This window comes from Dreissena polymorpha, chromosome 6 (assembly GCF_020536995.1).
Source record: "Dreissena polymorpha isolate Duluth1 chromosome 6, UMN_Dpol_1.0, whole genome shotgun sequence".
Lineage (NCBI taxonomy): Eukaryota > Metazoa > Mollusca > Bivalvia > Myida > Dreissenidae > Dreissena > Dreissena polymorpha.
In genome coordinates, this window is record NC_068360.1 from 40,991,957 (window position 1) to 41,118,290 (window position 126,334).

General features: G+C 34.0%; 3 protein-coding genes, 1 long non-coding RNA gene and 1 pseudogene across 4 annotated transcripts; 1 reads left to right on the top strand and 4 right to left on the bottom strand.

Moving 5' to 3' along the window:
- Positions 1 to 13,785: 13,785 nt before the first annotated feature.
- Positions 13,786 to 16,449, bottom strand: LOC127834965 (uncharacterized). Its single transcript, XM_052361124.1, has 2 exons — positions 16,279 to 16,449; positions 13,786 to 15,600 (listed from the first exon to the last, which is right to left on the bottom strand). The coding sequence occupies exon 2, from the start codon at positions 15,598 to 15,600 to the stop codon at positions 14,068 to 14,070; it is 1,533 nt and encodes a 510-aa protein (XP_052217084.1). The 5' UTR covers positions 16,279 to 16,449; the 3' UTR covers positions 13,786 to 14,067.
- Positions 16,450 to 62,898: 46,449 nt separating this feature from the next.
- Positions 62,899 to 64,404, bottom strand: LOC127834993 (uncharacterized). The gene is made up of 2 exons (XR_008028298.1): positions 64,248 to 64,404; positions 62,899 to 63,835 (listed from the first exon to the last, which is right to left on the bottom strand). It is a non-coding gene; the product is annotated as an uncharacterized LOC127834993 (long non-coding RNA).
- Positions 64,405 to 84,450: 20,046 nt separating this feature from the next.
- On the top strand, positions 84,451 to 86,994 carry LOC127835623 (uncharacterized). The gene is made up of 2 exons (XM_052362060.1): positions 84,451 to 84,874; positions 86,585 to 86,994. Exons 1-2 carry the CDS (start codon positions 84,451 to 84,453, stop codon positions 86,992 to 86,994), a joined length of 834 nt encoding a protein of 277 aa, XP_052218020.1.
- Positions 86,995 to 91,690: 4,696 nt separating this feature from the next.
- On the bottom strand, positions 91,691 to 102,603 carry LOC127834990 (uncharacterized). The gene is made up of 3 exons (XM_052361162.1): positions 102,458 to 102,603; positions 93,641 to 93,726; positions 91,691 to 92,914 (listed from the first exon to the last, which is right to left on the bottom strand). Exons 2-3 carry the CDS (start codon positions 93,711 to 93,713, stop codon positions 92,685 to 92,687), a joined length of 303 nt encoding a protein of 100 aa, XP_052217122.1. The 5' UTR covers positions 93,714 to 93,726; positions 102,458 to 102,603; the 3' UTR covers positions 91,691 to 92,684.
- A 6,919-nt stretch (positions 102,604 to 109,522) lies between these two features.
- Positions 109,523 to 113,447, bottom strand: LOC127835624 (uncharacterized; annotated as a pseudogene).
- Between the last annotated feature and the right edge of the window lie 12,887 nt (positions 113,448 to 126,334).

The window sequence follows — 126,334 nt, forward strand, 5'->3', positions numbered from 1 at the left end:
AGATTATTTAAGACCAAAAGTATTTTAACAAGCTATGCTAAGAATAAAACAGCAACTGATTTTTAATTGTTTTTTCCTAAATTAAAAAAAAAACACTTCATGATAAACTTTTTAAAATGTGCTTAGTATTTGTTCGGGTATTGAGGTGCTTGATTTATGGACATAATTTGAGGCTCGATTTTCGATCAAGACAGCCTGACACGCTACAAAGTGAATTGACCCTTGCTCTTCTTTCTCTAAATGCAATATTTTGACATCAGAAAGATTGTTAATACAATAATGCAGGATGTTAATTGAAATACATTTAAATATGAAATATTCTGCAAAATTGGCTAGCCGCCCTGGTGAAAACAGTAACAATGTGACATGGATACATATTGCATGGAAACCGGTTTCATTTGTGATGTCTTAAATACAAATATCTTAGACCACTGTTGGCTGGGCATAATCAAGAAGTGTCTGTGAACATTTTTGATGAATGTTTGTAATAACTGGACTGACAACTTATCATAAAGTACGACCGTTTAAAGGTTTGCGTACGATTAATATATGGATGATTTATTACAAATAAATTTGACAATGATGCGAGACAACATATTTATAAACGTAAGAGCTTACATTGTTTATTTGGTAAATTTTGATACTTTTGATAATTTAAAGCCATAATTCTTTCAACGTGATTCGTGCGATATGGCTGGTAAATGTACATTCTGACATGTTATACTAAAAAGTACTGCAGTGAAGATTGGTGATAAAAAAAACTACTTATAGGACGGAGATGGCTAATTTGGCATATTTTTACATTTCAAATCAGACAGACGTGGGTTGTTATCGAAGATCACTGTTGAGCCATCGTTGGTGATTAACAAATACGAAAAAATATCGGTCTCTTGTCTAGGCTTTACCTGATCCGATTTAGTTCTATATTTATACGTTTAATTGTCAGGCACAATACAATCTCAAACATATTGAAACTAATTGTACAAGGTAACAATTTTTACAACAATATTACACATAACTATTTCACAGACGTGTAGGTCCTTCAAGATTTATAATGTTTAGTTTAAGAAAGCAGTGATCACGATCAAGATAGGTCTAACGCTTGCGGCGTATTACTACAAGTATAATGATGTTAAATGCACTAAGAATATTTGTTAGAAATTTCTGCATTTTGCTTCGCGGATTTAGTGATTTGCTCTGTATATCAGGGACAATTACAGTACTTAAAACATGTTGGTTAAGAAACCCATCATTTGTCAAATGTATAATCGAAAAAGGAAACAAACATTTAAAGTGTTACCTCTATAATGAATATCAATAAACATTTACAAAAGGTGATATACAATTTACTGGTTAGGGGCATACTTAAACTGTTCGATTTATCATTTCATATTTCACAGGAAAATAATGTTTCCGTTTTATAAACGATTCATCGTTTTCTAAACGTTCATCGTTTATTTTTATAAAACATGAAACGTGCTGTTAAATGTATTATTATAATTATTCAAGATGTTGTGTTTAATAATACCTCTACTACAACATGTGTCATTCCGTCCGACAGTCGCTCGAGGTTACACGTTTGAGTCACATAAAAGTAAAACGTTTATCACTTTTTAGTAAAAATAGGGTGAGTCAGCTCACTTAGTCACCCGGGCATTGACGAAGTTTGAAATAACTTGGCACACATGTTCACCCATTTGAGGCGGTGTGTCGCGCACAAGTTTCCCTTGACCTAAATGACCTAAAATGAAGACAAATATTTGGTGTTTGTCCAACAAGCTTCTGGTCAAATTTCAACAAGCCATGTAGTGTAATGATCTTCTGTTTAATTGAGACGATTATAAAACGGTAATTGCCCCTAAATCAAATAAATAATCTGGGGATCCTTTGATGCTGACAAAAGCATAAAATTCATGAATAAACGATGCAGAGAACTCGTGGTAAAGGCATTTATATTTTAATTCAAAAGATCTGCTGACAGTCTTAGATTATTTTATTGCTATCATTTGCTTGTTATTAATCTTTACGAGTTTATTTCTGGGTGATAACATTTGTCGGGTGAAAGCATTTTAAAGAAAATGTGAAACAATACAAAATCAGTAAAACTCCGATAAACACAACCACAAATAGGCTAAAACTTAACGATTTTATAGAATGGAATCATGGTGTCATATTTTGAATAACAACATGAATAAAAACATAACTCGGTAATCGATATTAAAAACTAACTAGTACGTGCAAATCAACATGCATTTGTTAACCAAATAGTTATTTATGACCAAACAATATTGAATGTTCTTAATTCCGCATATACACGTTTAGGCATACTGCCAACAACATCTGGGAATCCACCTTGTACACGTAGAAACTGCTGAAAACAACTTTCTTAAGAACCAGGTGTGTAGGCTGAACATAAAGAAGCATACATGTTGCAAAAGAGTGAATTTAGTAATTATTTATCCAATATTTACACATAATATTAAGCAAATATGTTATATCTTACGAGTAAAGCTTAATAGATAGTAATTTAGTAATAGGTTTTCATTATAAAACTTACCAAAAACACAAACATGTAAAGGGCGATACGCAGTGAATATTAAATTCATGTGTTTATAATAATGTGTGATTATGGTCTTTCTGTATTGTTGCAATGCAGAACACGAGTTTTTTTTAATTATTTAAACTATTTTATAAAGCTGCCTTTACGTGCACGATTTTATTAATGGTGTGTCTTAATGTCAATACTACTAATGAGTTGAATGTTTCTAATGAAGATTATTGTCCGATCACACAACGCGACAATTATATTTTATATTTGATCTGTATCGACCAAAGCCCGGTATTAGTAGAACGGAATAACTGCAGAAGTCAATATCTATGTTAAATGCTTATCCGAATTACATTTAGATAAATTTCATAGGAGACTTTGATCAATGTGACAACAAGATCTATGCAAGTGGAAATTAAGACATCATACTGAACACAGCTTGACAGTTTGATGTTCGCTATAAATAATGTGTTTTATCAAAATAATTATTATGAAGTAACAAACAAATAATATGGTAAGTAAGCTTTCTTCTATTTCGTGATTGAAAAACAATTAAATATTTATTTTGCGCAAACTTTTAGTCAACAGTTAAACTCAATTGAGCAACCATCAACGCGACAATAGGAAAAATGAACAAATGCAAACCGTAACCTCGTTGTTGTTCGCATAATTAGTTGAAACAAATCAGGGCATGGATGTTATTCATTTGTAAGATTAATCATGCACGCTTATTTTATAAAACAACAAATAAAAAAAAGCCAATAGATCTCAATTTTGACAGCTGTTTTAACACACATTTCAAACTTATGATGACAGAGGCCTTTTTGCGTTTGTTTACAAACATATCAGTTTAAATTTAGAGGTCAAGTCCATGGTATTTTAATTACAAACAACCATCAAATGTCATACGCACAAGGTTTTAATGATATATTTTCACATACGTTTATAGCTGTGAAATATCAGAAAAGCGCTAAGGAGCCAACACTTGATATCCTCTTGTATAACAAAGAAATAGTTATATGTATTGTTAAGTGTTCCTATGAAAATAAGATTTCATAACTAATTAAATGAAGATAGGGAAACAAATCGTAACATTTGTTCAATACGGTGAGTGCCAGAATTGCATTGGTAATCATTTGCCTTGGAAGTCTCAAGTATTCCAGAGTGATGACTCTTAAGCAAGAACAAAACAAGGTAACACAAGTGAAGGACACAATTTATTAATATATAATTTTACTTTTAATAATTAGGACTCATAACGGTATGGGATATTTGCAGCAGCATTGTTTTATTCGAAATGAAATAGGCGAAATATACAGATGCTTTTCTTGATCATGAACTTAACAGTGCATAAAACATGGCTTGTCGGATGTACATACTGCCCATCCAATGGCATCGTTGTTACATGTTGTTCTGGTTATGGCAGTGTGCTACACGCCAAACACATTTGCCTTTTCCGATAAATTTAGCACCATGTTCTGAATGCAGAAGGTTGTATTTCTTCATAAATTATACTTCGTTGTTAATAGTTTCTTTTGAATATAATTTCCAAATCATTTACGAACGAATATACACTAGTATTGATCACAAAAATGTATCACCTTATTATGTTATTTGTAATGCCGCTAAAACATTCGCTCAAACTGTTCAGCACTAAATATTGAATGATTTCGTTTGTTCTGAACGTTAAACGGAAATTCACACCAACCATGTCCCTGATTTGGCGATGTAATGTAAAACGTTCATGGTTCAAAACAATTCCGTGGGCTGACTTACATAGTTCCGTGTGCCCTTCTTCGTTGGAAAATAATTTTACGGTCTTCATTTACGCTTGCGAAGCAATTTTGCAGATGGTTAATCAATTCGAAGTAATGAAAGGAATTCTTTACTATTCCGAACAACATTTTGCCACTGTTTCCAAAATGCTACAAATTCTGATTTAGTTTTGCTTTGCTTTGTCCTTGCTGTGCTGGTATTGTCAGTATGCATCCACTAGAATCAAAGAGCACTCATACCACTTCTATACTCAGTGCGTCTGATAAGGAGAGAGATGGCTGGGGGAAAATTCTGATACCCTTTCCTCTCAAATAAGTATCGAACATGGAATGCTTATTGTTATGTGTTCAGCGTTAAAGCCGGCTAGCATTATACAAGAAATAAAAAAATGAGTTTATTTATAGTTAAAATTGCATAATATTATTAAGTATTATATTATGTGCGAAATTAAGGAAATCCACAATTTCCTTCGTGGTTTGGTATATGCTTGATGTTATGTTTAATAATGTAAAACAAATGTAATTTTATTTGTTTTAAGCGAAAATGTCCTGTGAATTTTGAAAGAAGAAACGTTGCGTTAAATAAATAACGATATGGTAGCAAATAGGATTTGAAGAACCATCAATGTTGAAATTCTGTTAAACTGCATGACAATATTAATTAGCAATTGACGTTTTGAGACTATCAATATGTGTGCACAAACCTGTTGTTTATGTGTACTTTCAAGAATGTTCCTGCCAATATGTCTGACGTATTAATTAGACTGTCACTTATCAGATGCATGAATGACAAACATTGTATTAAACAAAAACGATGAACATGTAACACACAAATTAAGCGTTTGTATAATGACTATATAAAACAATGCATTGTTTTCCAACTGAATGTAGCGATTGTTTAGAAGGATCCGGTATTGATTAATGAACTTCTTTCAAAATCACAAACAACATATGCTTGCCTTTTGTATCGAACAGCCAGAAACGCGACATCCACAGTATGTCCCAATATTGCAAATTATTTAAAACTGTTCGGATTTTGTCACATGTTCATGACCTGAATTTCACACATTTCAATGAAGCATACGTTTTCTTGAGAAATGTGTTATACCTCTACATAATCTGCAACTGTCTTTCATCACTCAGCGCAATGATTCATATTAATGATTAATTGCCAAAACAATACAAAACAATGAATAAAAACGACATAAAACATTTAAAAATCTAATTTCATTGCTTTAGCTTATCATTTTGTACCTGTAACAATAATGTGCAATAATTGATAAGATTGTAACATGAAATAGACTTGTGTGATAAAATTAATAAATGCGTTAATATGCCCAACATGCAATAACAGTACGATTAATGTAGACGTGAAGTGCTGTTAAGTGTTATAATAATGATCAGAACAAAATATACAACTTAAATAATATTGATAAAACAAGTTTACTTCAAAATACAATGTTGTCTCGCTCACATAAGATTATCGGCATTGAAAACGTTAAACTGTATCCTCATCGACATCACAATTACGTATCTGCAAAAATATGCACAATGCTTTACTGAACTTTTTGTAAGGCCTATCGTTTGTGAGAAATCATCGTCACAAAATAACTATGTACACTTTTTGTTTCACAAAGAAAAGCCCATGTTTGTGTTTATATTACCCATACACTTCTTAATATCAATGTTTATTGAAACGATGTGTTATACATGCTATCAATAAACAAAACAAGATTACATAGTTGTGCTGTGAACAAATTCTAAGGATAACGAAACGGCTATCTTACATCGAACATGATTTGTGTTGTGAAAGTAAATTTGTTCTGCTGCGGTACTGCGATATATTTGCTTTCTATAAGACATCACGAATGCTGAGCTGGGTTGTCCCGCTGGAGTTCTGTTTCGGGTCAACATGGATTTTACTTATATAAAATGACTGCTTGTTTGATTTGTTGGGCTGGATGCTGAGCTAGATCAACATTAGTAGTTATTAAGACTTAAATGAAAGATGAATTGGACGTCACTATTAAGTGTTGAGCAAGAACTGCATTGCCTTTACTCATATAGAATGACTGCTGAGCTGATGTTGCATGCTGAGTGTTAAGCTGACTAAATCTACTATATAATTAACTTTTACATGTGCATCAACCTAATTGGGACAAACTAGTACTTTATAATATTGTAAAATATAACAGGATTATCATATCAAACACAATATATATTGTTCTTTTGACACACGGGGCACATTTTTTGTTTCGGCGCTGTTAATTGACATATTTCGTGCTATTCTGTTAAAGTAAAATTGATAATTATATAAATAAGTGCAGCAATTTACTATCGCATATTGGTTGTAACATTTGTGAGAAAATTATTAATCAGATTAGAGTGCACTTACCACATGCATACTTACGTCAACACCTCTGACACATCCCGTTAGCTGATAGACATACATGTCAATTGTAATTAACGAATCTTGAACATTGAATCCCACCCAAAGTTAAAGCAAGGTTGAAAAACAAATAATATTATGATATTAAACACTTGAGTGTATTGAGTAGACGTATTTTTCCACAAAAATCAACAGCTCAGATAAATCCCTATCAGACCAAATTAAGTAGACTATCATCATACCATATGTGATAAAATGTTCATAGCATCCATTATGTCATCGCAAAAGAAGACTATTGTTAAGGCTAGGCTTTGGTGACTTATATTGCATCTTTGTGGAACTAAAGAATTTAACACTTTTCAGGGCAATACAATTAATCATATTTACAAATTGTCCCCGGTATAACACATTTTCTCACAAGTAACCGATATACAGCATAGTTTAATAACATAAATACTCAAAATCAACGAATCTTTCGCAAACTAGAAATTTCGTAGAATAAATCTTACGCATAAACAAATCAGTGTTCTTTATAGCAATAGAGAAAATTCTACGCTAGATGTGGTATGGTAACATAGATAAAACAAGATACAAAATTCTCGTTTATATATTTTTGTGTCACAATATATTTCATTTTTATTTCCCGCGACGATATTTATTCATACTACACATGAGCACCAATGGCACATGAACATGTGTTGAATATATTGTCCCACATAAAACAAAAAAGAGAGTTGTGTTTCTTGTGTTACCTGACCACATCTAGCGTTGAAAACGTTATTGCTATAAGGACCATTGATGTTCAATGTGTTCACTTTATTTTTTTTTAAATATTGTACAAAATATTCGTTGATTGTTAGTATTGATGAACATCTAATAATAATAATATCACGAATTCAAATCAATAGTGTAGTCACGTATTTTATAACATTTATCTCAAACACTTAAATAGCTTGATTTAATTAAAATCATTTCAATGCTTGTGAATAGTATTGTTACAATAATGTATGTATACCTTAATTATATCAAATTATATTTTAATAATACTGTTTTGGGCTAAAGCAGACTGAATACACCAGTGTAAGAGACTGACTGTTTAACGAATGATGAATAGCCATATTAAAATCGCGCAAAGGAAACCATTTCTGCTTAAATTGAAAACAATGTTATCAATTAGTTCATTTTTAATTCAATGTCTTATAAATCGCCAAGCCTACCTACCACAAAGATAAGCCTGATCTGCTTATACCTCCTGTATCTGACAAAGCATAACAAAACACAGATATATGTGACTTGATGCTTTCTTTAGGACGTTTGTGTTGGCATACTCATGTCAGTCTGCTAACACAAACCGATCAGCATTTTAGCTTCAATGCTGCTCATTACTTGATGAATCAATGCTTCCATCATTATTTTACACGTGTGAAAATAAACAACTCTCATAAGTGTACAAACAACAAAATCATGTTATTCGCCAGTTGCAAGAATACAAACGTGTAATTAATGAACTGTTACACACAATAAATCGGCCGCATAAGGTAATGCCATACAATTATTCACGTATATTAAAATCTTGCTAACGTGGGTTATGGTGAACGAAACACGAAGTTATGTAAAATGACGTGTATACTCGCATGAGATATTAATACTTTTGAAAACGTAATCTATTGTATTTTACTTTTTGGGCAGGTTTTGGTATGCATTCCAAAATAAATAAAACAAATTAGGAAACCAAAAGACCTAATTATATACGAGCGAAACACCAACACGCTACCGGAGATTAATCATTGCAAGGTCTATGAAAAAAAGATTAAACTTAGCCTATCGGATCCATTGATTTTTAAGCCAAATATACATTTTTCATACATATTTGTGTAGACTGATGTTTGCTTTGTCCGCAGCACAAATTACACATTATTAAACATGACTAAACAGGCATGAACTATTAAATCAATTTTTAAAACAAGTCAATCTATTAATTTTTCATTTTGGTTTATTCGTATTCGTGTTTATCCATATTGCAAGCGTTGTTTGTAAAGGAACATACACTGAAAAGTTAAATACTTAAGAGATAAACGTGAAAATAAATTGATAACATATGTATATGTTTTTGTATTAAGTGTCAATAGGTATTTTATTATTATAACTAATATCTCTTTTATTTGTACATATATCTCATCTGTGTCTGCTTATCTGAAGAGAGTAAGAATACATGATTAATGATGCTTGATTTGCAACAGGTACACGCTCCACATAAAAAAACACATGCCAACAGCAGAGTTCGTATACTGCTACGTTTCATGTTTCTGCCAACGATGTGTGGTCTGTGAATATGTATTATTATCGTACAGTTCCAAGGCTATACTCAGAGGGCCAAGATTAGATGCGTATTTGCGTAAAAGTTTGTTGAGTAAAAAAACTCCTGACTAAATTCGGATTACGCATCGTATGTAATTTCAATGCGTATTAGCCGTTATATACCACTCTGGATCAGCAGACGATTTATTTCATAAATCAATCTCTGGGTTAATGGCCGCCATCTTTCGAACTACTTTCAAAAGTACAACAACAACAATAACAGTAGAAGACAATTTTAATTGCGAAAAGTTGAAAAATTGAGTACATGTGTCACGGTTGTTGAGTGAAATAGTGTTATTTTCAACTGTGTATGAAGCATGTGAACTGGTAGTGGAATAACCGAATTGTTGGTGGAAATGGAATTTAGAAATATATCTAATAATTCGCCCCTTTCCAGTTTAGCGCCCCCTAGCGGTTAGCAGGTGATATCAAATCAAAGATGGCTGCCTATGGGGTCATAACCCATATGATATGAAGACATTGACAATCGATATATATACAGTAAAGTCGTTCGCTAAACACCATCAAAAAAGAATTAAACTCATCTACAAGGTAAATATGATTGTTTCTTCAATTATTCTTTTATAGTCAGCTGATTACATCTATTTAGTATAATCAAAATTGACGGTAGGCATCGGTGCGCTGTGTTGAAAAGAGCGGGTGGGGTAATGTAAATACATTACATATCGGTAGTTAATACATTGAAGTGTTAAATTTATGTTTGAAACAGCGTAAAAATATTTAATAAGTGAACTTTAACAATAATATGAATGTTTACCACCATAAATCAATCAATCATTATTTTAAAGTAATCCCATAAACACACAGGATGAAGTGCATTCATACCACTAAGCCTCTTAGGTTGAGTCAGTGCAACTGTAAATGCTGTAACAGGACTATTTCAGTGTCCGAAAGTATTTGATAAGTTGCATGTGTGTTTAAAATCTAGATAGAACATATAATAGTGTCACACAGCAATTAGTCACTGTCAGTGTGTTACAATGATATTACCAGTGTAATGGCAGAGGTAGTGTTCACCCATCAAGTGCCAAAGGTTACCAATTTGATTCTCTGTCAAGACAAGCCATAGTCAAGTAAAAAATAGTATTGTATGTATTTGTCTGAAAACAAATGAGCCAGAGTGTGGAGTCGCATAAATTGTTATTCTTTTTGCAGGATCTAAAATGTCGAAGAAACGTAAGCTCGGGGACGGCTCTACTAAAGATGTTCAGCTGTATTGTCTGTGCCGACAGAAGAATGACGAGAATGAAATGATGGTTGAATGTGACTTCTGCGATGGTTGGTTTCACCCACGTTGTGTTGACATGGATGAAGACGAGGCTGGTTATTTGTCTTCATGGAACTGCCCTGGTTGTATAGAGATCATGAATGAAAATCCAACATTGACTCGCAAAGGTAAACATTTTCTGTGAAGTGTTTAAATATATTTTGAAAATAGATCGGTTTTAAAATGTTAGCTTAGCATCTTTAGAAGTACTGACAGAATAGTGTACGGTTTGGATCCTTATCAGCTTGCACTTAAAGACACAAGCTGATCGGGATCGAAACTATTAACACTCACGCTAAGTCCATTTTCCTGTGACGCAGATTATATTATAATAACATTTAATATTATAGACAAGGAATGCATGTGCCTATTGGGATTAGTGCTTCAGTATAGATAAAGCAGATACTCCTGTACAGTGTATATTGCATGATTTAAAGCCAAAAAAACAGGCAGTATTATTAGTTGTACATATTATAAATCATGTAGCTATAAAGTCAAAATCTGGTCACTTTCGCTCAGATGATTGGTACAACGACTAAAGGAGTCTCGTTATGTGAAAGCCTATATTATTATGTATGTTTTTGACAATGTGAATCTTGATGAGACAGTGTGGATCAAAGCATTCATTGTTGGATTTCATGTAGCACTGGTCATATTTCATTCACTTGGCAACTTCTTTTGCAAATTAGCCATACCAAGCAAAAACTAATAATGAAAAAGTTGTAACTAGTTTTTTTCAAGATTCAAAATGCAGTCTTCGCAGGTGCCAAATTCTGTAATATTTAGATTCTATCTTCAAAATTATTTACCAGCAACTTATACATATACAAAGTCTCTGTAAGCATTTAACTTGAACAAAGTACTTTAATTAGTTAAATTTATTTATTACAGCTTTACTGGCTTTCCAAGGAAGAATTGCCCCAAAGAACGGCTGGGGTCAAGATTTCTATGTCACCGATATCGACGAGAAGGTCTTGGATGAGAAAGTCAAGACAAAACGACATAGAATTGAGGGATACAACCTTTTTCGAGAAGGCAAAGTATCAAAACTAAGTTGCGTGAAATCCGAATCCGGAAAATATATATATATTAAGGGTGTCGCTGTCCCTTCTATGAAGGATAAGGACTACCATGTCCATTTGTGTCTGAAAAATGGTGGTACCTCCATGAAGTGGGCAACTTGCACCTGTCCTGCTGGTAATGATGGACAGTGCAAACATGTTGTGGCCATTGTGTACTTGATAATTGACCTCCATAGACAAGGAGTGGAGAAAATTCCAGACATCCAAACTTGTACAGATAAATTACAAATGTGGCATGTGCGAAAACCCATTTCTGACGAACCACTTTTGTTTAGTGACATTAACTTTGTGAAACATGACCCTTTCAAAGTGGCAAAGAGAGAATTGTGTTCTACAGTGAGATATCACAATCCTGTACCGCACTTTGCAAAAGCTGTGTCAAGTACACAGATTGAAAAACTTGTATGACACTGGTGGGCTGAAATTGCCAGTTATAGAAACATTAAGGAGCAACAACTGTGAGCCAGTGTTACCAAAAGCCCAAAGTGATGCAAGTGACTTGAATGACATGCTCTTTGAGCGATTACAAGAAACAACCAGTACCTTCAGCAAAACTTGCCATGAATTCAGCGAAAATGAGAAGACATTCTATGAAGGACTTATCACCTGTGACATTAAGATGTCTAAAAACATTGAAAAACAAACACGGATGCAAAGCAAAAATGCTAAGTGGTTTTCTGAGCGCGAGTACAGAATAACATCTTCTACATTTGGAACATTTTGTAGAATGAAGTCAACAACTGATCCATGTAAAACATTTGACCAAAAAAAGGTGCACTTCACAAGTCGCAGTGTAAAACATGGGATCATGTATGAGAATGTTGCGTTTGCTAAATATGCACAACAGACAAATGTTACAGACAGTGCTGTAGGTCTGGTAGTGAATCCAAACATTCCATTTCTTGGTGCAAGTCCTGACCGAATAGTTCTGACAGAAGATAGGGTCATGAAGTTGGTAGAAGTGAAATGTCCATACAGTTTGTTTGATAGAAAAACTTCAATCCAGAAACAGATAAATAATAGATCATTCTATTTGAAAAAAGACAATGACAGAGTCAAGCTACATGAAAAGCATGACTATTACTTTCAGATTCAAGGACAGTTAAATATTTGTGGTATCGAAACATGTGACCTGGTTGTGTTTGTTCCCCCTGATGACATTATGATAGTTTGTGTGGAAAGGGACCAACACTTCTTCAACAGTGTCATGTTGCCTAAGCTGTCAGACATATGGTTCAACAAGTTACTGCCACACTTTGTTTCTTAATGCTTTCTGTAGTGTCAGTCTATGTTATTAGATGCATTCCTTTTATATTAGTGTATTATTTGAGTCGTGTTACAGGAAAAGGTACCTTAAGTAGATTGAAACCAGATAGAAAATCTCAGTCCGTTCTGAATCCAGTTTGCTATTCATCCAGTAAAGAATAGATGTTGAATCCTTATCAGACTGCACTTTTAAGCAAAGGCTGAACTATATTCAAACTTTACGTAATCTCCGTAAGGTCCCTTTTCCTGTGATATGGCTCATTACTTTACGTCAGGAATTACACAGCTCTCCTTACAGTGAAAATGGTCTTTAATTGAGTGGAGTTAGTCGGAATAATACTGCATGTTTGAAATGTTGTGGTTAAAAAAAACTGCCTTGTATAAAAATTGTAAAAATGTACTTTTATAGATCTGTAATATATGTTTATATCATATGTATTTTAACTGTTTGAATACAAATGGCATATATATCAGCATGACAAAATGTGTTTTCAGTTTAGTAAAGTTCTAGTTCACAAGTCATCTTAATTTAACCCTTTGCATGCTGGGAAATTTGCCGTCTGCTAAAATGTCGTCTGCGGAATTTCTAAAATTAGCATTTTCTTCGATTTTTTTCAAAGAATATTATCAGAATAGCAAACAGTTTGGATCCTGATAAGACGCCACGTTCTGTGGCGTCTCATCTGGATCCAAACTGTTTGCAAAGGCCTTCAAAATTCGGTTCAAAATTCGGTTCCCGCACTGAAAGGGTAAATGTGGTTAAAAAACTGCTGTCTCATGCTTGCTCATTATGTGTATAATATGTTGATATGTATTTTGAATGTTTCCATATGGAAATTCATGAATTAAAAGTGTAAAGTTTACTTCTGTTTTTACTTTTGATAAACATGAATGAAGAGTGACCATTCTCGTCTTAGATATAATGTCTGGTATAAATGGTGTCTGCTGAATTTCTACAGTTACAGGTTCTATATGATTTGAAAAACAAACGATCTTTGGCTTCCGATAAGTTCTATACACTAAGTTAATTTTCAAGTTTAACTTCAATGACTTCATTCATTACCAAATGGATCTTCCAGCACTAAAAGGGTTAAAATAAAATATAAACATATGAATTCAGGACTTTTCACAGTTTTCTGTATTAAATTTTCAATGATATTGTTTTTTTTTCTTCAGTAATCTTACTATAATTATATTTACACTTTAACACAATATTTAATACTGAACACACATATGAAATAACACTTGTTCAGTTTCTGCAAAATCACAAAGGCCGGCTTCCCATCTAGCGTGCCACAAAAGCCATTGTAAATTGTAACTGTTCAAACAAGTTTTCTGACAGAACCACAAAGAGGACCTTTTTATTTATTCTTAAATAAGCTACCAGTGAAATTGGCCAAGTGAGCACAAACCGTCCAAATTTTTTCCAACATTGGGCAAAGTGATATTGGGACTGTGTGTCTGAGTATTTCAAATTCTTTCACCTTTCTTATTGCTCGTTCCACATGCACTCGTACTGCGGCTATGTTCCTTGTCGCCGCAAGCTGTTGGGAGGTGAACTGAGCCTGGTTCTCAAGAAACGGGGGGATTGTTAACGATAGGTTTCTCTCCTTCAAATCCTCTTCAATATCAAAACCTTTGTCGGCCATGACTGAATCTCCCTCCTCCAGAATATCGTATAAGCCACAGTGCCTTACAATTTTTTTGTCACTGCATCTACCCGCATATAAACTTGAGATGAAAGTAATTTGGCCACTGGGTGCTATACCCACGAGTCCTTTGGCAGTGTTATGGTGTTTATAGGAGCTAAATGTTTCCCTTTGGCACACTGATGCTGACGGCTGTTCAATGAATATCTCTGTACAGTCAATAATGACTCGTGTGTCAGGGTAATCAGTCTGGAATGAAATGGGCATTGTTTTTCGCACCTGTTTGTGGGACGGCCAAATTGGTAGGCACCTTAACCTGTCAAACAGGAAAAGAATCCAGGTATTCACAATCTTCGAAATATGTCCTTCAGATAAGTTATACAAGTCTGCAATTACTTTCTCTGGAAGACCTTTTCGAAGGCGGACCAATGTGAGAAAAAGTTCCTCTAGGGGAGACAGAGATCTGGATGGCCCCCTCTTCGACACAAACTCATACGCTTTACCTTGAGAAGTATTTTCCGAACCAACATAGTACAAAAAGTTACATTCAGGCTGAAGGAAGTGAAAGAAAGCACACATAGCTGTGTATGAAGGGAAGCCTGTGTAATATCTGATGTCACTATCAGAAGAACAGAACCGCACAATCGTAAACTTTTCTTTAGATCTTGCATGCAGCAGGGCTTTGTGCTGCTTGAAGAGGTCCTCTTTGTGTGGTGAAGGGTCTGCTTCAATGTCTTGAAGGCTGTCATCTGTAGATGAAGATTGCTTACTAGTGTTCAAGGTATCTGGCGAAGGAGAAACATCCTGTATGTCACAGTCATCAATGACATAGTCCATATTGTCACTTGGTCCAGAGTATGAATGATCTATCATGAATGAACTGCCAGAGACACACCTTTGACCACTTTCTGTCACTTTCAGCGTCTTAGGTGTTTTGTCCCTGAATAGCTTTCTACGTGGAATTTTTGGCGTGACCCATGAAAATATTGTGGGCAGAGCGTCTTTTTTCAACCTTCTACGCACTTGTCCTGGCACAGCCACTTCATAACAAGTTCCCTCAAAATGAGCTGAACATATCCTTGTATGCTTGTTCAAATTAAAGTTCTTACCAATGTCTCTTCGAATGTTCTTTACCCATTTCTGTTTCAAACTTTCATCCTTGGGAAATGAATGGAAAGAAAGATCCTGCGAGGATTTCACTCTAGAGTCACTAGTACACAACGGCACACAGCAATGATGAGGCATCTGAAAAATAAACATAACAGACACTGTTATTGCCATTTTCAATGTTAAACTTAAGGGCCCGGAGAAAAAAATTCGGTTGGTCTGGAAAGCGGAAACAATCAATTTATTTTTTGGGGCCTATCATAAATGGAAAAAAAAAATTTAAAAAAAAAATCTGGAAATGCTTATCCTTTGAGAGCAACCAAACCAAAAATGAAAGTAAAAAAATTGCGACTCAGTTTTATCATATCCATTCATGAGAGGGAGGCAATAGAAGGTTAAACATCTCTTACCACTAGCACCGGCTTAAGCAGTATTCAATACTCAACACGAAGCGTTTTATATTCAGACGACCACACAGACTTTACATGTTTTAGTGTTTCCCTGATTTTAATAAAGTCAAAGAATGCATTCATGACATACTGTTCACATATGATAGTCGATACTGGAATTTCATTTAAAAATGATTGTCATCTATCAATGAGGATTCACATTTATTTAATATTAATATTTTTACATATAACATTTTATTTGGACGCTATTTTCAGCCTAAATCTACCTCATTTCAATGTACGTAGATATCAATGTGTTTACATTACCCCACCAAGTCTTTTCAACACAGCGCACGTCAATTTTGATGTAAGGACTTGATATTATCAGCTGGCATTAAGAAAAAACTGCAGAAACAAATATATTTACCTTTGTTGTGTTTGTTTCTCCTTTGATTATGTTTACGTTGTGAATTTAATGTATATTTATCGCTTTTCAATGCTTTCATATCATATGGGTCATGACCCCATAGGCAGCCATCTTTGTTTTGAAATCACCTCCTGACCGCTAGGGGCGCTAAACTGGAAAGTCGCGAATTGAATTCATCATCGTGTAGAATAATCATCAGCATCATTTCTGTGGAACATTGCACAATTCAAAAAACAAGTGTTTCATAGCTATGGTGCTTTTGACATAGTTCACTAACCATCAAGACTGAAATGATTCATGCACACAGGTAAAGTAAATAATTGAATTTGTGCAGAATGTTTATTTTTTACAAATTATTATTTAATTTGACCAATTTATTTTAGATTGATTGCACTGAAACTCAAAGTCTAAAGCTTAGTAAGACACTTAAGCCAGTTTTCTGAGAAGAAACAATACTTGTTCAGAGTATAGCAGGATCATGCGGCCTCTGGTTTATTTATTTGGCCTCGGCCTTTAACCTGGGTCGCTTTGATTTCAGGTGTTTAGCCCCCATATCAACAAGGCTCTCGACCCTATATGTAGTTATTCATATTGTTTAAAGATTTTGAGAACCCTCACTCGGTGCCAGAGGGGATAAAACAGGGACCTTCTTATAGCTAGATGAATGCATCAAATATGCCAGCAACACTTTATAATCAATAACTTTATAATTGATGATTCTGTTCTTTTAACTACATTACTCATTTACCAAAACAATGTGAAACACATTTTTATGCCCCCAAAGGAGGGCATATAGTGATCGCACTGTCCGTCTGTCTATCCATCACACTTTGCATTTAGGTTTCGAAAAAATGCTCATAACTTCTATGTCGCTTCAGATGTAACATTCATATTTGGTATGCATGTGTATATGGACAAGGCCTTCCCATACACACACAAATTTTGACCCCTTTGACCTTGAACTTAGGGTCGGCTTTTAGGTTTTGAAAAATGCTCATAACTTCTATTAAAGCGTTTATCAGGGGCGTATGTCATCCTACGGAGACAGCTCTTGTTTTTGCTACTGTCCTCTGCACAAACCATGATATATCTGCATATATGCCTCCAACCAAATCAGTAAAACTATTTGTCACTTAATTACAGTAAACTTATTGCATGTTAACTTTTCAACAATATATATATACATGTATATATAATTATATATAACAGATCTTGAAAAAAACTCACATCAAACTTCAAATTGTTTTAGTAAATTATAGGCTTTAATAGGTATTGTGACATTGACACCACTCATGCATGCGACTATACAATTATACAACTATGGAGCACATTATTTATGAGAAATTCCAATACATCAACATATTGTCTCAGATTTAAGGCAGATAATCTAGTGCTTTTATGCTGCCATTTTTACTATTACACATTTTTTCATTTTATGTTATGATGCATTGATCTTGTTTCTAAATTAACCAAGCAATCATGTTAAACTTTTGAAGAAAGATGTTGTCTGATAAATATAGAAAATATAATAACTACTGTCTACAAAGTGAACAAAATTCAGTTGAATATTGTGACCAACAAAGATTTTCCAAAGAGCAATTCAGATCATGATTTAAATTAAATACAAGTAATATGAAAGTCTGCCTATTGGATCCCAGTTAAGACTTATTTGTCAAATCTGCACATTAATTTTCCCTTAGCCATGTAGAATTGGGGATTAAATACCATCAAGTCATGTAAAAAGGAGCAGGGTATAGCACGCTGCTATTGATTTCTTGAGCTTTCACATGAATTTTACGGGTAATTTTCATACAACAAATGATATTATGTAGTGTAATGATAAAGCATTATGAGCACAAATTATATCTCTTACTAGTGGTGCAAAAATCATTTAAGTGTCACATTTCAAAAGAAAATTTATATAAAAAGGTATTATTAATTGTTAAAACGTTATAAAAGGTTATTTCAATACACTAAAGCATTTAATTACAAGAACAAGTGCATTTTATGTCCATTACAATACATGTAACAGTATTGGCATTGTATTTATCTGCATTTGATGTGCATTTAATACACTTAAAAATGCAGACAAGACACACTTCTAACAGAAACAAATGTATTTTTTTCTGCATTTTTCCAGCATTAATACTCTTCAAGTGTATTTTTTATCATCCCAAATACACTTTACCAGGAAAAAGGTATGTTAAAATGCATTTTTAGTTTGTTTTAAGTATATTTTCAAATGCATTAAGACACTCTTTTCTTTTGCAAAAAATGTTGAACAAAAACTTGAAAATATTTAATATACTAAAGTGTAGTAATAATTAAAGTTTTGTATGAGCATCAAAAACAGTGTCAAATTCATACCAGTGCCTATTTAGTAGCAGTAGGCCTTATATGGTCTACTTGTGGTAGAAATAATGCATTTTGTATAATACAACATACATAAATTAAAAAATATAGCTGCCCATACAGTTCAATACAATGTTCAATTAACTACACTATGCAAAGTTGAAATATGACATCAAGCTTGGAATAATCTTTTCAATAATGAATAATATGCTGTTTTAATTTATAAGTGAAATAGACACTTGCATATAAAAACTGATTTTAAATCAAAACTAAATGTTTAATTTGATTTTTAGCTCCACTGGCCAAAGGTCCTGTGTCCATCGTGCATCCATGCATAGACTTTTCCTTTAAACATCTTCTCCTAAACTACTGGTCCAAGTCTGATGAAATTTCTTAGGAATGTTGCTGGGGTGTACCTCTTTCAAATTTGTTCAAATTATGCCCCTGGGGTCAAATTTGACTCTGCCTTGGGGGTCACAAAATTGAAAATTTGCTTAAATAAGGCCTATTTTGTGAAAACTTTCAAAATCTCCCGTCCATAACCATTGGGCCTAGGGCTATCAAATTTGGTATGTAGAGACATCTAATAGTCCTCTACCAAATTTGTTCAAATTATACCCCTGGGGTCAAATTTGACCCTGCCCCGGGGTCACAAAATTGAACATATGCTTATATAGGGTATATTTTGTGAAAACTTTACAAATCTTCTCGTCCATAACCATTGGGCCTAGGGCTACCAAATTTGGTATGTAGTGGCATCTTATAGTCCTCTACCAAATTTGTTCAAATTATGCCCCTGGGGTCAAGTTTGACCCTGCCCCGAGGGTCACAAAATTGAACATATGCTTATATAAGGCCTATTTTGTGAAAACTTCAAAAAAATTCTTGTCAATAACAATCCGGCCTAGGGCTATCAAATTTGGTATATAGTGACATCTAATAGTCCTCTACCAAATTTGTTCAAATTTAATCCCTAGGGTCAAATTTGACCCTGCCCCGGGGGTCACAAAATGGAACATATGCTTATATAATGCCTATTTTGTGATAACTTAAAAAAAATCTTGTCCATAACCATTAGGCCTAGGGCTACACAATTTGGTATGTAGTGACATTGTATAGTCCTCTACTTAGTTTGTTCAAATTATGCCCCAGGGGTCAAATTTGACCCTGCCCTGGAGGCCACAAAATCAATTATATGCTTATATAGTGCCTATTTTGTGAAAATTTTAAAACTCTTCTTGTCCTTAACCATAAGGCATAGGGCTACCAAATTTGGTATGTAGTGACATGTTATAGTTCTCTACCAAGTTTGTTCAAATTATGCCTCTTGGGTCAAATTTGACCCTGCCCGGGGTCACAAAACTGAACATACGCTTATATGGGGCCTATTTTGTGAAAACTTTAAAAATCTTGTTGTCCATAACCATTGGGCCTAGGGCTACCAAATTTGGTATGTATTGACATCTAATAAACCTCTACCAAATTTGTTCAAATAATGCCTCTGGGGTCAACTTTGACCCTGCCCCGGGGGGGTCACAAAATTGAATAAACGCTTTTAAAGCGCCTATTTTGTGAAATCTTTTCAAATCTTCTTGTCGAAAACCATTTGGACTATGGCTACCAAATTTGGTATGCAGTAACATCTTATAGTCCTCTACCAAGTTTGTTCAAATTATGCCCTTTGGGTCAAATTTGATCCTGACCCGCAAGTCACAAAATTGAATATTATATACGCTTATATCTTTCTTATTTTGTGAAAACTTTAAAAATATTCTTGTCCTTAACTCTAGGACCTAGGGCTACCACATTTTGTATGTAGTGAGATAAAGTAGTCCTCTACAAAGTTTTCTCAAATTATGCCCCTGGGGTTAAATTTGACCCAGCCCAGAAGGTCACAAAAGTGTACATGTGCTTAAATAGGGCCTATATTTAAGTATTTGCACATGCAGAGAAATTTGTTTCAGCCTTTTTTTCAGCAGTGGAGTGATACAGGGCCATCATGGCCCTCTTGTTTAAATACTCTAAAAATGAAACCGTGTTCATGCTTGCATGAACACAGTTTATAAATGCTGTCAGAATTATAAAATATGCAATTACTATAAATACAAATGCCAGGGAAAAGTGCTTTTTGTACTAAAAAATTCGAATAAATATTACAATAATACATTTTGAATACTTTAGTATGTAATTAACAGTTTTTGTCTGAGAAAATCACTAAATTTTATATATTTATTCAAATTCACATAAATCATATTTCAAAAACACATCATTACTTCAAATCCTTTCACACAATACTGAAAAAAGCACAGTTTCTGATTGTTATTGATTCTTTATTAATTAATACATGTACCATTTTTTAATCTTGATGCATCCTCAATTGTATAATGCACATCTTAATCTGTTTTAACAATTATAATATAAAGATTAAGGCTGACTCAGTAAAATAATAATCCATGATTTCTGCAGTACTTGCAGACAAAATAGAAATACTGCTGTGATATTATCTATCTATCTTATGGGATATTAATTTGGCTTCAATAGAAAAAAATCAAAGCATACACATGTATAAAATGTGTATGTATATATTAGTTAAACTTAAATTGATTGACCATCGATAAAAGATATTATAATATATGTATGTATATATATATATATCCTTGTAAAACTAAAAATTAAATATGTATGTTTCTATTACATCATAAAGGACTTTTATTTTCAGACAAAGTACAGTGAAGCTTAAAACAGTATCCAATTGTAACAGTCAATTTTGGGAAAATCAACCTTATAATTATTTTCTGTGTTGGCTAATGTCATAATTGGTATAAAATGTATATTGAACTGGTAGTTCTCTTTATTTTAAATGATAACATTTGCTTGGTCAGCCATAATTGTCACAATCAAGTGGTCTTTTTACACTGTAGTTTTCTCACTGACTATGGGTTTGTTCTGAGAATGAGCCACACAAAGTATCGTTGGGGAGATGAGTTGTCAATTTTATGTTTATCAGTCTTTCATAATCCAGTATACCTGTAAAAAGGGAATTTGTAACTAATAATCACACAATATACACAATTAAAATTGTATGCATTTAGATTTATTTAGTACTGCACATTAATCATTTTCCAAAAATATGTAGCAACATTACATTATATAATGCTGCAATACTAAAGTAATTTACTAATTAAAGGTCGCTGATGTGTAATGGATGTGGTGTCCACCTAATGATCTGGAGGTCACTGGTTTGATCCCCAGTGTGGGAGCATTCTTAAGAAATCTCCAAGAGACACCCAAGTACTGGTTCTAGGCCCAGGAAACGAACTCAAGAGCATTTCACATGTCATGTACGTAGTTAGTACTTTAAATTTAATCGAACTAAAAAAGGGTTAAAACTAACAACTGAAACCCTTATTAATACATTTTATTTTTAATCAAGCAAATGTGGAAATTCATTAAAAATAATGAGTAAAATTTAAAAATTCTACTTTAAAGTAATCATGATAATTTAGATCATTTTCAGAATATTTAATGATGATAATGATACAATTATATATTCCCTAAATGATAAAAATAAAACATGTAATGTTAATTTATGAAAAAAAAAACGTTTTAATTTTATCAATATCATGGTAATTACAACTAGATACAGGCAATTAGATCAGAAACGTGCATTAATTATATTAACCCATTCATGCCTAGCGTCCTGAAAAAAAGGACATCGCAAACAGCGTAGACCCAGATGAGACGCCGCATAATGCGGCGTCTCATCTGGGTCTGCGCTGTTTGCTTAAAGAAATTTCTGTAAGAAATATTCTAAATATAGAAATAAATATACCAGACACCCCTACTTTTGGAAATAAATTGATCCAATTTAGAAGGATGGGTGAGTCCACTGGGCATAAATGGGTTAATGAACAACCCAGACATTTGTAGTGATTTATGGTCACTATTTCATTTGATTAACGTTCTATACATGACCTGTCATAAAAGGTATTTTTTAGCCAGTACTACAATCGGCAATGATAGTCTGTATTGCATACATATTCCAACGTCTATTATCGATTCGCTTCCTCAAACTGAACAAATATTTAATGTTTACATCGCGAAACGTAATGCATCCAGTTTCACTTTCGGTTTGGTTGGTTTTGTAAACACCGTAATTTCATCTTAAAAATTGGATGATAGGGTGATTAAATAATAATGGAAAAGTAAATCACTTGGATAATAGGTCAAAATGCAACACAAATGAACGTTAATAGTGCTCTTAATATAAAAGTTTCGGTAAAAAGTTTGGCGCTAGTTCAACGCGCATGTATACAGCCTCATAACAATAGACTGACAACCTTTTGGGTAGTAAAGTAGTAATACAAGGCAATATGGCGACCGTTAGCCACGAGGCCTATCTTACGGAGGAATCCGAGATAGCCGATGTATCACGATTGGTTTTATACATGCATTTAAATTCATGTAAACATGACTGGTTTCCGTCATTGTGTCCACACCGGTAAAAAGTGACATCACCATCTATGTATAGAATGTGGTTCCCGACCTAGCAGTCAGAACGATATCATTTCATGTTGGCCCACGATAAAGGCCGATGTTGACACAACGCTGCATTGTTGTGAATCGCTATACGCTTATTGTGAAAACAGTTGACATCACATTCGATAAAACCCGAATCGTCCAAGTTCAGGCATATATTTTTTGGTATCAGTTCATCTCTTGTGTGGCACTATGGAAAACCCTTTTACCTTCAAACACTTTTTAAATGGCGCCAAAATACACATATAATAAACAAGTTTTGTGGGTCAAGCTTAGAATATTCTTATCGTGGCTGCACAGTGTGTGCTAAACAGTGTCTTGCCAAATCAAGCCGAAAAAAGAGATTAATGGCTGCTTATAAGCCAAGGGCAAAAAAAAACATAAATTTAAAACAAAAGTGGTTGCTTTCTTGTGTACAAGACTGCTTGTTATAGCGAGTTAACATTACATGTACAGTTTATTATTAATTCTGATCCTTTGAACATAAATACTCCTTAAAGTGATCGGATTTTGATTTTTACTCTTCAATTAAAAATTTCATGAGTGAAATACCCCTCGGCTGAAAAAAATATCTGGAGCTCTGGCTATTCTGTTCATAATGAGTCGTAAATTAGTCGATATATTATCGGGTATTACAGCCATAAATCACTGCATGTTATTGGCAAGTTACTCGCTGCGTCTGAAACATATCAAACATCTGAATTGAAACAGGAAATTCGATTGTTTGCAACTATCATTAATGCAATATATACGCAGAAATAATGAATTTTCATTTTTATGACAATTTTATGTTCTCCTTAGATACTTCTGTTTTAAGAGATTTGATTTAATGTTTTCTCGAAATGAACTGATATATCTGGAGAACACAAGTGAAAACCAAAACGCGTAGTATTTGTGCTAAATGTACAGCTAAATGTTGCCAAAATAATTTCATCAATTTCTTTTTTTATTGAGAACATTGCCAATGAGATTTAAAATGGTTGCAAAAATACATGCTTCTTCGTGCAGTTTAATGGCATTATATCACAAACTGAAATCTTAACAAACTTTTTATTCCGATTTCTTTTTTTACAATACAGACTCTATATTATGGTGGACTGCATTTGTTGCTATAGCTTTTGAATCTTGACAGCCTAAATATTTTATAAAATTTTATAAAGTTTTTCTTCAAAATAAAACTATTCATGATTAATAACGATATAAACCTGAAAATGTAAATAACACTTAGAAAACACGACACTGAACACATGAAACGGTTCCGATGCCTACATCAAATACGTTTAATATGTTAACCTCGAATGAAGAGAAAAATTCATTTTCATTGTCAGTATATGTCTATATGTTTACCTCGATTCCACATGTTTGACAAACACTCGGAATGATCGTAACGTATGCACGATTTTAATCATTTTTCGGGATACATTAATTATATTTGGTTTCAGGCTTCTATAATACTATTCTGTTAAGACTATCGTATTCAAAATTATTTTAAAATAAATCAGGCAATTCATCGCTAATAATGATTTTAGCATAAAAGTAAACAAAAGATTTTATCTAAATTTTGTATTTCATTTTACAGTAATAACCTTTAGATCTGTAATTAAATACTAAATTTGATTGAAGTAGCAATAAAAAGATGCATTGAATCGTTGGTAAAAGTCTTAGAAAACGTTAAATATCGTAATTGAGTTAATATATACCAGAGGATGAAAAGTTGTCTGTTTTTAATCGGTTTTGATCTCAATAACCCTATTCTAATAATTATTGAGTTCCTACAGACTTTTGAACAGTTTCATTGTTCAGGCGCATTGTTTACAATAGAAAAATAAAAAGTACATTTGAAAACCTGGAACTTCGTTACTTTATTAGGTTTGAACAGTTTATTTTTGAATACGTGTTCCCATGAACCATTTGTGTCTTATCTAAGAAAATAGTATAGAGAACCATCACGGTTATGCATTAAATTATTCAAAGATTTTAAATGCATTGAATTTTAGAACTTGTTATACAGAGATATTCCAGCAATGAAAACAATGCCTTCTGTAGCAGTAGATGTTCGGGTATATTTACGAACATACAAATTGACTTAGGGTGTGTATTTGTATTTCCAGCTGAACACCTCAAGGACAAATTTCTTGACGGAATATAAGAATTATCTTATAAACGCACTTGCGACATAAGTGTAAAATAATCTCAGAGTCTCATATAAATAGTGTTGATACGTAAAAGCATTTTACCGCCAAATCTTTCATGTAACTTAAAGTCTAACGAATGATCCAACACTCTGTTGTATTAACTTCCAAATCTGATAACAGCGAACTTCTTCTTCTGTACAACCCACACTTGCCCTTACAGTTTTCCCAACATTGTTTTCCAAATCAGCTATATACTTTCCATAAGGGGTTTTTGGTCGGTTTTTGTATTCTTGGACGATGTTTTTCATAGTCAGCTTGCTAGATGGAGCTTTGGTGGACAATTTAAAACGGTGCGCGAGAAAATATCCTTGTTGATGGTGCCGCAGCAGTTATCACTCCTAATTGAGGTTTTTCTCAAAGCCAGCTGCATTCTTAAAGGGCGGTAGTTGCAACAGAAAACCAGGTCATCTGCATATGATAGAGTAGAACTATATAGAATATAATTAAATATAATATAAAAGAATACAACTAAACAGTTTAAGGGCATCTCTAGATTGCTATCCTTTGTGGGGATCTTTGATAGGTTGGTCTCTGCCTCCCACGTGTAATTATGTCAGTAATTCATGTGCCATTTGCATGCATTTACGGAATACACAATACCAAAAAGAACTAATCAGCAATAAATTGATGAAAACTAATAGAAAGTGTCCTCAGTTATCGATATCCTGTAATCGCATGTCCTTATATCTTATATCTTAAATCGTAGACCGAAAAGACAATTTATTGAAGATCTACTTTTATCACGTGGTGTTATAAACTTTTCCCAATTTATTCTGTTTTCCATATAATACCAAATGACGTATGCGTAAGGACTGATATACAATGCTTTAGGCATTCGTGGTGCTTAAAGAAAATACGACATAAATTTAATAATTAAGAAATTCACTTTTACCGATTTTACCAAGTATGTTATATTTAAGAACAATTATTGTGTGTTCTTGTTAATGAACTTCAATTAATGGTTATCATAATTGCAATCATAAAATAATTATGGAAACCTTATTTTAAAGACGGTAGGTATTTGCACAATGAACGCTTGTTCCAGATTCCAAAACAACTTCCTGTTATGTGCGCTGAGATATAGACAGCAGTTAAATATATTATGTACCTTCCTCAAAACAGATTATAACAGTTGTGTCGCCTTTTTTCATATGTGGCTACAATTTTTCGGTAGTTATTATAATGTTCATTTTGTAAAAGATACTATAACTTTGTTGTTGATGAAACCAAAATTTCTTTGGATATAATAATATATTTCTTTCTGAATAGATTGGTGGGTCGAGTGTAACAACATTCTATACATTGAACATTTTATACAAATATCATAGGCAGGTGATTAGATGTAAATACTTTGACCCGAATAAATAAGAAGTGAATGCAAACAAAATACAGATATGACAATACGGTTCTTAGTCGAAGTCGAACGATATTGAATGCCATGACAAGAAGGACTCGCTTGTCTAATTTGTTTCCATTATCAATTTCAGTAAGTCGGCGATACAATAGGCGCTGTGCCAGATGCTAGGTCTTTTATGAATATAACACTTTATTAGTGAGTGCCAAAATACAATTAAATAATGCAACGCTCTGTGATCTAAATTCACCATATATACCATGTTTATTTTTAAAAAAGTCACGGTGAATTTGACACTTGTTAGAAATTATTCTGAAACACACACTACAAATGTTACGCAAAGAATTGAAGCTAAGAGGCGGGCGATTTAACAGCTAAAATAACATTTATTGAATGTTGTGACAATGTGTATATGGAATTTACTAACGGCCAAGTTGGATAATCAGCCGGATTGCCTACAATTTTACATATTTAAATCGTGTCAGGTCTTCAAATATAAAATCGGCCAAGTTCAAAAAGCAGCCAACACTTCTGAATTATTGCTATTTAGTTATCCAAATTGTCCAATTAGCATTGTCCACTCTTTAACGCAACTAATTTTTAGTGTATCTTCGTCAATGTAATTCTATGCCAAACTGTTTTCTACAAATTATTAAATATTTTAAACATGCGTCTTTTTGTTACAGTTGAATTTTGGATGTTGTCTTAATTAAAATAATCTCAATTACTTTTGCAGCATATAAAGCAATAGATACTCTTACTTAAAGGTATTAGAGAAGATACTGGTTTAAAAAGATGTTGTATTGTTTCATTACAATTCCTTATTGTGATTAAAGTACATGTTATGTGCGTCAGTAACATTTTGTCTTGTAATACAATGTGAAGTGTAACACAATAACTACGGAGAAGTTTTAATAGGAAGTTTCAATGTGATCGCACTTACGGGAAATGTATAAAGCAAGGCTAGACATGAATTATTTTGTTCTTATACATTGTATGTTGCAAGTCACTATACCTTATAACATGTACATATGAATAACATTTTTTTCTTAACGATAAAATAGCTTTTTCTTCTGGTTAATGTTATCCGTTACATAGATAACAATATTACTGTTACATATTTGTTTGCAAAAGCAAAAATTGATAGTTCAATACTGAAACAATACTCAAACGAGCCAGCTTCACTCCCCATTACAACATCTGCACGATGTCTAACCAAAAAGCAAACATGATTGATTATGTAAAAAAAGGCATCTATGTGAATTAATCATCACCATTGTTCATTTCCCCGCTTCAGAAGAGTCTGATCTGGTAACGAATTGCGATTATTTTAATAATGGATTCAGTTGTTCTTAATCAACAAGCATTAACAATACACGATTGTAGTCACGCGCTGGAAGAACACATTGTTTCGGATGCTAAAACAAACATTAACCGAGAGTTCACTCTTTCGGATAGCTCAGGAACAGAACACAGCGACCATGCGGATAAGATTACCTCAATAAACTAAAACATTAATATTCTGTTTGGTATGCGGCATACTCAAACACACAAAGCAATAGCTTCTAAGCTGACTATATAAATGTTAACAGTCAATTAATTGTAACTATAATATTGAGCATTTTCAACAACTATAAACTAATAAAATCAAAATAGAAGTTTTGCATTATTCCTATTTCATTTGCGAAATATGTGTCAATGCGTGTACACATTATAAATGAATTGTATTTAACATCACCATAATTCATTCTTTAAAATATTAAACAAGGCTACACACCGCTTTTAAGGCCGCGACAGCGATAAACCCGTTAGAAAATCATAAGTAAAGAAGATAATGTGCACGTAAGCACTATTTTAATTGTTAGCATTAGAAGGAATGTCATATTAGAGTCGTTGATAATTTAAACGAATGTTTATAAAAAGGCTTCTATTTGTACTACACTGTTAAACAAGAGATCAAACTATGACACTATCCTTTAATATGTAAATTGCGAGCTTCGTTCGCAAGTTGTTTAGGAAACGTATAAAGACAAACGTTTCATGGATTTTTTGTTCGAAACAATTGTCCTTTAACCACCCCACCCGCTCCCTCCCAACAGTTTTCTCTCTTGCAGTTTATTTCATTGGAAGTTAGTCATGCGACTGAGAAAACTGATCGAATGGAGCATATTGAAGTTTTGGGTGAAAAAAGCTTATATAGGCTTGAGATAAATAAAACCCAACACTCTTCAGAAAGCAATGCTTAATATTTTACAGCAATTGATTGTTTTTATTTTGAGATTTGTTTTCCTTAGTTTAAAAAAAGCTTCAGATTAAGCCATTTAACCGTATGCTTGATTTATATGCAGATATTGAGGTTCTCAATTTATGGACATCAGTTGGGGTTCTATTTCGAGACAGACTAAAGCGCTAGAAACTGCATTACCCACTCATCACCTTTTATAAAACGCAATATTCGGACAAAATTTCTAAAACAACTATTCTTCAAAATTATCTGCCCACTCCGGTGAAAACAAAAACCATGCGACAATTTAACAAATTGCCTGGAAACCGGTTCATTTTTGAAGTCTTATTAACGAATATCTTAAACCAACGGTAGCTGGACTTATCCATTTGTGATAAAATTTATGTGCAAGCTGGAGTGACAACTTTTCATAAAATACGACCGTTTAAAGGTTTGCGTACAATTATATGTGGATGATATAATTATATGATTATGAAAAAATGGATAATGATCCGACAAAAGTATGTATTAGTTAAAGCTTGCAAGGGTGATATCAAAAACTTTGATATTTTACTTGGTAAACGACCTTGAACCATAATTAGGAAGTGTTCCAGCTGGTTAAATTACTTTCCGAAATGTTAGACTAAAATATTGGGGCAAAGATTGATGATAAAATAATATCACCTAGTAAAATAGTTGAGACATTGTCTCTTACTTTCACTTACAATAAAATATCAGTCGCGTGTCTATTTTTTAACCAATCCGATTAGATTCTTTATTTATACACAATTTAAGGATGACTGTTTCATATATAATAATTATGTTAAAATATTGGATCTCTTTGTATAATGTTTAAGTAAAGCATTTCTTAACCAAGATGAGCAAAACTGAATCACATTTGATAAGGCCCCTCAAGTTTAATAATGTTCATTTTAGTAAGCAGTTATCACGATCAAGATAGGTCAAGCGCGTGCAACCGATATGAGGACAAGTTTTGTAACATATCAACGTACTGTAAATACATTTTTGACATTTCAGCATGTTGTTCCGCGAATGTATTGGATTTATCTTTATATCAGCGACAGGTAGTGTACTAAACTATGTGTGTTTAGAAAACCATCATTTGTAAACAGTGTAATCGAAACCATGGCAAGACTCTTTAAAAGAGTTAACTCTATAATGGTAAGCTTTGCTGTTGGAATGGTCATTTCGTATTTGAACATAAAATAGGTCATCACTTTCGATCTTTGAAACCATACTAAATGAGATTGCAATACTGCTGTAAGATAAGGTATACACAACACAGTTTGTGTTTATTATATTAAGTTTATAATTGAACTGTTGCATTAAATTATTTTTTTTATACATTTGCTTAAAAACGATACCAAGAGTTCGCTATTATCTACGATCAACTGAACGTGCATGTGATAGCTTTACATGAAGACACCTGTTGAATTTGGAATGTTAAATGGTCGTTGCCCCTGGCGATTGTAACGTTATAATCGATCAAAATTATACCTCGAAAACGTTTTTACCTAATATCATACTGGTAACTTTATTGATTTCAGCTTATTGCGTAATCATGGTTATAGGAATGATAGGAAGGCGCCTATAAATTTTTAAGTTCTCCATTCAAATTCTCAGTTCAATGGCAAAGAACCCATAACTATGTTAATTTGGCCTTATGTCGATGGCATACATATTTCGCATGCATCTTGTGTTGATATATGACGGGTCTCGGTTGTGATCAATGCCTGCTGTCGCACGATGCCAATAACTGATTCTTGAAGAGAACATCTTCCGCAAATGAAAACTAAATCTACAGTGTAAACTTGTTTGATATCAAAGCCAAAGTGCAAGCAAAATAAAGTTTCATGTAGATATTGTATATTTTATTATACCTTTATGGTTCGTTTATTTTGTTTTCGATAGACAAAGCCAAAATATTTTTATCAGCCTTTGCATAAATTCCATTTAACTTTGTTATCAAAATAGTCCAGTCAAATTCATAATAATAATTATTGAAGATGTGAGGTATAATAAGAATACATCCACTACGAAAATAAGTCCGTCCGTCCAATAGCCGGTCGAGGGCATACGTTTTTGTCAAATATAAATAAATCAATAGAACATTTTATTGCCAAACCAGGGCGTGAACGCTCACTAACATGATCGTGCTTGTATTTATTTCAAAATAACCTTAACAAATATTTACCCATTTTAGGCGATGTGTCGCAAAAAGGAACCCGCTGCATTCAATACTTTTACATAAGACGTATACAAGGTGTTTTGCTCAGATCAGTCAAACGTCGTACTTTTAGTTCCAATGTCAAAAGCCCTACATATGTTTCCTGCATACATTTCTACATATGTCGGGAATTCAGCACATTCGGCAGTAACGGTTCCATCGATAAATTTTACCCCTCGTTATAGTTGTTCCCAACGCGACTATTGCTGTTTTGATGTCGGAATGATATGGGCTTGATAAATATATGAAAACATTTTCTTTGTTATTTAAGCACTGGCGCAATTTACAATTTGCCATAACGGATGGATTCCCTTCCAAGGTTCTTGCTACCTTTTCCACTCTTGTTATATCCCATTTGTGACAGCAGAGGTACGGATTGCTTCAACAACGGACACGAAATGTATCCAAGGGAAACTTTGTCAGATATAATGAGACAAATATTGATAATAGTTCAAATGTGGTTCCACTTAAAAAACCGGAATGTGTTTGTAATAAGCAAATTAATAATATTAATATGGTGTTCAGTTTGTTACTGACAACATGCGTTTGAGATTAATTAAAACATAAACCAAACTCTGGATTGTATACAGGTTAAGGCAATAAGTTTTTACTTCAACAATATTTGTTATTTGCTAGTAATTATTCTTAACGGGTTCAGATGCATTTGTCAAGTAAAATCATTTTAAACCAAATATACAATAATTCAATATCAGTGAAACTATAATAAACATAAAGGCATGTAGGTTAAAACCTATTGAATTGAGAATGAGATCATGGTGTCATATTTTGAATGTTATCATAAATAAATGATAATATGTGGAATTAAAACTTAAATATACCATAACACTATTGAATGTGGTTGATTCCGAATTTACAATTAAAGGCATACTGCGAACAACATCTGAGAAGCCATCTTGTTCATGTAAAAACCGCTGCGGAAAACGACTTCCTTAAAGAACAGATGGATAGGCTGAAAAGTAAGGAGCATATATCTTTCAAAAGGCAAGCCTCGTTTTTATCTTCATTTAGATGACTCGTTTAATAAATTTAATACAAAACGACCACTCATGCAAGATCCTATGTATATAAGTTACACATACACGTACATGTAAAGGGGGGGGGGACTAAACGAATCTATGACTAAAATATGTTTTATATTGGTCCTTCTGCACTTTTCAAGGCGGCAAATTGTTAACATGACCTTAATTATTTTATAACGATAACTTCTCGTTCACTTATGTAAAGCTTATTTTAAGTTATGTATTATCAATTTGTAAAATGACTATTTTGAAGAGTATAGACATATCACAGAAATAAAAAAGTATAGATTCTATTGTTGGTATATATCGACCACAGCCCAGTATTGGTGGGTCGGAATATCTGAGAAAGACGTGAAAGGTAAATGGAAATGGTATCCAAGTAAGGAGGACATCACTTTTGGCGTTATATAATGTCAAACAAAATGCTTTTGATATGAAAAGGACATATTGTAAGTTCATTTCCATGCATACGAGCAACACAATCCTTACGTTATCAGCTTCAGATTATTTTCTCTTTAATAATGGCTATTGCGCTTCATATACAGATCACTTTTAAGTCCCACGGAATAAATTTTTTTCCTTGTTCTTTTACATTTACTTCAATTACAACAAATCAACACATAGTCAGGTTTGTACGATAAATTGTTGAGGTTCACATTTAACGATAACAGAAGTCCCCACTATGATCTATAAACATATAAACATGATAGCTCAAACGCAAGGCCCTGCATTGAGTAATTAAACTGGAACAAAATTGAAAACGTTTCTCATTTATTATAGTTAGATTTTATTTTAGTGCAATAATATTATTTTGTCTACGTGAAAATTTTATTAACAAAAATTGACAAAGAGTAAGGTTTTGGCGCCATTAAATGGCTTTTAAATCCCCAAAATTGTTTTGACCATCAATGTGCTGTGACCGCAGATGTATTCATTTTCGAACTCTTTTTCAATTTAATTATATTGTGATTAGCTTGTAAATGTGCAATAAAAGTGAATAGCTCTGAGCTTATCTTAGGTTTGGCGTCCAACGAACCGGTTTAACCAACGGCACTATATGCATTTTCCGTTTCAGTTTTATATATTGGTGCATGTTTTATATATACACTTGTTATCTGGTCATTTTGTCGCCCTGAAAATAAAGAAGTGAAGAAACTGCATATTGACTTTATTTAAATTGGTAATAAAGTTTATTCCTTTTCAGACAGTTTTTTATTGCTGACAAAACAAACATCAGTATACAAAAATGTGTATGTAAAATGTAAAACTTACATAAAAAATCAATGGATCAATAGGCTAAGTTTAATTTTATTATTTACATTGAAGTGATTTATCCCCGGTAGCGTGTTGGTGTTTCGTTCGTATATAATTAATGGTCTTTGGATGTCTTAATTTATTTTGGAATGCATACCAAAACCCTCCAAATAAAGTAAAAATACGATTGATTCGGCAACAAAAACTCACTGAAAAGGCATAAACTTTAATACCAATTTAAACAAAGTCAATTTATCTTTATTATTTTTTTGTTTATTTGTATTCGTGTTTAGCAATATCATAAGCGTGTTTTGTGCAGGAACATACAGTGAAAATGTACATGCTTAAGAGATAAATGTGAAAATAAATTCAAAAATATGCATATGTCTTTGTTTGTAGTGTTAATAGGTATTACATTATTGTGTCTCATATCACTTTTATTTGTTTATATATCTCACCTTTGTGTGCTTATCTTAAGAGAATTAGAATACATGATAGATTATGCTGGCTTTGCAACAGGTTCCACGCTTCACAGAAAAAAAGCAAATGCCAACAGCAGTGTTCGTATACTGCTACGTTTCATGTTTCTGCCAACGATGTGAGGGGTGTGAATATGTATTATCATCGTACAATTCCAAGGGTATACTGTTCATAATGAGGCGCAAATTAAGCTATATATTATCAGGTTTTAAACCCATACATCACTGCATGTTATTGGCAAGTTGCTCTCTGCGTCTGAAACATATACGAACATCTGACTTGTAAACAGGAAATTCGACTTTTTACAACTGTAAGTTATTCAATATATACGCAGGAATTATGGATTTTCATGTTTATGACTCTTTAATGTGCTCCTCAGATACTTCTCTTCTATAAGATTTTATTCAATGCTTTCTCAAACTGAACTGATAAATCTGGAAAACACTAGTGAAAAACAAAACGTGTAGTATCCGTGCTAACTATACAAGCTAAATGTTGGCCAAATATGTTTATTTTTCAATTTCTTTTTTTGAATGAGAAAATTACCAATTAGACTTGAAATGGTTGCCAAAATACATGCTACTTCATGCGGTTTAATGACACTGTCTCAATCTGGAAGCTGTAAAAACTATTTCTTTACTTTTCGTTTTCGACAATACAGACTCTTTATTTCGGTGAACTTCATGTGTTGCTATTCATTTAAAATCTGTAAAAACTAATTATAGGGTGACTTTTAAAAAAAAATATTTAACGTATACTTCAAATTTAAAATATACATGATTACTAACGATTTAAACCTGAAAATGTAAAATTAAAGAAAAAAAACGTTTAATATGTTTAATAGGTTTACCTCGAATAAAGCGAAAACTTCGGTTTCATCCTCAGCATATTTGTAAATGTTCCCACATGTCAAACACTTAGAATGATCATAAAGTATGCACGATTAAGATTATTTTTCGGCATGCATTTAAATATTTGATTTCAGGCTTCTATAATACTAATCTGTAAAGACCATCACATGAAAAAGTATTTGGCTAAATCAGGCAATTAATCGATAAAGTAATGCTTTTAGCAGAAAAAGCTACTAAAGATTGTATTCAACTTTTGTATTTCATTTCACAGTAATTAACTATAAATGTGTTATACAATACTTTGTTTGAAGTAGCAAAAACAAGATGCATTGAATAGTTGATGAAAGTCTTAGAAACGTTAATTATCGTAATCGAGTTAATATATGCCAGATGATGCGAGCTTATCTGATGTTGTTTTTTAAATCGGTTTTGATCCTAATAACATTCTTTTAATAATCATTGAGTTCCTAAAGCCTTTCGAAAAAATTCATTGTTCAGTCGCATTGTTTAGAATGGTAAATAAATAGTACATTTGAAAACCTGGAAGTTCGTTACTTTATTAGATTTGAAAAGTTTATGTTTGAATACATGTTCCCATAAACCAATTGTGTATTATCTAAGAAAATATCATAGAGAACAATCACGGCTATGCACCAAAATAATCCAAGATTTCAAATGCATTGACTTTTAGAACCATTTGTACAGAGATATTCGAGCAATAAAAACAATGCCTTCAGTAGCAGAACATGTTTACAAACATATCAAATTGACTTTAGGTGTGTATTTGAATTTTTAGCTTAACACATCAAGGGAAAGATTCTTGACGGATAAAGCACGAAAGATAAGAATTATCCAATAAACTCACTTCCGAAATAAGTGAAAAATATAATTGACATATATGACTACGGTTACAGCAAGTGTGTTTATTATGATGTGTTTAATAATGGACATTTTATGAGTATCTGGTAAATAAGCCAGATATCTGTATGGTGTTATACGTGCACCACTTGCTCATTTTAGCCGTGTTTGACGCGAATACATTTTTATAATACATTTTGAAACACAATACGCCCGAAACAGATTGTTTTTTTACAAACTTCTGAACATTTATTTATTGATTGCTTCGATGCTAACAACAATTTAAGAGCATTTCCCGTAGGGTTTCTCGTGTTTTTGTGTGTGACTCTATGTGTGTGTCTTATCACCGTAACAGTTACATAATGTGTATTTTCTACTAAGTTGTTTATAAACTTTTCGATCCGTTAACCGCATTAAAGTATCATTTTAAATTACAACATTAATTTTCTACGCCTAATCGCGTGTATTCGCATGTCCTTATATCATATATCTAAAATCGTAGACCGAAACGTCAATTTATTGAAGATATACTTTTATCACGTGGTGTTATCAACTTTTCCCAATTTATTCTGTTTCCATGGAATACCAAATGACGTATGCGTAAGGACTGATATACCATGCTATAGGCATTCATGCTTAAAGAAAATACGACATAAATTTAACAATTAAGAAATTCACTTTTACCGATTTTATCAAGTGTGTAATATTTAAAACAATATTGCGTGTTTTTGTTAACGAACTTCAATTGTTGATAAAAATATGGAGACTTTATTCTAAGACAGTAAGTATCTGCGCAATTAACGCTAATTCCAGATTCCAAAATATCCATAAGCTTCCTATTATCTTCCCTGAGATATAGACGGCATTTACCATGAACATCAAGAAAGTAATTTCGTTGTTTTGACAAATGATTTCAGAACCTTTTTTTAAACATTCATTCCTCTAATCAATATTGTTTTTCTTCCGTTCAATATATTATATATATTTGTCAACACAAACGATCACTTTTTTGTCGCTTGAATTATTGTTTTTTCATATTCGTGTACTATTTGTCTGTAGGTATAAAGTTGATTTTGTAAACGCTAATACAACTTTGACTGTTTTGTTTATAACACAAAAATATGAGTACACATTATAATACTACACTTTCTAAATTGATTGGTGGGTCGAGTGTTGAAAGAAAACGTTTGTGATGTTTTCCTTTCACAAAATAGGACTATACTTTGCAAAACTTGTTTTGTACTATTAGTTGTTGTAAGGGAACAAAACGAAATTAAAATTTGTTTGTAATAAGTGTATTTATGATCAAAATATGTTTCGAGGATCGAATTTAAAATAAAACACACGAAGATCTATGAGATATTATGAGCCATAAATATTGAAACGAAAACAAACCTTAAGGCATGAAGCATAAAACATGTATATTGTTCCATCAATAATTTAGACGTCAAACCTTTAATTAATTATTTATTAGATTATATTGTGATATATGGTTGACCTCCGTCAGATATGTTTGACAAGCAGTCTTTTATATTGCGTATATGTTTAAAGTATATCGTATTTAAACGAATGCATTAATAATCTCGTTTCCACCTGAAGCATAACTTTCATTCATAAACATGCATTTATGTTCATGTATTTTATTAGCAAATGAAAATTTAAACTTTGAACATACGTTTACACGCTGGTATTTTTGCTTAAATGAGCTTTTCTTGTAGTTAGTGTTTATCCTTTTTTGCAATACCATTATGCAATCAGGGGACTTTCAAGTTACGCTCCTGAATATCACTTCGCCTGGGACAAGTGGTTCAGACTTACCCAAGTAAAAGTTATTTTACTTGCATAACTTACTTAATATAAATCAAATTTATTGTAAAAAAAAGAATGCCAAAAGGGACGATGTTTTATGCAATATAACGCTACTTTAACACCGTAACTACTTACTTCTTTATCTCATGGCTAGCATTTTGTCAAGCTTTACATGAAGATTGTTAAACTTATATGTATGTATTCGAACAGCCGCTCAATCATTCTCTCAAACTGTTCAGTATTACAATATGGAATAACTGATGTTACTTTAACTGTTGGTTTTGAACTTAAAAATAAAACCCAACCAATCACGTCCCAGATATGGTGATGTTATTAGAAACGTACACGGCTAAAAAGAATTCCCTGGGCGGACTTACTTTGTTCCGTGTGTCTTTCATCGCAGGAAAGCAATGGAACGGTATACAGTTTTGTTTGCGAAGCGTTAGGCGGATAGTTAATCAATTTGAAGTAATGAAACAAATTGTAACTATTCTGACTAACATGTTCACACTGATACCACAATGCTACGCATTCTGGGTAGTTTTATGTTCTTGCTGTGTTGTCAATTCGCAATATGTCTCCAGTAGCGGTTAATCAAAGTGCACTCATTCCATTTCAGCATTCTAAAAGTTTTTGCTGAAATGAGTAGGCTGGTGGATAGGTCTGGTAAAGTAACGTCTAAAATAAGTATTGAAATGTGGAATGCTTAGCGTTATGAGTTAAAAGTAAACAAGTTTGTAAACATTATTGTTTTAGTAAACTTTTAACTAACGAAAACGGTGATAGTATATGCCAGTTAAAGGGAATCTCATAATTGTCCTCATTGTTGTGTTTATGCTACAAGTAAAACAAACCAATGCTATGCGCATGTTAATATAATCTGTTTGGAGCGGAAATGTCCACCAAATTCTAAATACGGACACTTTGCGTCGACTGACTTACGAGCTTCAAGAAATTCGTGCTTATGGCACATATCAATGGAGACATTCTGTTAAACCAACCTGTTAACTATGTGTACTTGGCATAATGTTCCTGCCAATGCGATGGGTATTCATCACACTGTCAGACGTTAAAAACCATTGTTATTTACTAGCGTCTGTGTGGTTTTAAATGAATGACAAACATATCATATGCTAATGTGAGACAGGTGAATGTGAAACGATGCACATGTGGCACACATACTTGACAACTCGTTTATCATTTTCCCTCAGTGCAACGGGTTCGTAGCGAATTTTAGACGGATCCAGGATTTATAAAAGATATATTCTTCTAAAATGATCAAACAGCAAGAAACGTGACGCAAAAAACGACGAATATATTTCCTATTAATTTAAATGCGCTTCACAAATATGAAGCGTCTCCCGTGATTCGCTGGCATCACACATTTTCTCGAATCTTGCTACTTAAAATAAATTGGATACATTTTTGTCCATAAGTATGCTTTATTGATAAATGAAATTGAAACAATATAGAGATTATTAACATATTCATGTATATAGCCATGATATCGATGCAAAGATAAATGCGCGTCTTCGAATTAATTACAAAATTCACCAATTGGCTCCATAGTGTTGTAAATTTTAGCATATGATCTCTGTTTTCTTTAATGCCATCAGGGCATGGTGGACGTGTTATCAAAACAGGATACCATGTGGTCATCATTTCATATTATAAATTAGCAAGACTGGTATGATGCTCGGCAAAGTCAGCTTGTCAGATATTTCAACAGTTGCCATAATAAATATCGATTTAATGTTAGTTCTATCAGTGTCAATCCACACATCCAAATATGGGAGGGTGGACAGATTTGTATAATCAAAGTACTGACAGTACTGGTGTGACGATGCTTTTGAAGAGGATTGATATAAAAGCATCTATTTATTTTTATCTACATCACCACAATTATGTATGTGGGTACGAACATTTTGGGTAGGAACAAAAAATGGGTACGAACATTTTGGGTACACAAATTATGCAAAAAAAATGGGTGCGAAAAAAGATTTGGTTACGAAAAAAAAATTGGGTAGGAAAAAAAATTGGGTACGAAAACAATTGGGTACGAGCAAAAATTAGGTACGAAAAAAATTGGGTACGAAAAATGTAGTGTACGAGGAAGTAGTATCCGTGGGGAACTTGATCCATTCAGCGAAACTGGGAGGCGGGTTACATTCGCGATCAAATATAACAAGAAATATCTTTAAGATATTCGACGTGTATTTTCTGTACCACTTTCGGCATATAAATTCAAAACTAGACATGCTCTTTTATTACACCATGCTCTTTAATTTCACATGTTTATCATACTAAACTTTATATTTCGTTGTTTCCTTTCCTAAGTTACTGATGCTGTACGGACGCTATTTCACATGCCCATGTGCATGAACATATAATTGTTATCTTTTGATTATTTTTTCCCTCTAATTCAATTAGCTTAGGCATGTTTGTTCGTTAAGTACAGCAATAATTTCATGATGATTCCGAAAAGTAGGTATGAGCACATAGTCGTAAGAGCACTTGAATACGTGAGTTCGCCTATGAACACATGGTAAGGTTAACTAAATCTCCGCGATATGGCCTAATATGTGTTTAAAACAGCAAACAATATCCAACAAACGAATGAATTATCAAACATAGTATGTGCACTGATGTGGCTCTGTAATTTCTGTTTGAAAAGTTTATTAAATATGCAAAATGAGAAAGCACGCATAAGAGCGAGTTTCTCAGATGTGACATGGCTATTATGCTGTTTATATACCATAGTCGCTACAACGTTTACAATTGGCAGGTTCTAAATAATTCGTTTTCTTTACACTCATGATCGCGTTGAAATTTAATTATACACGTTTTAATTCGCAATTTATTTACTGAATCACGACAAATGTCAAATACAATACAGAAAATGCATAGTTGCTTCATTGATCTACAAACATATAATGAATTGAATATAACTGATTAAAAATTAACGTTTTCAAACTATTATTCATTTTTTTCCAAGAATATGCTATCCTATTTATAGCTGAGCTTCCTATACCTTTATCAATGATAATAAGCGAGGTATGCCGATTAGAAAAATCGAGATATCTTAATCGGACTAGCTCAGTCTTTTACATAGGTCGCCATTGTGAAGAATTTTTTCTGGTATGATAACTTAGCTGCTTAGCAGCATCGTCAAAAAGCCAAGTTCAGCAAGAAGCTAGCGAAAGTGGAATTGATCGTAGAAATGGAATGATATTGACATTTGATTAATTTAAAATGGTTTCAATATATTTGAAAACCTGAATCTCCAGAGACCGTATCAGGCGAGAAATCTCTGTTTTACCTTCATAAGTTGTTAGACTGCGATAACCGGAGACATTAATACCTCGAAAAGGTGCATCGCTTTAAAGATGGCAAGTGTACGGTGAGATCCCCGAAAATATCCTTGAGCAATGGACATAATTTAACATAAAGTCAATAACAAAAACACTGCCATCATTATATTTTTAGATCTTTAAATAACACGAACATTATTCGAATCTTGTAACTAATATATTTTCTGAATGTGGCACATTTCAAATTAAGAAACAGTGGTTTTTGTAAATCTGTTAATATCTACAAGTAAGTGTAAATTGAATTTATAAAGAGCCGCATTCTTTCAAGGTTACATGATTTTATATATCTTAGCAAGTCACCAATTTCTTAAAGATTACCGAACATACAACACGCCAATGGTCAACATACACATTTGGGGGTTAAAACCGATTGATGGTTTCCCCAACCACACCCTTAGCTTTAAATAAATCACAAACTTAACCAGTGTAAATAATTATTGCTATGAAATAAGTTAACTACGTAATTAATGGTAAACATAACCATACCAACACAATTACAACTTTAATTGTCGACCTTTATGTTCAACACTTGCTAAGGACGTGTATATATGCATTTAAGTTACTGTTATGTGTGCGAAATAATGTGTTCGATACATTTGTAAAAAATATAGATGCTTTTTGAGGATATTATACTGCTTTTAAATAATTTTAGTTTTATATAACAGACAAAAGATGTGAAACGTTTCAGTAAATCTGATCTTGATAATTTAGATATTAAAGTTCAATTTATTATTGAAAAGCTTGAAACAGGTCGAGCCATTCGATTTAATGGCTTACGATGCAACACGAAAGCATTCAAATCTGGCGATTTTTAGGGAAACGGGAACAGTGATTAAAGAAATTCGCCTTTGTTTAAGATTATTCTTTTTTTTGCTTGTTTAAATACAATTAATAAAACCATATATACACAGGCCAGCATTCGTAACCAGAATGAAATAAATTGTTTATCTGCCTCCGTCTGTCTAATTATGTTGCATTATATATTTATATCGTCACTTTCTTTTCGTATGCATTATGACGAGAAAGAAGATAGATCTGGTTCAAAAATTCAATATTCGTCGATTCCCAAGCTTAATTTCAAGGCTTTATCTTATTGTGTAAAATGTATGATAATAAAGTGCAATAATGATAAGATTTTTACTTAAAATTTACCTATGTCATTAAATGATCAGCTGATTTGTTCTGCTGCGGTACTGTTGGTTTGTTACACTTTTAAGCATAATAATTAGTGCAACTGGTAAATATCTTCAATTATGTACTAAAATTTTAGCCAACATTTCTGACACATTCATTAAACTGCTGTATTTAAAGTTCCACTCTTATTTTTATTTTTAACCTTAAATCCCAACCAAAGCTACGGAATTATTCAAAACCACAAACTATATTATGATCAGAAACATGTGGTTGTGTTGAGAAAACATGTGACCATAAAAAAATCAACATACCATATAAGTCCATATCCGACCAAATGACGAAGAACATAATCGTTTCATAAGTACTAAGATTTTTCACTGTAGGAATAATATCATCGCACAAGCACCCAATCTTTGCGAAATTCAAGATCTGAAAACAATGTAACACTTTGGAGTGAAATGCATAGTTTTCACAACACCGGTATTGCATGTTTCCGCACTAGTAGATTACTCAAAGAGCATTGAAAGCAACAATATCACGAACTCATTTCAATAGTGTGACATCTTATATTTTAAATATATATAAAGGACTTAATTAGCTCGACTTAATTACAAGTATTTCATATAAAGTCAATATATTATTTTTCTTTTTTTATTCATACCTTTATTTAAGTAAATAATGAAATTATGTTAATAATAACGGTTAATATACTTCAGCATTATATTAAATTGTAAGTGTAAATCAAGTATTGACCTTAATGAAAAAGAACTGTCTGAGTGTTCGCTGTTTACATTTTATTATCTTTAACAAATGATGAAAAAACACATTACTTACATATACATGTGGTACTTATTTGAGGAAGATATTTGGTCAATAGCAATACTATATGCTGTGAGTGAAATCATTCTCCCTTGTTTACAAGCACATCAATGTTATCAATTTAGTATATATGTGTAAGACCATGTCTTATATTACGGCCAGCCAACCTTCCATAAAGAGAAATCTGTATCTGGCAAAGCATGACATAACATACTTATGTGATATTGTTTATACGTTTGTGCTGACATACTTCACTCCGCTTACATTAATCGATAGGGATTCTTTCTTCAATGCTTCCTATTATTTGATAAAAATGCTTCCATGAATATCTCGCAGGTGTTACAATTGACAACACACATAAGATTACAAACAAAGAAATAGTATATTTAATTGCCGGCAGCAAGAATGCACAAGTGAAATAAAATAAGTACACTGTGCAAAAAAGTTCTTACATCTAATTTCTTCACTTAAATGCCAATTAATGCTTCAACTTCCAAAGGAAAATCTAATGCTTTTCAATTAACCATATATATATATATATAAGAAGTTTGCTAATGTAAGTTATTGTGAACGAAACATGGAATAAAGTAACTAGAACTTTAGATACTTTCATAAGTTGCAATTGCGTTTGATTAAATCACAAAATGTAATAATCTCTATTTGGGACGGTTTTTGTATACACACTTTAAGAAATAATATAGCTAGGCACATAAAACGAGTATTAATTGTTAAAGACTGGAACGCATGCACTTACCGGGGGTAAATAACTGAAAGGAAAATGTTAAAATTGCTAAAACCTAGCCCATCGATTCTAAAAATGTTAGGTCAGTTTAACAGTGTATATGAAGTTTTGTAGTATGATGTTTGTTTCGTCGTAACAACAAATTCCAATTATAATAATCACTTATGATTCATTGACAATAATACCACAAAAGTATGAATTTTTCCTAAATATGTATATTCGTTCTTTAGCAAAATTATAATCGATTCGTTTAAAAAACATATATTGAAAATAATATTTTTAGAGATAAATGTGATTAAACTTTCACAACATATACATATCTTTTTATAGTTTTAATATTTGTTTATATTTGTTGAATGTTTTTGTTCTGAATGTAGAGTTTTTGTGATTTGGCAAACTGTATGGAGAGTGGCCTTTGACCATTTACATACAAGTAAACAAAGTATAGTCAAAGTGCATAAGTGCAATACAAATCCCATGATGCATATAAACACAAACTACAATGAAAGTGTTCAAAAAGTATGTACAAACGTTTTATTTGAACAACAAACACGAAAATAGTAAACAAACAATATATTGGCAATATATTAAGAGTTTCATACACTATTTATTTTAGAAGCAGCAAATGCTTGTAATTTTTCTTCACGGAGTATTATGGCATCGGTAATGAACATGGCATCATTGTTTATTAATATTATTTTGACAAGAGAGTATGTTTTTAAATTTCACTTTATTTTGCAACTTTGATCGAAAACAATATTTTTGTTCGTTGATCTTTATAGATTGGGCAAATTAGAAAAAAAAAGTGATACTCGAATTCATCAGCGTATGCGTAACATAGTCTGCATGTTCGTTGACTTATTGGTATGTAATTATATCTACCAGTCTCTATTTCCAATTTATAGGCGCTAAGTCTTAATCTTGATAAATGTTATGTGTGATTTTTAGTATTGATTTAATCTTATTATTTTCCATACGCGAATTATGTCTTAAACATTCTCTAGTTTTAGAGTTACGGTTGGTAATAAATTGTATCGTGCGAATTTTGAAGAAATTGTTCATGTAATCTGCTGCTAATTTTATTTCAATAATTTAAGTATTGAATAAAATTCGGTGTCCTTATTTTTCGGATTATTTTATAACAAATGCACACCACAGTAATAATTATCCCTAATAAAACCAGTGTTAACGTTACAACGGTTCGTTATAAACATTGTGCATACGAGATTTAGGATTTTGTTTGAGTTTAACCCAATTACTAAGTGTCCGTTGTAGAAAGTGGACATCTGCATAGTTCTCCAAAGACATTGGCATTAGAAGTCTATGAGCGCACGCCAAGAATAGTTTTACACATTTAAAAATGAAGGTTGTCAATTTTGTCAATAGTGTAAATTCTCCATATTTCAGCTGCATTTAAATAAATTGTACCACTTGGGAGTCAAATAACGAAAGTTTTGGTTTAGAATATAGCTTCATTTTGCTTAACATTTACAGTTAGTGGCTGTAAGCTTTTAAGGCTTGTTCATTATTTGCCTTAATTGCTATTAATATGTTACCAGTGTACTATAGGCTATTAATATGTTACCAGTGTGCTATAGTTTTAGGGCTAAGTAGCAGCACATACAACACTTTCAATAGCCTGATGGTTAACATTCTATATAAATGTACAATTGTTTCTCCTTTTTTTCGAATATGCAAATTATAAGTTTGTTTATATTTATGTTTAATCACCAGTTACATTATTATTAACTGATCGACTTTTATTGCAACTGTAGCCTCCTGGATAAGTGGTAAATAATGCAAGTTCATAAGAAAACATAAAAATTAAAATTCATAATAAATGTACATCTAGTTCAGTTAAACTATTAATATCAATACAATCATTTATGTCATTTTTAAAGAAAATAAAGGTTATAATGACTCACTCTGTTTTAGACCTACGTAACTTCAAACAGCTCTGAATAAGATATATCTGTATAATTTGAAACACATGATTTAACATTCTGATATATTGACTTGATCATCTTTAATGTTTTACTACGTAAACCTGTCTGTACTAATTAAATCTGACATTAATATAAATTTTAGGTCAAAAGTTGTACTAATTTCTCTCCTTATAATGCGCATACCTCATATATGTATGTTTATATATTTCACTTATTTGTTGTTATGTCTCATCTACCTTTGTGCAAAACTCACGTGTATTGTTTCTTCATTATTGATAATTTTTTTCAACACGCTGCTCATTGATAGAGCGTGTATGTGCTTGTATGTGCTCGTGAAAGAATCCTACTTCTGATGACGCCATACACCGCATTTTGTCCACGACGGTATTCATTTTTATAATTGCAAATGAAAGATTCGTATTATTCCCCAGCTACGTGATAGATTGTTCAGGATTCATCCTCCAAGTATAAGTATACGGCATTTCTATTTCAATATTTTAAGTCACAAACTTATCAATATGTCTTAAATCTAATGACTTTAAAACAAAAAAATAAAACAGGTGCCATGCATCACAGAAAAAACAACCTGCCAACAACAGTGTTCGTATACTGCTACGTTTCATTTTTTCTGCCAATTATGTGTGGGTTTTGAATGTGTATTAGCATCGTTCAGTTCCAAGGTTAATCGTTTACTGTTCATTTTGAGGCGTACATTAAGCTATATAATAACGGGAACATTGGTTTCTTTACGGAAAGTTGACGTTATACACCTGTAAGCAATTTACATTATAAACAAAAATAATGGTTTGCCAATGCATGTATCCCGGAAAAAACAACTTTTTGGAAAAACCCACTGATCTGCTGGTACAAACAAAGCTGACCCATATAATCCTTTCAAAATCACACGCTGTATCTATCAGTGGTTGATATAATGGACCAGCGTTGTTTGTACCGGGGTGATTAGTGGGTTTTTCTAAACTCGTGCTTTTCCGGGATGAGTCTATTGTATGACAATTTATTTTTTCTCATCTCATTCTTTTCTATGATATTTGATTTACCGTATTCTCGATCTGAACTGACACTTCTTGAGAGATCGCCAGAAAATAAAACGCGTAGTATCTGTGCTAAATGTTCAAGCTAATTGCATTTGCATATAAGCAACTTAAATTGAATTGGTTGCAAAAATAATACTACTTCGTGCAGTTTAATGACATTCTTTCACTATATGGAATCGTTACACACTATTAGTTCGGTATTCGCTTCTAAATGCATGCTCTTTATTACGATTGACTTCATTGGATAATTGAAACTAAAAATCTTAACAGTCTCTTTATAATATGACTTTCATTTCTTAAGAAACATATTCATACACTGAATGCATAAAAGATGCCTTCACATACAACGTGTAATACGTTTACCTCAATTTAAGTGAAACTTTCGGTTTCTTCGTCAGTTTATGTTGAGATATTGGGCAAACGTCCCGAAATGATTGAGAAAACGCAGAAACATTGAAATGTGTGCAGGTTTTAGACAATTTTTCGAGTGCATTACTATTATGGCTTCAGGCTTCTAATACATTAATAAATGCAATAAGTTGCGATATTGTTGGGGCTTTTTTAAATCGATTTTAATCGCGATAAGTGCCTAATCTATTAATTCTTATCAACTTCCGGAAAAAGTGCAATTGTTCAGACCCCTTGTTAAGAAAAGACAAATAAATAGTAAATCTGTATATCTGTAAGAGTTCGTTTAATGATTATTTTGTAAAAAATTAATTTTGAATGTGCGTTCACATGTACCAATTGTGTATTATCTAAAAACTATTATGCGGAACACTCACAGTTATGCACCAAAATAATCAAAGGCATCAAATTCATAGAATTTAAGAACTTTTCATGCAGAGATATTCCAGCATAAAACACTGTCTAATTTAGCAGAAGATGTGCGTGTATGTTTACGAACAAATTGAAAGTTTGTATTTGTAATTAAAGCTTAACACCACAAGGATGTGCTTCTTGACAGACAAAGCACGAAAGATAAGAACTACCTTAGGAATCACTTCCGTTATAAGTGTAAACTGTTATCAGATGTCTGAAGTAAATAGTTTTAATAAGGATTTTCATTCAACTGCCAAACCTGTCGTTTGACTCAAAGTCTTACGAATGAAAGCAGAGTGATACCGTACTCGTTAATCGATATATTTATTAATTAAGCAACTCAATCTTCGAACGAAACTGTAACTCTGTACGGTTAAACTGTTTTCATATTCTGTAAAAATTGGTCATTTTAAAGTGTGTTAAACTTAACAGCAAACCGTAGTGCAGAATGTTTAAGCCTCTTTAAGTTCCGTTTTTGTCATATCGGAGTTTCATTTTCAACCCAATAGCTCTTTGCGTAACTTAATAGTTAATACATTTATTTATTTACAAACGTACAATTAATTATTGGTAAATGTTAATTTTGGGTTTTGCAAATGTGGAGCTGTATTGGATGATCTGGTAATTGGTAACACTCTATTATTTATAGCAAATCAAATATGGAAGTCTTTTAATTCTGTATGCGTTAATATTAGTTGTTTGATAATATATCAATGTACATTTCAACATTTACAATTAATCTTCATTCCTTATTTATAAAACAATTGCAATCTTAAATTAATTATTTTATCTCGAATATAATACACGAGTTAATATGATTCAAACAAACTCTGAGTGTGTACGTTTTTCTTAGTGTATCTTCCAAAAGGTCATTTAATTGAGTTCTTTAAACTTACACATTTATTTGCTGTCACGTGTTTCAGCTTTTTGTGTAAAATCACTTTCATTGACCTAATTGTATTAAAATAATTAAAGTTTTTAATGGTGGTATTTAACACCAAAACGGATCAAACATTTTCTTATAATTCATTTATTACTCAATGAGTAATTCACTTATATGTTTACACCACACCACTATGTGTGTCTTGTATATTCTCACCTTAGCCATTATGCTCATGAAGCTTTAAGGATACCATGCTGTCCGTCGTCCTTCGATCTTCAGCGTGTGCTTGCGTTAACCTTTTCTTCAAACGAAATCTACTCTTAAAACCTTCAGACATATCTTCACGAAACTTGACAGAAATACTCATTGTGTGATCCTCTTACAAACATGTAAAAATCGTTTCGGTCCATTGCATTTGTAGGTCGCCAGAGTTAAATAGATTGTTAAATACATATAACTCTGGTGACCTAAATATGCAACCGATCGGTAATATAAATATATAATAAATATTGTATTAATAGCATATGCAGATGATGCACATGAATCTTTGTGAATATTGTTATATCATTCATGGATAACTGTGTACTTTTTCCAAATTTTGACCCGTATAATATCAAGCAAATACTACTTAATATACAACCACGACAGAGACAGAAAATATGGTTTTAATGGAATACGGAATGACTTTTCCATGGCTTCGATATTCTAACTCGTTTAATTATCTACTTTATTACACCGGTGATCTCAAAGCAGATTTGGTTGATGCAATTGCTTTCTTCTATATTGCCCGATTGGTTTGCAAAAAGGTAACATGTGTCATTAAATTTTAATAACACATGGTATCTTTTCTGCAACAGTAGAGCGATATTGCACGTTATTAGTTGGTAACCAAAAATATGTAATGCTGCAAGTCATTGACACTTTATTCACATTTCTTGAATGTTTACTACAAACGTTATTTGCATTAAGAAACTAGTTTAAAACGATTCTGAAACACACAACACAAATTACACAAAGAAAATGACGATAGTGGCAAACGTGGCATTTAAAAAAAATGCAAATATTACTCGCAAGATTTAAATAACAATCCCTATTTTGTGTTTCCATTCTTCTACAACACCGACATCACATCATGATATTATTACATTTTGCGCAATACCTTAATTCTAATATGAACATGATATGCTATTTGTAAACTGTCTGCAATAAATAAAGTGTATGCGCCTGGTGGGAAAAAAGGCGACGGGTTATGTTCACATCTACCTCGGGCGGGGTGGCTGTTGATAAGGAGGGAGTGCGATAAGACGGGCGGGCGTTTTATTGGGCGTGTGATCGGAAGGCGGTCGGCACCCGTGAGGACTATGTCACCTTTTTAAATTGTTTAAATAAAACAATTTATAAAATTTAGTGATACTGATTAGGAGCATATAATATCGACTTCTAAATTAAGGCCATTTAATTAACAAAATTGCAAATTTAATCTTGTCAGCTCTTTTAGTGAAACAGTTCAAAGCGGATTATCATGATGGTGCTTATGTGGGTGGGGATTAGATCTCAGCCAAATTTGATAACCTGTAAAATCACCTGAATCACTTTTGAAGTATTACCTATATTGGCTGCTATCGATATCAAATGGTTTAGATCATAATGAAATCAAAGTCGAGTCGTTAACAATACTTATGGGTATAAATTCTCCAGCAAGTTCTAAAAACACGCTCGATATACTTACTGAGGAGTTATGACCTTTAAAAATACCCTCTCTAGCTCAAATAGTTTTAATCATGTTATATAACCTTGGCGACTATGTTTGTGGGAATAAAACCTCCAATGTGTTTGATAAGCAGAAATATAGCATGAATCACTTCTGAATTTTTGCATTTGAAATATCTAATTGTGTCACATAGCTATTTTTCTACAATAATTTTAACCCTAAAATAATTTTAACCCAAGATTTGTATATGCCCATATTTTTGCTACAAAATATTACATTATTCAAAGATCATTGCAACCAGAACCCTTTAAAGGGCAAATGTTTATGAAAGATTGCACTCTTGTAGGACTTTGGATGTCGTCTACATTAAAATGACCTTAGTAACTTGTGCAATATAGTAACTTGTGCAATATATCGAGATATAAAAACTATTTAAAGATACTGTTTTTATAAAACAAAGTTGTATGGTTTAACTACAATGTATAATAACAAATTTCTTACAGAAATTATAAGTCAGTATAATTTTGTTTTTAACTTCAGTATGATGGAATAAAAAAAAGAAAGGGCGTTTAAGTCGCAAATCGAAAGTATATAAAACGAGAAAGGAAATATATTATTTTGTTCTGGTTCAATGTATTTAAGACATTTGTTGCAATTCATTATACCTATTATACCATGTACATATGCATAACAGCTTTTTATACGATTAGGTAAATGTTCTTTTACATTTTAATACGTCAATATGACTTTTTCACTGCAAAACAGGATGAAAAGAATCACCTGTGATGTTTCCCATGGACGTAAACAATATATTTTCCAAAACACGGCTTGCACTGTCCCTTTGGAAAGAGAACTTAACAAAAGAAACACATGTTTGTAATTGTGTGTGTTTATTAATAACAAGGTTGTTAGTTATCGAATAAACAAGCATAATACCTGTTAAACACACGAGAACATCAATGCAATACTATCAACCATCATTATCGACAGGGCAAAAATACAAACAAGCATGAGGCATGACACAAAGGTTTCTGATGTCATTTCTTAATGAGTCGTGTTTACATTGAATTTAATGATTCGTGTGTTTAAATAGTCGTCATTACGATTGACCTGCACTCACAATCAGTCTGGACTTTCGCGTGCATACATTATTCGTGTTATTACTAATGCATTTATAATCCAGTTTTAGAAACCAACATCACTTTCATTAATCGTCAATAATTCATGTACAGGTATTTCATTGGCTTATAAAACAATATTATTAAACATTAATCTTATGGCTAAAGTTCGCTTTTATTACATTATAAAGTAATAAAAATACTCATACTGCAAAAACGGATTTTTATAGTAAACTAAACTGATGTATAACCAAGAAAAAAATATAACTGATAAAGGTGTATATATATGAATTAATGATCACCATTGTTCATTTCTTCCGTTTCAGAAGTGTCGGATCTGCTAACGAATTGATATTTTAATTATGAATGGGTTCCAGTTGTTCTTGATAATATCGAAAAGACAACATAGCAAGAAGGTATGTAGTGACGCTATATACGAAAACTTGTTCCGAATGCCAAAGCCAACATAAGGCGATCGTTAACCCTTTCGGAGAGCTATGGAACAGTGCATTGTGTCAGTGCTGATGAGATTACATCAATTAATAAAGCCTACATGTTTATAGGGTGAGAAGCATAGTAAGAAACGGAAAGAAATAGGTATTAAACAAATATACAATCACTTGCAGGATATAAGTTGTAACTTTATTATTGCGTTTATTCAAATACTTTAAACTAATTATACGACCATCTATAAAACAAAGGATAAAGTAGTCATTCCGTAATAAATAAACATATGTGTCAAAACTTTTATACCTTTTGATTGACATGTAACAAAGTACATTCAAAGTATGACATTTTATTATTGAACACGGCTTCATACCTCTCTTTTAAGGCCACTGTGGTTTGGCAATTATACATTCATAAGTAATTGATAAAGTCTTCATGTTAGCACCATTTTAATTTTCAACATAATAATGAGTGTCAGACTTGAGTGAACACTTAAACATCTCTATCTATTTATGTCTTTTTTACATATATTGTTTACATATATTGTGTGCAATATATTTTATCTTTGACGTATGTCGCAGTTCAATAAAACTAGTACAACATGAGCATGTAAACTAACAAGTTGAAAAACACCTTAAATTAAAGGTCAAATGTCGCACTGTGACCAAAACGTTGAATGATACGCATTACAAATCAAACTCGTTTCAAGGTGGTTTTGTTTTATATATATTAAGACAACAACAATGACAACACGCATCAGAGCTACAGCTGTACTACCAGTTACAGGGAGCCAGGCATGTCAATCATGTCCAATCTGTCCGCCCGGATAAAGCACGCCTTACATGTACATCTAGTTTCACAATTGGGCCATGTTTCAATTATTAAGTTATTTTCAAAACATCGCGCATGATTGTTCCGTATGATTGTTGAATGAGTCAGCTTGTTCGGATAATATGATATATCTAAACACCTTCTTGATGCATACGCGTACGTAAATTACTTCTATTTGTTCAATTATTTTGGTGTACGATTGTTTTATGTCCGTGAATGTTCACAAACAATGGTATTTAAGTACTAACCACAATTAAATTATTTTAAGAAGCGGTAAAGATATTTAAATGTATCTCCGGTATAGTCATTTTTACAATACTTATCCAAGCTCTCAAAATTGCAAATATGAAATTAAAGCAAATATCATGTTCTCTCACAGGAACATATTTGGCCGATGCGGCTGCCTTTGTGAATTCACGGGATATACTAATCAACTTACACACAACAACGTAAATTAAATGTATGTAATGTATGTTCGACCAATTTGTATTTCATATAACAAATGAAACCTATCGTGTGATAAAATGAATATTTTAAATGATGAGCTATGCTCGACATGCATTTGCATTTCAACGAACAGGTGTTATGAACTAAGTATTAGGCCATACTGACTGATGTTTGCTAGCATCTAGAGACTTAAAATAGGCAAAACCCAATTAGCAAGCGCGATTGCAGATAAAAAAAAATATTATTTATCTGTTTCCGTACATAAGATGAAGGTCGAGGCGTGCTGATCGGATTGGGCACATACATAACACTGGTATGATTTTTTTTACCGTACTTTTTCCCATAAGATAATCTCAACTTAATGTGGTCGGCGTTTGTTCGGCCCAATCAACCATCATGATGTTTACATAATATTGTCCCAAAAACCACCTTCGTCTCAGCTAATGAAAGCTTTAAGAATGATTCAAATGTGGAGACCATTAAAGTGATCTCTGGGCATCTTACAGTTTATAAGTGTCTATCGCAACCGTTGTATATTTTTGGTGTTTTCACTTCATATACACTTATATTTGTTAATGCAGCATCAACATACTAAAACAATACCCCGGAAAGAGAAAATTTATGCATTTGAATATCAACCATACTTTCGTTTTGACAACTGACGACAGAAATGATTTGATTGACGATGTGAATCTAAATATAGTTTTAGTGCAGATACGTTCATACGACACAAATACACTATTTTGTTTTACGGGTCGTTTCAGCTTAGAGGACTGGGTGAGTCATGTAAATGTCGAATATAATATATCCTTTTTATAAACAATTGGTAGCAAGATGAGTTGCAGATAATTGGTAAGTAATCACATTTTAACTATCTCTTTTGATCTGTTAACTATTTTCAGCTCAATTCAACAGCAAAAAATGCCCAAAATATCACTTTAACCTCGTCGAACTGTCGGATCATCAAATATACAACGTATTAAATATTGTACAAGACATATATTTACATTTCCCCCACAGTCTAACAGGAAGAGTTACTTCGATTTTCCGATTGGTCCTTTAGTCAACTAGAAGGGTATTAACTATTCCACGTTATTAATTGAATCAATACAAAATAAATTCTATACCAACTTTTGATTCCCGTAGGTCTTAGTTGACGCAAAGGGTTTTACCTATGGAAATCAAAAGGTTCTTCTCTATTCCTATATAAAGTGGTGTTTCATTTGTTTGATTCCATTCGTTTAAGATGAAGACACTTTCAGTTTTATACTGGTTGTGCCTGCTTGGGTATAATGTTCAAGGTAAATTCTTACTCTCAAATAAGGTTGTATTATTAACAAGAATATAATCAACGAATGCCACCTAAGCAAGTTTATGAAAACGTGTATGTGTGTAACAGCAATCGATAAATGAAAAGTGTGCACATATTACGATGATAGACATTCTGACAAGTTACGCACGGAACCAATTATAACATGAACCAGCTAAAGAAACATTCTTTTAATACGAGTTTGTAAAACATAATCTTCCTTTTAATCAAACTTATATAAATTATAAATGATTTCATCCCCTCACGATAAGATATCAGCTTGTAATAAATGTAAGCCTTACTCAAATTACTAAATGGGTAATAACACTTACTGAAACATTTTATGGTAAGCTTTGCGTATGCAAATTCAACGCTAGCTTAGACAATGTGCACCAGAGCAACCTACATGAGAGTGGCGATAATCTGATGTGCACAACACGAAAACAGCAACCTATAAACATGTTCAAACCATAGAAATAATAAAAATTCAGAAGCATTATAAGGAGATATGTTCTAGTACGCTAGTCCTATATTTAATATAACGAAGTGAAACTCCAGCTTCTTGAGTAGTATTGAATTATTATTATATACAATTAGTAGGTCCTTTATTTAAGGCAAGTGACCGATTGCCCAAACAGTACAAAACAGCACAATACAGCACAATACAAAACAACATAAACACAAATAAGAATAAAGCTGGGGCCACCGCCTTGGAACGGTCAATTCAAAGCATTGGGGGTTTAAACCGGTTTGGGAGCGCTCAACCTCACACTTGGCCCAGCAATATTCATAATACATTTAAGTGTAAATACAATTTAACCTCATAGCATTGTAACTCAAATTAAACAATAATAAAAGGGAATTACAACGAATTCAATTCAAATACCATTTAATTACTCAATGGTATTGAAGATACCAGAGCAACAGAATTACAACTTTTGAGGAACGATGGAATGAAACTATGAACAAGTGTCAACTACATTCCTTCTTAATAGAAAAAGATTTAAAAATATAGCATCATAAAGTTTATATTTCAGATCATCATCGCACAAATACAGAAAGAAGCAGCAATAATGGGTGTAAAAGTTCCATATTACATTGCTTGGTTGTTTATGTACTGCTAAAAAATAAATCAAACAAGAAACGCCTGTCACAGAGAAAATAAAAATAAAATTATAAACCCAATGACATATGCATGTAGATTACAACTAGGAAAGTTGGTCGTATGACGTCACAAAAATCAATGTACCCAGGAACAGAGAAAGAGTTATGACGTAATTGACAAGCGAATACACAATGACGTGAACAAAATCAAGGGGCAGTACTGTAAAGTAAAAATAAAAATATTAATGGGGCGGTACTGCAAAATTGAACTACTAATAAAAAACGTTTAGGTGATTAAATATTAAGACTGCAATGTATAAAAATGGTAATTCCATTAAAGTGACATCATTGGAATCAAACAGTATATATTAAGTGTTTTGACAACTGACGACAGAAATGATCTGATGTAAGATGTGAGTCTAAATGTAGTTTTGATGCAGAATTGTGCAAAAGACACAAAGACACGAATATATATAATATGCTCAAACATGAAAAAGGCCCATAATATCATTAATGATTCCAAATTTTAAGAGAAGGAAGATATAGTGAATCAAAAACCATCAAGCACGTGTTTTTAAGTTCATCAGCATCATATCCTTTTGATAAAAACGAGTTAATTAACTTGATTTTATATTCACATTTTCTTTAACATATTTTAATTTGCGGACACGCTTCAAAACATCTCCATAAAATGATGGATGTGAAATTCCATTATTTAATTGCCATTTAAAAAATACATTATATTTTGAAATTAAATCACTAAAGTTAGAGTGAAATCTAGCGAATTTACTTCTTAGGTTATGATACAAAAAGCCTTGTTTTAGCAATTTCTTTGTAAATGTTAGATTACGATCATTAAAATCTTTAATACATGAACATGCTCTTGCATAACATTTCAACTTCGAAATGTAAATACCATAGGAAGGACCTTTAGGGATGTTGCCATCTAGGAACGGGAAATTTACAATTTCAAAGTTAAAGTCGTCCTGTTTGTCGTATTAACTAGTTTTACTCATAATTAATAGTAAGATGTAAGTCTAAATACGCAGCGTCTGTATTAGATTGAGACGATCTATTTAAGACTAGTTCGTTAGGGTAGATTTTGTGAATATATTGTTCAAATAATGGATAATCTAAATTAAGTATGTCATCAATGTACCTACTAGTAAGGTTAAAACATTGAATCAAGTCTACTTGTTTAGTTTAAGATAATTCTAACATAAATTCGCTTTCATAACAACATAAAAAAGATCAGCTATAAGTGGCGCCCAATTAGTACCCATAGGAACGCCAATTATTTGTTTAAATATTTTACCTTTAAATTCAACAAACAAGTTATCCAGAAAAAAGTAAGTGCTGCACAAAAGTCGAGACCAGTCCAAATGATGTAATTATCTAATATCTAATATTTGATTAGTAAAAAAAGCTGTTTTAGTGTTTAAAACTAAATAGAAACACTTCTCTCTAGCAAATGTTTTTTCAATCAAAGAAACAAGTTTGGACGTTGTATATAGTTTAGAAAAAAACATAAGTGCTTTCTTGTGACACCTTAAATTTTTTCTTTTCAATTTTATTAATAACTTCTAAGGAGTTTTTTATTGACCAAAATAGGTTAATATTACTATTTTCATAAACTTTATTACACTCTTTAGCTATATGATATCTAATAGCACTCAATGCAGACGTAAGATATACTGATAATTGCTTGGTAGTAAAAGACACTGAATTAGCGATAAAACGACTTTTATATCGCGTTTTATGTAATTTAGGTATCCAGTAAAGTGATGGCAATTTCTTGTCAGTAATATTTACTATTACATTAAATTTTTTGCATTCGGCAATATGGTCGGGAATAATTTCATAAGTTGCTTATTGTAATCACAATATGATGTAGCTTGTGAAAGTTCTTGCGAAATAATTTGAACATAAAACACTCGTCATATTATTATAACATTATTAGCAGCCTTATCAGCAGGAACTATGATAAATTTAGATTTTAAGTCTTCAAGTAATTTACAGAGTTTATGTTTATTAAACTTAGGTGAATGTGGTAAGGCCAAAGGATTTGTATCATAAAAATATATTTTATTCATGACCATACTAAATATTTTTGTTTTCCAATCAATGAGTGCAGTAATTTCAGCATTTTCCTTCCTGCACCATTTAGTGCAATAATCCTGTAAGGATGTTACGACTTTCTTAATGCAGTCATCAAAATCAACAGGAATAGGCAATCTATACTTAAGGCCTCTGCGTAGAAAATTTCTTAGGTTTTTATTTTGAATGAAATTAAGGTCCCCAGTAAAAACATATATATAATTGGAACTAGAACAGTCACATGATGTAGGACAATTTCCTATTACATATATATCTGTGGAAATAGAATTATAATTAAACACGATACTTCTTACAGGTTGACTATATTTGTAGCAAATAAGTGCTGATTCAGTATTGCGGAAATAAGGGGGAATCAACCGACGTACATTTTTATCATTGAATATTTTTGGAAGGTCAATAAAATCAAGACCTTTGTTACAAAACTCAATTTTGATACGATTTCTAGTTTTGTTAAGTGCATTTTCAATAAATGGTTTAAGATAGTAGTCAGTGAAAGATTCAATAATACAAGCACATTCATATGAGTCGGATTGTAAAATAAGTTTACATTCCTTATCAATATGCGCCAACGAAAAAACAGAAAGAGAGCAAAGTGCATTTAATAATTTATGTTTACCCCCATTTTGTAATAATGTATAGCAGTCATTTAAAGAAAGCAGGCGTTTAAATTTACGCCTAAAGTTACCATTTTTCCTAATGCCGTGTGAACGTTTATTTCTTAGACGTTTACTAAACAGAGAAAATGAATTAATCGATTTATTTTTAGAAATAGTTCCAACATTTAGAATATTATCATTTAATTCAAGTGGGTCAGCTGATTGCAAACGTTTAATCCATTCAAATTCCGACATGCACCTTGCTTTTAAATGGCACTGATTTGAAGTACTCTTATTAAAATTAAGTTGCTCCACTGGTTGAATTCAAAAATTTGTAACGCTATGACCCGTTTTATTAAAGTGCTGGTAAATGAAGTTGTAAAATTTATTGTTATTTTTAATTTAAAAAAAAATGTTCCCTAAAACGTGTTTTAAGTGATCTACCAGTCTGCCCAACGTATTGCGCATCACAACAAGGTACATTTCAAGTAATGACATAAACCACATGCATAGAATTTCATGAGACACGGATTTAATGTTAACTGAAAATTTGCGGTTATTAACAGATGAAAGAATTAAAGAGGACATATTTAAAAACTTGCAACATAAACACTTCCTTGAGTTGCACTTATTTATTGTAGGATACCGATTACACGGAGCTTGATTACGCTGCAAACTAGAACCCTGCCGCATTGTATCTCCAATGAAAAATGTTCGAAGCAAACTTAATTTGACTGTAGGTTTAGAAAAAGGCAACTGTCTATAATTTAACGGCAAATGAATACTACGTGCAATCAGAATTCTCAATGTGGAGAGAACAACTTAAGGGTTTTTTGTTATCAATCTGTCCATGGGTTTTTTATTTGGCGAGACCAGTTTTTTTATTTGGCGAAACCACCAATCTTATAGTTACATTAATACAAATTGCAAAGTCAATAAACATAAAAAAGTAAAAGGCAGCTTGTCAGATAATGGTCTATAATTCAGTATAACATGCAGAACTCTCAATTGATGAACATCCACGTTTACTTTATAAGTACAGAGAATGTATAAGAATCTAAGTATAAGAAAGGTCTTAAACAAGGTTTCTAAAAATAATTAAAGAAACAATACCGCTACCAGCCTCTTAAGGCTGAAAATATAACAACACCGAAGATATGAGCCTAATTAATTATTTTACTTATTTAACGAATACTGAAATGGTACGACAGCATTTACTCAACTACTAAATAATGTTAAAAAAGAATTATGTAGTCAAAATCCTGTTACACATTCTCTACTTCTTAAACACTTATGATATTAAATACAATTCTAAAACGACAAATACCATGACTGTCAGAAAACAACGAACAACGAAATGATTTGAATGCCCTATAGCTTGGGGGGGACATTTCATGTTCACCCAAATGTTATGAAATAAATTCCCTATTTGGCTGGCTAATGGAATACTATGCATACAATTAATAAATGTATGTTTCAGATGCATACAATAAAATGTATGCAAACCTATGCAGTATCCCTTACTCCAGCTTTAATCACGATTTATGTTCACATTTCGCATGCACGTACATTGGGGCTTTTGCTTAATTAACCTCCCACTTAGCTCAGAATTAATAACACAACTAAATAAACATTACTTGCTTTGTAAACAAATAAAATACATATATGTAGATATAACAATGCGTCCAGAAAACCATAATTAACAAAAGTGAATTTGTATCTTTCGAAATTGGAAAAAGTGACTGTAAATTATTATTAAAGTTAATAAATTAATATCATTAATCACAGCAAGTTCTCTAGTTTGAGCATTTGTATAACCATGAGCGATTGAAAAATATATGTGCGTACTTTAAGTTTATTTTTCTGAAGCTTCATTTGTATGTCACCATGTTTATTTGATGTCATTAATATAACAGCAATTCAGTTTAGTAAACAATCACAAAATAGAAACAAATAACAAATAACAAAAACTGAAAAGCCGTTCAGGGGGTCAAAATGTATTAAATGTCGTGTAAAATACAATATATACTGTGTTATTTAATATGATTTTTACAGCCGGATGGTCATTAATGATGCAACAAAGTTTACTGCAAAATACACACTTGAACTCCGAAAGCAGTAGAAAACAACACTATTAGAATCACAGAGAATCTTAGAGATTATATGACATTAATTATAGCAACGATATACAATTTAAAATTATAATTACCATTGGATTGATAATTATGTTTCGAATCACACTAAATGCAACCAGATACGTTGTTGTTAAACAGCCATTTAACTATAAAAAAGTATTAAAAAGCTTCCATAGATTAAATTAAATGCATGTTTATCAATGCATCATCAAGTTTAATGTGTGCGCAGACATTTTTGACATGATAAGAAATATAAATTGAATCTTACAATTTAGCACACAATAGTGTGTATTTACTAATCGGCAGTAACGTCATGGTACACTAATATTATATTGATACAAAACTCTGATTGTTTTATTTCAATAGGATTGATTCAAGATTGAACGCATTTAAGTGCTTAATAATATCATGAAAATAAACACTATATTATTGCTGTTTTTATTCTACCAGGAAGTGAAATCAATACAGTTTAACGACCTTACACAAATATGCGACAAGGTTGAAAAATACTATCATGACACGCATTTTAAACGACAGTGTGTTTCAAATATCAGTAATTATGTCGATCAAAAATGATTACAATATTATTAGTGCCACTAATTGGCCCTTTAAATATAAATATAAATGTTTGCTTTTTTTCTATATAGATAGAGTTTCAACGAAATACTTAACATATACACCATCAGTATTTACAGATTAAACACTGCTAACCATAAGCAAAACAGACAAACTTGCATAACATATTTAAATTGTGGATCAAGCACTCATTAAATGAAAAATCGACAAAACACCGGTCCTAAAAGAATATAACACGAGGCGGGTGTTTGCAGCAAACTGCCCATGTTCACAAGGTTAATTTGTTTTTGAAATTTAAACAATGTCTAAAATATTTCAAAATATTTGAATACATGAGTGTCGATAGGTGACCAATATGTCACTTAATGAGTGCAAACTGCACTAGTGATGGATTTTAAGTTGCCTCAAATAGTAAACGGATGGAGAATATTGCAATCTGAATGTCATTCTGTTCATATGCCAACAACATAACAGCACTCTAAAATTATCATCTCTGTGTAACCAAATAAATAACATTATTTGCTCATATGTTATATAAATATCAACAAGAATTAACTGACATACTAAATAAATTGCAACCTAAGGAGAACGGAACATATTTTATAAAATCCTTCGGGACCTATGGCTATAAAAGCTGACGAATGTCCTTATCGTAACTGATAAGCGAACACAGCCAGCGTTCCCGCTTTCAAATATTAAAATTTTAAGCTGATGAATTGGTTATTATGTCTTAATTATTAAGTTTTTATACATTACATAAATATAAGGAGTTCCAATTAACCTTTTTGACGCATGAGGTGTGTACGACTACGGCTTCAGCTAAAAAAATGGTCACACGTTTTAGTCTTAATGTGAAAATTGTCAGCACAACGTCTTTCCTGCTATTTATGCAGACAATATTTTGCCCTGCTTCTTCTAAGCGAAACAACAACACCAATTATTATTGTTGGTGGTGGTTTGCTGATGCGCCCGTCTCGAGAGATAGGGTACGCCAGCGTTGACCGCGGCACAACATTCCGACAAACAGATTAAACGCCGCACCGCCGCCGGTAAACGGCGTGAGCCGTGATATCGAAATGAATCGACAAACATACTTTAATCTGGTTCAAAAACACTTCAAGCCTTTACTGCAAACTTTAGGAAGGTAACCAGATTAACCGTGTTACCGCACAGGCAGAGGGGAACCAAAATATAGTTCAGTATTCATGCAAAGGTTTTGGTTCACATTGATTTTATTAAAAAACCAAACCATCCCGGATGCCTGCTTGGTATTGGCATGTATGAATACCAATAGTTCACTTTATTTAAGATATAACCGAAAGATTGATATACAAAAGAACTACTTATAATTTCAAGCACGATGTTGTACGTGATTTCTGACAAAAAGCACTCTTTCGCATCTCTACAGTGTGCTTAATAGATATATAGCTTAACCCTTTACCACTTAGAAACGTATTTTGACGCATGTGTAAACCCTTAGAAAGTTACATTTACAAACCTTTCTTCCTAAATTAAAGTTTTAAATGCTTCATTTCCGAACCTTAGATACTGATGAGCAGCAAAGAGCATAAAATCTGAAAAGACTGCGAGTTACTCGCAGGCTGTTCTGGATTAATGCTGTTCGCACAAACACATTTTCACTTTGCTTCTGAGTGGGAAAGGGTTAACGATATCATTTGATTCGAGAAAATTTATCACTAAGCAAAACAGTAAAATGTGTGGTACTTAAATAGGACTGTGTTTTTCTTAAATGATCTACAGCGTTTCAGTATATGTCGTGTAAGTGTTGCTATTCTCTTAAAAAGAGACGGTTTGTTATGTTATATTTTACATGTCTCTAATATATGGCTGCTTATGAAAACAAATGTTTTTCAGCAGTGTAGGACCTGAAGTATTTGCATTATTACGCCAGTGTACGAATTTTTTTAACAACACACGTATTGTTCGCCCAGTACCGTGTTTTACCACAAATGTGTAAGCTTTCCACAGATGCCTCGTCCCGAAGCAAATCTAGAACTGGTCATACCCACGTAAATGACATAAAAGTTTACCAGTAACCCAAATGCTGTCTAAACAATCGATATAACACCTGTGTTGACATGCGCCAGTTTTCGTGGTGTAATGATGATATGAGGTATTCAGTTGATATTCATGTAAGTTTATTGATATAACAAATCACATTAAGGCATCACTGCAAGATGTGTACCTCAATTAAAAATAAAATATGCATTAAGTAACGCATAACAACAATAAATATTATATTTTTTATTTCAGTAACCAATACGTTGTCTATGTAAATACCTGAGATCAATTATAATGATATGTAAGCATTTCAAATTTAAATTGATAACACTTCATTAGTATTACAGTATACGGATACATAATGTTCAAAACAAGAAGTAAAAGTTGATTATCTACAATTAAAACAATAAAACACAATATCAGTGAAAAAAGCACAATGCAATAAAAATCAACATAGTAAAATAAAATATACACGTATATGAATAGTTGAGACAAAATATTATCCATCATTAAATCTACAATATAGATGTAAAAAAAAATACGAACAACAAATATCATGCAAACAATAATAAATGACTGTAATGAACAATGATATACTAATATATCTGCTAGAATCGTACCTGCTCAAAACTATAATTGAGTGAAATCAGCAATTCGTTATCTCAATTGGGAAAAGGGAACCTTTACTAAATTTAATGTATACATATTTATTGAAAGTCGAGTTTCAAACTGGTTGATTTATCTTATCCATGTATATATTGTATAATTGCAGCAGGTAGCATCAAAGAACGCAAGGCTCGATCATAATTAATTAAACTTAATTAGAAATATTTCTGATCTAACCTGAATGCCATTAATTGACCTTTAAATTGTTGATCAACTCAAAATGTCCAGTAACATAAGCTGAACGTTAATGTAGCTGAATTCGGGCGGCTTCACACCTGCATTCAATTGACCTCCGTCGAATTTTCAGTTGACATGTTTTTCCAGCGCTCGAGCACAGGGATACGCCCTTTAACGGGCCCCAACGTGGCACAACATCCGTGCAAGTCGCGGCATCGGCGTCCAGCTTACACAGACGGCCCTCCACGCACACCAACATGGTTACCATGGCGACGAAGACCAGGACAAATCGGATATATGCCATAATGGTGGTGATGATTTTTTCTGTTAAAAGGAAAAAGGTTAAAGATAAATAAATAATATAAAACATTTTGCTTTATAATAGTGTATTTCTGAAAACATTATTCTGAATAGTCCTTTTCTTTGAATTTAAATGCCTTGATACAACGCTATCAAGATATTGTATGCTAGATATTAAATAATTAATAAAACAACAAATGTGTACATGTATAAACATAGCCTATATATTCTATATATTCTATACTACCGGTATATTGTTGATATTTGATGACATCATATCGTCCAAAATATTTTGTATACCTAATATTTTGCCAATTTAATAAATTATAGCGTGTCAATCACTTAATTCAGTTGAGATATATTGACGTTTACATATTTTCTCATTATTATCTGAGTGTTACATTTATTACAAATTTTATTTAAAAACATAACAAACCTGTTTTGAAAATTTTCTCTCGTACAACGATATTGCTTCGTTGGTGCTGTTTTCCGATCTTTGTTTCTATATAACGTTGACTTCTGAGCAGTTGTTTGTGTTTTATTTTCACATCCAACTGTGCGACCTATATACCATTCTAATGTGGAAACCCCAGGTTTAGGGAAACCCCCTAAAATTAGTCTAGAAAATCCGTTTGGTTATTTCCATCTGTCAGCATCATAGGCTAATTTTGTATCTAAATAGGCCTTAATTTTCTCGATAAGGAGGTTTTCCTCCGAGAAAACTAGACCACTTAAGTAGCTATTACCATCATTTATGAAGTGTCGCAGTTTCCTGTGAAAAGTAATTGCGTAAGTTGTATTTAAATAGGCTTTGAAGTGTCGATTCACACGATCTCGCGTAACAAAACAAGGGAAACCAAATAACCAGTTTTATTCTAAATTAGCGTGTCCAATCCCGTATTTGGAAAGACTGCTCATCTTAAGATATTTTCGTATCATGTTTATTCATAATTTATTTTAAGCTTGTGAAAATTATTAGTAGTTAAGTGACTTGCTTGGTTAAACCATTGAGATACTTCCGTGGGAAGTTGTTGAGATTTGTTGTCGGGATTCCTACCTTTTATTGCTCGCCGAAATTGTTTGTCATTTTGTGAATTTATGGAAATGTCTTGGCCAATTCATCGGAACTGGTGTGAGTAATTATGTTGTACACGTCCAACAGAAGAAAGCAGGAATAATAATCAGCCTACGTAATGGTGATGTTGCTAAACTAAAAAAGTCCGGACGTACATGTATATTACAAAATTGTGTATGAACCATAAATATCGTCCATGTTGTTAAATTAAAGTAGGGACCAATGTGTGCCCCTGTGTCAAAATGAGCGCAAGAACCATCGCCTATAGGAACCAAGGTCCGGATAACATTACAGTTACACGTAAAGTAAAATTCCTAGCTTTTGCGAGAGTTAGGTTTGTGTTCGTATCTTCTTTTTTCAATGCGTACGTCCATTGATGATTAATTACTATTACAAACTTGTTCTCGTAGTTGTTAATTTGACTGTAAGACAGCTAATTTATATCTTAATTAATATAACATATATTGGATAAAATATTATACCATCACCCAGCTTCGACGAACACATGTGCCATGTTCGAACATCGCTAGCCCAATGATGGCGCTAACATTGATTGGTTCGAACATCGCTAGCCCAATAATGGCGCTAACATTGATTGGATCGAATATCGCTAGCTCAATGATGGCGCTAACATTGATTGGTTCGAACATCGCTAGCCCAATGATGGCGCTAAAATTGATTGGTTCGAACATCGCTAGCCCAATGATGGCGCTAACATTGATTGGTTCGAACATCGCTAGCCCAATGATGGCGCTAACATTGATTGGTTCGAACATCGCTAGCCCAATGCTGGCGCTACCATTGATTGGTTCGAACATCGCTAGCCAAATGATGGCGCTTACATTGATTGGTTCGAACATCGCTAGCCCAATGATGGCGCTAACACTAATTGGTTCGAACATCGCTAGCCCAATGATGGCGCTAACACTGATGGATGGTTCACAAATGGTCAAATGCTGTGCAAACCATTCTAAATTCAAACCTTACAATCGCGCTATATCGGCATACATGAGAAAATGGAACCTAATGTTTAGCCTTTTCCCACTCAGAGGCGAAGTTAAATCGTCCGTGTGTTAACAGCATAAAACTAGAAAAGGTTTTATGCTGTTTGCTGCTCATTAGTATCTAAGGGTTGGAAATGAAGCCTTTAAAACTGTAATCTAGAAAGAACTTTCTCATGGACTACAAACGCGTCAACAAACGTCTCTAAGTGGTAAATTGCTAACGATTATTGCATCCGTCTGCTAGAAAAACAGCCTCTCATTCAAAAGGTCAAGTATACAGTTCAAAGGTCACGAACAGTTGGGAGGACACTCTAAACAAGACAAATACTGACTGCATAAGACGCACAACTCACAAACGTCGAGTACCACAGCTCACGACGAGTACGTTGATCTAAGGTAAGCTAAACGACACGCTGAACTTGTGATCATTCCCAGAATATCCAACCAAAATATCCACAAAACATTGCGACTTCAGTATCTTTTCAAACTATGTTTGTGGTGCTATATTTGTTTCCACGCACCAGGCCTATTTCAAGAGTGGAAGCGATTACGCTTTACCAAGCACCGTACTCGAGGCCACACCCATTTATGTGAATGACGTTCAGGATGCATTTTACTTGTGGAAGGTGGAAGGATTATTTCTGGCATTGATGGCGTTGGGGTAGGTGGAGGCTATGGTGTTCCGGATCAGGCGTGGTAGGTACAAGGTAGTTGGTGAAATTGGGTAGACATGTGTCTGTTTAGTGATATATAAGATGCGTATTGTGTGATAAGACGCCCAATAGACGGACGGCTTGTTTAAATTATTTCAATTTTATTCTCAGTATTTGTATGCAACAGGATTTCTATGTTTAGTCATAAGGAAAGACCGTTAGTAGGATGAAGAAGTAAGACGCACATTTAACTAACTAACGGGAAAAAATGTCGTCTTTTGTAGTTTTTTTCCGCATGTATTCTGTTCTGTTAAACCATGCTCATATTAGACCTTTCCAATACTGCGACTCCAGTAGTACCAATCTCCCAATCTCCACGCAGAGTTTTCGTTTCTTGCTCTGACAATTTGATCCAGCTATGCTGGTTTCAGTTAAAGATCTGTGCGGAGGTTGCAGATGTGCGTGTGCCTGGTGCGTGGGTTTGTCTATGTCTAGAAGTTTTATGTTGTGTCTTACTACTTGGTAATTGGCTATCGGGTCCTTGCCATTAAATACGTATCACAAGCGATTTCAAGGCTTTGCTCTTATTGGAACAGCTTAAGTTCAATTTGTTTATATTCAAACATAGACCTTAGGCGAGAAGAGGTAGATCCGGGTCAGCCGATTTATTTAAGAAAGACTTAGATTATCTAAAAGTGTTATTGTTATTAGGTAACTTGATGAGAACGTGATCATGAGGAGCTTTTGTGATCGTTTTTGCCGGTTTTTCGTCGTCAACATTTACATTGTAAACACTCTCAAGACCATATTAATTGTCCAATCTTCATAAACCTTGGTTAAGACATTTGCCGTAATGATATCCTTGCATAGTCCTAAACTGGGTCACGCGAGGTTAAAACACTAGGCCACTTTGTCAAATTAAAGAAAACGATTATTTACGCTCTAGACGTCACATTTATGGTAGAATTTAAATTCTTAATACTTGTTCAGACAATTATATCTCATGGTGTCAAAATCATGCCCGCCAGGAAGCGGGGCAGTTTTCCTTAAAGTGAAACATTGTTAACAATATAGAAATCACATTTTTTGTCCAATATTCATGAAACTTTGTCAGACATTGGTTCTAACAATAACTAGGCATAGTTAAAAAAATGTTTAGGGTTTGTCGTAAAACATGGCCGCCAGACAGCGGCGCAGTTTCCCTTATATGAATACTGTGAAAGTTTGTTAATAGTCCAAAAGTCCTTTGTTTTGTCCAATCAGAGACGTAGATGTTATCTAGATGTTATCTACGTCTCTGGTCCAATCTGCATGTAACTTGGTGTGAACATTTGTCCATATAATATCTCGGCCGAGTGTAACACTGGGTCATGTAAGGAAAAAACCTAGGTAACTATACCAAATTAATATAAAATAAAGGCTTGATAACACCATAGAAGTCACATTTCATATTTTCCTGATACAAGGTCAGAACATTTGTTCTAATGATATCCCAGCCAAGTTTGAAAACTAAACACATGTGCCTAGAAATGTTAACTTTATGTTTCATCAAGCACTTTAGTATTCTGAACTTCACCTTCCAATATTATTCTTTACTTTCTTAGGGTCTCAGATGAACGCATGCACTATACTGTAGGTGTTAGAGCTCTAAATGCTAATAACATGCAAGTATATATCGTATTATGTAAACAATAACAACTAAATAAGAAAAAACTCCATTCTCCTAGCAGAGTTGTCGTTCGTGCCTCAACATACATCTCTGGAACGGGCTCAACGCCAGGAATCTTGGCAAAATACATCAAAGTAATTGTACGCTCTTTCATGGCAATATCTAGGGCCACGGGCATAATATTTCAAAGTAATAACCTTTAAAAACAGCATATATTGTTAATTTATCGAGATATTTAATAACAATTATCAGAACTAATTGCATGCCTATTCACGCACATAGCATCATTCCGCTAAAAGGTAAACGTAGGCCGACCTGGTGGTGAAAAGCTTATCTTCAAACACAGTTACAGTTCCATATCGTGTGTATTTATGTTAAACGTGCAATCCAGTGAAATAGCTGCCTATGGGAATATATCGTAAGTCTGCATGTTGGAAAAGCATAATCTTTTAAATATGTCCAAACAAGGTGAACACGTCCAATATATGACAAATATGCTTCTCTCGTACATGTACTTGCTGGTACTAGAGCAAGCGTAAGTGTCATAGTGCCCGCTACTACTCAACTGAAAAATATATAGGCAGGCAGCACCAAAGAAAAAGCTAACATACAATAAACAACATGAAAAGAGTAACCAAGCAGAACAAACAAGTGGTTCACTGAAAAAGTATAAAAAGTATAAAATATAAAATAAAATAAGCAGGACAACAAGAACAAGCAAAAGCTTGAGAAGCATATTTAATGCTTTTCAGTTAAATCTTAACACAATTAATATTGCGCATTGTAAATATACTTAAGTATTTCATGTTTAGCTGACACAAGATGAGATAATTGTGCAGCCAGTCCGGAATTGAAACCTGGGACCTCTTGCTCTTCTGATTGATCAAATCAGGAAGCAACAAAACATCTCCTTTTTAGTGACAATTACTGACACTGACGTCCACTGACATTCTCCTCTGCCAAGCTGGAAGTTGTTGAGAATTCAAGTCACAGGGACCATTGTAAATCTGATCCATTGAAACCACGAACAGATTTTATTGAAAATTGCTTGTGCCATGGTCCCATATTGGCACCAAATGAATGTTGCAGGATGGGTCAATGGTACCTCCGGAACTCGAATCTCAACCCCTCGCTATCAGGGCCAGTGCCTATGATCAAGCTGTTAGATACATGTGTACAATAAAACATGTAGTAATTTACTTGATCACTATCAATGGTTACCGCTAACCTGCTAATTTGGAACTGCCACCATTGTATGATCAAACTTTTGGTCATTTATATCAAGTTCTGAACACATTGGCCAGGGGCGGACCAGGATTTCTGGTGGGGTCGGGATATTAAAAATTTGCTGATGGTTGCAAGACAAAGCCCTGCTAGAGGGTCCCGGGGGCGAAACACCCTGAAAGCTCCACAGCTTTAGTGATTTAAAAGATTTGACAATCACTTCCCGAGCATGTCACTCTCAGAATCGCAAAGTTCGACTTGAAAAACCGGGCGACAGAGAGTCTAATGTTAAAATATTTAGCGATTGTCTGTGATTGGTGGGAAATGTTGTGTACAAAAAAAAGAAGAAAATGAGTTTAAATAGGTGATTTAGATCTAGTTAAGTGTGTCAAATGAATTGACTTTACTTTGGCGATTTAGGGGGGGGGGGGGGCGTACACCACGTCCGTCCCACCTTGGATCCGCCTATGTTGACTAACCTACATGTAGAATAGTAAATGTTTGTTTCTGTTCACAATGCTTAAAAACTATAAATCTTTAAACTGCAGTTCTAGGTCTTCTTGCTACTTAAATATATAGTATAATATGATAAATGAAATGCTTAACATTGCTGAATTCTTCATTTCTGCTCTTGTATTTCAAGAGAGAATACTTTCCAGTCAACCCAATTGGGAAGAGGTCTGGGTTCAAATCCCAGCAGGGGCTCCAGAAGATGATGTAATGGCAACAAAACATTTATTGATAATATTAAATTGTACTTTCATTTCAATTATTGCAATTGTTTTAAATTGCATTGACTTGTTCATAAATATCAAATATGCCTGAAATCAATGATTTCATTGTAAATACATCAATAAAGCAATGATCCTGAATATTTTATTTGATAATGTCAATATCAGTATCAATTTCCCATTTCCAGTGTATACACCATTACAAAAAATCAGTTTGTGAAAATATCCACAAAATAAACCATAACAAATTTAAATATACTGCTGTTGTTACTCATGAAATTGGATATTCAAGCTTTAATTCAACCAAAATTGAGAAAATACTACCGTGTATAAGTATCTAAATTTATAAAAATAAAACTATGATATCATTTGTTGTTTTTTTTTACTGGAACTGTGGAAAAAGATATGATTTTCCTTTTAGAATATGACCGAATAACGGCTATACAATCAGCAGAAAATGCTGCAAAAACCTACAAGGCAAATAAATGTGCATCTTAAGTCTTAAGAAAAACATAGATTTTTATTCAATACCTGGTGTTAATTTTCATCATGATCTCTTACCAGTAATAATTTTACATGAAACAGTCTAATTTTCTTACACTTTCCTTTGAATAGGTTTACTGGGGAACATGTGTTATCTTAAATTTTTTATAAATAACAAAGATTAAATTTAGACACATTCTTAATGTAATATACATGTATTATGACATTGTTTAAAGTTTAATATTGCCAACCAAGTTTATATTCTTAAACAGCTTGTGGTACAATAGGCCCTTTATACAAATTATTCACAATATAAATAAATGTTTTTTTAAACAAAAAAATACCAACATGCATTATTAGTCTTCACAACATTTGTTATCTAAATTAGTAATTTGTCACAGTCATTATTTAATGCATAAACTTTTTTCTGCAATCAATTTTTACATTTATCAGTGCAATGTGTACCCATTCATATAGAATTCATGAATGGCATTCCTATAGATAAAATGTTAAGATCAAAATGTAATGCTAGAATATTTGTTCACTGAAGTACGTGCATGTTCATGTATATTTAGTGTTGTTTGGATTGAAAAGAGTCTCAAAAATAAGTTATTGTTATGGTACTGTATGTTGAAACATTAATAAAGCTGAGCATGACAGATTAAAAATAAATTATTCCCTTTTATTTTAATGAGATATAAATTATGCAATAGTATGCAAGTGTATGAAAGAAAAAAGTAAGGACATTAGAATTTACACCCCACTGTCCTTTTTTCTCTTATTGTTTTCTATTGTTAAACTCATCTTCTGCACTTGCGAAGAATATCTAAAAAAAATCCTGTCATATGTAATCATGTTTAAATGTGTGTACTTTGATGCATTGCTTTTCCTTTTGAATATCCTGAATAAATGGTATTGTCATTGAACAAAACAAGGGCATGCGCTACTGTATCAGCAATTCAGGTCTTTCTACAGAAATTTGCTAGGGCACAGGTGCAAATATGTGTGATTCACCGGTTACTAGGTTACCCCCATTGGAATTGTTTAATTTTAGGCACTTAATCAAATGTTACTGTATTTAAGAAACTGCAAAAATATATTTAAACTAATCTGCTTTTAAACAGCTGTTGAATCTTTTTATTTTAATGTATTTCATGATATTGAAGAACTACAGCAACACAAAGTGGTAAGAAAATGTAATAAATTAAAGATTTAGGCACAGGGGTGCCCTTGGGCTTAAAGAGCATGGATAAATGCATGAGTATTACACGTATGGAGATTTATTATTTATTTACAAGATCATGTAAAGAGTTGAATTTATGTTATAGCAGCTTGGTTCTGAGCAGTTTTGATTATGTAATTTGTTGACAGATTGGCATATTTCTCTTATATAATTTATTATTATTATAAATATTGCTAAATGAAAGTGCGGTGGTTTAGAGGAGGAGGTGTCCGCCTAGCGGTCGGGAGTTCGTGGGTTCGCTTCCTACTCGGGGAACGTTCTCATTATCTTCTCCATAGAAACCAAGTACTGGTTCTTCCCAGGAAACGGGCTCGACAGTGTCCATATCTGCCTATAACAGGCCTTCCTGTTATAGTCAGCAATTGACTGTAGGAAGTACGAAGTAGTAGAAGTAGAAGAGGTGCGTGAAGTTGGCTCGCCGTTCGATGTTCGACATTAGCACAACATTCAAATTACCGAATGTCGAACTGAATGCCGAGCTGGAATGCCGAGCCAGCTAAACAATCCAAAATATGCATACAACACTATATCTGAATGTCGAACTGAATGTCGAGCTGGAATGCCGAGCCAGCTCAACATTCGAAAAGATGCATACAACACTCTATCTGAATGTCGAACTGAATGTCGAGCTAGTATGCCGAGCCAGCTCGACATTCAAAAATAATTGTACAACATTATCTCAGAATGTCGAACTGAATGTCGAGCTGGAATGCCGAGCCAGCTCAACATTCGAAAATAAGTATACAACACTTTATCCGAAAGTCGAACTGAATGTCGAGCTGGAATGCCGAGCCAGCTCAACATTCGAAAAGATGCATACATCACTATATACGAATGTCGAACTGAATGTCGAGCTGGAACGCCGAGCCAGCTCGACACTCAAAAATAATTGTAAAACATTATCTCCGAATGTCGAACTGAATGTCGAGCTGGAATGCCGAGCCAGCTCAACATTCGAAAATAAGCATACAACACCATTTCCGAATGTCGAACTGAATGCCGAGCTGGAATGCCGAACCAGCTCGACATTCAAAGGTAATTGTACAACATTATTTCCGAATGTCGAACTGAATGTCGAGCTGGAATGCCGAGCCAGTTCAACATTCGACAATAAGCATACAACACTATATCCGAATGTCGAACTGAATGTCTAGGTGGAATGCCGAGCCAGCTCGACATTCAAAATTAATTGTACAACATTATCTCCGAATGTTGAACTGAATGTTGAGCTGGAATGCCGAGCCAGCTCAACATTCGGGAATTTGAATGTTGTGATAATGTCGAACGTCGAACGGATACCAACGCAACTTAGTTGAAGTGAACTTGTACGTGTATGATAGATGCTTCCATTTGTCCCCTTTTAGGAAAAGCATGCAACAATAAAAATGTTTTTTGTTAAAACAACAATAACAAAACAACTGTACTGGTGTTGGCCTGGAATTTATTTTAAGAATAGTATTTTACCATATAATTTGTTTAATTGAGTTAACATCTTCAGGGTCTATGTGTACCAAACTGGCATTGCATTGGCAAAAACATAAACAGACTGCTGACTTCGGTCAATATTTATATTCAACATTTCTGATTCACTCAACATCTTGTCAAACAGCAACTAATTATTGCTGCTTCTTGATAATTTTATATTATTTTCTAATAAAGATATACAGCTTTGTTTCAGTATTAATATTGCAATATGTTCATGTAATTAAATATGTGCATGAAATTAAATTTAATAGCACGCGCCCAGTTGTAAACTTCAAATACTAGCAGTTAAAGCATAGCCGATGGGCGCGGCCATTTTGAAAACGCAACTATGATCATGTGACTAAATGTCACGTGCGTTGGAAAGTAGTCCGTGAGCCCACGACAGAGATGAATGCACTGAACCGCAGTGTAAGAGAGTGAAAAAAACTCTGGACAAAGTAAAAAAGAGTTTAGGCTTTTTTTCTATTGGAAAATGTTACAGTTAAAGCGTATTTTCAGTTACAAAAAATCAATAACTTGCAAAGTATTAATAGCTTTCTTAAAACGTTACAATAACCTAGGTCTGAAAGATCACAGTTTGAATTAAAAATCCCCTCCTTTTGGGTTTACGCATAAAAAACTTTAAGGTATACAAATAAAAAAGTATATTTTATCATAAAGCAAATACACCAAACAATCACAGGCTAACATAACAATTATTTATGATAAGAAAACAATAATAGATAATAGAAATACATAGCACATTTATGTTCATACTTTAAGTATAGCCACAGTACATTGAAATAACTAGTAAAAACAAAACAAATGCCTAAACATATGTAAAAGAAGGTGTCACACATATAATTTTGAACATTGGAAAAAAAAATATTGTTAATTGTATTCAAGAGATCCATAAACAATGTTCATAATAAACTGTTATAGGAGCCTTACACTGGGAAAACCGGGCCTAATGCATGTGCATATGTGCGACGGTGAGCTATTTTGATCTGACCCCTGGGTCAAAAGTTATGGGTAAATAAATGGGTAAAATGGGTAAAAAACTCATTTTACTAACAACATGCGACGCACATGATATTGACTTTTGACCCAGGGTTCAGATCAAAATTCCGAATAGTGCACCGTCGCACATTTGCTCATAGCTACCATGTGTGTAAGTTTCAAGGTTCTAGTGCTAACACATGGTAGCTATGAGCATATGTGCGACAGTGTACTATTTGGAATTTTGATCTGACCCCTGGGTCAAAAGTTATGGGGGTTGGGATGTGGTCGGGTCAGAGATTTTCACTCATTTGTTTAGGTTATTTTACACTAACTTCTTCATTTCTACACCGATTCACTTCTAAATGATACTGAACTTCTCTTATGACAATATGGTCAATCTCAACTATGCATCCAATCCTGTGGCGCCTCGCCTACATAGACCACACCCACCCTAAATTTTGTTTAAACATAACTTCTATATTTATTCACCAACACAGTCTATCTCGACCACTCATGTCCACATTACCCACCCCGAGGCTCCACTAATATAGGCCTTGCCCAACCCAAAATTGCCTTTGGGGATGGGGATACGCGTCGGCCACTGCCGCGCCGTTTTTCTAGTGTTTAATATGTATTTTTATCATGTACAAATCAGAACATTATCTGTGTTTTTTTATTCGATTTGATATTTTCTTTGAAATTACTTCAGTATTTTTTTTTCAAATTTGCATCCTTATTACGGGACAACAAATATGCAATAAAGGTAAAATGCCATGCATAAAACAACAATATTTAATAAGTATATATTAAAATTATATATGCCACATTAAATGTGCATATTTGTTTTATCAGATTATATTACGTATATATTAAACATTTATATAGGCTATACACAAGCTTGACAAAGTAAATAACGTGTGTAAATTGATTGTCATAAAATAATTAGTTAATACTCTTTTTTAAATAAAATATTTGTAAAAAAATAATTGTATAATTAACATTTATATAGGCTATACACAAGCTTGACAAAGTAAATAACATGTGTAAATTGATTGTCATAAAATAATTAGTTAATACTCTTTTTTAAATAAAAATATTTCTTATATGAATTTACAACCATCAAAGTACGCATTATTTCGGATTGAAGGTTCAATTGGTTTGTTTCATCAGCCAGTTACATATTATACTTTGCAATCAATTATTTTAGTATCACCTTAGTACCTTTATGAAACAGAACAAAAACATCTACCAGAAATCCTCTGAAGTCAATGCAACTCTTTAAAAACGCCAAAATGTTGGAATAAATTACATAATGTCACATAAATCAAAGTGACATTGCTCAGTTTAAGTGTGTAAAATGTGCAAAATATACCTGCTAAATTGTGTATCCATGTAACTAAGATTGCAGATTATCAAAAATACATTTGATAACTCTACGTGTAAAAGTAAAAAAACAACAAGAAAACAACATCATCAATTTACAACCTAACGTTATGCCAAAGAGATGACAAATACATTTAAATCTTGGATTTATAGTAAATCATATAACCATTAAAAGAAAATTTAGTTTCCACACGTGGTAAAGGAATGCACACTAAATTTAGTATTATGTCACTTTGTTTAAACTCCACTGCATGTTAAAATCCCAGTCAACAAATGTTAGAAAAAAAAACTTAGCACAAATCATTTATAATTGACATCAAAACCACACAAAACCTAACAAACTATTATTTCAAATCAGTCAAATAAAACAGTTGGGCTGCAAAGCGAATATTTTCTATACAGCAATAGTTTTCGATGCATATGAAGTAAATTGAGTAAGCAATTTTTGTTCTTACCAAATGTACAGTTATGTGTAATATTCTATTCCCAACAGGTGTTTTTAAAACTTAACATAGTTATTGTTTTCCCTAAAAATCAAACTAATTTGCAGAGAAAAAATAATAATTTACTTTCCTTTTATAAGAAATAAGGCTACTTTAACATGCATTGAACTTTATCTGTGGAAAGGGGATTTTGCAGGAACATCAACAATTTCTTATGAACACTATTATTAACATAGTAATCTCTGAGCATCAACACCAACATAATTGTAAACAGCAGTCTTTTTAATCTAGTTATTTAAGTTTCATTTATAACCTTGCTCAAGTACGTTTTAGTATGGCATGATGCAGATTGTAGTATCCATTATTTCTGTAACAATAGTAACCACAATTTTGGTCAGATAAAACAACTTAAATAATGTACATACTCCCACATAATGCAGTCTATCCTCATACCAAGTTTCATCAACATACTGCTTAGGTGCTCTTTGAGTTAGTACATGATCCAGATTGAAATGGACACTAAGAACACTTGCACATTGAAACAGACAGAGGGTTGCAGGGTTAACTTATAGCCACCTTTGATAACACAGATAGAAGACTTGCACGTGGTTTTGTTCAGTATAAAATTGCTTTTAATAGTTGCTTTAAACAATTCAAGTGAATATACTTGGTTGAAATCAAATGCACACAATTCCGGAAAAAAATGTCTTCATTTATTAAAATATACCTTTTCAAAATTTGTATAAAGTAAGTTTGACTGACTGGAAAAAGGCATTCGCATGTAAAACACTAATTTCATATAGCGAATCTGCAATATTATTATAAATGTTTGGTGCTGTGTGCAAAATGCTAAAACGAACGCAGGAAACGGTTTAAGGCATAGACACATATTCACATTCTAATCCCCTTATTGATGCTTTCAATCATATAAATGCCCCTAGCGCTTACCTTATAAAAAAAAACTCCTTATCCCCAACTCCCCAAATGTGTGCCTGAATAAATGAAAACACATGCTTAAAGTAAATATTTTACTGAACTTTTGATACAATGAGAAAATGAGCAACTCAGTTGAAACTATTTTTGTGATCTGTAAAAATGTTTGATAAAACACACAAAAATAGTTAAAACGTTAATGTATACATTGCTTAAATGAGTGTGGACATGTATCTATGTTTAATTTACAACATTTAGTTCATACTTAAATGTTAATACTGCAAACTATAAGTTCTGTCAAATTGAAGAAAATTGCAGAAAACTAAAATATTATCAATGGTGTGCCAATATTAAAGGGGAATAACTCTCAAAAATATACTACACCAATGGTCACCTCAAGACTTTTTAAAGCATGGCGTTTAATGGAGTCAGTGAGTGAACCGCTTTTGACCCATGTTTGACCTGTTGTTCTTAGTTGTTAACAGGTCAATAGTCAAGGTCTTTATGCGCATAGAATGATCTGGGGTCAAGGATTTACGATGAGCAGATCCATCCCGACTAAATGACGCACATTTTTCTGAAACTGTTGCTGACTGCGTTGAGGGTTTTACCAATATAGTCTTACATAGGAGTCGTGCTCTGTGCGAAGGGGATTAAATACATGCGCGTAAAGTGTCGTCCCAGATTAGCCTGTGCAGTATGCACAGTCTAATCAGGGACGACACTTTCCGCTTTTATGGTATTTTTCGTTTACAGAAAGTCTCTTCTTTGCAAAAAATCCAGGCAGAAAATGTGATCCGTGATAGCTTGTGCGGACTGCTCAGGCTAATCTGGGACAACACTTTAACGCGCATGTATTTAGATTATAAATTATTCATGTTTTTGTTTTGTTCATCACGAAATTTGGCAACTCTCGTACATATATATTTTTGTGGCTATTAAACATTTCAGCAATGACTATGGTTGATCTTCTTGTATTAAAGATTGTGTTTGTCTTGAGCAACGCTCAAACGGTTCCAAAAACATAATTTTAATTCTTTATTTACACTATAGATATTTATATGACCACTTAAGCAAATATCTCTTATTACGAATTCTCCTACCAAACCCTGTGACAAATGTTCACGATACTTATTTAAACACAAGAATGATCATTAAATGACTCTCTTTAAAAAGTATTCAAATCGTTTCTGTCTGTTGTATATAAAGGGCAACTGGTCTAAAACAGATCTTCAAAGTGAAAACTTTAAAAGTATTTGTTTATTGAATCATAAGGGTCAGTTGGGTTTTGTGTGGAAAGCGTCGATTGGTCCTCTGATGAGTATTTTAAAATTATACTGTTGTGATCAATAATGGTTACGCCTCAGGGGCACATGATTTATGTAGATTTACATAGCCAAATTATATTAAACATATTCCTCTCTTAAACCACAAAACCGAGAGGTGTCATATTTGGCATATAACATCACAGTGTATACCTCTATTTATATAGTGAACACTACAAATATATTTCCCCTGAAATCGTATCATACAGTGGTCCTTAACCAAAGATTTGTTCGAATCATTTCCTGTGGTCAAAATTGTCCTCACTCTGGGATAACTTATTTTCCATACATTTCCTTTACTTGTACTGTGGAAGTGTTTGTTTGTAGCATAGGTTGATTGTCATCTACCAATATTTGTTTAAATCATGACCCTCGATTGCGGTCTAAATTTTCCCCGAACTGGTTTTTATTGAACACAACATATGGCAACCAGAATGCTAGGTAGTTATCCTTATGTGGCTATAGTGTAAGCTTGTGAACATTCTTGCATTCATATTTTTACCAATCATGATTAACTTGCTCAGAAGATTTTTTCTAATAAATGTTTGTTTATGCCTATTAGTGTTCCCAAAACTTAACACAACTTGATCCGAATAGTGAATTTTCGGGTTTAATGTTTGCGACCGATGGCCTTCAAGTTATTTTTTTTATTTATCAACTTGACCATACGAACGCTTCGTATCCTGCTTCAAAATTATATTGTGATGAAGTGAATCTCATTTTGAGGATAACAATACCATCAACTTTGTCGTTTCGCACAAAGTGTTTTCATCAGGGGATATTACTTTGTCTCTTGTTCTTGTTTATACTTTATTAAGTACGATGTTACTGATTAAATATATGGATGACCTAATTAAGGTATGAGTCTATACTTCCTTGCTTACATAAACATGTAATTCAAACAATATGAGGATGACCCTTGGAGATGAATTTAACACAATTAATTAAAATAATTTAAATATAGACGAAGCGTTAGAGGATTTTACATCAATCATACATTCAGGATTACAATGCTAAATGAAAGCAAATCATATTGGGTACAACAAACACATGATATAACGTCAGTTTTATCAAATGACAAACACCATCATATAATTTAAGTTGCAATGCTTCTTACTGACACCAAACAGTTTTATACAGGGTCAGTAAATTAAGACATATTTATTTATTAATGTATTTTATTTAAGTTGTTAATTTAATTTATTAATATTTATACATGTAGTACTATGAAATAAACCGTATCAGTTCAATAAGAAGCCAAGTTGCGAATTCATTTTAACGCATTTTCTTCATCTTCCTATTCCATTATCAACGTTATAACTGGAGAAAAGTTCTGTATTATATAACGACGTCTTGTTGTTTACTGACGTGACATCATTAGAACATTACTAACAAAATGAAAAGCTATGCATCTCATTAGAAACATACGCAATCAGCATGTGAAATGGTTGAGCCATTAAAGAAGAATATAACGTACGAGGTAAGATATAATAACAACAATATTGTGTCGATAATCGGCTTCTTAAATTGGTTCGTTTATTGATTTTGTCGACATCATTTTATATTTTATAATGGATGTTTATTATCTACCAACGGTGCCACGGTCAAAGCTAGTGTGTACCTCTTGTACCATTTGTGTTACATTTTAGAAACAATATTTCGAATTTGTGTTAATGAACATCATTTGTTGGTATTCATCAAGAATTATCGAGATATTGTTTAAGAATGTATTTAGTCGATTGATGAACTGTATTTCCAGATTCCGGACATGTACTTACATTAACAAGCTTTTATCTGCGCCGACAAGTTAGTTGTCTTCACCTGATTATCAAACGTATTGTTTGAAATTCTGCCGCAGGCGGGATGGGGATTATAAGGGAGGCGGTCGATCGGCAGGGCAGTCGGCGCCCAAGAGGAAGATGCCACCTTTTTAGCTCAAACAATTCAAATAAGATCATTTATTAAAATTTATGATAATATTTAAGAGCATGAACCATCGACTACTGAATTATGGCCGTTTAATAATAAACACATTGCCAATTTAATCTTGTTAGCTCTTTAATTTAAACAGCTCTAATCGGATGATCAGGAAATTGTCGTTAATGTTTTTTGGGGATGAGTTTTTAGCCAGATTTGATTTCAATTTTAGAAAAATTGTTTGGTTTGACATTTCAATGTTTCATTGAAATTGTCTTAAACAAATTTTTAATCAGTGCACTTTTTTCTGTTACCCCAGTGTTATGGATAATCACAAACTCTAAGGAAGAGTTATTATCGCGTTTTAATTGCAAATCGCCAGTTTATTCAACAAGACTCGAATTATTTATTTTTTCTGGCTCAGTGTATATAAGGCAGTTGTTGCAATTCATTATACCTAATATAATATATACATAATTTTAACAGTTTTGTATACGATTATGTTAATTGTCCTTAATATTATGCGTCATTATGAGTTTTCCAAGCCACTACATTGACGAAGAAGGTCAAAAATACATTTCCAAAACAAGCCATGCGATTTCACTTTCGTAAGAGAACGTTACAAATGAAACAGATGTTTTCAAACATGTGTGTTCATGATAAACATTTTTTCGTAAATCGAATTCAAAATCAAAGTACTTGTTTAACACACGTAATCATCTATGTTTAACTATCAGCCATAATTATAGACAAGGAAAACAGACAAACAAGCATGACGCATGAAAATATGTTTCTGGTGCCATCACTTAATGAGCCGTGTTTTACTTTGAATTAATGATTCTTGTGTTTAAATAGTCGGCATTCTGGTTGACCTCCTGTCACATGTGTTTGGCAAGCAGTCTGGATTATCGTGCATTTGTACATAATTTTGCCTGTTTAAGCTAATGCATTTATAATCCAGTTGAAGAGTCCAACATAACTTTCATGAATCGACATTAATTCATGTACATGTATTTTATTTGCAATTGAAAACTTTAATGTCTTTGAAAATATTTTAGAAAACTGATATTATGACTAATATTCGTATTTTTTGTGTTATTGTTGATCCTTTAAATTAATTGTAATAATGTTGTACAAAAACGTACAGTGATTTGTAAACACTCTGCTAGTATTCTATACGGATGTCCAACCAAGAAAACACATAACTGATAATGTTGTATCAGTATTGATTATTTCTTGCCTTTCATACGAGTCGTGTCTGATAACGAATAGCGATTTTATTGCAACGGGATCTAGTTGTTCTTGATCATCAAAGATTGACTAGACACTTTAGCAAGACGGTATGTAGTGACGTGCTGAACTAACACTGGTTCTGAATGCTAAAACAAACATTAGCCGGCATTTAACCCCTGCAGAGAGCTATGGACCAGTGCACAGTGTCAGTGCTGATGAGATTATATCAATTAATAAAACTTACATATGTTTATAGGGTAAGAGGAGGTTCCGAAACGCAAAGAGCGAAGAAAAAGGTACTTATACAACTATACAATATCTTGTAGGCAATAAGTTGTGCGATATTGCGAATGTTCAAACACGTTAAAAAATTATACCATCAGCTTCGGATTTAGTGTTTATTCCTATTAAGTTTGTTAAAATGTTTCTCTAGGCCTGTGTCCATTATGACTGACATGTATCTAGAATCACCATAGTACATTTACAATAGTTATTATTTTAATTATTGGACAAAGGATGCACATAAACCTTTTAAGGACAGCAGTGCGATTTGTCCATGAGAAATTAGTGTTAAGATAATACATGTGAACCCCATTTCATTTGTTAAAACAATAATGATAGCAAGGTTTGAGTTGTGATTATTGTTGATGACAGTTTATGAAATGCAAAACCCGCGCTCATGGTAACTAGACTTTATATCAAATACAATTCGATAACAGGTCTATTGCCAGGCGCCATTTTGGGAGGAAATTTTAATTGGCGTACATACATTGGAATTTGTTGTTTTAATATCATTTCGCCTCTAGTTTAGGGACTGTTTGGACATACAGAAAATCGGCAATTTGTTATAGAAAATAACTGATATAGTTTGCAGATAAAGTCGGATCTAAAGTATTTAAACAGGTTGTTTTTTTACACATCTAATTGAATTTGTGTTCTATACATTGTAAATGCTGCACACTTAACTATTTAAATTGCTGTTGATTTATGTTTAGTTATCCATCTCGATTTATGGACATCAATTGAGGTTCGGTCGTCCATCAAGACAGGTTGAGACGATACAATCCTCCCACCCCCCACCCAAAAAAAAAACAATCCTCCGATACCGGAATTCATTCTTACCTTGACGGGCTTGCTTCTTGTACTTTCATAACTATTGAAAATAAAGTCAGTCATCATTGATGTGATTTAAATATTCATTCAGACGGTTTTCATATGTACACAAGGTATTTCAACATTGTTGGTTTAGCCGATATACTATTGTGGCTAATTATTTCTGCCAGTTCTGAATGACGTTGTTTTTTTTTGTGCGTTTGATAGGTGACAATACGACAACATGCCGGCATGAAAGAACGACAAAAGACATAACTTTCTTTTCGGTGGTTATACTTGTTGTTATGGCGCGGTGTCGTGATGTCGCCATTCAAACCCATCAACACGCCAGAATGCGTCAGAGGCAAAAATAATCCAGAACAATGGCCGACAGAACGAGATGTTTTTGTGTTGTTCCGACGCGTACACACATGTGTTGGCGCCTCTGATATTTCGTTCTGGTGTTTTGGCTGGTTTGAAAGTCATCAGCCTGCGATCATGCCAAAACTACTAGAATAGAATGGCTCTCATTTGCCGTTATGGCTTGTATATCATTAGTGTGCGTTGCCTTGTTGTCGTGGTTCAAATCCAATTACAATCAATCACTTGAACGATATGGCATATATCAGCCGGTGTTATAGACAGTATGTTCGTTTGGTGAATGTATTAGATGCAGACACCTAATGAGCAAACACAATTTAGGCATATTATGAGTATGTGAAAGAACTGTTTGTTTGTGATAGGATAGCGACCCTATGTCTCCAGAAGCTGAGGACCGAATCCGAACGCAGCAGCCGGGATATTGTCTTGAGAGAGAGAGAGAGAGAGAGAGAGAGAGAGAGAGGGAGAGAGAGAGAGAGACAAAGGGAGAGAAGAGAGAGAGAGAGAGAGACAGAGACAGAGACAGAGACAGAGACAGAGGCAGAGACAGAGACAAGAGAGAGAGAGAGAGAGAGAGAGAGAGAGAGAGAGAGAGAGAGAGAGATAAAGAGAGAGAAAGAGCGAGAGAGAGAGCGAGAGAGACAGAGAGAGACAGAGAAAGAGAGAGAGCGAGAGAGAGAGAGAGAGAGAGAGAGAGAGAGAGAGAGACAGAGACAGAGAGAGAGGCAGAGAGAGGGACGAGAGACGAGAGAGAGAGAGAGGAGAGAGAGAGAGAGAGAGAGAGAGAGAGAGAGAGAGAGAGAGAGAGAAAGGGAGGAGAGAGAGAGAGAGGAGAGAGAGAGAGAGAGAAGAGAGAGGAGATAGAGAGAGAGAGAGAGAGAGAGAGAGAGAGAGAGGAGAGAGAGAGAGAGATCTCTCTCTCTCGCTCGTCTCTTCTCTCTCTCGATAGCGAGAGAGAGAGAGAGTTCTATTGAGTGCCTGAGCGATTTCTCTGATTACCAGCTTTTGTGCCATTGAATACTCACATTTTCAATATGTATGATGTTGATTAAAAGTCTAACTCTTTCAAACGAATACGTCTAATAAACTTCAATTGTATTTATCATATAATTATACAAAAAGCATGCAGTCAAATTAAACGGAACATCATTGAACGCATGGGAATGTGGCAACACGTTTTTGACACGATCCAGGCGCACATTCATTAGTATACCACATCTCTGCACAATCTCGAAGACTTGGGTGGCCAAAATGTTCATAAAATTGCTATTTTTTAATAGCATGCTTCAATGTCTGTTTTTATTTGGAAGAGAGAAGTCAAACTCTCTGGATCTAAAGAAGCATACATTATTGCATAGAGCAAGGAAGTCAATCTAATCACCTCATGGAACTTCAAAAGACTTTATGTTTGCTATTGAACGTGATTGTCTTCACGTGTGCACGAGAGCCTTCTAGCCCGATTTGCTCGAGATATGACTATGAGGAGCGTTTACTAGAAAGAGTCCTTCGAAACGAATTGGCTCTAGAAACCACTCTGAATGAAATACTGAAAACAAACGGAAAAGTGGGGGATGCACTTAAAGATTTAGAAGATGGAAAAGCAAAAGTGGAGTCTACGTTGGCAGTTATTGAACAGAAACAACTCGATATGGAATCTAAACTAAGTGATTTTATTAACAATGCTTCCAACAATATGAACTCAACATTGGCTTCAAATGTTGACGAAGTGGTTAAAGCTGCTTCAGACATCAAAGCCAATGCAACTGTGACGGTGCAGCAACTCGTAAAACAAGTTCAAATCCTCAAAGGTACGTATATCAATCAGGTTTATACCATATATGTGATTGGTGGGCTTTAACTCTTTATCTTAATGACGATTTCTGAAAGAGGAGTTAGTTGCTTGTTGCTTTCGGTGTATGATCATATAGTATTTCACGAGTGGTTACATTTAACAATTTTTGTAGTGAAAACAGATCCATTAAATGCACCCAAAAATAAAATGGTCACTGAATGATACATAAATAAAATACGCAAGAGACGGTAAAACGTCACATGTTTATTTTCATAATGTTGTTGATATAAAATTATTGCACATTTTCTGATTTACCCCAGTAAGCAATATAGCTTTTTTTTATTTTCATTGAAATTTTCTTTACGGATAAAATTCTATATTTCACGGAAAATCATATACTCATACGATATCTCCACATTCATCGATAGAGACTATATAAGTTGTTTAAATTATGGAAATATTCGTATTGAATTTCTTAAATATCGTATCGTCACATTCCCCCAAGATATACACACGGACTCGAAAACTTAAACATCAATACAAATATTTGTTCATCCACGGAATCATGTTCTCAGTGTTAAATTGTGAAATGTGTTTTGTTGCGACGATGCGAAAAATGTATTTCTTACAGTGTTACAATAGACACTCGTTCAACGTTCGCGTAACTGTTGAGTATACACCGTGATAAACAAATCACAACACAATAGTGTTAAGTCGTTATCTTATATGCATTGGTTTACTCCAATCTTGCCTCAAATCCGTTCATAGAGGTTGCAAGGTTTGGATTCGAACTCACTACACCAACATTCAATGACCCATCACTATATGAGTCCAGCTAGCCGGACCGGAATGGAATTGCATTCGACAAACACTTCACCATGGTACAATTAATATACTTTACATAAATATCGACGAATGCAATTTTAAAGAGACGCAAACGGCTGAAAATATAAAAAAATATCACGTATTTATTAAAATAAACATGATCTCATAGTAAGCAAAGTAAAATCAAATCAGCAAACAGATAAAGCATACATCATTGGGGAGCGCGATTTTTGTAGGCGTAAATAGATCTTTCCAAGGTTGTGCTTAACTTTGGAAAAAAACGCTTTAACATCGGAACAACCAACGCTAGCCCATTTTATTGACAAATTGTAGTTAAATTCAGATTTTAACGATTGACATGCAATGTGATTTTCAAATGATTATATAGGGGTTAGCCTTGTTTTTACCAGTATATAAGTGTCGTTTTTTTCCTAAAGCGGGATACTTAGTATATATTATATCATAGTAATAAGATTAATATATCCTAAACACGAGTGCCTATGTTTACCGTCAAAATGTTACTTTTAGTTTGCAAATGATGGAATAATCATTTGAAGACCAAAACACTCCTTCATTTGCGTGATTAAAAAATATTTATAAGGATAGTGTCATTAAAAATATCCATATAAAACCAAATATGACTTCTTCTAAAAGGTCCCAATTACATTCTTTATTGACAATTTTTTTTAATGATTTAATTAAGCAGTTCATAATAATAATAAAATATTTTCATTTAGTATTACATAATCAGTCTCTTTTATTTTTAAGCGCAACAATTATTTTACTGAAAAAAAATCTAACTGTTACATTTGAGATATATGACAGAGTTTTCAAAATCCCGAATACAATAATCATATGTGCCTTTACAGTTTTTGTGAAGAATATTTTGTCTTTATTTCAGATCAGTTAAAAGTACCTACAATTTACTTTCGTGCGCGCCTTTCGGCTAGCATAACAGACCTACCGAGTGGCAAGGATTTAGTCTTCCCGACGGTGGAGGTCAACGAAGGTGAAGGTTATGATCCTTCAAATGGAATATTCACAGCCTCCATCCCTGGAATGTATCTGTTCAGTGTTCAGTACTGTGCTTATAGTCAGAAATATGTTTACCTTGAAATCGTCAACCAAGGCAAGACATTACAGAGGTCATCTAACAGTGGTAGAAGTGAAGATTGGCCATGTATGACTATGCAGGCATCCACAGTGGTTGCAAAGGGACACCAGGTCTGGGTGCGCACCACATCTACGAGCACGTTGTATGATTCTTCTGTAAGATATACTTCATTTTCTGGCACATTGATCCACGTATAACTACAAGATGAAGAAATGAAGCGCACTTCACTCCGCGAATAAGGAGACACAAGTTATGTGTCTTCTTCGAATAAAAATGTGTCATGTTTATTTTTTATTTTTATGGAAATGTTTCAACTTTGTTTTGATTTGTCAAATTGAGGCCATCATGCATATACGCCTTTCTTTGATAACAAAACATGAATATCAGTATACTATGGTGTAATACATGTTTTGTTTATGTTTAATTTTGTTATAGTGGTGCTGCTTTATATCGTTGTACTGAATTTTAATAGCTTTTTGTTAGCAATATGTCTTGGTGTGCTCGCTGGGTGGTTTCTTGAATACATGATACATAACTTGTTACCAACCAACAGTTAACAATGAAGTATCAAATGAATAATAACTACAAAGTAAATGTCTTCTGTTTTATGTTTAAAAAGACCTTTAAGAAATATAATATGAACATATATTTACACTCACAATGTATTTCATTATATGACTGTAGAATGTTACTAATATTTATTGCAGTACGTCTGACCTTCTTATGTATATTCTTTTATAAAAATGTCAATATCTATCTGAAAAGCATGGTTGATATATCACTTTTAATTTATATGTCTTTTGTTTTGAATTTCGTATTTAGTTAGACTCTACTAACACATGTAACACAACTAATATTTGATCATTTAATATATTTGCAAGGTCGGCATGTGTAGTCAACCGCATTAACCCGTATTAGACTAGTATAAACATGAATCGGGTTCTTACCATATGCAGTGCATGATACATCCGGAATGCAGACATTATATCATAATACACTTGTTAAAACAAAGTATCTATATTTGTCAAAAGACTATAATAAAATTTGTAGTTCAATACGAGTCTTGCTTTTATATGACCCAGGTGATTGGAATTGTGTAAGTATGGTACGCAAAAGGGCTATAGTAGCACACAATTTAGGCGAGTAGGAAGCCATGAAACGTTGGGACCGCGGATGGGCTTGGTGCGGGAAGAATATTCTCGTCAGACGTTATTCTGTTTAAATGTTGATGTTCAACAATACTTTTCTTCGTTTCAAGGTCAGATAATTCCTTGAATTAATCAAAAAAGCAGGGTTAACACAACTGTTCTTAACTTTTTTATAGTCTATGCGTTTATGAAATTTGAAAGTTTTAGTTTTGCTTGGATAATCCATTTGAGTGAAAATTTTATTTAAGAATGAAACAGTTAAATAACTGCATGTAAATTAAATGAAAACAAAATGTGTTTGTGAAACACTTTGCCCCCATATATTTGACATTTGACCTTGAAGGATGACCTTGACCTTGACCTTTCACCACTTAAAATGTGCAGCTCCATGAGATACTTATGCATGCCAAATATCAAGTTTCTATCTTCAATATTACAAAAGTTATTACCAATGTTAAAGTTTGACGCAGACAAACCAACAAACCAACAAACAGACAGGGCAAAACAATATGTCCCCCAGTATAGACTGGGTATAAAAACAACAATTTATGCAGTGTTTTCTTCCCGGGCCATGTTTGCCTGTGACTGACGGTATCCCGTCTAAATTTAGTGTAGTGTAGTGACATTTCATAGTTAGCCACTCGACGTATTAAATAAGTACAACAATAAACTGTGAAAAAGACCCAAATTTAACATCAGGGGCTAAATTGTTACGTCGGTAATCGATGCAATACGTGTAACTAGAGCTAATTGATTTCATAGCCGGGTTGTAACCAAATACTAAAATTGTATTATAACATCACCTTCAATAATTTAATACGTATTTCTGTAAAACATTAACTTAAAAACCTTGTTTTATGATATAACAAAATTAACAGAATTCACACACTATCGAGCGAATAAGCAAATACCGAAACATTTCCATTTATTATGGTCGTGTTTTCGTTAGAGAAATTCAGCACCTCTTATTTTATGAGTATACGAAATTGACAAAAGACTCGCAATTGTGATTGGTTGAGCAAAGGAAGAGACATTTCCATTTGGATTTAGCAAAGTGTGGTAACTGGCGAATGGATGGTTGATAAGCTGTATCATATGTTTTGTTCATTTTTTATTATTGATGTCAACGCGTGAATTGTCTCTGTTTTACAATAACGTCAAACAATTATTGTTAAAACACTCTGTTAATAGACCAGTTTCACAAAACTACCGCTGTTGCTATTTTTAGATATCACGTGATGCGTCAAATTTCTGAACGATACTGAACGTGAAACTTTCTTCGGCGCAGAATTTCGATGATAATATACCACTTGATTGTTATTATTTGTATTCGGGCGTTTCATGATCACTGACATTGTTTACAATTACGTCAAACATATGCACCAAGGCATGTGTTTAGTGAATAAATTGATAAGAAATTATACTATAAACAATCTAATTTCTCAAAAATAATTCATCGACATAATATTGAGTACCATTAGGTACATATTTATCAATTTTATTTCATCTTCATAAAAATACATAAATATCAGAGTTAAAGTGGCCACAAGACTAAACATTGAAAATTGCACAAAACAAAGATAAACATTAGCCGTATAATACTATATATAGTATTATATAACAATAATTCTCAATGGTATTGGTCAGTGTGTGTAGTTTTTGGCCTGTCTGTCTGTCTGTCATTCTGTCTGTCTGTCATTATGTCCAAAAACTGTAACCTTGGTCATAACTTTTGCAATATTGAAGATAGCAACTTGATATTTGGCATGCATGTGTATTTAATGGAGCTGCACATTTCGAGTGGTGAAAATTCTAAGATAAAGTGAAAAAAACGGACGTGGTACAAACTGAACCGTGTATTACGGAATCTGGATAGTGTCATCTATAATCTCGTCCTTCTTTCATCAAGGGCGACACACGACACACGAGGCGATACACGATATTTTGCATGACACACAACGCGACATACGAGATTTTGCGCGATACATGAAGCAACGCGCGAGAATGTACCACGAAATATTGCCCTTGTTCAGGTAGCCCAAAGGCGATATATCGTGGTAAATATCGCGTGTCGCTTCGTGTATCGCGCAAAATATTGTGTTTCACTTCGTGTATCGCTGAAAATATCGTGTGTCGCTTTGAGTATCGCGTTATAGATGGCACTGTCCGGATTCCGTAGTTTATGCATATACATATTGAGATCTCTTTACGTGTGATACTTTTATATCATTTATATTAACAATCGCTACTGTTTGTATTTTTTTGCGCAAAAATTATCTAACCCCGTTGTGATTAGCTAAAAAGCTATATAATGGCCAACTGATTCTACCTGTGAAATAACATTCGGTTGTGTGCATAAAAGCGGCTTGCTTTTCATTACATTTTTAATTAATTTGGCTTATATAGTTGTTCGCATTGTATTATTTTCCGCTTTTCAACAGTTGTTTGTATTCATATAGCAGCGGTCAGTTTACAAATTTCCAGCTCATACTTGCCTGGTTTATCTGGTTAACCAGTACTTAGTGCACATATCTGTGCTAGTAAATGGGAACTTCCCACCAAGAATCATAGGTGGGGAGAATGTCATGATAAATGCCCACACACGTTATGTGGCATGGCCGGGTACTAAATCTTCAAACTGGTTGATAAGCGCCCATGGCTTATAACTAAAAAAAATTGAGTGCTATTGAATATGATTTTCACATTTACTCTTTGATAGCCTTCGAATTCGATTGACACGTGTTGATCTGCATTTTGTATGTTTTCGTGCAAAGAGGTTTGATAAATTTAAAAAAACATATTCCCTTGGGACTTTTTCAGCTTATTGTTTGTCTTTTAAGCACTCGCAAATTGAGTTATGCAGAAAAAAATAAAGAAAGTTTTGTGTATTCCTTCCGCTCGTCATCTGATTGTAAAATTAGCGTGAAAATGTGTTTATCTTTGATAAAGCTTGTTTTCATTATTATATCGTGATATCATTTATGTTAAATATTCGTTGGTATAGAGCAATGTTTTAATGGTCATTTATTTAACTATCTCATTTCGTAGCACACAGAAGGTTGAACTAAAATTGAATATATTTACCAAAAATGCGTTACACCCAAAGCTTATTAAATTTTCCTGTTTTTAAAAAAACGTGATATTGTCTATCTATCGCTTTGTAATCATAGGCACATGAGAAATATAAATACAAATACATTTCAAATGTTTACTTAATTCAAATTAGGGTATCAGACATACCCTCGCGACAGTATATATAAAACAATGATAAATGTGTATGCAAAGTCAAACATGTTGTAAATCGTTTCTTCCTTAAGAAAATACGAAACTAATATTATTTGTTTTCTTATTGTCTTGTCCGAATGTTTTTTAATTTTGCCTCCTGTGTGTGCATCTAAAATTTCACTTTGCTAAACGTGTTAAAAATGCTTTTTGTGTCGGACCGATAAGCTAAGTCGGTAGAGCGATTGAGTACAAATCCGAGGTTCGAGGTATGACCGAAGAACTATTAAATAAACTAATCGAATTAATCAAACTACAAGTCTGACTCAGATTTGAGTGTAAGTCTTTGTTTCATAGGTTTGCCTCTGTGTGTGTTTCTGCAATACGTTTCACTTCACTTCGCCATCGTTAATAAACATCATTACGGTTTCCATTGGAGTGTTTTGCTATTTACCATCATCACACTCTCTTTTTGAGAGACTTGAAATTAATTAATGAGCCGTACGAACAATCAACACAGACACACACGCACTGCATTTTATTGAATACAAGTTGTCTAGACAGCATCTTAGACAAAGGAATATAAAATTGCAAAACAAATACTTAAATAAATAGCAATCAAAGTACATTTTAACAATTAATAAAACATTTAGTCATTGAATTATTTCTAAGAACGAACTGCTCAAGAAATTGTCAGTCTTTGAGCAATATTTTGAAACATCAATATACATGTATTTGATAAGAACTCTATTAACATATTGCACGTAAACGTCTTAAGCTAAAATGTTCTGAATAGCATCAACTAATCTAAAAGCTTTCTACTCTAAACAGATAACTCATTTGCTAGGGAATGATTTCGAATATAAATGACAATAAACATACATTTTAATTGATACATTGAGTAAGTATAGATGTGTTATACATTATTGCAATAATTAACTAATTTCATTACACTACGTTCAATTATTAGCAATCAAAATATATCTTGATTTTGTATTTGCAATAGCATGTTTCCATTTATTACACAGTATTTAGTAATTTGATGATATATAACAAATTGTATGTACAAGACTATTTAAAATAATTACGTGTAATTAAGTGTATTTGCAAAGGAACCTGATGTGCAAAGGGCACATCAAAATTATGCCAGACTTAAAGATCAAAATAAGGTCATGAAACATAACACAGATACACATGGGTTAAAATAACTCAGTTTTGTTTGGTCACCTGACCATTTTAGCCTCATTCTGGAAAAACTAGGCTTAATGCCCGCGCGTTTATTGTCGACCCAGTCCGCACAGGCAAATCAGGGACCACACTCTCCGCCTGAAATGGATTTTTGTTTATTAACTTCCCCAAAAGGGAAAATTCCATAAATGCGGAAAGTGTCATTCTTGATCAGCCTGTTACCTGTACAGTTACATCTGGGACGACACTTTACTCACGTTAATTAAGCCCAGTTTTTCCTGAACAAACCACATACATAAACGTTTGTAATGACGATCCGGTTGAAACAATCATTTCCTAATGACGATGTCACCATTGAGGTCAATACCAATGATCTCGGTTTCCTCGGCATTGAGCATCAGTTCCACGACCCCTATTTCCTTTAGAGGGTCCTTCTTTTTCTGACAGTCCTTGAGCTCCACACTCTTGGGGTCGCCTTCGTCCACTGCCACCATGAAGGCGATGGTGGTGTCGTCCACCTGTCTGTGCTGCCTCATGACATGGTACTCCAAGAACTTGTCTATAAAGTACGTGCACAAAATGAACGATCATGTATTAAGGTATTACTTTTTGAAACTGTGTTCGTTCAGGACATGGTCTTCTTTATTATTTGTACATCTACAATACCCCAACAATATATCCTTTGTAAAAGATTAACGCGCATGTATGAAAACAAATACTTTTTGGCATATTTTTCGTGTATGTTCTTAAATGGTGTTTCAAGCTTTTATCGTGAGAGTTCATCTATTGACGCAAATATATTCGGTTAAGTGAATGTACTATTAACAGTACGTGGTACTCCAAGAACTTATCTTTAAAACACGTCTACCAAAACTTAATCTTTAGAGTTCATAAATAGACACAATTATATTCGTTTTAATGAATATACTACTATTATCACTTGATACTGAACAAATTATCTTCTTTATAGCATGTACGAAAAGAACTGTCATGTATCAAATGATGACATTTCTATATGATGATTTGCGTATTATTTTTATTATAATGAAGCAACTCCTAAGGGAATATCATTATCTGAAGAATCAGCAATAGCAAAAAAACAATATTAACTCGTATCATTCTTCACGTGTTACTTCAATAGGCTTCATTTAGAACTCAATTGTTTTTCATTCATAAAACGTTAAAATGCAAACTATATCATACCTATCTAAGGTTCATGTGTACGTAATAAAAGACAAATACAAAATACACGTTTAAAGACTGGCGGTTTTTATGTATATCTTACCTTGGTTCTTTGACGCGGCGTCAATCTCTTCCCATTTATCTTTGTTGAGATTGTCAATCAGGCTGTCAAACATGGTGAATTGTAACCTGAAAAGACACGTCGCATACGTTCAAAATAATGTGCAATGCTAAGTCACGAGCAGCAATGAATAAACGAAATAACCCACGGTCTTACACGATAACAATGCGAATTTATTCACATCTAAGTATCTGAGTTAAGTGCACATTGAACGTAATAAGCTCAAAAATTACTGGTCTTCTTTGATGTGTGAGCCGAGTTAAACGTTCTAGCGATAGCTAATACTCTGACTATCAGAATTTCGTTTCTTCGACTAACCACATAATCACTACCAACTTTTTTAAATGAATAAAAGATACAAACATACGTTTAATCGTTCCATGTTGCGGGAAGCGACGTATGCGTGGAAGCAGATCAAGACATTTGATCCCTCATTTCGCTAGCAAATGTCATGTAAATTAAACTTATACTGCTACATACTAGGTTCGAATCTCGTTTCACTTACACATGTCGTGTAAATTAAACTTATACTGCTATATACTATTTTGAAATTTCATATCGCTTACAAATGTCATGAAAAGTCAACTTACACTGCTATATACTACATGTATATTGGATTCTACTTTAGTTTCAATATGTCATGTAACGTCAACGTATACTGGTTTATTAATTACTCGATGCTCGTTTCGCTTACATATGTAATTAATAGTTCATGTACACTGTCATTTATAATGATCTCGTTTCAAATGTTTTGTTTCTTCAACGTATACTACTATATTTAATTGGATTTTCTTTTCGGGTTCAGTTGTCAGGTAAAATCAACGACTACTCCTGTATTAATTAATACATACTTTACATGGTGGGTTGATTCGCATAGTTATCGCTGAATGTTTTTGAGGTAAAAATCAGCCATATTGTCAATTGACATTGAGATGAAGATCGACTGTACAGAAAAGTAGAAAAATTGTTCTGATAATCTTACAAAATGTACAGGTAAGTAATTCGTAATATGCAAACTAATATATGTAGATTTCATTCTAAGATTATCACAACCATTGCTCATAAAGCAGCATAATACAGTTGTATGTGGTGTTTGCACGTTTGAGTTGGAATAATCGAAATTTAAATGAGGCAAATCAGTATTCAAAGTATATTGTAAGCAAGATGGTTTTATGTAAACCCATTTAAGCCTCGTGGACTCCACAATCCTTCTAAATGGAATCAATTTATTTCCAAAATTAGGGATGTCTAGTATATTTATTTCTATATTTAGAATATTTCTTACAGAAATTCCAATAAGCAAACAGCGCAGACCCTGGTGAGACGCCGCATTATGCGGCGTCTTATCAGGGTCTGCGCCGTCTGTCAATGCCTTTTTCCTAGACGCTAGTCATAAATGGGTAAACATGGCTTTCAGTGCACGTGTTTTGAAAATTATCTTGGCAATTTATAATTACGAAGACCAATAGCCACTTAAGACATAGGAGAAACAATAAAATTCAAGCATGAACAAACAGACGCTCTTTCTCAATCAGTTTTCATCTTATTATTGTATCTAAGAATGCCATGACGGCGTTCTTCGATATGGTTGACCTCCAGTCGCCTATGTTTGGCAATCAGTCTGGTATGTCAATGGTCTGCACAGGTTTGAGTCATTTTCTAGGAAATGCTTTGATACCGCGCATCCAAAATATCTTTGCAGATAAGCGTGTAATTAAACAAAACGTGCAGGTTTGCACTAGCAGCTAAACTCAACCATCATTTAACCCATTTATGCCTAGTGGACTTTCCCATCCTTCTAAATTGGATCAAATTATTTCCAAAATTAGGGATGTTTAGTATATGTATTTCTATATTTAGAATGCTTCTTACATAAATTCCTTTAAGCCAACAGCGCAGACCCTGATGAGATGCCGCATCATGCGGCGTCTCATCTGGGTCTACGCTGCTTGCCAATGCCTTTTTTTCTAGACGCTAGGCATAAATGGGTTAAATCAGTGCTTCTGTATAACATAATACGAATATAAATAGGAGCACCCATTTCCCCGCCATGGTTCAAGCTCAATAAACCTTTCTACAGGCGGATGACAAGAAATTGTCAACTGACTCAATGTGCATTTATTAAAGCGTAACAATTATTTTAAAAATCTTAATCACTGAAAACGCAGTTCCCTTAAAAAGAAGTCATGAAAGAAATTTAAGTGCTAAGAAATATTCAAACAACGTTTTCTGTTTTTCCCTTCATCCACTATCCCATCTGTAATTCTCATTTCACCCACGTTCTAATTACTAGTCTGAATCCAATAGGGGATCAATTGAGCTTGTAAACTGGTAAAACAATTATTTCCACGGTTATGCAAATATGACGTAATTCTACCTGCTTAATCGTTGGGCAGGTATTTTTAAATTTTTAGAAGCTGGTGGGTTGAAAGATGAATGGCTATCCTTCACAATAACCGAGTATCAGTAGAGCAACTGGTATTAATCTTTTTTTCTTGCCAAAGTATGTCGAACAATAAAAAAATAACACTCGAGTTTCGGCTTTTACTAGTTATTTATCACTTTTTTCTGCAGTTGATTTATGCAATCATGCTTCGTCCATACGTCAGTGAAAGCAATACGAATAGGCGGTAGAGATATAAAAAAGTAAATAAATATGCGCTTGTCCAATACGTTCATAATCAAAACGATTTTTACATGTCTAAATACATCAAGAATCAATGTTTTATAAACGTATCTTCGTTATTTCATTAAAATGTTATTTTTTCTTATACAATATTTGTTGCATTTGTATTTTAAATATTAAGAAGACATTTTACAAAATCATGAATAACCGGACGGTCATTCGAATCACGTCTTCATTTTCTCATTTTAAATAAACCAATGTCAAGCTTGCCCAGACATTTTCTCGAATATCTGATGTAATACACAGACAAACATCAGTGCCAAATTCGTGTACTTTTTGTACTAAGGAAGAACTATGGTTGACATGAATGGCAAGTGTTCAGTTTTGGGCTACAAATTTAATGTATGTAATTTATCTCGTATTCTGACACTGTATCAGAGAAGAGTTAAGTGTCATTTGGCTTAGATATGTGTGTTGGTGTGATTTGTTTAATACTAAGCGCGATCGATACTGTATGACCTATACAATATTAAAGGTTCTGGGTAAGTGCATGTAATGATAACGTGTGAATCTTGAACAAACTTCCACATTCACCCCCGATCACTGAAAAACTGAAGCAAGTGGGCGATACATTATTTGCTAAGAAAAACAATCCGTTGATCCGAGCGGGATTCGAACCAGGGACGTTCCGATTCCTAGACCAGCATCCCACAACAAGGATTTCAGTAGATTTTAAAAAACAGGAATCAACATGACCTAAGGTCTCAAAAGGTATGAGTGGTCAAAATAAAAATGATCATGGTCAAAATACTAAAGTAATTTGAAATGTTCCTTAATGCATGTTTAAGGTTCTTTAATGGCTTATGTATCATACTAATGAATAACACATTTTCACAAGAGCATTATTATTTCCATTAAAGATCAGTTCTGGTACTTTTTTCAAGTTAGATTGTGATAACAAATGTGCCAAATGATGCAAGGCTTATTTTTCCAGGAAAGAAAAATGAGAAAATTGCAACTTTCTTGCATCAAAATGCAGGATTTTGATTCAATTGAAATCAGTGCACAACTAGACTACTGTTCCCATGAGAATCATTATATCAACCAAATGTAACTTGAGGGGATTTGTTTAAGTTCGTGCTTTCAATTTATCGGAGTTTCTAAAAAAAATCCTAAGATAGATCCGAAACAACGGAACGTACGGCAATATGCCACAAAAGGTACCGCTACACCCCACAAACGTGCGGCGATACGCCACAACACGTACGACAATCCGCCACAACACGTACGACAATCCGCCACAACAAGTACGGCAAAACGCCACAACACGTACGGCAATGCGCCACAACACGTACGGCAATATGCCACAACACGTACGGCAATACTCCACAACACGTACGACAATATGCCACAAAACGTGCGACAATACCCGCACAAGACTTACGGCAATACCCTGCGATAGGTATGGCAAAACTCCACAAAACGTTCGGCAATACCCGCACAAGACGGACGGCAATACCCCGCGATACTTGCGGCAACACCACACAACACGTCTTATTTAACAATTTAGCAAAGGAACAGGGCATACTTCAATATTTATTCATTGCATGTATAATTTGCGCGATTGTGTATTCTCAGTTCCATGCAGACGAGCAATCTCTCCAAACAAATCTATATATAAATTTCGTCAAAGCATGTTGATATTTTAGGTATTTCGATCTCCAGGATTCGATTATTTTTCACACACTCAGTATATAAAGAACTATGAATAAAATCGTTGCTTTTATTATCATTCAGACTCCTTTGTCTGGAGCGTCGTATTCCTTTTCTTAAATTACCCATTTGACTTTTATGCACTGAGCTAAATTGTCTGGTTTGTTACGCCAGCACATAACTACCTTATCTCGAGATGGGCATCGCGGAGTCCGATCACGATCCAGAATCGACGGAACGCCGACCACATGTATCTGTGACTCGTTAACTTATCAAATGATCTCGCATATGTGTGTAAGCATGCAAACTATATGCTCGCGAATGTCTGAGATATGTAGACGCTTCATTTGTGGAGTACTTCTAATAACTGACCGTCTATGGTGTGTAAACATTCGTACTTTCCACGATTACGGATAACATATGTGTTGATTTATATCTTTTATTAGAATAATTACTTTTACATTAGTGTCAAATTAGCGCTTCATTAGAAGTAATTACTAAAATTACTATTGTCTACGGATTGTTATTGCTGCACAAAAACAACGGCTGGAATACAACTTCTAATTCCGTATTACTCTAAGAATAATTAATGTACTAGTATTTGCACTTTGGAATATATTCCGTGCATTAGCTTGTCATTGCCTGACCCAATCATTTAGTTGCTTATTGCTGTCTTCTACGAAAGTCGAAACAAATCTGAGTTCAAATGCTTTAAAATGCTTCTCAAGCGTGCATGTGAATGAAACTCAGATATGAAATGGAATTCGTGAATGCTTGTTTAACGAATATGTTGAAGTCGCATAATTATCCTGAATCCTGATTTGACACCAAGGGCTTTTCTTTGGCCGTGCCAATGCGATAAAGCCATATCTATTCATTACGTTTATTGTGTCTTAACTGTTGATTTAATCCATTGGATGATGTTCCAAACTGATTGGCGAACGGGCACTTTTCTTAAGAACAGGATCTCGTGTTATATACGTTATAATTTTCTCCTGAGAAACAAGCTTAAGTTTCGCTTGGTTTATACATATATTTGCTTTTTTTCAAATGAACCTACGCTATTCACATGGGTACACAGTATGTTAGAGGTAAATAGCCGAGAGTTGTAAGCTGTCGGAACTAGACGTGATGGGAACTTGTCCTATCTCATCATATTGAATCGCATATGTTACGGATTGAATATATCACACGTGTGTAATATATTCGACTGTAAAACTCACACGCGAAAGAGAACACACATAGAAAAAAGTAAATGTAAGTTGCGATGTAAATTATCACGATTGAAATAGTAAATATGATAATTACGAACATCATTGTATGATGATGATGATGATGATTATGATGATGATGATGGTGGTGGTGGTGATGATGATTATGCTGCTGCTGCTTCTGCTGCTGTTGCCGCTGATGATGATGATGATGATGATGATGATGATGATGATGATGATGATGATGATGATGATGATGATGATGATGATGATGATGATGATGATGATGACGATGATGATGACGGTGTTGGTGATAATGATGACGATGATACATATTCAATCCATGAAATATACGGCCAAGCTAGCTTAATATGTCGCTAAAAGCTCATTATTCTTATATAAATGTAATTGCCTTTGATTATCATTTGCGTGGGGAGGGAAGACATGAATACCTCGCCTATTATTTCTTCTGTAGTGTTCAGATTTTTAAATATGGACAGTATCGAAGCAATATGATCATAGATGAACACCATAAGTACATACTAAATTTGAACAGTGAACACGATCGCCTGTTGGCCGCTTTCTGTATAGACGTGAAATTACTCTAAATACCACACAGTCCTGAATTCATGCAGACTTGTTGAAGTAATCGCTCGCATTATCTTCAGTTAATTATTAAAGCACTACCGTTTTTGTGATATGCATATGTGAAACTGTCCGTTTTTAATTAAAATAACGACTCGTGTTTTGTGTTATTATGCAAGATACAGTATATTCAATAGCCTATCCATATTGATCGACTTGAATAAATTATGTACTCATAAAAGCTCGAGTGTTTCCACTGTTTATGATGAAGACATTATTATTTTTTCCGACTCTCGACACATTCTTATTCATGGCGAACACACCGAGTAAAAATTGGAACTAGTCGTTGCGCAAGGTTTCACTTGACCCACGTTGCTTAGTACGACATAATACACATTGTTGTCACATGGAAAACCCATTAATAAAAGATAAGACCGTGTTCCCATACTTATCTGTATACTTGGAAACAATTATACTTGTTGTGGCCTAACATGACACTTTGCTTGCCTTTTTTTTACAAGTTCGATGTAAAGAAATAAATATATTACAGTTCTTGAATTTTCCGAATTTGGTGCATATAGAAAACGTTTCATGGCAATTATCAAAAATACATACATTTTTATTTTTACTGCATTTTTATGTTACATTCGTTGACTAGATACTTAAATATTAAGTATATTACCCTGCACACGTACATAACTTAACGCACATATATAATGTTCTATATAAATGCTGTTCTTTAATGTTTGGTTTTCTTATTAACATCTCCAACATCAGATTTAATCAGTTCATCCATAAATAAAGAGAGATTAATACGAATGGTATTAATTACCCATTAATTATCAACGGTAAAGATAACGAAGATACCCGGAGGCGCTATCGATTTCGGTTCCATCAATTTGAGCCACGAAGATAAGATAAACACAACGTATGTCTAGGTCTTCGCCGACCTGAGTCCGTTTTGCACGTGCATGCGCACTCGTGTAGCCTAATAAAATATACGCGTTGGAATGCACGGGGGAAATTCTTGGAGCACAGTTTCGTGTCATTAACACTACGATAGAATCCACCCAACCATTCTTGATGAAATACGGTACGACTGTTATTACAACCAAGGTATAAGAAACGCCACCCGCAGAAAGAAATGGGCGGAGTACAGTGAATACGTTTGGCGCAACAATTTTACTGCTGTTTCAGTGTAAACAAGTTTGCTTCACATATATTCTACCCAAATTACCCTACCAGTGTCCCGACCCTTTGGAATTGTTAGCAATTGTCAAGCATGGCTGTAGTTTAATTGTTGTTTTTTTTCCAATGATAAAATGTTCACTTCGTTTAATAAGTTATGTTTTTGTATTATGTTCACTTAAGTATCTGGTGATTGTACTGTTTTTTTTATAAATCATTTAAATCAAGAATGTTCATGCGTATTACTTACTTATAAAATATATGGAAACATACCTTACCTACCAAGCCTAAAGGTCATAATTACACAATAAAACAAAAAAAGATACGCCTGAATAATGGCATTATTTTACATTGGTTGTATATGTGTTACAAATAAACTAAAAATCACTGTATATCTTTCTAATATATGCATTTAATTGAAATTTTAAGCGTTTCAATGTATTCAAAGATGAAGACAATTTTTATTAACCCATTTATGCCTAGCGTCTAGAAAAAAGGCCTTGGCAAATAGCGTAGACCCATGCGCTGTTTGCTTAAAGGAATTTCTGTAAGAAATATTCTAAATATAGAAAAAAATATACTAGACATCCCTAATTTTGGAAATAAATTGATCCAATTTAGAAGGATGGGAGAGTCCACTAGGCTTAAATGGGTTAAAAATAAACAATTGCAAAGACGAAATGTATAATTAAAATACCCGGTACACGTAAATACGAAAGTATTCACATATGGTGCCGTAAACTTCTTTTTTTTTTGAAAACATGAAACCGCTTCTTTGCGAAACAAGATGAACGAGGCGTGATAGATTGGAGCAAATTGCTGTTGAAAGTTATGAGATCTGATGACGTTTCCCTGAATATTTCATCCGCAGATAAGCCAAGTCGTGACGGCTTTCGCATATGTCTTGTTAGCGATAAACGTTTTTCTAAAGTAACCGATTTCGAAAGCGCATTTACTACAGTCGGAACTTCTAGTATGTGTAAAAACGTGGTGGTGTTTTAAGTAGTGATGGTTGTGATGAAAATATTGAGTTTAATTATATTTGTTGTGTTATGGTGGTGGTTGTTGTTTCGGAAGTGTTATTGTGGTTATGGTGATAGCTTGGGTTGTAATGCACTGGGTGGTTGTTGCAATAGTGGTTCTCTGGGGTAGTTTTGATGGGTGTGTCTATGGTATACTACGTGTTGTGGCTTTGAAAACATAACCATTAATAATAGATTTGCGCAAAAATAGTCAACTTAAGTGAACTTTTATCTTGACTTGATTAAGACGTTGATTTACAAAGGCGTAATCACCCAAACGTATCCTGTATAAATTACACATATATTATGTAGTAATAAGACCCCGTTTAAAATGGCATTGATGCTAATGAAACTATGCATTGTTTTGTATTGGTATAAACTGACAGGAGAAAAATCGCAAAAACAATTTTAATTATAAGTATACAGTTTTTATACGAAATAAAATTCTACTCACTTTGTCAGTATAAGAAAATTAGTCCCAGAAATGGATATTTGCTAGAATTAAATAAATCCCGATGGTATCCGAAATGATGCTAATAGCTTGACGGAAAACTAATCTACTGACGCTTTGGCGCCAATGAAGAACTATTTTGTTGTATTTATCCGCGTCGAGGAACAGCAGTACTATTTTTAGGCAAGCACGATTTTCAGCGCATAATATCAATACGCCAATGTGATGACAGACGAGTAAATCTGCTTGCCGCCTGATCGGGCGTTGGACTACATGATATTAAAAAGGTTATCTATCAACGATAGTTTACGTTTTTTCTACAAGAAATTTGTTTAATTCAACTGACTGCAAACGTGAATCACGTTGGCAAAGGATAGTATTAGAGTCGGATAGATAATAAGCTCCCGGAATAAATATAAAAAAAATTCGTTTTATAAATTCACAAATAGAAACATTGCATAAATGTTTTAAGGAGATAAATATGCGAAAAGTACTGTTTAACTATTTCAATTGAGCATAATCGTTTTAAAGAAACTACATCAGTATTTTAACATCTCCTACTGTTTATTTTGATAGTTCAGCTTACATTTTATGAACGAAAAAAATACAAATAAGCAAAGACCTATAGAATACTGTATTCTATAGGTCTTTGAAATAAGTTGTATACGCGAATTGATCCATGAATAGTTATTAGAATTGAATGACGTCATATTTACAGACGCGCAAGGCCCTAATTATACCAGTGAAAATCATATTTTTTATAGTTTTCCAGCAAAGAGATGTTTAGTCATATAACGTGTAATACCACTTTAGGTGCCCTGTGAATTGTAATCTATTTCAATACAAAAAAGTGTAATGGGTACCACATGTTCACAGTGTCGAAGTGCCGTGATAAAAATCTTATTTCAGCGCTGTTTTCGTCACTGGACGGCTTTTACTTTGTTTCACAATTAAAATAAACTTGTATCAAGCAAGGCCCTTTAACTACATGGCACTTGAACACGAACAGAACTGTTCCTTACGATTGATTATATTATATTTTGAAAATTATATTGCATGATTATGTGATTACCAGTTTAGGATAAGGTTGAAATACGTTGGTGTGCAATATAGCCATGATAGCGGGTTGTTGGCTATAATTATGCTTGGACCGACAACTAAGGGCTAAGCTTGTAAATACCATATCGTCCAAAAAACGAGTAACAATCAAGAATAGAGAAGACAATGAAATTGAATTAGTGTATGAACATTACAGTAGTCTTGTAAGTTGGTGCATTTATTGTTCCGATATGGCCCATTGCTACCCCTGCATACCTGGATGCAGATGCCAAGCAAAACGCGGGACAGCTGGAGAGACTTTTGCAGAACCGAGACGCCGAGAGGAAACTTGTCGGCGTCCTATGTCCCAGAACAGGCGAAGATAAGATGAAATAAGATAACCCTGCATACTGTAAACTAAGATCGTATTGAACCTATTTTCTTGCTGCCAAACGTACAGGATAGAAATATGCGAGTAAAATGCGCCTTGTTCTGAGAAAACTGGGCTTAATGTATGTGCGCAAAGTGTCGTCCCAGATTTGCCTGTGAAGTCCGAACAGGCTAATCAGGGACGACTCTTTCCGCTATTATGGTATTTTTAGTTTCAAGGAAGTCCATCCTTACCAAAAATCAAGTTTATGCGTAAAGTGTCGTCCCTGATTAGCCTGTGCGGATTGCACAGGCTAATCTGTGACGACACATTATGCACCACATGCATTATGCCCAGTTTTCTCAAAACGCAAGTAAAATGCTCAACAGTAAAGGTGTCTCGTTATTGGAGAACTGGGCCGAATGCATGTGCGTAAAGTGTTCACGTTCCACACTGGCTAATAATGGGACGACGCTTTTCATGTGTACGGAATTTTGTCTTTTAAAGGACGTCTGTTCTAAACGAAAATGTTTAACGCGGAATGTTGAGTCCCTGCTTATCATGTGCGGACTGCAGAAAATGAAATCTGTTATATACGAGCCTCGGAAAACGGGGTTTAATGCGTGTATTTGAATAGTCGTCCCAGAATGGTCTGTGCAGTCCGCACATTCGTGTCATGGACGAAACTTTCCGATGCTCGTTTAAATTAGACGGAAAGTTTAATCCCTGATTATTCCGTGCGAACTGCACAGCCCAATCTCGGACGACTCTTTCCGCGCATGAATTCAGAACCATTTTCTGAGAGCGAGGATCTTGATCATCTCCATTAACCCATTTATGCCTAGTGGACTCTCCTACCCTTCTAAATTGGTTCAATTTATTTTCAAGATTAGGGATGTCTAGTATATTTATTTCTATATTTAGAATATTTCTTACAGAAATTCCTTTAAGCAAACAGCGTAGACCCAGATGAGACGCCGCATGATGCGGCGTCTCATCTGAGTCTACGCTGTTTGCCAAGGCCTTTTTTCTAGACGCTAGGCATACATGGGTTAACTGTTTAGTCAATGGAATGTGAATCGTTTCATCATTAATTAAATTCATCGTATGCCACAGCCTGGATTTGAGTTGATTTTGGAAAAAAATATCTTTTACAATACTGAGATTTAAGATGGAGTTGTAAAGGTTTATTTGAGATAGTTGGAAAATACTCATTGTTTCGGTCTCTCACCGTAACATTAAGATGATGTGCGAACACCATGTAGTGAACAGTCAAGTACATCGCTATGATCATGTAAATAACGTACAACTACTTGTAAACTACTTAAGTAGAAAGATATCATTGTCCGCTTATTGCAGCACATTTATTGGTTTTCTAGAGTGTCGTGCAATAATAGTCTTGCATTCGATCATTATAAGTCGCGGAAATCAGCCCTTCACTTGATGGCAAGGTCACAAACGCCTTTGAAGAAACTGTTATTATAGAAAACTCGTCTTGATCACTTGTATTATACTTTCATAGCTAAAGACAGAAGAGAAATGTGCAACATATAAAAAAATAAAATAATAATAATAACAAATAATAATAGCAACCATAATCATTAACATCGTCCCCATTATCATAATCAATATCATCCCCAATATCATCACCAATATCATCATCAATATCATCATCAATATCTTCATCACGATCATCATCGTGATCATCATCATGATCATAATCATTATCATGATCATCGTCGTGATCATCATCATCATCGTATGCTTCATCATCATCATCAGCAGCAGAAGAAGCAGCTAATCGTCATTATCATCATAATCTTGCCTGAAGGTTTGATATCCTATATTGGTGAAACGGGTGTTTGGATTCAGAGTTCAGTTTAAGAGAAGAGTCTATTTTTAAATATAAAACATGGTATTGTTTTATGAATGGATCCGTCTACAGTTGTAAAAGTCATCAATTATTAACTAAACATGGCAATATGGCGAAATGCAGTAAAGTTCTTAACGCTTGTTCCGGATGCCAAAACAATAATTAGCTGACTGTTATCTCTCGTGACGAGCTATGGGTCAATGGACGGATTATAATAAAGATAAGATGTATCAATTATTAGAACCGTAGTTCATTATCGGCTTTGGCAGCGTTTGCCGAAACGCGAAACAATAAATTACCACAAAGTCCTACAAAGTCTTTTTCAAAAAGGCTTATACAGCTATATGTCTTGTTCTGATAAAACTGGGCATAATACATGTGCGTTAAGTGTCTTCCCAGATTAGCCTGTGCAGTCCGCACAGGCTAATCAGGGACGACACTTTCCGCCTAAACTTGATTTTCAGTAAGGAGGGACTTCCTTGAAACTAAAAATACCATAAAAGCGGAAAGTGTCGTCCCAGATTAGCCTGAGCGGACTGAACAGGCTAATCTGGGACGACACTTTACGCACATGAGTTAAGCCCAGTTTTCTCAGAACAAGACACATATATGCTACCACATTAACCATCTTCAACATTTTACATTAAAAGTTACGACCTTTCTTACGTGTTCTAGTTACAAGTTTTTTTTCAATTTAAATACTTAAAATTGTACAAAGGAAATAGAAAAGACATGAACATACAGTCTCGAACATCAACTTTGAACCTTGATAATTTGAATGGTTGATTTTTGCTCTTTGGACTTTATGAGCAAACTTTTGGAACCCATATTTTCGCAAGTTTTTATATATGGAACATATTAAAAACGGAGAGCACACGGAGGCACACACCTGTGACATTTAAATATGACAATACGCTTGTGCTGGCGTGAAAATCAAAATATCATCATATCAATGATATAAACGTTTGATACAAGTTAAATAAAAATCTTTGATAACGGATGAGAGCGATGGACTTGACACGGACTGGAGGCTTACTAGGATTACGATAACCTTTTGACGGCAGTATAAATTTCTGCCTTCTGTTTATCGTTTAAATAACGTCAAGTCTGTGTCACGCCTTAAAACAATCCTTCAAAAAGTTAAACGCATATGGATCGGGCAATAAAATGATACCGTCTGACGGACGGACGGGGAGCATTTCCGTTACCAAAAATTGCTCACTTTCCGATATTCGATTACTGAGGTCAAGTCGAGTTATTTATAAAAATTGTTAAGTCGTGAATCATATCAAAATTTGTATACACAATATCTCTAATACAAAGTGAAAACAAACAACAACATGCTAAACGTTTGCTTTGAATGTACATATATATGTGGTAAACCTACATTAAAATAACTCATATGGTATGAAAATGTGCAAGTTTCACATGTATCGGAAACGTTGGCTGGTCACGTTTCAATGAATGGTTTACTATCTAAACATTTACAGTTAAGCGTCGGTTTTACATCTAGTCAACGGAAAAAAAATCAAACATGAGAATTATTATTTAAAATCACATATAAAATAGCCACAACCTCTTAACGAAAGCCGTGTCATGTGGTATATACCTATTATATCGTAAATAATTGATGTGAAAAATACACTTCCTGTGTTCATCCGTTATTACAAGAGAGACTGCCATATCAACAATTACTTGCGATTGTTTTATGAATGGGCTGAAGTTGTTCTTAAATATCAAGTATAAAAAACATACAGTCACAATTGGGAATTTAGTCGGGTGATGAACACTACATCGAAATGCCAAAACAATCAGCAGCCAAATTCTATCTCGTACACACATAGGTGATGTTAATAATAAATTGCCTCATTTACATCATCTGACTTAAGTACTGGAGTCGGCAAAAGACGTCTCAACTCTCAACACAATGTTAAATACATTTTTGAGCCGTGTTCTGAGAAAACTGGGCATAATGCATGTGCGTTAAGTGTCGTTCCAGATTAGCCTGTGCAGTTCGCACAGGCTAATCAGGAACGACAATTTCCGCTTTTATGACATTTTTCGTTTAAATGAAGTCTCTTCTTAGCAAAAATCCAATTTACGTGGAAATTGTCGTCCCTGATAAGCCTGTGCGGACTGCACAGGCTAATATGGGACGAAACTTTACGCACATTCATTACGACCAGTTTTCTCAGAACGCAGCTCATTTATTGTTAACGTGATAAGTCATCTTGGCATATGTGTATGTTGCAGAGCACAATTAGTTGTGTTTTTTTTCATGTCACGAACACGTCATTATGTTTCCTAAAAGGTATTGATTGTTTTCGAACAAGTCTTTCAAATGTTCGTGCATTTTTTAACCAATATCATTTCATCTTATTTTCTTATAGTGAATTCTATGCAAAAAAACGCCATCTCATTTACTGCCTTCTGTATTACGCCCTCGATCTCTTCTTATGTATTAAATTACAAACTGATTGTTGTAATTAATTAACAGTATATAAATCCTCTCCTTTTACAAATACCAGTGTCATACTGTTTGTTGTTGAAGCAGGATACACGGAATTAACGAGCATCGACAGACTATGTGTATTATATAAAGTATTTGTTAAGGTTTAAATATCTACTGCCTCGTTAAAGAAATACGAATAATTTAAGATGAATGCTTGAATTAATTGAATATTATTACAAATGTTGGTTGCGGTGCCTTATGGTTTGGTAACAAGATGATTGCCATAATCATCTACACTACACATGAATAAGCTTAAATCTACTTACCCTGCTACGCATATATTGCACTTTAAGTTTTATTTCGTCCTATGAGATAACATTGTACATTAAATCGATTGAATGGCGCGGTAATTAGAGGGTTACTTTCCATTTATACTTCAACGAAGGTACATGTATCAACAAATTACACGTTCATGTAATATCACAACGGTGCGGGTCTTGTATTAAATGATCAACATGAAAAAAAGAAAATACTGATTTGTATCGGAATAAAGGCAAGTTAATATGGTCACTCAATACTAAACTCGCTTTGAGTTGGAATACTTTTTTGTTGGGCATTATAGAATCAAATACAAGCGCAAACAAACGAACATCAATAAGAACTATCGTAAAAAGTGATGAAACATTTTATTTAAGATATGGAATAACACGAATGTGTTTTAAAGTAAAATGTGTTTTAAAGTATAAAATAATTATATTGAATGAAACGCCATTTGCATATGATTAGATAAAATGACAGATAAAACATACATTTTTAGTGAATGGAGTTAATCGATTGGTTTAATGATTTAGTTATATACACCATGCATTGATTATGTGCGAGTCTCCCCAACTGTCCCCATGTCTTGACCATCTGCTGGTCATCTGCATACAGGTGTCGGCTCCAGGCCTCTCTCTCTCTCTGAGAGAGAAGCGGAGAGAGAGCGAGCGAGAGAGAGAGACTGGAGAGGAGAGAGCGAGAGAGAGAGGAGGAGAGAGGAGAGAGGACCGAGAAGAAGACGAAGAAAAGACAGCAGAAAGAAAGACAGAACGACCAACAAGCAAAAGAACCAACACGAAATAATCAATCATCAAGCCTCCTCCCTACACTCCCTTCGATCCTCCCTCCTTTCTCTCCTCTCTCCCTCTTGTCCCTCTGTCCCCTCTCCCTTCCCCCTCTCCCCTCCTCTCTCTCTCTCCGTCCGTCTCTCTCTCTCTCTCTCATATCTTCTTTAACCTACTGCTGATGTTTTCATCTCTATAAGTCTTCTTTGGATATCTAGTCTTGCCAACGGACTTAAAGTATCTTCCTTAGGCCGGTGCCGATGAAGATCTGGGTTTCTTCATATAGATAAAGGTGGTTATGGAAGTCTCTGCAGCATAAAGAAATACCGGTTTCACGATGTGATTGAAGAGCCGGATCTCCGTGTTGATCCCTATTGCGCTGAATCATCAGATGTTCTGACCTCGAGAAGGCTACTCGAGCTTTACCGATGCAATTTCTTACGTCTGCATATGTTCCTACATGGTTGTCCAGGTTGCTGTCGAGATAGGTAATGCTGTCCACAACTTCGAGCTCCTTGCCTTGGACTATGATTGATGTGTCGTTTGATGCGTTGGTCTACAGCACCTTGCTTTTTTCCTGTTGTAGGTGAGGCCAAGTCTAGCTGAACTGTCTGCTAGTATTGTTGGTATTGTTCTGCATCTGTTGTTGCTGGTGAGAGAGAAGAGCCAGATCGTCAGCAAAGTGAAGGTTGTCCACATGTTTAAGAGTGTCCACTAGATTCCGTTTTGCTTCCGGTCCAACGAAGTCTTTATTATATTTTTTTCCAACACATTTTATTTCGAGATTGCATATACAATAATGAACAATAACACAAGCATGTCATACAATCAGAAATGAAAAGAATAACATATGCAATACGTATAAGGTTAGCTATCTAATGCATGTAATTTTCTGTTGAAAAAAAAAACAATTATGGTGTTTAGATGAAAAAACAAGATATGTGTTTGTCAAAAACACAATGGCCCCTATTGCTCCGCTTTGATTTTTTTTACCTTTGACCTTGAAAGATGACCTTGACCTTTCACCACTCACAATGTGCAGCTCCACGAGCTACACATGCATGCCAAATATGAAGGTGCTATCTTTAATATGTCAAAAGTTATGACAAAACTTAAATATTGGTTAAAGTTTTGGACAGACAGAATGATTGACAGACAGACAGACAGGCCAAAAACAATTTACCCTCTTTTTTAAAGGGGCATAAACAGACAAATTCCAGTGTGTATAGATCAACATGGATGTTTTAATTGAAATATCAGATGAAAAAAAGGCATAGATACAAACAATAATAGTTGCATATAATAATAAAGACTTTTTACATTGAGTAAAGACAAACAATGATGAATAAGTTGTTATAACAGATGATAAGGCATAGAGAAAAACAATAATAGGTGTTTATAATTGTATAATTAAGTTTATGCAACAATGGCATAAAATAGTTCCCATTCAATGTCAAACGATTCTAGATTATTTTTTAAATTTATATTTGTTTCAAGTTATCACATTCGTCTCTTCGCCTGTGGTCCCAACTGGGACATAGGCCGCCAACCAGCTTCCTCCAGGCATCTCGGTTCTGGGCGAGTCTCTCAAGATGCCCCCATGTTTGGCCCATCTGCTTAGCATCTGCATCCAGGTCACGGCGCCACGTGTTTCTAGGCCGCCCTCTCTCCCTTGGGGGTTCCATGTGAGGGATTGCCTTGTCGTATCGGATGCAGGCTTGCGAAGGGTGTGGCCTATCCACCTCCAACGTCTCTGAAGGATGTCTTCTTCAACTGGCTGCTGGTTTGTTCTTCTCCATAATTATTCGTCGGAGATCTTGTTGTCTGGCCAGCGGATCTTGAGGATCTTCCTGAGGCAGGTGTTGATGAAGACCTGTATTTTCTTTATGGTGGTTACAGTGGTTCTCCCGGTCTCTGCTCCTTAGAAGGTAGCGGCTTCACGATGGTATTGAAGAGCCTAGTCTTGTTGGTGATGCCAATTTCGTTGGATTCCCAGATGTTCTTCAGCTGATGGAAGGCTGCTCGTGCTTTACCGATGCGGGTTCTGACATCTGCATCCGTTTTTCCCTGGTTGTCCAGAATGATGCCGAGATAGGTGAAGGTGTCCACCTCCTCCAGCGCCTCGCCTTGGACTGTGATGGGTGTGTTGTTTGGTGCGTTGGTCCTGAACACCTTGCTCTTCGCTTTGTTGATAGTGAGGCCCAGTCTAGCTGAGTTGTCCGCTACCATGTTTGTCTTTTCCTGCATCTGTTGTTGGGTGTGGAAGAGAAGAGCCAAATCATCGGAAAAGTCAAGGTCTTCCAACTGTTCCCAGAGTGTCCACTGAATTCCATTCCGCTTCTGCTCCGTTGATGTCTTCATTACCCAGTTTATGGCCAGCAGGAACAGGAAAGGTGAGAGTAAACAGCCTTGCCTCACACCAGTTCTCATTTCAAAGGCATCCGTGAGCTGTCTGCTATGAACAATTCTGCAGGTCATTCCCTCATAAGACTTCCTGATTATGTTGGTGATCGTTTCTGGCACTCCGTAGTGTCTCAGAAGTCTCCAGAGGGACTCCCGGTCAACGCCGTCGAACGCCTTTCATAGTCAATAAAGTTGACATACAACGACGAATTCCACTCCAGGGATTGTTCCAGAATGATGCACAGGGTTGCGATCTGATCCGTGCACGACCTCTCCTTTCGGAAGCATGCTTGTTGGTCACGGAGATGCGGGTCTATTGCGTCTTTCTTTCGATTCAGTAGGATGCGATTTAACACCTTTCCTGGGATGGACAACAGCGGGATTCCTCGGTAGTTGGAGCAGGAACTGAGGTCGCCTTCCTTGGGAAGCTTGATGAGGTAACTCTCTTTCCACTTGGTGATGGAGTACAGATCTTTAGTTCTGTTCTGATAGGCTGCCTCTTCCGCCTCTGTTGCAAGCATCTCTAGGTAGTTCCCCTTGTCTTCTCTGATACTTTGCTTGACGCTCCTATTTTCTTCGGTGTACTCTTCTTGTGCTTTCACTCTTGCGGCGCGTGTTCTGCTGTTGTTTTCACTTGCCTTCTTTTCTTGTCTTTTCTCAACTTTCTGAAGCGTCTCTGCTGTCATCCACTCCTTGTGGGTGTAAGACTTGGGGCCCAGTACGTCTTGGCATGTTGAAGTCACTGCTTCTTTCACGTTCTGCCACTTCTGCTCTATCGTCCCTTCTTCAAGCAGCTCCTCTAGGACCTGGAACTTGTTGGAGAGAGTGACCTTGCACTCTTCTTGCTTCCAGGTGTCTTTCAGAGTGGCAGTGTAGTACCGTTGGCGTTGGTTGGGCCCCCCTGTCCAACTCGTCTTCAGCTTAAGTTTCAATCGGGCGACAAGGAGATGATGATCCGAAGCCACGTCGGCTCCTCGCTTGACACGTACATCCTGAAGAGAGCGACGAAAACTCCTTGCGATGCACAAGTGGTCAATCTGGTTCTCCGTTGACAGGTCTGGTGACATCCAAGTTGCCTTGTGTATCCTTCTGTGGTGGAAAACACTTCCTACGATGACCAGGTTACTTGTGGCGCACAGGTCGGCGAATCTCTCCTCGTTGTCGTTCATCTCGCCTAACCCTTGCTTGCCCATGATCTCCTCATATCCTCGGTTGTCACTGCCGATCTTGGCTTTGAAGATACTCATTAGAATAATGATGTTTCTCTTTGGTCTGTCTTGTATAATGGTTGACAGTCTATTGTAGAAGTTGTCTTTCTCATCCTCTGTACTGTCGTTTGTTGGGGCGTAGCACTGGATTATGTCCGTGATGATCCTCTTCTTCTTTTTAAGGAAAGAGGCTGTCATGATCCGAGATCCGTGTGCCTCCCACCCGATGAGTGCTCTCTGTGCCGACTTGGAATGCATTAGGGCTACTCCCTGGGTGTGTGCTGCATCCTCCTGCTCATGCCCCGAGAACAACAGTTACTCACCGGAAGTCAGTCGCTTCTGCCCAGAGCCAGTCCATCTTGATTCACTGAACCCTAGGATGGTGAGGTTGAACTTCCTCATCTCTGCGGCCACCTGTGCTGTCTTCCCGGTCTTAAACATGGTTCGGACATTCCACGTACCGATGGTGGTAGTGGTACTGGTGGATATGATGATCTTCGGCCTGATGGCTTCCAGTTGACACTGGCTTTCACCGTCCGGCGTCATACGTCCTCCAGCTAGAGGTCCACCTTCTCCCTGGTCCGTGATGTCTGTTGTTATTCTGTTTGGCGTTTCTGTAGCAATAAGGTTTCAACAGGGTAGGGTAGCTAGCCCTACGCCCAACCCTCCTCCTTTTTCAGCGCGGGCTTGGGACCGTCCTTGCCGGAGTTATCATATTCGTACTTAATGTATTTCTGGGCTCCAGCTATGCTTGGAATGCATTTATTTGTCCTACATTTGTATAAGTATAGCTTTATAAACAAAAAAACATTATTTAATGCACTATCAACGAAGTCTTTATGACCCAGACTATGGCCAGCAGGACTAGGAAAGGTGACAGTAAGCAGCCTTGCCTCACGCCGGTTCTTACTTTGAAGGCTTCGGTGAACTGTCTGTCTTGAGCTATTCTGTAGGTGATCCCCTCATTAGACTTCTTGATTATGTTTGTGATTTTTATCTGGCAAGATTTCGTTAATTTATAACGATAAATAAAGGAGACACCAGACTATGATATGATTTTCGTTTAGACAGTGCGGATATTTATATGTGCTTTCGAACAAATAGTCTTCAATTGACTTGAACCTAAGCCGCAGATTTAAATGCAAATGAAACATTTATTAATGCGTCACCAGTATTCAACGTATACAATTCATGTTTAACTGGAAAATATGTAGTTTATAACGATATGATTTCTTGCAATGTTATTCCCACATATATTAATCTAAAACAAACGTTTCGTGTATTCTTGTTTAACATTCTAATATTTTGTCGATGGCAATAACTCGATTACAGTAATAACCCCGTTCTTGCGTTTCTCCGTATACACCCCAGGAAACCCAAAACCTTCTGAGCAGTGTAAAACCATTTGAGCAGTGTTCGGTATTTTACCATAAACTTACATAGGGTAAGTACATTGAAAAAATTAAACTTTTCCAAGTCCAATTGGAAACAACTGTGTATTAAAATTGATAACCACGGTATTGGCCTACATGTAGAAAATATCCTGAAAATTTTTCTTTACAAAAAGAGCAAAATGTGGCTCCCTGAAGTAAAAGATCGGGCAAAGTAGGCCATTTTCAGGCATTTAGGGAAATAAAACTGCTTTAATTTGCAACCCACTACAATAATTAAAGGATTTATACAAACTTACACATGTCTACCATAGCCCCTCAGCAGGGTATCTCAAGAAAACTATGACTTGTGGAGAAATTTGCGTTTTAATGACCTTATTGGGAAATTAGGTTTTTTGTCACCAAAAAGAATTATAAAGTTACTGCTCATATAAGGTTTCCTGGTCTTCTTTAGATGGTATCCATGTTTTCCCAACATGGGCATTAAATACGCAAATTTCTCAACAAGAAATAGTTTTCTGGAGAAACCCTGCTGAGAGGTTATGGCATACATGTGTACCTTTGTATAAATCATTTAATAATTGTAATGGCATGCAAATTAAAGCAGTTTTTCTCCCCTAAATGCCTGAACACGGCCCTCTTTGCCCGATCTTCTACTTCAGGGAGTCACATTTCGCACAGTTTTTAAGATAATTTGTCAGGATTTTTTCTAGATGTAGGACAATACCTTTGTTATCTATGTTAATACACAGTTGTTTCAAATTGGAATTTTTATTTTTCCCATTTACTTGCATTATGTAAGTAAACGGTAAAATACCGAACACTTCTCCAATGGTTTTACACTGCTCGCAAGGTTTCGGGTTTTCTAGGGTGGTATAATTTTCGTGGAAGGATTAACTTGAAACATTAGACGGACTGAATTCATAACGCCGGCTTAAGGTCATCGTAAAACTTGAACCAGAACAGACCTTTCTCTTAAACGGAAACGACTATATCCAATTAAGAAATCACATCGACACGTTTTCAAATTGTGTTTTGTAATCAGATACAAATGTATTCTTGTCTATCATTTTAAAAACACTGTGTTTTTTATATATAATTATTTCTACTTTACCTTATTTTTATATGTTTGTGTCTGCTGTTGAATTCATTTTAGCCTCGCAATTAGAACCCCGGACTTTATGTGTATGCGTAAGTGTCGTTGAAGATTAGCCTGTGCAGTCCGGTTATTTCTGCCATGACCGGATTATCGTTTACAACACATTTTCTTTACACGTACAATTTCCATAAAGGTTAGTCCATAATTATCGTATGCGGACTGCACAGGCTAATATGGGACAATACTTTACGCACACGAAATCAATAGCATGTGTTGTGGCTGTCTTTTTTATTGATTTTCACGTAAATGATCCGTTTGTTAAAGAAACAGTCCATAATGTTTCCCAAACAATAACATTACATTGAATGGTTTACTTGCTCATTTGTTTGTTTTCTCACACTACACATTATTTAAAAACCAATGTAAGTAGGTAAATAATAAACATTTTATGTTTGAAATGCTCAAACCTAAACTAAACACTAAATACGTGTTATCTCTTGAATCAAACCAATTTTAGTTTATTTTAATGAGAAGATCTCAATCTGCAAATGATGAAATCAAAATATGTCAAGCCATAAAACGTGTCTCCAACCGCCATTGATACTTAAGTGACTACATACTCCAGACTGTACGCCAACCATATACGAAGTAGGCTATATAAAACATGTCGACAATTAAATATTAGCTTTAATTGATTCAAGTCAAACATGGATAGATAAAATTTAGTTATGGTGACAGAAACTTGTGTTCTGTGTTGTTTACCATGTACGTTTTATTTCCTGTGCATGTTTTACAACTTTTTCGTAATTTACAAAACATACAGCTTGACCAATCGTCCACTAACGTAAATCGTACATATCAAAATATATGATATGTATAAACATATATTTATAACACTTATATAAGGCTCATATTCGAAACAGTGCGAATGCACAACGTGAAATTGTATGTTCATTCGCAATCTTTAATTCTAATTAATATTTTACAAAATAAGGGTCATGCCCAATTGACAAGCGTATTTGATGATAATACACCTACCCACTTTGTGTTTCCTCCCTCACTACATGTTTTACTGTCGGAAAAAAAGAATGCAATTCTACCTATGCTGTACGCCGAATCTGTAAATTGTTTAACCATTCCTGATTATATCGACTTCTAATCAGTCATTGTATGCAGAATTTATGTTTCCAGATTTCTTTCCTTCTTACGATATCAGGATATGTACACTCTGTTACGTAACCGTGTCAAAAACTTGTACAATATTTTGATCATAACTGTCATCCGCCCACGCATTTCGTTTCGATATCGGTTAACATCATCTAGACATAAATAAACATTCTGAAGTGGACAACTCTGTTCAATTACTTGAGTCGTTTTATGTTTTAACATGTTTTATTTAATTTTATTGTGTTCGTTAAAAAATAAGAAGCTATAAGTTATATCAATAGGAGTATTGATATGTCAAATATTTTGGTGTACAGTGAAATGCAGCTAACGTTTCTGAATATTTCACTGCAAATAAGTGTGTATTTTGACAAAAATGGATGTAAGCTTATTCCATGTGGCTTAGCGTGCGTGTGCAATTATTGAATATAGTTAAATAAAAATTAAATTGACGTTTGTTTCTCGATTAAATAAATTGAATTACAATTATATTTATTGGAAAGAATACGACAATCTTTTATTGTAAACGTTAAAAAATATTTTGAATACTTTAGACTCCGAAGGACAATATTTGAATTGCATCATGGAAATCTGAAAAAGTGGTGAGCATGTTATAACGATGTGTTTATTAGTATGCACTGCTCGAGATAGCATTCGGAAATCTGAGAACAATTCACACATATTTTTATTTTGAAAATCTGCCGGCATAATATGATATATAGAGTTTTAAATGAGAAGTTATGGCATGGTATTGATGTCTAAAATAAACGATAAATTGCAAATATAACATAACTATTTCAGATTTATGTTTTACACTCAGCAGTTAGAAACGTTCTTTTTATACGGTTGTTTCATATATTTCTTCTTTTTTGACTAAAATCTAAAAGATTCACAGGAAGACGAAGGCTATGCCATTGAATTGTTTCTCAAAGAAATATAAAAATTTGTGTAAAACAGTGCAACACGTGTGAATAAAATTTAAAATCATAATTGTGTTAGTTTGTTTTTTCGACCAATGGAGCATATTCGAATTGTTACGAACTTGTAATAGTAGTTGTGAAGATAATAGAAGGACGGAAGATTGCGATAGAGTGTAAAGTGTATTAAGCACAATAGTATATACCCGCCTTTTATTGGTATGACAACGAAACCAATGTGTCCTTTTGTACTTATACAATATTTACAGTATTGCATAGGCATTCATACATGTGTGCGAGTGTTTAATTGCATTGTTTGTATCAGCACTACTTAATCAGTAAAACAAAAGATAAAATATATTTAACCAAGCTTTACTTATCCCAAACAAGTGAAGACATTGTTAAACAATCATTCATCCACAATAACTTCTTCATTTTGTTTCTTAACTGTTTGAAATTTGAACACAGTTTGCTCGAATAAGTGCTGAGGATTGAATTAAGATCTCAATTTACCGCTTTTATTGATATCCGTCATGGGTTATTTTATACTTATTGTACCCCAAAAATATATTTACTCTTACACACTTACATTAATAAAAAATGCCAGACAACTGTGTTGTATTTATAAAAATTTATTGAACAAGGGCTGTTTGTATAACATGCATGCCCCCCATATGGGCTCTCCGTTGTAGTGACAGCCATTGTGTGAATATGTTTTTGTCACTGTGACATTGACCTTTGACCTAGTGACCTGAATATCAATAGGGGTCATCTGCCAATCATGATCAATGTACCTATGAAGCTTCAAGATCCTAGCCATATGCGTTCTTGAGTTATCATCCGGAAACTATTGTACTATTTAGGGTCACCTTGACCTTGACCTTTGACCTAGTGACCTGAAAATCAATAGGGGTCATCTGCGAGTCATGATCAATCTACCTATCAAGTTTCATGATCCTAGGAATAAGCGTTCTTCAGTTATCATCCGGAAACCATTTTACTTTTTCGGGTCACCATGAACTTGACCTTTGACCTAGTGACTTCAAAATCGATAGGGGTCATCTGCGAGTCATGATCAATGTACCTATGAAGTTTCATGATCCTAGGCACAAGCATTCTTGAGTTATCATCCGGAAACCATTTTACTATTTCGGGTCACCATTACCTTGACCTTTGACCTAGTGACCTCAAAATCAATAGGGGTCATTTGCGAGTCATGATCAATGTACCTATGAAGTTTCATGATCGTAGCCATTAGCGTTATTGAGTTATCATCCGGAAACCATTTTACTATTTCAGGTCACCGTGACCTTGACCTTTGATATATTGACCTGAAAATCAATAGGGGTTAACTGCGAGTCATGATCAATCTACCTATCAAGTTTCATGATCCTAGGCATAAGCGTTCTTGAGTTATCATCCGGAAACCATTTTACTATTTCGGGTCACCGTGACCTTGACCTTTGACCTAGTGACGTGAATATCAATAGGGGTCATCTGCCAATCATGATCAATGTACCTATGAAGCTTCATGATCCTAGCCATAAGCGTTCTTGAGTTATCATCCGGAAACCATTGTACTATTTCGGATCACCGTGACCTTGACCTTTGACCTAGTGACCTGAAAATCGATAGGGGTCATTTGCAAGTCATGATCAATCTACCTATCAAGTTTCATGATCCTAGGAATAAGCGTTCTTCAGTTATCATCCGGAAACCATTTTACTTTTTCGGGTCACCATGAACTTGACCAATGACCTAGTGACTTCAAAATCGATAGGGGTCATCTGCGAGTCATGATCAATGTACCTATGAAGTTTCATGATCCTAGGCACAAGCGTTCTTGAGTTATCATCCGGAAACCATTTTACTATTTCGGGTCACCATGACCTTGACCTTTGACCTAGTGACCTCAAAATCAAAAGGGGTCATTTGCGAGTCATGATCAATGTACCTATGAAGTTTCGTGAACGTAGCCATTAGCGTTCTTGAGTTATAATCCGGAAACCATTTTACTATTTCAGGTCACCGTGACCTTGACCTTTGATATAGTGACCTGAAAATCAATAGGGGTCAACTGCGAGTCATGATCAATCTACCTATCAAGTTTCATGATCCTAGGCCTAAGCGTGCTTGAGTTATCATCCGGAAACCATTGTACTATTTCGGGTCACTGTGACCTTGACCTTTGACCTAGTGACCAGAAAATCAATAGGGGTCATCTGCGAGTCATGATCAATGTACCTATGAAGTTTCATGATCCTAGGCCTAAGCGTTCTTGAGTTATCATCCGGAAACCATTTTACTATTTCGGGTCACCGTGACCTTGACCTTTGACCTAGTGACCTGAAAATCAATAGGGGTCATCTACGAGTCATGATCAATGTACCTATGAAGTTTCATGATCCTATGCCCAAGCGTTCTTGAGTTATCATCCGGAAACCACCTGGTGGACGGACCGACAGACCAACATGTGCAAAGCAATATACCCCCTCTTCTTCGAAGGGGGGCATAAAAATATTTACCCTGAATCAATTTTAAACACCAAATTGAACGTAAGCATTGTAACGATATCGACCAATGAAAAAAGTGCCGAAACTTCTTTAAGGGTATGTAATGTTGTGTATTGATTATACATAGTTGAATAAACAAAAGAAGACTAGAATTGTTTACATAACAATGTGGTTTCTAATACACATTTATTAACAAGTGGTATAGAATAGTCCATCTCAATTTGATTTCGCGAGGTGTCGATTTTGTTTACGGTATTGCAACTTAAAATACTATACTAGGATTTTCTTATGTAAATGTCATGAGCAGAGTCAATTATATAAAAATTGAACATATGTTGAGTGTTTCTATAATCGTGCTTTCAAATATATGTTAAATATTTACAAATACTAGCTGCTACTATTTCTATTACAACTATAACTGTCGCTAACATTAATTCATCAACAATCCCTCCAGTGATAAAACATCAGGAGGTGTAAACAACGTTTGCAGTCTCGCTGCAAACTTCTTGTTTAAACAGATAAGTCATGGGTCTGCTTGAATCAGCAACAAGTGACGCAAGGGAGTTAATCAACGGTTTTAGCATCCATGTTCAGTATGTTTTTCTTTCCCTAGTTTATAACCGAATTTCATGTTTCTATTGTCTAGCGGGAAACTAACAAGTTTTGTACTCAATACAAATTAAACGAAAATTGTGTAATTTAGAGAAACTAAGAATGCAATATAACTAGTTGATTTTATATGAAGTCAACTTTTGTGAACAATGTATGATATTTATTAAAGGGAGGTGTTCAAAGATTGTAGAAATGACAATAATTCAACTGTTTGATTCAAATACTAAAATAACTTGCAAAACTATTTATTAATTTGTATTTTTGTTTTAGTGCTTTGATATGTATACTGTGACATTAGACAGTAATCATGTACAAAGTCTGTTCAAATCTTGCCTACGGTGTCAAAAAATCACGACCCAGGGTTTATATTGTTGATAGACCTTTTAACAAAATGGCTTGAAAACATTTCTTCTCCGAAAGGAAAATGTCAAGATGTTTTAATTTTGTAATCAACACGGTATGCTGGTATTAAAGTTTGTTCAAAGCATGCTCCAGACCACGCCCTCTGGGCTTTCCTGCTTAACATTGTATTTAGTAGAAAAATAGAAAAATAACATTCTAAGTTCGTTCAAATAACGTCTCCGGAGTCCAATGAGATATATAGACTACACATTTAAGCGCTTTGACATTCTGTGCCATCATCTACTTTAATTAGTCTTCTGCAAAATTTGTTTAAACCATGTCATGTGTACTTAACATGACCCCGCTCCAGGGTTAATAAAAGTTTAATATTATGAGAAATTAACTTCTCATAAACAATGTGGACGAGGTGTGATATTTGGTATGTTACATAGCACTATGAAGGACGTCTATCCAAAGTGTGTTTAAGTCTTGCATCTGGTTTAAAACTGGTTACACCCAGTGGGAATATCGTAAATTTATATACGCAAAATTATTCATTTTCTTAATATAAAACAGTACGCAATAGGGTGATATAATGACATATTGCTTCAAAAACATACGTGATGATAAAACATGAGCAGAATACGTAACATCACCATAACAACACAATTTCGCAATTCCGAAAACTTTTAATGATTTACAAAACATAAATAAGATCCAGCATAGCTGGGTATAAAAAGCGAAAGGTGCTCACTTTAGCTACAAACAAAAGTTAGTCATAGACACATTTCTTAATTTCAAACGCTCTATAAATAACAATTTTATTTTAAGAAATAAGTTATTCTATTAAATTCATCATATTTACTATAACATTATAAAATGTACAATTTACATCAAGATACAATGTTTTATAAATCGGTATTCATCTGTGAGAACAATTCTTTCACCCTCTACCACTTAGATACGTATTCTAACGCATGTGTAGTCCCTCAGAAAATCAAATGTACATGTAATAAAAGAACTTTCTTACTAGATTCAAGATTTAAAGGCTTCATTTCCTACCCTTTGATACTGATGAGCAACAAACAGCATAAAACCTGAACAGACTGCGAGTTACTCGCAGGCTGTTCTGGTTTTATGCTGTTTGCACAAAGCACTTTTTACTTTGGTTGAGTGGGAAATGGTTAAAGGACATTGCTGCTGGTTAATGATATAATTAGGTTTCAAATTTAACCCATTTATGCCTAGCGTCTAGAAAAAAAGACCTTGGCAAACAGCGTAGACCCAGATGAGACGCCGCATGATGTATCTTTCCATCAACCCACATTAAAACGACATGTTAGCCTGCGCATGCGTTTTACATTGTTTACGTTGTTCATAAACATACGAAGATGAAATGTGGCAAGCATCCTTCTTTATGGTAGTGATGCAGTTTTATTACTTTGTACTAATTTATGGCCGTATGTTTCACATTTAAGTTTGCTTTAAATGACCTTTAATGAATTCAATATGGGCGTATTCCACGAGAAACACTGTTTATAGCTTACGTCAAAACGGTGATATGCGTCGTGCTCTGAGAAAAATGGGCATAATGTATGTGCGTAAAGTGTCGCCCCAGATTAGCCTGTGCAGTCCACACAGGCTTATCAGGGACAACACTTCGCCTTAATTGTATTTTTGCTAAGAAGAGACTTCATTAAAACGAAAAATGACATAAAAGCGTAAAGTGTCGTCCCTGATTAGCCTGTGCGGACTGCACAGGCTAATCTGGAACGACACTTTACGCACATGCATTAAACCCCATTTTCACAGAGCACAGTCCATATCACCGTTTTGTACACAGCGCTAATAAATAACACACGATAATTGCATGCCATATATGATTTTTTCAAACACATGTTATTACAAAACTACAAACAAACAAATATATAATACAAACATAACAAAATTATGTATAGCAATCAGAGATGAAAAAAAGGCTTTTTATTTAAGGAGGTTAATACAAATCAATGATGCTTCATGGTTTGAATAAATGACGCAATTGCGTTATCGTTTTGGTATTTGTAATGTTTTGAAAAATGTAGAGAAACACAATTTAGAATCAGATTGAAAATAACAGCTCCGGTTCCAATGCATTGCATATATCGCACAATGCACGTACGTGTATTTGTACTTCAATTCAATCAGTTTGAATGTTACACTATAAATAGATAGTCGATGTATTTGATCACTAAGAAAACGTTCACAAATACAATTTAACATTAATTCGTTAAATTACATATGATATTATCTGAAACGGTCTGTTTACATATATCTCAAATGGTAATAATTCAAATCATGAGAAGTATATTTCTTCATATTTATAGCAGCTTATTGGAATAAAAAGCATCTTCTTCTGGAAATCATCAAATGTCGAGTTTGTCTCATAAATATGAAGCATTCTTATCAATAACGTAGAATGATGTCGACAGGTGACGTCAATTGACGTCCCTTCGACGTCAAGTCAGACTTTCGTTCAAAGAGCTCGTTGATGTCGATAGATAAGTAGTCTCCGTGACTTGACAACGCTGGTATCTCTGCGAGAAATCAACGGCTTCCCTTTGATGATCGTTGCCTGAAACAAATGTCATATTTTATTACTTTCAGAATAGAGATTCCGTTATGATTAATGATTAAATGTACCTGATCACATATTGACGTATTGGTAATATCTCAGATTTTGTTACACGTTAATCATATTTAAAACAACAAGAAAATCGTATATAAATAAGAAACAACCCTGAATATATTTAACTATATATATAAATGAGTTATAATAAGTTAAAGTTAAAATAAAAAAGCGTGTGAAACGCAAAACGACAATTTTTTATTTTTTTTGAATGTTTCTTTTTTTTTTAAAGGGGGAGGGGATTAATATATTCATTTCGGTATCTTGTGGACGCTTACATAAAATAAAAAGATTTTTTTTCTCTCTGTACAAACGCATAGTCTATTTAAAGTCTCGTTTTCATTTTAAACTACGATCACTTTTTTGGCTGTATTGTTATTCGTAAGCTAACCATTAGAAACGAAATCTGCACATGTATGAACATATGTATGGAATGTTTTTCGAAAATCCATAAACAAGCAGGACTTAATACCAAGAGTTTCATAGCTTGATCTCAGCTCTATCGATTTGTATTTAGTTGTGAGGTTTTTCATCTTAATGTATAAACTGGTCATTTGTGTGTGTTTTTATCAGAATGGATATGTACTGGAAAATGTACTGCTACACACTTACATGTTGTGTTTACAGGGACTAAGCTTAAATGAAGGGACCCAATTGGCTACTTCTTTATAAATAACATCCGAATTTGACAACAATAAGAAGGGTTTATAATGACGCGATCTTTATAATAAAACATAGCTACCCATTCTGAGATAAAACTCATTGAATAATATGGTGCCAGTTTGTTTGAACTTTGTTGTTTAGATTTTTACGTCATTATTATAAGTCTTTGGCTTTTAAGTCTTCGACACCCACTTGTTGTTTTCTAAATTTTCTAATTTGCCTCTATCAAAGGTCTCATTTTGTATTTTCTGATATTTTATTAACATAATACAAATAGTTTGTAAATGTGCATTTGTGTAAATATTTTTTTATATTAACATTCCAATAGGAATCCAGTGTTGTTGTTTTTTTTCCCTAGTCCCTTTAAGTCAAGACAATAAAAGGAAATCTGCCTAATACATCCATAATGAAGGTCTTGACTTATGTATCACAAAATTGCGTAACTATAACCGCTGTGTATAGTTTTCCAAAAATATGTATAACTGTTTGATTGATGCGGCGTATGCTGTAAACATATTTCAAGTTAATTTATGTTTTTTTCAATGAGCAAAACAAGCAAACATATATCGATTTACAATATACTGCACAACATTCATATGAGACAGGCTGATGCTTTCTACTTGGTTCGATGTGTATTCATAACACATACGAAATAGTTATAGATAAACACAAAAATGATAACATTTTAGAACATAAACAATCGACCTTTTAAGTGGAAAGTTTTACTTGAAGTGAGATTAAGGATAATATTACTAATAATACGCCATGTTATATATTACCTCAAGCGGACAGCACACTTAAGTCTACATCAAAAATGGGTTCACACGCTTGAAATATTAACACTCAACAAAAGTACTAAATATTCAAACATACGGATTCTTAATTATCACAACGAGTTGAATTCTTCACAAGTGAGTCTTTAATTGACTGTTTACGTCGCAAAATGTTGCATTAAATATTGAATTACTGCAGATTACCCCTAGGAAAGTTGTGCTGATACAACTGGGTTTGGAAAGCAAACAATACGGAGTTGCATTTGGAACTTTTTATCTCGTTTGTGATTTCGGTCTGTATTATTATTTTACAAACACGCAATTAAATTAAATTCAAGTGTTCATTTAAAAACAGGATGACAGAATAATTCAATTGGGAAGGAATCCCGAAATATATCAGTTGCTCCACGTATTCACAAGCTATGACGTAGATGTATTGCGAAACTTGTGAATTAAATGGCTGAAAGCACCATCGTAAACACATTTGTGTTGTATTTAAAAAAAGATATATTACTCAATTGCCAACACAAAATAACAGCTAACAAATGATTGCCCATGTAATTATCACTCGTGGTTATTGTGGATTTGATTAATGAATTTTAACATTTATGCAGCTTATCTATGTTTTACAGTAAACTGTTGATGGCATGGTTGAGCTTCGATCTCTATTTGTGTGATGTTCTTTTACAATGACTTTTCTAAATTATTGCAGGTACGTTTTTACGTCTATGGTTTGTACTATTTGAATATTTTTGCGTCGACTATCTTTTGAATCAATAAACATGTCAGAGTGGCGTAGTAATCTCAAATGTGGGCGTGGCTGAACTGTGTTACCGGCGAATGACTCGCTGTTACATAAAGTGGGCGAAATTAATTTGTCCTAACCCTGTCTTTTACCGCGAAATATTAGACAGGTGCAATCGGATCGTTACCATGACAGTTGCATTATAAATTTGAGTATTGTGATTGTATTTAGCACATTACTTGATATGTGATGACGTTAATTTTAAGATGATTTACAACTTAGCCTTTCCTACGTAAACATTAAGTATTGACGATTTGGAATATCAGCATGTAACTTCTGCCTTTCCCTTGATTTTTATCACACGTGGTTAGCGTGTTACTATGATATTTATTGGTAAAAAAATCATTTTGAAAGAAAAATATTAAAATTATATATATTTGATAGTGATTTTTTTCCCCAGAGAAGTCGATTTTTCGTTTTAAAAAATGTCATTTTTTTCATTCAAAATGATGTTTTCACTAATTAATATGATTGCCACACGCTAAC

Excerpts from the sequence above, each read along its gene's own strand:
- LOC127834965 (XM_052361124.1), bottom strand. The coding sequence starts at position 15,600 with ATGCCTCATCATTGCTGTGTGCCGTTGTGTACTAGTGACTCTAGAGTG.
- LOC127835623 (XM_052362060.1), top strand. The coding sequence starts at position 84,451 with ATGGAACTTCAAAAGACTTTATGTTTGCTATTGAACGTGATTGTCTTC. Across the intron at positions 84,875-86,584 it reads ACAAGTTCAAATCCTCAAAG|ATCAGTTAAAAGTACCTACA; the intron begins GTACGTATATCA and ends TCTTTATTTCAG.
- LOC127834990 (XM_052361162.1), bottom strand. The coding sequence starts at position 93,713 with ATGTTTGACAGCCTGATTGACAATCTCAACAAAGATAAATGGGAAGAG. Across the intron at positions 92,915-93,640 it reads CGCCGCGTCAAAGAACCAAG|ACAAGTTCTTGGAGTACCAT; the intron begins GTAAGATATACA and ends CGTACTTTATAG.